The sequence below is a fragment of the Dreissena polymorpha genome, chromosome 3 (genome assembly GCF_020536995.1).
Source record: "Dreissena polymorpha isolate Duluth1 chromosome 3, UMN_Dpol_1.0, whole genome shotgun sequence".
Lineage (NCBI taxonomy): Eukaryota > Metazoa > Mollusca > Bivalvia > Myida > Dreissenidae > Dreissena > Dreissena polymorpha.
The window spans coordinates 70423046-70567224 of NC_068357.1; the positions used below are offsets into that span (position 1 = coordinate 70423046).

General features: G+C 36.0%; 3 protein-coding genes and 3 long non-coding RNA genes across 16 annotated transcripts in view; 1 reads left to right on the forward strand and 5 right to left on the reverse strand.

Moving 5' to 3' along the window:
* Positions 1 to 2190: 2190 nt before the first annotated feature.
* LOC127873181 (D-aminoacyl-tRNA deacylase 2-like) lies at positions 2191 to 7562 on the reverse strand. Of its 8 annotated transcripts, none has more exons than XM_052416907.1 (4): positions 7520 to 7562; positions 3708 to 3854; positions 2969 to 3038; positions 2191 to 2547 (listed from the first exon to the last, which is right to left on the reverse strand). In XM_052416907.1, exons 2-4 carry the CDS (start codon positions 3828 to 3830, stop codon positions 2222 to 2224), a joined length of 519 nt encoding a protein of 172 aa, XP_052272867.1. In that variant the 5' UTR covers positions 3831 to 3854; positions 7520 to 7562; the 3' UTR covers positions 2191 to 2221. The 8 variants fall into 8 exon arrangements, with proteins under 8 accessions (XP_052272867.1, XP_052272860.1, XP_052272864.1 ...); XM_052416900.1 differs by lacking the exon at positions 7520 to 7562 and adding an exon at positions 7254 to 7333; XM_052416904.1 differs by lacking the exon at positions 7520 to 7562 and adding an exon at positions 7254 to 7298 and having other exon boundaries at positions 3708 to 3851.
* A 2168-nt stretch (positions 7563 to 9730) lies between these two features.
* On the reverse strand, positions 9731 to 19561 carry LOC127874674 (uncharacterized). Of its 2 annotated transcripts, none has more exons than XR_008047044.1 (3): positions 19410 to 19561; positions 17145 to 17434; positions 9731 to 15996 (listed from the first exon to the last, which is right to left on the reverse strand). It is a non-coding gene; the product is annotated as an uncharacterized LOC127874674 (long non-coding RNA). The 2 variants fall into 2 exon arrangements; XR_008047043.1 differs by lacking the exon at positions 19410 to 19561 and adding an exon at positions 18859 to 18996.
* A 5494-nt stretch (positions 19562 to 25055) lies between these two features.
* LOC127874675 (uncharacterized) lies at positions 25056 to 86110 on the reverse strand. Of its 3 annotated transcripts, XM_052419167.1 has the most exons (5): positions 85947 to 86110; positions 84551 to 84733; positions 80290 to 80532; positions 26153 to 26287; positions 25056 to 25928 (listed from the first exon to the last, which is right to left on the reverse strand). In XM_052419167.1, the coding sequence occupies exons 3-5, from the start codon at positions 80528 to 80530 to the stop codon at positions 25312 to 25314; spliced, it is 993 nt and encodes a 330-aa protein (XP_052275127.1). In that variant the 5' UTR covers positions 80531 to 80532; positions 84551 to 84733; positions 85947 to 86110; the 3' UTR covers positions 25056 to 25311. The 3 variants fall into 3 exon arrangements, with proteins under 3 accessions (XP_052275127.1, XP_052275126.1, XP_052275128.1); XM_052419166.1 differs by lacking the exon at positions 26153 to 26287 and having other exon boundaries at positions 80155 to 80532; XM_052419168.1 differs by lacking the exons at positions 25056 to 25928; positions 26153 to 26287 and adding an exon at positions 76667 to 79898 and having other exon boundaries at positions 80155 to 80532.
* On the forward strand, positions 37173 to 39237 carry LOC127874677 (uncharacterized). The gene is made up of 3 exons (XR_008047045.1): positions 37173 to 37447; positions 37786 to 37924; positions 38666 to 39237. It is a non-coding gene; the product is annotated as an uncharacterized LOC127874677 (long non-coding RNA).
* LOC127874676 (D-aminoacyl-tRNA deacylase 2-like) lies at positions 45940 to 47740 on the reverse strand. The gene is made up of 3 exons (XM_052419169.1): positions 47604 to 47740; positions 46858 to 46927; positions 45940 to 46499 (listed from the first exon to the last, which is right to left on the reverse strand). The coding sequence occupies exons 1-3, from the start codon at positions 47727 to 47729 to the stop codon at positions 46174 to 46176; spliced, it is 522 nt and encodes a 173-aa protein (XP_052275129.1). The 5' UTR covers positions 47730 to 47740; the 3' UTR covers positions 45940 to 46173.
* Positions 86111 to 141759: 55649 nt separating the features above from the next.
* Positions 141760 to 144179, reverse strand: part of LOC127874816 (uncharacterized) — a 2881-nt gene continuing 461 nt past the window's right edge. The window contains exons 2-3 of the long non-coding RNA XR_008047114.1: positions 143280 to 143581; positions 141760 to 143040 (exon numbers count right to left, since the gene is read on the reverse strand). This is a non-coding gene — a long non-coding RNA (uncharacterized LOC127874816). The remainder of the gene's footprint in view (positions 143041 to 143279; positions 143582 to 144179) is intronic.

The following is a 144179-nucleotide window of genomic DNA, read 5'->3' on the forward strand; positions in this document are numbered from 1 at the left end:
ACGTCGATATCTCCAAGGTCAGGGTCACACTCTGAGTTCAAAGAAAGGTCAAATGCATGTCCAAGCCATAACTTAATCTTTTATTGTGAGATTTAAAAATCATTTGGCAAATTTGTTCCCCATCATTGGACGGTATGTCACGCGAAAGAATTACGTCGATATCTCCAAGGTCAAGGTCACACTTTGAGTTAAAAGATCAAAAATGGCCATAAATGAGCTTGTCCGGGCAATAACTATGTCATTTATTGCGAGATTTTAAAATCATTTGGCACATTTACTCACCATCATTGGACAGTGTGTCGAGCGAAAGAATTATGTTCATATCTCCAAGGTCAAGGTCACACTTTAAGTTCAAAGGTCAAAAATGGCCATAAATGAGCTTGTCCGGGCCATAACTATGTTGTTCATTGTAAAATTTTAAAATCATTTGGCACATTTGTTAACCATCATTGGCCGGTGTGTCGCACAAAAGAGTTACGTTGATATCTCCAAGGTCAAGGTCAAACATTGAGTTCAAAGGTCAAAAATGGCCATAAATGAGCTTGTCCGGGCCATAACTATGTCATTCATTGTGAGATTTTAAAAGCATTAGGCACATTTGTTCACCATTATTGGATGGTGTGTCGCGCGAAAGAATTACGTTGATATCTCCAAGGTCAAGGTCACTCTGTGAGTTCAAAGGTCAAAAATGGCCGTAAATGATCTTGTCCGGGCCATAACTAGGTCATTCATTGTGAGATTTTAAAATTACTTAGTACATTTGTTCACAATCATTGGACAATGTGTCTTGCGAAAGAATTACGTTGATATCTTCATGGTCAAGGTCGCACTTGGAGTTCAAAAGTAAAAAATGTCCATAAATGAGCTTGTCCGGGCCATAACTATGTCATTCATTGTGAGATTTTAAAATGACTCTGTACATTAATTTTGTTCACAGTCATTGGACAGCGTGTCATGCGGGGTATACGTCACGTCTGTGACAAAGCTCTAGTTTAAAACTCATGTTAGCGTTTCAGGGCCATTATGGTCCTCTTCTTAAAACAATTTGCTTCAAATGTTTTAAAAAAATCATTTAGAAAAAGTGTTAAGACCTGTGTTAATTGACCAACGGTTAACTTCAAAATTAGGGATCAAAGGCCACATAAAACTTATTTACAGCTTGTTGGACAGTCACTGTTTCAGCCATCGTGTTTTTAATGTTGCAAAACAATGTTCACACTGTCTCAATACACTCGAAGGCCAAGGTTGCTCTTAAAAGGTCAATGCTTTAAAATAGACTTCATACAACATGTACAGAATACCACTTCATCATTCATGGGAGAATGCACTGTGAGCTCATGTGATAATTTTTCTGTAAGCTAATGGGACAAATTAACTTGAGCTTATGGAACAATTTGCCTTGAGCTCCTGTGGCAACTTGCCTTGAGTTTGTGGGACAATTTGCCTGGAGTTTGTGTGACAATTGACCTCGAGTTTGTGGGACACTTTGTCTTGAGTTGGTTCGACAATTTGCCACGAGCTCCTGGAACAATTTGCCTTGAAATTCGTGCAACTTTTGCCTTGAGTTGGTGGAGCAATGTGCATTGAGTTCATGGCACTATTTGCCTTGAGTTTGTGGGACAATTTGCCTTGAGTTTTTGGGACAATCTGCCTTTAGATCCTATGACAACTTGCCTGGAGTTGGTGAGATTTGCCTTGAGTTGGTGACAAGTTGCCTTGAGCTCATGGGATAATTTGTCTTGAGCCTTCGTCATGTCTTCTGTGTATAGCTGCCTTGTTGAGCTTAAACATTTGCCCGTGCTTGCATTAAATCTTTAGCAGACAGTAACATATCACTTATCAGCCAATTTAAGAACAACTCACCACTGATCTCCATGTTGCGACAGTAAATTACAGGCAAAACGTTGTCCCTTTTTTCAAGTATCAAGGTCACAAATGGAGAGATTTTACAATGAACATTTTTAGTTTGTCCTGACTGCATTGTCATCACTTATAGGGCATTATAATGCTCATACGAAACAGAAGTATTTATATAATGGTATTGTCCAAGCTGGCCACCATGTGAATAGATATGTTTAATAATTTAGAGCATGCTTGACCATGATCTGGCCTACTTTTGTTGTTACTTTTGAAATTGTGTAAGAAAACGAAATACAACTTACACGCAAGCTCATCCTGAGACAAACACAATTTCTAAGGCATTATCATGATTTATTGTGTATCAAAACTCTAAATAATGAGTATATGGACCATTAGTTTCCATGGAAAACACTTGTCTATTGCCATATGTCCCATACTTCACAGCTATGTTTTTATCACACTTTGCAGTCGAATTTTGAACTGTTCCTTCCAAGAATTCAAGGAACTGAGTATACAGTTTTAAACCGTCGTCTTTGCCGATGTTCCTATGATACTGCATGCCTTTACCCTTGAGGTTGCCACCCAGTGTAGCCTGTGGAATGATGAGAACATCTCCAGGAAGATCTAGAATGGAGACCAGGCGACCAGTGTCTGTTTCGCTTAGTCGGGCATTCAGTATTGAACTTGCTGAAACAGATTTATTTACAATGACAATTTGATAAACATCATAGACTTGCTACTATTTGATTAACATCATAGACTTGCTGAAATGGTACGCTTCTACATTGTTTTAGGAACTTCAATTAAATTCTAGAGGAAATAAAATAATATTTAAGTATATTTAATGTATATTCTGAGTCAGACTTATTTATGTTGTTTACAATAAAACAGACGTTTTTTTTTTATTAAGAAAAACAACATTTCATTTATTACCATTAGGATGAATATAAACCATGTATTTATCACAACATATATTAGGAATATTTTTTTTACATTTAATATTTTAAATGCACATCAATAAGTAGAATGCATATTCCAAAGTATAATCTTTAATATACTGGAATACTAAGATGCACTTTGTTAAAATCTTGATGAAGGGTAGCTGTACCAATTTTGCTGATTATTTCTTCAGTGGCACCTTGCAGAAAACACACATAGACCACCATTCCACGCTCAATCTGCAAATTTTGAATGTTTACTATAGCAGTAATTAACGTGACTGAACATCCTTATTTAGCTCATTTGCATAAAAACCATATGCTGCAATTGAACACACACAAGATCCATTTTGGAGTGCTTTGAACAAGCTTTTGTAAATCCATCACTTCCTATTTGAGCCGTGCTTTGTGAAAAGGGGGTTTAATGCACATGCAAAGTGTTGTAGCAGATTTGCCTGTGCAGACGACACTCTCCGCCTAAACTTGATGTTTGCTAAGAAGAGACTTTCTGTCAACAAAAAAAACCATATAAGCGGAAAGTGTCATCCCTGATTAGCCTGTACGGACTGCACAGGCTAATCTGGGACAACACTACACACATTCATTAAATCCCCTTTTCACAGACAATGGCCTTTTTTTTTAACGTGACAAGAACAAACAACTACAGGATTAAAAAGTAGATTGGAACTCATTTTAGTTACAGAGGGGATGGGTTTCTTGGGGGAGGCGAGTTGGAAATAATAATTTACTGACAATAACCTGCTGTTGTAACTAACATTTCAGGGAGGATGAGTCAGAACAATGTAATATTTTCATAACAGGACTATTTAAACCGTACCTAATCAATGGTGCATAAAGTTGCAATAAATGGCTTTGTGCTTAAACAAAAAGAAATGATTGATTAGCCACCTGTACATATTCTGCTTCCTTCCCCTCAGAGGCTGGTTGAATCATGAGTCTCGCAGACAGACACTGTTGAAGCACCACCCTGGCCTGCAGAGCTGGTGTACTGTTGGTAGCATCAGAAGCCATTGCAACCACGAGCAAGTCCCCCTGCTGACGTAACAAACTATGTGGTTTTCAAATGATTAATAACATAAATGAAGATGTGTTGTGGGATCTTTTCTATGATCTTTTACACGATGGCGTTCATTGTTTTTTGTTCCATTCAATTTTCAATTATGAAAATGTTCATGGAAAGTCAAAAAACAAAAGAAATCCTATTCCTTATTCTCATAGTTTCGGCCCTCTTTAAAGTATTGCACCTTTAAAGAAAACGGGGCAATTGCACTTTACCGGTACGTAAAAAAGAACGGAAACAGCGTACCCTAACCCTAACCCAAAACACCTAACACCTAACGCAACACTTTATAATCCTTTTTAGCTCATTTTTTTTTTGAAAAAAAATTATGAGCTATTGTCATCACCTTGGCGTGCGCTTTGGCGTCCGGTTAAGTTTTGCGTTTAGGTCCACTTTTCTCAGAAAGTATCAATGCTATTGCATTCAAACTTGGTACACTTACTAACTATCATGAGGGGTCTGGGCAGGCAAAGTTAGATAACTCTGGCGTGCATTTTGACAGAATTATGTGCCCTTTTTATAATTAGAAAATTGAAAATTTGGGTCAAGTTTTGTGTTTAGGTCCATTTTATTCCCTAAGTATCAAAGCTATTGCTTTCATACTTGCAACACTTACAAACTATCATAAGGGGACTGTGCAGGCAAAGTTTAACTCTGACTGGCATTTTGACAGAATTATGTGCCCTTTTTATACTTAGAAAATTGAAAATTTGGTTAAGTTTTGTGTTAAGGTCCACTTTATTCCTACAGTATCAAAGCTATTGCTTTCATACTTGCAACACTTATTAACTATCATAAGGGGACTGTGCAGGCAAAGTTATGTAACTCTGACTGGCATTTGGACGGAATTATGGGCCCTTTATACTTAGAAAATTGAAAAAATGTGTTTTGGTCCACTTTACCCCTAAAGTATCATAGATATTGCTTTCATACTTGGAACACTCGCAAACTATCATAAGGGGACAGTCAAAGGACATAACTCTGGTTGTCATTTTTACGGAATTATGGCCCATTTTTGACTTAGTAACTTTGAATATATGGTTAAATTTTGTGTTTTGATCCACTTTACTTCTAAAGTATCAAGGCTATTGCTTTCAAACTTCAAATACTTTCATGCTATCATGAGGTTACTGTACCTGGCAAGTTGAATTTTACCTTGACCTTTCAATGACCTTGACTCGCAAGGTCAAATAATTAAATTTTGCTAAAATTGCCATAACTTATTTATTAATGATTAGATTTGATTGATACTTTGACAAAACTACTCTTACCTGACATACCACAATAGACTCCACCCAAACCATCCCCCGTGCCCTTCCCCCCTAATTTTTTTTTTTTAAGATCATCTCACAAATGACCACCACACCCCCACCCCACCCCCCTAAATTTTATTTTTTGAAACGGTTAAAAAACACAAATATTTATTTTTATTATTTTATTTTTGCAATACCATACCTCCCACCGCACCACCCCAATTTTTTTTCTGCACCCGCAAGGCGGAGCTCTTGTTAGTATCGGGGGGGGGGGGGGGGGGAGGTAGAAAACTGCGTACCGGTACAGTGCAATCTAGCCAAGAAAACCCTACAGAAGTGCTGGAAAGTTGATGTTTTTTCAATATTTAGAGGTTTTTAATTATTTTATGGTTATAGTTATTACGACCGTCATTCTCATGATTTCTAGTGTTCATTGGAATGTACGTCATGTTTATTCCAGGGTGACGCTATGATTTTTAAATACGTAACACACATATATAAGTTTGTTTATGGATAAATAGTAGCTTTATCAAATGTTTTATATGCCTTATTGTCCCGTACCAGATAAACCGGAGGGGACTTATGGTTTGCGCTCTGCCTTTCAGTCTGTGACACTTTTTTGGATCCTGCGATAACTTTAAAAGTTCTTCATATTTTTTAATGAGACTTGAAATATGGACAGATTGCAATATGGAGATTATGCACAACATTTCATTGTGTTGCTATGTCAAGAATTCTGGTTGCTATAGCAACAAAAAGACTAGAAATATTGCTGAAAATGGTGGATCCTGCGATAATTAAAGGTTCTTCATATTTTTTCATGAAACTTGAAACATGGACATATGGAAATATGGAGATTATGCACATCATTTCTTTTTGTTCCTACATCAAGATTTCTGGTTGCTATGACAACAAATAGACAAGAAATATTGCTGAAAATGGTAGAGTTTCCCCATAGGAGACCATATTCCGGTCTGGTTTTAAATAAAATGTAAAAATATTTTAAGAATAACATGAGCAAGAGTTTCATTTTTCTATTAAGATACTATTTTTTTAGAACAAGCACATGCTCATTGTAACAAACCTTAGCACTCATTATCAATCAGAAGGGCTGATATTATGAGAACCATGATACATGATACAGATTACTATATGGAGCTCAGTCTAGCCAGTATTTGGTGTTATATAGATTGACATATAACACATGCGTGCTTTCGTATTTGTTCACTTCCAAAATTCGTATATACTGTATTCATTAAGTGGGCCTATACTACTGATTTACATGCTATACATATTTCTGACTGCTCAACATACACAATTCAACTGTATTCAGAATAAAAAAAACTTGTCCACAGACATTCATTTAGAGTAGCTGATTTTCCTATTGTTTTTACATGTAATATTCTACTTGGGGGCCGTCCATAAAGTATGTCACGCTTTTATTGACCATTTTAACTGCCCCCCCCCCCTGTCACAAAATCTTGGAGAACGTCACAAACTCACATTTTGGAACATATTTTTTTATTAAACCGTTAGCTGAAATAATTCGCGTTCAGAATAAATCTGAACCAAGAGTCTGCCAAAGCAAAAATCATCAAAAGACTCTAAGGCGGCAATTTATATTGACTAATTAAACCGTATAAAAAACAAAATTATAATTTTGATCTTCTTTGAACCCTTTACTAACTAAAAAATGGAACAGTCCAATAATAATTTCGTCATTTACTACTGAAATCAGCGTGGAAGTTGTGCCTTTTTAATAAGCCAGCCCAGCCCAGCCAATGTGACTACTAAAAATCCACATTCAGGAGATACGCAATTCGTCTTATTTTGACATAAAACTGAAAGTTTCACAATTTTTTTAAAAATTATTTAAAATTCTACTTCAGAAATGATTAGTAAATTATATATATTTTTTTAAATAAATGTGTGACATCACACATGGCCTGATCCACCCCTCCCTTGTCACAAACTGTCACAGTTTCTTACACCCCCTCCCCCCACCTCGAGTGTGACATACTTTATGGACGGCTCCTTGACTGCTTGACTCCAATACCCTTATCTTATATTACAAAAGACAGCAACGATAAGTATTATGTCAGTTTTGATATATGTTGATACCTTCTTGTTTACAACATGAATAGTGGCAATATTGTACAAAAGGGAAGTAACCGAACTTTCCGGTGGTCACTTTATTTTATGGTTACGCATGCGCAATTAATTTCCTTCTATAATACATATAAAATAGTTGAAGTTCGATATCAATTTTTACCATGATCAAGCGCATACCCACTATATCATCATACATCATTGGAAAGATAAATGCATAATCTTTTGAAAAAAATGCATGTCATTAAATTCTATGTATGCTAACTCAAAATATTTACCTTAGAATAGGCAAACCGGTTTTGACAGCTGTGCAGACAACCATTTTGGGCTCAAATAGTATGACCTACTTTCAAAGCCAGGAACCATCGACACAAAAAGTAGAGCACAAAATGGCTTATTTTCTTATTGCTTACAAATATACCTTCAAGTTGATACCAAAACTAACCATTTGCAATGTATTTTACAAATCCTAGGCAGCATGCACTCAACAATGTGTGCTAAGTATCAAACTGACTGCAATGTGTGCTAAGTATCAAACTGACTGCATGTAACCCTAAAAACAGGATGTAACCCTAAAAACAGGAGTTCCGGTTTGGGGTTATGTGACCTTATTGAAGTTCTAGTTGCAATAATCCAACTCCCAGCTATTGACTCTCCGGGTCGCTGTACGTATGTACTAATAAAAGCTCGGAGCGTTCAAGAAGAACTAATCAAAGTTCGTGCAAACAAATCGGTAATTTTACCTCAAATGAAAAAAATGCTTAAATTTGATAAAAAGGTCGTGAAAAACTACAAACATCGATACATTCTTGAAGTTGGGACTTCCAAATGTATTGCTAGGTTGCATTTTTACTGATTTTTAAATACGACGAGAATAAATAAAGTAACTCGCAATTGGGTCGATTTTGTCCTTGAGTAGGACATTTTCATCTTGATATTTGTAAAGATGAATAAAGTGTAATTTGACATGAAATTCAGACTGGTCGCAATTCGTATGTTGCCACGTACTGTATAATAAGAATACATATATTTCAATAACTAATACACAGCTTTGGTCGGATTTTATTTTCAAAACGCTTTATACAACTGATATTGTATTTCATCAAAACTGTAAACATATACACCCTGATTTTAATAGAACATATTCTACTATGAAGACTCATTTTGTGAAAATGTGTGCTTTGAAGTTAAAATATAAGCGATATAACTGGGAATTACTTTTAGAGAAAGAAACAACATGTACATCCAAAAGAATTATCACTTAGAAAGGTAGATTGTTGACATAAGATATGATAAATAATTTGCTAAATATCATATTTATAGCTTATCAAATACACTTCCAGATTCTTAATGGTCGCACATAACTTATAACGCCTATTTATATGTTTTCATTATCTAAGAGACATCAGACATGGTACATTTGTTTTTCAAGGGCACTTTTTGTCGATTTAATAAACGTAAAAGAGAACTTCATGCGAGCATATTTTGTGTACATCATGCATATAATGATACCGTCCATAAAGTTTAACATAATCAGTCCCCACTGTATTTCCACATGTAGTTTAGGCTTCGCCAAATACAATTTCTTTAATGGCAGGTAGTAGTCTAGCTGGCATTTGTGGAAGTCTAAGAAATGTTTGTGGTTTTGGAAGCTTCTAACAAATATCAACTTCATTTAGCAACATGCTGGGTTGTTAATGATTTCGGTGTCTCCGTAGTTGCAACAGTCCTACATTTATAAGTTGTAATAATATTGCAGATCATCATGTTCCAATCTAAATGAGTCGTTGTAATTTTATGCAAAGTATGCATGGGCTATTATTTTACGTAGTAAGGCTTCATGTAACAAATAACGAAAACTTAGGATTAAAAAGTAGAAATTTCTAAAACAATTGTGGTAGTAATAGATGCGTTACGTGTTGGTTGGATATATATTTGTTTGAAGATTATTTGGTTGTTTATGCAGCACACTAGTGAATGTGAATTGTTACCTAATCGACTGTATTTGTATTTTGTGCAATTTATTCTTCAAAAAATTGAAGCACATTGCCCTGTGAACAGATATTACTTTTCATAGTTAATTGCATCATTTGCACGTCTTTACACCACCACACCCACACACATAATTGCAAATGATATAATTAACTATGGTAATACGTTCACAAGATAAGAAGTCCGCTAGGCGTACGGTTGCACAAAAGGCCGATAATTGACAAATTCTGGCAGTTGTCCTGCACCATCGAGCATTCCGGACGATGAACCCCTTCTCATTGAAAACTATTTCGTCGTCTGCTACGAACATAAAGTAAGGAATGAATTACGCTTCACATTTACCGCTGAAGAAAAGAGCAAATACTTTTCTTCGTGACTTTGTTGATTTAGAAAATGCTAAAGTACTTCGCGATTCTCATTATCATTCTCTCACGCCGATGGTTTGTTTCACTATTCATTAATAATAAATTGCGAAATTTAAAGACTTAAAACAAGTATTTATTTTTATATTTATTATTGTCTCATCCACATGTACTTCATTACAAAACATAATATCTACAACATTATAAAATAAGTACACATGGTCATTCATAATAGAATTATAGGAGACAGTACATAACATAGGCAATATAAATACAATGCTAATATCACCTGATATCTATCAACATTAAAGACATTTGCTAAATATTTGACGTGATGCAAGATTAATTACATATCTACAAGATAAAACATTTAAAAGGACATATTCATTCCTTTAAAATACAATCATGTTTATAAGATGCATCAGATATCTACAATAAAACACTAGATAAGTAAGAAGAGGGTAAAATCAGTTAGTTTCACAGTGGATCATAAAATGCATCCGATATCTACAATAAAACACTAGATACCGGAAGGTAAAAAGGATAAAATCAGTTAGTTTCACAATATATATGTTCTTTGCGTTTTTCTAATATCAGAAAGCAGGTTTTGGCAGCTAATTTAATTATATTATTGTCTGACAAGATAATTTTTAACTTATCATCAACATCAAAATTGTCAAAGCCTTGAAACTGAGATAGCAGTTCAGTCATGAGTTCTCGTATAACCCCGTTGTATAATGGGCAATCAAGCAGTACATGTTTTTCATTTTCCACAACACTTATACATATACTCTTACAATAGTTACATTTTCTTAATTCCTGAGGTGTATTTGTATATCTTCCAATTTCTACATTTATTGGAGCTGTACCACTTCTAAACTTTGCCAAAGCCCCTCTATGCCTTTTATTTTACACAAGTAATCAATATGGTTCAACCTCATACACTTGCTTTAAAATTCTATAAAATCTAAGTTTGTTTTGTCCACCTCCACTACGGGCTCTTTCTCTATTTACATCTTGTAACCATGACTCCTTAAAGTCTTCAAAAAACTTGTTTTCAACAATACCAGCAATTTCTCGCTTGCTAAGAAAGTACTCAATATTAGTACATCTATTCATATCAAACTTTTCAAACATATTGCAAACTTTAAAACACCAGTTTTTACAATTCCTACCTTAACATAGGTATGACCATTCAAAAACCTTTCTATTTAATCTATTTCTATCCATATTAGCAAGTCTACACCACTGATAAGTTACACTTTTCTTAATCTTACAACACATTGGTAGCCAGCCAATATCCCCATTTACTGTGGAATTTGGTGTGTATTTTCCAACATTAAGAAAAAATCTAGTCGCTGAACCGCATTTATACAACTGTAATCATCATTGTCCCAAATTGAAGCTCCGTAAGTTATGCGTAAGTTATGACTGGAACAACAGTGGGTTCAAACAGTTTCGAGAATGCTTGGAGTGGGAATCCCCCAATAGATTTGGATTTGGCAATAAGCAGTCTGAGGACTTTATTGGGTGACTGAGCAACATTTTTTGCTGTATTTGCATAATTCAAGTGTTCAGTAAGAACAAGACCCAAATACTTATACTGTGCCACATATTCAAATGGATCATTACCACACATAAAAACTTTCTGAAATCTTTGGACTGACTCATTTCTGAAGTGAACAATATTAGATTTTCTACTGTTTATACACATACCATTATTCTTACACCATACTTCCAGTTCATTCAACATACGTTGTAGGTCATCCGCATTTTCTGCTAATAAAACTATATTATCCGCAAAAAGTAAAATCGAGACAGTTTGATCAGATACCTTGACCCCTTTTCCAAGAGCATCAATCTTTGTTGCTAGATCATTAATATAGATGTTAAAAAGCATTGGTGAGAGTGGACACCCTTGTTTTAGACCTGTTTTAACAGAAAACCAGTCAGTAAGGAAACCATTAATTCTAACTGAGCATATAACATTATCATACACAGACCGAACATTATCATACACAGACCGAATAGCCTTCTGTAAATGACTATTAGTTCTAATACTTTCGAGTTTACTCCATAAAATGTGGCGATTCACAGAATCGTAGGCCTTACTTAAATCAATGAAAGCACACCCAGTTGATAATTTCTTCTTTTTTCTAGTATCAATAATACTCGTAAGAGTTGACAAGTGATCAATTGTACTCCTCGTTTTCCTAAAACCATTCTAACCTTCAAACAATACTATTTCTGCCTCTATTTGCTGTGTAAGCTTATCATTGAGTAAGGGACAATAGATTTTATATACAATAGGGGTAATGGTAATACCTCTGTATGACATTGGATCATAGATATTGCAAGTTGAACTTTTCGGTATAGGATTTATAATACTCTTACCCCAGCTTTGGGGGATTTTCCCTATTCCAAAGCAGTAATTAAAAATCTTTAACAGACAGTATACAACAGAATCATTTTTAAAGACAGCTGCTGGTAATTCATCATACCCTACTGCTCTATTATTCTTTACATAAAAAATAGCTTTCTTTACATCTAACATTAAAAAATGATCATAAAAAAAGTCATTATCAACAGACACATTCTCTTCAACAATAAAATTGGCATCCTGGCTAACATGGTTTGCCGTTTTATCACTGACAACATTCAAAAGGTTACAAAAATCATTTGTCCATCTGTCAAAAACTTTAGTCACATCATTTGTTAAATTACCCAATTTATCTTCTACTTCAAAAGGCAGACCATTACTTCGGTTATCTCTGACTCCTATTTTACCAATGGTTTTCCAAAAATCTACTGTATTATTATCAGCTTCATCTATTAGTTTTTCTTGAAGTTCTAACCAGTAACGATTTTTGCTCTCTGAAACTGTTAATAATTTTTTTTCCTTTTTTGAACAAAAATATGTTTAAGGTTTGACTTAAAAAATGTGGTACTTTTTACCCAATTACCTTCTGCTTCACTCATGTCATTCCATAACCTTTGCAATTCCTCATTCCACCAATCTTTTTTTACTTTTCTTTTTTAGCACTACGTTCGAATTTGATGGTTACGGTCTAAGAGGGGAGTTTCAAATTAATTTCATTTTTGACACCAGCACAAAAAATATCATACATGTTATCTACATTCTTTTGCACATCTACATTTGTTTGCAACACATTAAACTTTTCTACCACCTCATTCAAAAAGTTTTCGCCTTCACAAAAATTTGGCGGCATTGTACAAGTGTCATATATAGTTTTATTCTTTGTAATATTGACTCTACCGCTTTTGTCCCTAAAACATTCATTTGAAACAATTACATTCTTTAATTTAACATCGCACATTAATACAGAGTGATCTGGCATAAGTCTACTTTCTGTACATTTTCAGCAATATCAGACACCCTGGCAACTTCAAAGTTTGACAATATATCAATATTCTCATAGGGGACAACAATATATTCAACAACAGACAAACCTTTATTTGACACACATGTGAAGTCATTGAGTTTGGAGTTTCTTGCATTTACTTTACAACAATAAAAGTCAATAAAAAAGTTACAAAATAGTTCACCATATGTATTCTTTGTATAATCAACAACATTTCTTTCTGGTAGAACATCTATACCTTCAATGTAATCCGGCATATCTGCAATTCTAGCATTAAAATCGCCTAAAATGTAGAAAGGACCACTTTTTTGATACTCGTATACGTCAGTTAACAATTCATCAAACAATTCATTTGCATTTACATAACGTGATGACCCCATTGGAGGGAGATAGCAAGCACACATATTAAAACATGTTTTATCAGAAATTGACTTAAAAGAGACCCACAAAATACTCACGTATTCATCAGCTAAAACGTTTACATAAAATATGTCTAGTAATGACTTTTTTCACTAAAATTCCTACTCCAACAGACCCTAATCTTGCATGTCGATTTAGCAGCCTTCTATTATTACTAAAAAATACATAGTTATCAACATTAAGGTCACAATTTTCTTTTAGATGTGTTTCTGCAATAGCAAGTATATCAATATCAAGCTTACTTAAACAATTTGCTCTAAAAATATAATTATCAGTTTCAACATTGTCAGACCATCCATTTACATTCCAAAACCCTAGCTTTACCTAGTTATAATATCTACAGTCATTATTTCTGTATCTACTAGAGTAGTGAGAGTCATGATTGTTCGTTTTTTTATAAGAGCCACTAGTATAACTGTTTCTTTGGGATTGGCTGCATCTACATTTGTTGCTGTACCTTGTTCTGGGGCTGTGTCTGTTCTGGTTGTCATCTTCTCGCCTCACGTCATATGACCTGTCATTGTATCTATTTGGTCTATCACTGTTCCGGTTTGTTTATCAGTGTTTGTTTCCCGATTATTATTTTTACGTTGCCGACTTTGCTGCTGCCATAGATTGGCTTCACTTCACGAACTATCTTCGGAGGCGCGGAAGTATGGTATCATTGGATAATTACGCTGGTAAGATAGCTCTCACGAAAACGTATGTTAACTAATCAACTTAAAGGGGCCTTTTCACAGATTTTGGCATGTATTGAAGCTTGTCATTAAATGCTTTATATTGATTATTCATTGGACCTACAAATCTCCCGTAAAAAAAAAAACAAGAATATAATTTAAAAAAAAATGAAACAAGTAACCCTAAACTGGGCTCGAACCACTGACCCCTGGAGTCCTGAAGTAAAAGGTTTCCCGCTTAGACCACTCGACCATCCGTGCTCATGCTATGAGCGGATGTATTTTTTACTTATAAAAGCAGTCCTCGTAGTTTCCCAAAATATAATATATATTCAATCGTTTCGCGTTGCAACGCTTTATAATTTTCAGATTTTCAAATCGTCAAAAGATGCACATAATAGATATTTTAGAGCATGATAAATGTTCAGTATCACTTTTTCCTAACAAATATCATAACTTAAACGAAAATTTGCGAGATTGAAACAACTTTTTTTTTAAATTTTGTCAATTTACCAAAACGTGAAAAGGACCCTTTAAATTAGAGGTTTAATATCTTGTCTGGATTAATAACTATAATTTGATTATTATATTTCATATATCACATTAAAGTATGAATGCGTTATTACTATAATTTGTAAACGTATTTGTAATTAATTGACTTGTGTGAACATTTGCAAATTAACAATTACAAATATACCATAGATTAAAAGAACTTTCTTACATTCATTGCAAACAAGCATAATTGCACCAAGACTAAGAACAATGTTACAAAGCTCGATTTCTGTATTGATAATCATCGAATGAAATCGGTAAAATAATAAAACAGGTTTATGTTTTTGGAAAAACGTGTAGTATTAACAGTGCTTTCGAAATACACCGTTAATGTTCCATTTCGAGACGAGGATCCTTCTTTGCGACAAATGACCAAACACTCCGCGTACACAAATTCGACGGAGCATAAAAATACAGGGTCGCTTTCACAAAAATTCCACAAAAATACGTATAATACATTTGTATCATCATTAAGTCTATGTTTATAAACCTGAATAGATTTTTTGACGGATAGCAGAAGCATACACACACACACGCACGCACGAATGCATGCACACCCATCCTCCAAACACACACTTAAGGTTCACAAAACAATATACAGTTCAAGGGTTTTGTTTCATGTTTAGCTTTTCAATCGTCTATATGTATGCATTTCTTTATTGTATAAACAAACCACTATTATGTATTTATCACACAGTTTTGTTATTTTCAACACAAATAACATACTTAGCCCTTTAAAGACAACGAACCGATATGCTTGTTCAATGCTTACTTGTTATTAAAATGTTTTTTTCCTCCTAAAACATTTGAGTATTCCCTCCAAGTCCAATTTAAATTCTTCATGAAGGTATAAGAAGTCATTATATTTAGGGACATCGTCTGGTACTTTTGCACAAACTGTTTCCATAGTTGCGAGGTTGGCATTGTCTGCCACACAATACGTACACAAGCCGTAAATTCTGAAATATATCAAGTGACCGTTTATTTGGTGTTGATTGGTTCACCTTTTAAATCGGTTCAATTAAAGCTGTTGAATATGAATATGATCTAATATCGTCTTCAAAACGTTCGTGTCTTTGACATGCTATATTTGCTATCTGACTTTCACTTTTAGCGGTTATTTTGAACTGCCTTATATTATTTGTCCTTTCTTCCAATCTAAACGTTGAAATTCGAAAAACGCACAACTCAATCAGACGTTCACGGTTACATTCTTCTGCCAACTTCAAATAGCTGAATAGAGTCTTGCAGGACATTGATGCTTTTTTTTTTTCTCCAATCAGGGTCATAAGGCAATCTTCACACTGTTCCATCAGCTTCACAACTTGATACTCCGATGCTAATGGCAGTATGGCGGCCGCATTATCAGCTGAGATTTAACAAGACGGAACTGGCAGTCAATAATTTGATGAAGTAAACAAATATATAATTCAGCACATAACTTAAAAACTCTTTATTCATAAGCATGGATTTCATTCAATCTCAGTGAACGTTTGGATCCAATTGTATAGCAATATATATCTCAAAAAAGATAATACCAGCTACATTTAATGTTTTCTTCTTAAAGACAAGTAATGATATTTTCGCAAATTCATTTATGTACTTATAACTGAAGAACTTCATCATAATATTTAAACATAAGTCAATGTATACTATACATAAAATTGCAGAAACATAATCAGGAGAAAAGTTATTGCTTATTAAAGGTAATTGAACGACGTCTTATCAAAACTGGACAATAGAAACAAGAAATAAAAAAAAGATATGGATGATTTAAGCTGAGGTCACCTTAGACCGGTCGAACGGTCATTTTAAAGCATTAAGTAAGAGAGGGGAACACATTTTACGGAGTGCCAGACCTTAGACTAACAATAAGCACTTAAAGATAAAATATCCAATGCCAACGCTTATTTAGACCCACAGAAATAACATAACACTTACAGGTAGGTTGGTTACATCCTGAGTTTAATGTATCAAAATGCCTGTCTGTTTCATGCAGGTCAAAATCCTACATACCAGGACACTGTATCTGTTTTGTACTGAATACAATTCGCTTGAAGTGCGTTAATTGTTATATTCTATTCAGAAAAACACAGTCATTTAAACTGTTTTCTTCGTTATTTTATTCGTAATTGTGTATAAAATTAAGCAAAATTATACGTAAAAAAGGCTGTTTATTTCAGACAAATTACTTGCAAAATGAATGATATATTTGAGATGTGACATTTAAAACAAATTATACATTGTTTGATTTCTTTGTTCTCTACTCACGTGTAAAATTATATCGTTAACTTTTTATATGACCTTTGTCAAAGGTTTGTGTGCCATCGAAACTTGATGCAATCGTGCCATTTTTGGAAAACGTTTATTTGGTATAACATTATAATTGATTAATAAGTTTTTGAATTCCTGAATTCCGTCCCAAGAAGATTTTCATTTACCAAAAAACATTATAATGATTTTTTCCTATTGGGGTTTAATGCATATGACTGATATTTTAGGCGTGTTTGCGTTTACCTGTTACCCGCTCCTTAAGGTCCGGAGAAAGGCAGCGCAGAAATAGAACAAACGTGTCCAAGGTTTTATCCGACAAAGTTATCTCCTTTTTGTTCTTCTCCTTTGTTTCTTTTTGGAAAATTTCTCTAAATATTGGCGATGACAGTGACAGCAATGCGTTGATGACAGAAATGCGAACCTCTTCTACAACTAACGTTATGTCGTCGAAACCACTGGCCTCCCCAAACATACTGACATCTATTGTTACCTTTACCTTAACTTCCGTCGGCTGATCAACCGCAGTCTCCTTTCTAAGAAACGGAAAATTAGAAAATAAGAAAAAAATGTCCATGTTAGCTTGTGAAGATTGCTTAGCTGAGTAATGTATAATAATAACATTTATTGATTGCTAACTCGAATCACTTTGACTTACGGGGTGTAATCACAATAACATGAATTGAGCAATTTTTTTTTCAAACAATTACCAAGCAGGATGTCATGATTTCGACAAAAATGTTGTAGCTAAATGATTTTTTTAGATTTTAATTTAATTCCGTTTTAATTTAAAGGCAGATTATGAATTCAAGGTACACGTGACAAATGCATGTAATTGTTATGTACAGTCTTGGCACAGCCAATCAATACTCATCCGCCGTAACCGTGTTTTACCGCACCCGCTGGTCGCATCCGTTTTAGCCCCGCTTCAGTCTCCATTATTTGTATGAATAGGTAGCACTATATCATGACACACATTGTACCTTCACTCGCAGTTTGGAGACGTTACTGTTTAATGTGGTTTCATATTCATTGCAAGGAATTTCCAAAGCCTGACACACAAAACAAATGCGCAAGACTACCCTCACACGTACACAAAAAACAACACAAAAATAACAAAACTGGGGTTACCGAAATTATTACGGTCAATGAATGGTTGTCATCAATACGACCTAACGTTCAGACAGACAACGTAGGTGATCTCTTCATTGTTGTGAACGTTTACAATTATAATTGTCTATTAGCTGTTTACTGAAATTTCTGTTTGAGTTATTGTTTTGAAAGGTTAATTTAAATTTCGACCCCGTCTACATAGTTGTCATTGAAAGTCCGCCTGTTTAAGTTTAGATGATACAGAGGCACCCGAAATGCAAGATTCATGTGATCTTTGGAAATTGCAACAAATACACGTGTTGATTGTTTTCGTTCAGGATACTTACGCATTTTGTAACAGGATTCTTTTCGTTGTTTTGCATAAAACAATATTTATATACAGATACAGCAGTTGTGTACATGACATACATATGTTAAAGACATATAAAACTGTTCTTAAAGGCAAACAGTGTTCGAAATTGAAAAGACTTAAAACATATATAGATTTTTGAAGATTTTTCAAATAACAAAAAGCCATAAGAAACAACAAATATGTTTAAAGTTACGTTAATACCGTAATGACATTTCTTTAAGATATTTGCAATACTTCAACAGACGATTTATAATGAAACAAATAATTTTGAACTGCATTTCCAGATTTTTGTCCATGATGTCGATGAAAGCATTCTGTAGCTATTGCATTTTAAAGTGATATTATGGGCATTTTTCATTGTTGAATTGAGATGAAAGTAATTAACAGGTCAAAAGAGTTAGTTATAATGTGGTAACTGACCAATTATCTACAACTCATCTTGCTACCAGTGTTTATAAAAAATATATATTATATTCGATATTTTACATGACTCACCCAGTCCTCTAAGCCGAAATGATCCGTGAAACAAAATTGTGTATTTGTGTCGTATGAACGAATCTGCATGAAAACTACATTTAGACTCACATCGTTCATTGAATAGTTTCTGTTGCCAGTTGTCAAAACGAAAGTACGGTTCGTACAAATGCATTATTTTTCTATTTCCGGGATATTGTTTGAGTATGTTGATGCTGCATTAACAAATATAAGTGTATATGAAGTGAAAACACCAAAAATAAACAAGGGTTGCGATAGACACCTATACACATAGCATATACTGTTAGATGCCCATACTATCACTTTAAATACATATTTCATTAAATACATATATATCTTATTGTTTGTTGTTTTGTCTGTCAGATTTATTTTTAAACACTACTGTAAGTAAAATCAACCTAAAATATGTACTCGTTTATTAGTAAACCGCGAAAGCAATACTTTAATTAAAATCAAGACTAAAATTTCTTTCCAACCACCGTATCGTGTAACATATGCTAATACAGGTGTATTTTATATATTAAGAACACTAATCTGAACTGCATACATACTTGTTATTATTATTATTTTATTATTATTCCGGATTTATATAGCGCCCTTTTCATGCAAGTGTGCACGTTCAAAGGCGCTTTACACAAGAACATTTGACGTATCGCAGATACGAATACACTTTGCCACACTGTTTCAAAAGAAATCGATCAAAACTACTCAATTATACTATAAAACTACTCTATTATACTATAAGTACTACGTAAAACATGCACAGTAACCATAGATTAGAAAGATCAACAAGACACTATAAAACTACCCTATGTGTTTAGCCATAAGACAATTAATGAAACAATAAAATCTAAAACTTAAACAATAAGTACTACGTACAAAAAATAATTATGCTTCCATTTAAGGGTTAATTCAAGTTGATGATGATTGAGATTTTATATAATGAATTGAATAAACCACTGTTTATATTGCAAAAGATTGGAGGAAGAGGTGAGTTTTCAGTGCCTTTTTGAATGAATTCAGTGTTGAAGAACCTCGAATGTTTGATGGAAGTGAGTTCCAGAGTATGGGAGCAGCGTACATGAAACTTCGCTCTCCGTATGATACGGATTTAATCTTCGTTGGAATCACTTATGAAGTCGCTTCGTTCTTTGATCTTAAGTTTCGCCTTGGTTCGTAGACTTCAAATAGGTTTTTCAGATATACAGGCGATTGTCCATTTAAGGCTTTGAACGCATTGGTAAGTATTTTAAAGTGGATTCTTTTTTCTACTGGATGCCAGTGTAGTTCTTTTAGGATCGGTGTTATGTGACTATAGCGGGATGTTCTTGTGATAACACGCGCCACAGTGTTTTGAACATTTTGTAGTTTCTTGATAGCTGATGTTTGTGTTCCATACAGCAGTGCATTGCAATAGTCTAGCCGAGACGTGACAAGTGAATTGACCAATGATTGTGTGGCATTTGGTGTAAGATATTGCCTGATGTGACCTATTTGCCTAATCTGACCGAAACATGATCTACTTTTAGCATTAATATGGTGTTCCATGTTCATTCTTGAATCAAACCAAGCACCGAGATTTCGTTCTTTTGTTTCCTTACGATTCGGTTGTCACAACAGTCAGCTAATAATTTTGTTGAGGTAATTATTTTCTCTTCGGCATATGCAGTTTTTAATTAACAGTAAGGTTATTTCACAAACATGCATCGTATCACAAGCAAGTATCGTAGAGTAAAGCTCAAGTAGCCGTTATCGAAATGTACACTCAACGCTTATATACTATTATCAAATTCGGATCGGTCAGTATATGTCACGTGCTTGAATTTATCAATTTATCTGTGTTGACTTTACAATTATGTTATCATCAGAAGTGATTAGCTGTAGATGTGGAGTTTTATCACGTTTTTTGAATTGATAAAGGCAAACACTTTAGATATGCAAAGATAGTATTTTTTCATATTCATGCTATGAGTAATGTCATTTAAATCACAATACAAAAAGGAATATATATTTCAGAATAATAAACTCGATTAAACCACTTTTAACCAATAATTGAATTTATGGTTTTTACTATAATACTAATAATATATGACCACAACTAGTATTATAATGTACCCTCCTCCTTTGTTCATTATAAATAACAACTCCAACGTTTTAATAAACTTGTACATGTTAGCATGATGCGACAGCGTAGTTTTAACGCATTTTGTTAATACGTTGCTAAGTTAAAATAGTATATAATCTTTATCGTAAATAGTATATAATCTTTATCGTACACGTACTTCTCACCTTTGAAACCCGGGTTCAATCCCCGAGAGCATAAATGTTAACAACGATCTTACAAACAAAAAGTATACAAAAAGCTTTTTAAAGGGGCCACTTCACGTTTTGGTAGATTTACAAAATATTTTTTTTTAGAATTGCAAATTTTCGTTGTAGTTTTGATATTTTTGAAGAAACAGTAACACCGAACGTTTACCTTGCTCTAAATTATCCATTAATGCATCTTTTGACGATTTAAAAACCTGATTTTTTTAAAGCGTTGCAGCGCGAAACGATTGATTAATTTGGAGAGTTCTGCTGTTGACATTATATTTTGTGATACTACGAGGATTGCTTATATAAAGTATAAAATCCATCACTCATCGTTTGAGCACGGATGGCCGAGTGGTCTAAGCGACAGACATTTACTCCAGGGTTCAGTGGTTCGAGCCAAGTTGAACGTTACTTTTTCTTTCCTTCTTTAATTTTATTCTTGTTTTTTTTTTAACTTTAGCTTTTTAGATTCAATTTTTAAATTTATCAATATAATGCACTTTATGACAAACTTCAATTCATGCCAAAATCGGTGGAAAGGTCCCTTTAAGGTGAATATTCAATGGGTTATTGAAAGATCATCTGAACTTGACACTTTGCGCGCTATTATCATACGCTGTAACCGTATAGTAAACAAATGTCAGACTCGATATGCTTTTCATGAGATCATTTATAAAATACAATATATTCAACTTCAAAATGATAAATATTAGCAAATCATTCGACTCGATGAAAAACAAGGACATTATTAAAGTTTTCGATCTGTCAACATGAGTGACATAGATTTACACCGGCTTAATATCTAGTTAAACTTGTTAAAGGGAAGAGGCAATGCAAGACTCGTTTATCGAATGTCACGAGTTTTTAAACGAAGTTTGTGAAAATCTTCTTGACTGTTGTAGAATAAACTTTTTTTTAATGCACGTAAGTCTAAAAACTGTAATGTGTTATAATTCTATATAAAAGGTTCTTTCAGCTTGCATTTATACTAGCAAATTACTTTAGCAAAGAAAAACTTGCATTCACATATCAAGATCGGTTTACACCTTTTTAAAATGTGCTGTTAATTAAGTTGGTGTTGTTCTACTAGTACTGTTTGTAGTCAAGATTAAGTCACGTGATGTACAGCTAAATGAACCGTAGCACTAAGCTCTCTCTGCTACCAGCTTTCCGTCGTGTTCAACCCACTGAAGGTTTATATTTTTTATTAAGGTTCTTATTGAATGAATTTGAAAACTTGTCCGTAGTTCCTATTAACACCTTGGTGTTAGAAGTTTCCATAATGAACCACTATGAAGTAATCATCATAGATTAAACGGTTGTTCCCTTTGAAAAGATGGCCTGATATACAATGCAGAGGTTTTAACAGGCTTTCAAAATGTTCCTTCAGCACGTGTCACTCATGTATGATGAGCCGTTGAAGGACGAAATGAATGATTTATAATAATTTTATTCGCAGAATAAGAGAAACATATCAAAAAGATAAGTGTCACTTTCCAGTAACATAAGCAACCCTGATCAACCCATGTGTTCTGTCAATATAAGTTTTAACAATTAACGCTAAGGTGATGTCATCATTGAGGAATTTATAGCGAAAACTAAAATGCTGGCGAATGAATGTCGTTCTTATTAACACAATATATATATAAATATATAAGAAAACAAGTGTATGCTTTACGCAGATTTTAACACATTATGCAAAAGCAAAAAACATAATCGTAATGTACTTATATATGTACATGGGTTACAAAAAGAGTGAGTCGCGATCTAGTGAACAATGGCTGTTCATTTATTACGATGTCACTATTACGTTATCGATTACGCGAATGGTCTGAGTTTCCCATTCTTGAATATTTACAGCTCTCATAAAATGTCCATATCAATCATGCATGCTATTTACAATCTTAATTAAACATCATATTCCACGAATATCCATATATTTCAAGGGAATGTTCATGATGGCCATGTTAAGCATATAGCTTTTCACTTGAATAAGATCTTTAGTACAGGCTACTTCCCTCCAAAATGGGCGAGCTCTGTAATGATACCGTTACATAAAAAAGGACCCAAAAATAACCCTGACAATTACAGGGGTATAACCCTTATAGATATCTTCAGTAAAATATATATTTATATACTAAACAAAAGATTAACGTTCTATTGTGAAGCATATGGGCGTATAACAGATTCACAAGCCGGCTTTAGAAAAGGGTATTCAACGATTGATAACGCATTTGTTCTTTACTCAATAATCAACAAATATTTGTGTACAAAAGGTAAAACTTTATATGTTGCTTTTGTTGATTTTAAAAAGGCATTTGATAATGTCGACAGGGGGAAATTATATCACACGCTGTTAACAAATAACATCAGTGGAAAATTGTTAAACGCCATAAAGGGTCTATATACAGAAGTGAAAACTCAAGTGAAGTCTAATCATACTTTAAGTGACATAATTTACTGTCCTATGGGTCTACGGCAAGGTTGTAATTTAAGTCCGACATTATTTTGTCTATGTATAAATGATTTATATGAATATCTTAAAAGCAAGCACATAAGGGGTATACAACTAACACCATATGATATCGAAATATTTATGTTGTTATTCGCTGACGATGTTGCGTTAGCATCTGATACTATTTCTGGACTACAACAAGAATTAAATTATTTACATGAATTTTGCATTGAATATAAACTAGAAGTTAATGTTCAAAAAACTAAAGTAGTAGTTTTTAAAAACGGGGGAAGCTTATCCTCAAGGGAAAATTGGTATTATGCCGATGAAAAGTTAGAATGTGTTAACGGGTTCAATTATGTAAGCGTATATTTTTCATCAACTATGTCCATGTATAAAATGTCAGAAATTATGGCTATTAAAGCAAAACGTGTAATTGTTTTGCTGATATCTTTTTTGTACGAATATATGCCAATGGAATATAACTGTTATTTCAAGCTAATTGATGCCAAGGTTATGCCTATCTTATTATATGGTTCAGAGCTTTGGGGACTAAAATCCTTTGATGTTGTCGAACGTGTCCATATATATGCTTGCAAGAGATTTATGTCAGCACCATTACATACATGTAATATGGCTGTACTTGGCGATTGTGGAAGATATCCTGTATATATTTTGACATGTAAACGTGTCATTAAATTCTGGTTGCGTTTGTTAAACATGCCAAATACTAGAAATGTAAAAAAATGTTATGAAATGTTAAAAGTGTATGATGGTTTAGGTTAGAAAAAATTGGGTCTCGTCACTACGTGAACATTTATTTTCTGTAGGATTTGGGTATGTCTGGAATGAACAAGGTGTTGTAAATGAAAGCGTATTTTTGTTCTATTATTTTCAACGCTTGAAAGATATATTTAAACAGTCATGGTCACAATCTTGCAATGAAACTTCAAAATTGATAAGCTATACCGGTTTTAAAATAGATTTTGAATGGGAAAAGTACCTTAACGTTCTTTTAATTCAAACAATTAGAAATGCATATGTCCGTTTCAGAACTTCATCACATCAACTTATGATGTCCCTTGTGCAAGACTTCTATCGAAGACGAATATCATTTTTTACTTGTATGTTCTTGCTATGAAGATCTCCGAGAAACGTATATTCCTTCCCGGTTTTACCATCAGCCAACAATCAACAAATTTAATAATGCTATGGCCACGCGTGATGACAACATTATACGAAATATTGCCATGTATATTTACTATGCCTTCGAAAGACGTAAAATGATGTTGTTAACTTAAACACTTGTTTTGCTGTACCACTGTTGAATTATATATGTGTTCACATTGATATTATATCTATATGCATTTTGTATGTGTTTATGTATACGCAAGGGCCGGTGGCCGTATGGCAAATAAACCTTACATACTATTACTACTAATATATAAAAGAAAGAGGGGGGGGGTAATAAATTCTTAGTATGTTATAATAAAGTGTCATATTAATCATGATCGACACTATAATACTGCTCGCTTCCAGTAGTTAATTATCTACGCCAAGCATAATACAGTATCTTTTAAATGTACTCAAATCAACCTTATAGGCTCTGTATATATAGCATATTTTACAAAAAGAAACGCCCTTATATACGCATCACATACTTCAGTATGACCAAAAGAGCTTCATATCTTTCGAAAACCAGGGATTATTTCTTTGAGGTCAAATTTCAAATCGTTCGGGAGAGTTTCAAATTCACTGTGCTCGGGAATATCATTAGGTTTTTTTGCACACACATTACGCATGCTTTCGAGGTGTTGCCCATACTTAGGTGAGCGCCATCCAAAGATGTAATACGCTATTCGTAAACCCGTAAATACTTCGCTTACGGATTGTTTTCTTTTGAATGAAGTCATGCAACTATCAAATTGATTTTCATTCCAAAATGTGTGTCCATCAGATAGTTCACTAAGTATCGTTCTTACATCCGCTTCAAAAAGTTCATGTCTTGTACATGCCAAATTTGAGATCTGGAGCTCACTTTGTGTTGATATCTTATATTGTGCAATGTAGCACTTTCTGTCAGATAGGGAAAATGTAGAAACCCAAACGGCACACGTTTCTCTTAGCCGTTGTCGGTCGCAAATCTCAGCTAGCTTTAAATATTTGCAAAGACTTTCGCACGACATAGACAGATTTTCCTTTTGTTCAATCAAGAAAAGCAGACAATCTTCACATTGCTCCATTAACTTTACGACTTGATATTCCGAAGCCAACGGGAGAATGATTGCGGCATTGGATGCTAAAACAATAAACATCCAATTAGATCAAATTCAAACACTTCACTACATTTTTGGTATGATTGATTAAGTAAAAATATACGCACATTATACAAAAGTTGTGTCTAATCCCACAAGTATTGGAAAACAAAGAAAGTCTAACGAAGCGTTGAGTGAAACTAAAATATATTCTGACACACTGCAGATGCACTACGTGTACCGGGTAAATAGGCAAGTTATAGTTTACCTGTTACTCGGTCCTTAAGATCGGGGTAAATACAACGAAGAAATGGAATGAAGCTTTCCAAGCGTTTGCCTGGAAGTTGGATTTCATTCTGATCCTTTTCCTTCCAATCAGCCTGTAGCATAGCTCGAAACACAGGTGATGTCACCATCAAAGTGGCCTTGATGACAGGGATGCGGACGTTTTCTACAATCAACGTCACATCTGCTAAACCACTCGACTGACCAAACATATTGACGTCAATTGCAGCATTCGCGCGCGTAGTGCTACCACTAAAGGCTTGGGCTTGGGGCCATCCATTCTTGTGAAATTTAAGAATACATATTTATTTTTCATTGATGAATATTGTAGCTTTTTAATGCATGTGAGTAAAAACTTTTCTCTTTGCGTTTACATAAGCCGTACGTTTACATTGCGTTCAATCTTTTAAAATTTGATAAAAAAAGGCTTATATTTTACGAATTCACATACAATTTATCGCAACATAAGTGGATGAAACGCACACTCGAAAAGACATACAGTAGCTATATCGCTATTCGATATAAAGTATGCATTTTGTCAAAGATACATTTATATTGCATTTTTTTCTGATATAAAATTACTGATAATTGCTCGATGATCAGTAGTGCAAAATTGCCATAAAAACAGGTGTGATCCCCTTCTCATTTTACAAGTTGGAATAAATAAAACACATTGTAAACACAATTCCCAGTATGGTTTCGAATTAGTACTTCCTGGACGGCAATCGTGGGTATATTTAAACGTCATGATACTGTTCTAACTGTGAAAAATAATGATAAAAATGTACAAAGTTAATTAAATCATGATATATGATTCTGAATAAACTGAAATATATGAAAACCGTATATCACGCACGGAAAGCAATCGGAAGTTGGCGTGTGCAATCAATCGAAATGTTTTGACAATTTTAAAATTGGGGTTAGACAGAGTACAGTAGCTAAAACCTATTTATTTTAGCTCATTTGAATTGAAAGCCTTAGTCTTATTGAAAAGATCCAGAATCCGTTGTAAGTTGAACAAGTACTTGGTGTCTGAGGGAATATCTTAAGTATTCTCCAACCGTGGGGATCGAACCCCGGTCGCTAGGCGGACACCATAACAAATAAGCCACGTCGACCAGAATACATTAGACAGTTACTTTCAGAATCACAGCTCCCATTGTTTGTCTCTATAATATGATAATCATAATAATTGATTAAAAATTTATTAATTAGTTAATTAATTAATAATTGCAACTTTTACGCTTTGAACTTAATAAAGTTTGAAAAAATATCGCTTTTTTTCAATTTGCGAGTCATTGTTTGGACTCACTGCCATTTCCTTCAAAAGCTTTGTGTCATACCTTTCCCTAGTTATGGTATATTGTTTGTAGGATATATTACCATGATGCAATAACCTTTGGTACAGCACCTCTAGCTCTAGATCGTTACTTACCAACTTCTAGTTAAATGACACACTATTTATACAACTAAACAATATTAAACTTGTAGTAAGTGTTTTTAAGATCGACTAGAATAACATTCCTTTATCAAGCATCTGTCATATAAAAGCCACTCGACAGAACTTGAACCGTATGGATTAATAAGAAGTAGAAATCCCACTAGAAAATCGTCACACATTATACAGACTGCACATGGAACAACGAGTCGTTTGTTAACGGGTTATCTTGAGAACTATTAAAAGCAACGACAATTGATGGAGTGTGTAGTATCTACACATTCACAATGATAAAGAAAAGAAAAATAGCCTTAGTATAGAAATCTTCGCTTTAAAGACTCAGTAAACCTCGAAACGGCGATAATGTCCCGATGCTTCCTGGTCTAAACGACGATTATGTCGATTGCGTGTCCGATCGCAAAGCTTAAGCAAACGTTTGAAACATTCAGTGTCTTATTACAATTTGACTCGGGACGATTTCGTGATGTTCAATAAACCACTTGCGACCGTTCAGAATTATTCAAATTCAAATAAAAATTATATTTACTCGCAATCTTTGGAAAGTCTTCTTCTAATATTCTTTATATTTTTAAGGTTCTCCTTCTCGAGCGGATCCTTATGTCTTCGAAAAAAAAGTTAAAAACTGTATAAAAATGACGCGTGAAAAAATATTGTTACACGTATACACCAGCTAATGATGCATATCATTAAATATGCACACTCAGTGGAATTGTCGCTACAGTTGCCTTTTGTCAGCAAAAAGAAACGCGATCAACAAATGATATGCTTTAAATTAAGAGCGACTGCGTTATCGCCGCCGTCTGTTTACCGAGAGAGACAGAACGGGCATGAATGTGAACTCCTGAATTAAGATGCAAGGCTGAAGTAAACAAACAAAAATATTAAACGTGTTATATACAAGACTTGCATATTGGAGTTTGATATCGACCTTGACAATAGTTATGTGGTTCTTGCACCTTTGACATTTGACTTCAAAGCATTGCCTTGACCTTATGGTAGCCATTACGTATTTGGGTGCGACATGCTGTCTCATGCCGGTTTACAATTGTGCCAAGTTATTTCGAAATCTTTAAACTCATGGTGAAGTTACAATCCAAACGACATTCGAGAAAGACCGACGAACGATACACTAATAGATTACGGTACCAAGTTTTTCTTGCATAGCTCTCGCTGCCTGATTATGCATAAAAATCCGATTTTGTCATATCTATGTTGTTATCTATCCTTTCGAGTTCTGATGTGAAGTAAACTCTTATCTGAAATTCCAATTTCGGTATGATAGACAAATAAGAAATATATAAACAGATATTCGGCGTATATCCTTACTCCTTACTTTGAAATTAAGTTAAAAAATCTACGTTTCTAAACAATTAAATTGAAATCAAAGGTTTAAATGTTGTTGTTGTTGTTTTCACTTGTTAGTCGCATATCCACCGCATGGAATGTGTGTTAGGAAATGCAGGTATATTCAAACCACACAATAATGTTCGCCAGTAAAAATTATACTACGGGAGATCACATCATATGTGTGCTGACGATGCTTATTATGATTTTATTTCTTCACTATCGAAATACGTGGTATGTAAATATTTGATTATCGCACATTTAAAGCCGCGTCGTGCGAAATTGGGTCTTAGGGCATTATGATCTTCGTAGCTTAAGTCCAGCCTGCGCAAGTGTGCAGTCTGGTGAGGAGCTACGCTTTACTTTATACAATAAAAAAAGCCTTAATGGTCTCTTTAGGTATCTCCTAACCAGACTGCGAGATGTACAGGCTGGGCTATAGATACGTTGCATATGGTCTATTTTCGCACGACGCGGGTCTTGAAACTTCATATAGCGTCTTATAAAATTAATAAAACATCTAAGCACAGTACTTTTCGATGGAAAATTGAAGTCAAACTGTGTTATTCATAGCTAACTGGAAAATTTCTGCAGCCTGTTAAGGCTTTCAGGGACGATATTAAGACGGGCTGACCGAGTGCGGCAACCATTTGTGGTAATATAAATAAAGGATTTCCATGTTATCATGACACTATACTACTTCGGTAGCGTTTTTAGATGGGCGCTTTAGCGCCCGTCTAAAGTGCTTAGTGTGAAATTCAGGTCGATACGACTAGGTATGATTAACCCAATACCCGGTTGCGTATCCGCGCAAGAAAGAGTTGTATAATTTATGCAAGAGGTTTGAGTTCTCCAATTATGTGAATTCACAAATGGCAACATTATATTAATATCGTGTTACATTCAATATTTTCGAACGGTGTTTTATAGAAAAGAATCAATAAACAATGATCGTATTGTACGTGTCGCGGAGGAGATTGTTTATGAATGATTAAAATAGTCCACTTTCTGCTGCGTGTGCGTGACGTAGTATTTTCGCTCAGCTCATTCATAAATCTGAGGCTGGCGATAAACAAATGGGAGTCCGTGTGAGAATAACGCAGTAGTATAAGGTTACGCTTGTTTATATTCACAGGTCTCAATTAATAATACGTTGACCACGAGTTCAATAATTATTACAGGGATACGATAGACAACATAAAAAAATGTTTCATTATCGCTGAAACTGTTAAAAAAAACATTTAAATATAACAATAATATTCTCTAAAAAATGTAGTCTTGCTGTTTTGAAATAAGGTTTGGAATTTTGTTTTCTAAATAACTTAATTCAAAACAAAAGTTTAATTATAGTGTTTTTTACTTGTTAGTCGCATATTTACCGCATTATAATGTGTGTTATAATAGGCAAACCATACATTAGTAAAATTCAATCTGCCTTCGCACATAGAAGGATTGGGTCAATTAGGTGCTGCGTTTCCTTTGCTTACTTCAGTTAGAGGTCAATTATTTAAGTAATAGCAATCACAAGGCTCCGACTTCAAAGGAATTGCGGAGCTTTCTTACATAATAAAAGTTGTAGTCGCATGGTATTTGCGTTTTGCGTCCTATTTGGTCACGTGGTTCTTTTTCACGGTTGTTTTGGTATTCATGATATATGAGGCTATTAATAGATGCGTCTGTCGATAAACAAAGGAAAGTTTACGGGTTATAACAACGCAATAGGTTACGCTCTCGCATACAACTCAATGACGTAGTACAGGTCGTAAAATGAGAGATTCGGGAAAAAGTTGACGCTTATTTATATCAAAGACCCATATTATCTATAGGTCAACAATAACTTCAGCGATACGATAGACAAAAAAAAGTTTCATAATTGCTAAACCCGAATATAACAAACAATTTATAATAATAATACGAATGCAATAGCAGAAGGTTAGTAGAAGGTTAAGCTTGTTTATATTCACAGTTCTCAATACATAGACAGTTGGATATGAGTTCATGAATTACTACAGGCATACTATAGGCAACCTCGAAAATGCTTTTTAATCGCTAAAACCGAAAACAACCTTATATATTATATTAAATATATTTATAACAATAAATGTCTTTTAAAAATGTAGTCGGCGTATACGCTGACTTTGAAATAAAGTTAGCAATTTACTTTTCTAAATAATTAAATACAATTAAACAAAAGTTTAACTATTGTGTTGTGTTTTTCACTTGTAAGCTGCATATTCACCGCATGAAATGTGTGTTAGCATTGTCAAACCACACATTAGTGTGAGTAAAATAAAAAATATACTACGGGAGAGCACTTCATATGTGTCCTCATATGCCTTGTTATGAGTATCTTTCTTCACTATCGAAATATATCGTATGTTTATATTTGATTTAAACGCAGTTTTCTTTCGACACATTTAAATCACACGTCAATAGCGCCGTCATGCGAAAATGGGTCTTATGCGTTTCGGCAAGCGTTTGTTAAACCCAACATGTGCTTTTGCGCAGTCAGGCCATAGGCGATGCTGTTCGCTTTAAAATCACTCAATATGTTATGTTTCTCCTTACCAGAAGGAGTGATAGCTGAGTGGGCTATTTATATGATGGGCGCATATGGAATAAGACCCATTTTCACATGACGAGGGTCATTACAAATCTCATTGCGAATTGAAAATGCCACATTTAAGAACAATGCTTTTTGATACAAAATTGAATTGAAAATAGCAAACTTGTTAATAATGGCAGCCTATCCACACATTAAGGAATGATTTCCAGACGTGCTGACCAAGTACGGCAAACATTGTGGTATGATAATTAAACGATTTTCTCTTATCGTGACACTATACTATTTCGCTAATGATTGTTTTCTCATCTTAGAGTCGAAAGTGAAATTCTGCGAGATGGATTGTAACGCGTAATTGTAACAGGGCCACAATTTGTGTCGTTTGAGCATACAGAGAGTAGTCCGGAATTCCTTACACTGAACAGTGCTACATCCTTTGAATTGAGCACATACGCAGTGATGTAGCAAAAATTCAGAGGTTGTAACTCGAATCAGCTTATTAAATATTCGAAAATATTTATGCGTGTCTGTTGGCGTTATGTAAAAGTCACTAAGATGAAAACTGAAACAGCTACGCCTAAAAGCGCATGAGTGCTCTATACCTATGTTTATGTTAGCGTTGTTGACACCGTGTGAACTGCTCGGATAATAAGTAAAGCATAAACAGCAATGTTTATATACTTTTATTCCTCCATATACAAGATACGAAGATTGTTGTATATTTTGAATTTGTATATGGTGTCAAAAATCAAAAGTTTTGTACACGGAACTTTCATTATGAATTTATATTCTTGGTGAGATAGTCATTTGATATAAGAAAAAAATATTCCTTTAATATGGTGACTGCAAATTTTCTTTATATTAAGTTATCATTACCATTTTCATCATACTTTCTATGCTTTCAGAACTTCCAAAAAGCACGTTGTTTTTATTTTGTCTTAGTTATTTCTATGAAATAATAAGGATGATAAAAAGTGCACACAAAACTCGACCCGTGCGCTATGACACACACTTTATAAAGTTGAATGGCGTGTGTTCATTTCAAACTTGCGATTGATTTTCAAAAATGAATTGCGTGTTAAATTATGCAATAGTGAACATCTTCAGTGCCTTCAGCGCTTTGATTTCTCTCATCGTGAAAACAAAACTGTGTAATCGACGTTTATCGATAGTTTACTAGGTCTTTCCATGACGATTACGTGACCGAGTACTGACCCCGACATTCTGCGAGATGAAATTTAACGCGTTATTGAAACTTGGCAAAAATGTGTCTCATTGTGTCGAATGATATGCAGAGAGCAGTCCAAAATTCCTTTCGCTGAACCGTTTTACATCCTTTACGCTGTACACCGACGCAGTGATGTGGCCTAATTCTGGGGGGATTTCTCTCGAATCAGCTAATGAAATATTCGAACGTATTCATTCGGGCCTGCTGTCGATGTGTAAAGCTCATTTAAGGTGAACAGCTTGGTTAAACAGCTATGTCGAAAAACAATCTATGCGATTTACCAGCAGATCCCACTCTGCCATGGCCATGAAAGTATTTCAGCAGGAAACAATGTTATACCCATAATGCCCTAAGAAGGATATAAATGTATTCGCGGCGACGTGTTTTTTGGCCGCTCTACATGGCTCACAACAATGTATTGGCGTATTGCTTGACCTTTAATTTCGAACACGCGTTTATACTTCCCAGATTAAGAATAAAGAACGATTTAAATCAAATTGTATGAAAATTGTATGAATTAATATTAATACTGTAAGTTTTTTTAACGAACAATACAAACCAAAATGATGAAATGAAGTTCTAGAGGGACATAATATTACTGTAATTTAACAAATAATACCCTATTCAAGATAAACAAATATCATCCAGATAAACATCACCAAAGGTATACTTTATTAAATAATAAAATATGCACTTATCACTGTTCATTCTCTTTGACACCGGTTCCATGGTTTGTCCAATGTACTGCTTCTTACACTGTTTTCATGTAATGAGGTTTTAAAATACTTTATAATTTTCAGGTTTTTAATTAGTCAAAAAATGCATATGACATTTTAGATGGTAAATGTTCAGTATAACTGTTTCCTCACAAATATCATAACTACAACGAAATTTGCGAATCTGAATTATGTTTTTGTCAATTGACCAAAACGTGAAAAGGTCCCTTTGAAAAAAAGCGAGCATAACCCTTAAAAGCTTAAACTCCTATCTTTGAATATTCCCGTACATACCGGTGCTTTTGAGTTAAATATAATGAGCAAAAAGAAAATACGTACCTGTCGTTTTGTTCTCGATGTAAAGTTTCTCACTATAGTCCGCTTATGGATTCGATGTAAAACTTCAATATATAACCTCAATACTATAAATGAAGGTTACACATAAATACAGACCTCAAGTAGAGCAAGACAATAGGTGAACCAAACACGTCCTGTACATTCTAACATCTTCTACAAATCTCACCATTCTATTGGACGGTTCATATCACATGACTCAATTAATCAATTTACGCGGGTCACGCTGGGTGGTAGACATTTTCCATAACATTTGACGGTGAAATAGAGTGTAGTCAAGAGGTTCATTTAAAGAGTGTAGACATGCATACGAGTTGTTGTGCGCCTGGCTGCACACAGAGGCACGCTAAAGGTAAGACTGTAAACATGCATACTAGTTAATGTGCGCCTGGCTTCACACAGAGGCACGCTCAAGGTAAGAGTGTAAACATGCATACGAGTTGTTGCGCGCCTGGCTTCATACAGAGGCACGCTAAAGGTAAGAAAGAAGACATGCATACGAGTTGTTGTGCGCCTGACTTCACACAGAGGCACGCTAAAGGTAAGAGTGTAGACATGCATACGAGTTGATGTGCGTCTGGCTTCACACAGAGGCACGCTAAAGGTAAGAGTGTTAACATGCATACGAGTCGTTGTGCGCCTGGCTTCACACAAAGGCACGCTCAAGGTAAGAGTGTAGACATGCATACGAGTTGTTGTGCGCCTGGCTTCATACAGAGGCACGCTAAAGGTAAGAGTGTAAACGTGCATACGCGTTGTTGTGCGCCTAGCTTCACAAAGAGGCACGCTAAAGGTACGAGTGTTAACATGCATACGAGTTGATGTGCGCCTGGCTTCATACAGAGGCACGCTTAAGGTCAGAGTGTACACGTGCATACAAGTTGTTGTGCGCCTGGCTTCATACAGAGGCACGCTTAAGGTAAGAGGGTAAACATGAATACGAGCTGTTGTGTGCCTGGCTTCACACAGAGGCACGCTCAAGGTTAGAGTGTAAACATGCATACGAGTTGTTGTGCGCCTGGCTTCACACAGAGGCACGCTAAAGGTACGAGTGTAAACATGCATACGAGTTGATGTGCGCCTGGCCTACACAGAGGCACGCTAAAGGTAAAAGTGTAAACATGCATACGAGTTGATGTGCGTCTGGCTTTACACAGAGGCACGCTCAAGGTAAGAGTGTAGACACGCATACGAGTTGTTGTGCATCTGGCTTCATACAGAGGCACGCTAAAGGTAAGAGTGTAAACGTGCATACAAGTTGTTGTGCGCCTGGCTTCATACAGAGGCACGCTGAAGGTAAGAGTGTAAACATGCATACGAGTTGTTGTGCGCATGGCTTCACACAGAGGCACGCTAAAGGTAAGATTGTAAACATATATACGAGTTGTTTATGCGCATGGCTTCACACAGAGGCGCTCTAAAGGTAAGAGTGTAAACGTCCATACGAGTTGATGTGCGCCTGGCTTCACACAAAGGCAAGCTAAAGGTAAGAGTGTAAATGTGCATACGAGTTGTTGTGCGCATGGCCTCACACACAGACACGCTAAAGGTAAGAGTGTAACATGCATACGAGTTGTTTTGCGCCTGACTTCACACAGAGGCTCGCTAAAGGTACGAACGTAAACATGCATACTTGTTGATGTGTATGAAGCACCATTTGGGTCAAAAGCCAACAAAACCTACTAGGTAAAAAGAGAAATGTACGTCGACGTACAATATGTACGTCGACGTACATTATTTTGTACTTCGACGTATAAAATTGTACTTCGACGTACAATTTTTACCGACCCTTGAGTGTTAGCCAATCAAAAGACCCCTTACATCTGTTTGCTTTGATCCGCATGTTAAACATTCACTGCACTATTTTCAGACTCTTCATACAATTTTTATTTCAAAATTTGATCCATATTATTTGGCCTATGATTTCTAAACAATCGTGTTACCACAATAAAACAGCGGAAGTCTACACTGTGTATTCGCAACCTGCTGTGGTGATCCCTATCTTTTCCCTTTGAGCGTCATGTTATGACATATAGATCAGACATTGGCCGGCTGTCTAATAAAGTGTATAATATTTATTACTTAAACCGATTTTAGAATAAATACCATCAAGTAGATATTTATTTTTAATTCTTTGTTTTTTTTTCTGTTTTTTTTTTTCAATTTTGATATTTTTATTCATTTTGTCCTCAATTAAAAAAGAGATTTGAAACATTTATTATGAATAAATCAAAAGGAAAAGCGGCTTAAGAGACGAGTGTTTGGATTAGCTGTTAAGAAAATTTGTACGTCGACGTACAAAAATGTACGTCGAAGTACAAATTGTGCTTCAAGGTACAAATATATACGTTGAAGTGTATTTCATATTTGTACGTCGAAGTACAATTTTTTTACGTCCACGTACATATTGTACGTCGACGTACATTTCTCTTTTTACCTAGTAGGTCTTGTTGACTTTCGACCCAAATGGTATGCCATAGATGTGCGCCTGGCTGCATACAGGGGCACGCTAAAGGCAAGAGTGTTAACATTCATACGAGTTGTTGTGCATCTGGCTTCACACAGAGGCACGCTAAAGGTTCATACATTCGTTTTTTGTCTTTCATAAAGTTGAAGAAAAAAGATTCAAATGAAGAGCTGCAATGAAAAGAATGCAAGTCAAAAACAAAGCTGTGTGAAACATTATATCACGAGACACTTGGTAGTCTTCACTTTGAGTCCGGTAGGTAAAACTTAAATGTTAAAATAGAAGAAAACAATTTTCATATAATTTACTAATTATAAATTGTATGTGTTTACGCTTATATAGCACAATGTGTTGAGTTAATGTGCTGTCATGTAAGCTGCAGTATTTGTCTTTTTTTTTTGTTACGCACATATACACATACTAACACAATAGTTTCAGAAGTTATTTTGCAATGCTTGAAAGAAGAAGAAGAAGAGGTAGTAGAAGAAGAAGATTTGCGCTGACCCATGGTCAGTTATGAAAATTGACGGTGTGGATATAGCTGCCCGTGCCTTGCTAGATCCGGGGACCGTTTCAATAAGCTCTCGTAAGTATGTTACGACTCGTAAACCAGTTGCGATTATCGCAACTTGCCATTTTGCGTTTCAATAAACTTTCGCAACTTACGATATCGTAGAATTCTCTCGTAAGTCTACGAGACGTAAGAAGCAGTCGTAGTTACGTCGAAAACAAAATGGACACCGCGTATGTTGTGCATTTAGACGCCGAATAAGAAGCTTTTGGCTCCGTCTTTTTATCGACGACAATACAGAGGAAGTAAACATGTTGTTTTTTTATCCCTTGATTACTTTCTGCAAAATATTTAACGTTGGAATCCATATGTCAGTTACTGCCCTTTGTTTATATTCGATAAGGATGAATAAATCAAAATAAATTGCAATTTATCATACGTGAAAACCCTATGTGTTTATTATGTGTGTGATTCAATTATATTGTTCAACAGCAGTTGAAGTATATGCGCTTTGCGCCGCTCGAATTATTGTGCAATGATTAATTTTGCTGTAAGCTTTTATCCATTGCAATTTGCATGTGATTTCGGAAGTTTTTTTGTTCGGATAAGTACTCAATGGAGCCTTGTTTTTTATTGGTAAATGTTTGTTATCAACGCTATACAACTCGTTACAATCTATTCCTTTTCTTTGTATTATGTTTATTTAATATTCTGTCAGAACGATACATGCATTGCTAAATTATGTTGGATTGTAAAATGTGCCCAGTTAGGCAACTGTTAGCCTACATGTGTATCAAACCTTCAACCACAAAACACCAAAGTGATGATCATCATGAAATAACAAATCAATTACTGAGTTATCAAAATATCTTGTTGTTTTTGAACACACATACACAACAGTAACATATTATAGTATTTTCATTACATTAGAAGACTAGTATTATTCACTTTTTCATATTGTACTACACCAACAGGTACTCATCACTGACATCAGTTAAAGATTTTTGGCCAAAGGAAACATCTATTCCAAGCTGGCAGATCTTCATGGAATCAGCAGATCATCTTTAGTTATTTGACATGCCTTCACGAGTTCAATCAGCAAACATATGATTGGTAAATGTCTTTATTTCTATAATCAATTACTCAATCATGATTTTAAACTGTTGTAGAAAAAATGTTATTTATTTAAAAACATCATGTCTTACATATAGGATCTGGCACGAGTTGTCATATCATACCATATTTCATTAAACGAGTTAAGGAATTTTGTAAGAAAACAAGCCTTTGGCGAGCTTACTAATGAATTTCCTGGACGAGTTAAATAAAATATGGTACATGTATGATATGACAACGAGTGTGAGATCTTTTTTTATCACATGCTTTTAAATGAGCAAATTAAATAAATATTAACGCAAACATAATGATAAATCCCAAATGTTGTTTACATTTCGTGGCATCAATTGACGTTGCAACGTCATTTTGGTGAAATAACAAAATGCGATTGGTCAATAAACGAAAACTAAGCCAATGAAAACGCTTAAAAAGTATATTACACATGTATAACAGGGTATAGCATGTGATAAAATCTCATATAGATTTTGGGTCAAATTCTTAGTTAAAATTATTTTTCATTTTACAGGGATGGTACAATCATAATTTATTTACTTTTCATCTTTTTTTATTCCTCATTTGTTTTTTTTATTTGATACATAAACTATATGTGAATAAAAAATCAATAGATGATGAAAACTTGAGCACAGTAAATAAATTAAAATTTAAACACAGTTAATCAAATCATGTATATAAATGCTTTATCATGTACTGTTAATTTTAAACACATGATATATTCCATAGGTTTCCAGTCTGTGTACAACAACAAACTTGCATGAAGGTTGGATTCTGCCACAAGGCCCGGGAGCAGTGGATGGGACTCTCATACCCATAATACTGAATACGTTATATTACACACATGCAGTTGAACACAGCGGGAACTCTTGAAGAAAAAAATGTGTATTTTTTTTATTCGAACTTAAATGTAAAATATATATTTAATTTTAGCTCGACTATACCTTGAATGATAAGCTGTGTATAAAATTATGGTAAACATGCAACATCCTTATATCACTGTTTCTATTACATATTTTCATTAAAAGCACTTATGTATTCAGGGTCATTATGTCATTGTGAGGTCACTGACCAAGTTGCTTATCTCTGACCTGCATTTAGCTTAATAATGCCCCTTTTGTACTTAAAATGTTCCACTTAAATTGTGTGTACAGCTACTCCATACTATATTTTCCACAGATAATCCTTCACATGTCGTCAGATTTTTTTTAAATCATATAAATAATATTTCTTTGGGTCATTGTTATAACCACTACAAATATTTACTGTTGTTGCGAATAAAGTTGTTAAAACTGTTTAAACTCGATGTTGTGTTAGTGAATCTTTAAGAGAAGAAGCTTCTTGAATAATGTCACTTTAGCTTCTTACTTCACAATCTTTTTGTTCAACATGTAATTAAATACACTTTAAATTATAAAGTGGATTGCAATACAGAGAACGCAGAAGAAGCGCTTACATTTGTACTTAAAAAGAAATTTAAGAATGATGTTTGAAGTTGTCAGCATTTTCATGGTGAACATTTTGATTGTATGGCCCCAATGGAAAAAATAATTTGTTACTAATTTAAATTTTAGCAAACACCTAATAATGCTTTTAAGAATGAGTTATTTTGTTTCTAAAGTAAAAATATGTCCTAACCTAGAAAAAATTCACTTTAAACATTTTATAAATTAAAAAGATGTACTTAAAACTCCACTGTCTAAGAAAAAGTGGATTATTTAAAAAAAAGAAAAAGAAAAATACACTTTCGAATTTAAAGAACATGAAAAAAGGCTTCATCTGTTTCTAATTAATTAATGCAATAAAGTGTACTCTTTAGAAAATGCAGAGATTCGCTTAAACAAGTGCAGATAAAATGCAATTTTTTAAGTGCATTTTGGTAAAAAGCACATTTCATTTTCAGAAGGGTTACTGCTGATGCAGATATTAGAAACAATGATATGACACAATTTGAGATTCCAGTATTTCTTCATTATTCTAGGAACACACTGTTATGTGAAGTTGGAATAAGACATCAATTTGAAAATAAACAGTGTTTTTTCAACACTGCAGTACATGCAGTTTAACCTGTTATTAATTTGTACAAAATATAAGTAAAATAGACACTATTGCATATATAATTGTATCATTTTAATTGATTTCACTGGGTGTTTAATTTGATTTTTCTTAAATCCTAAAAAAAATGAAACCCTGTGGATGTGTGCCTGCACACAGTTTAAAAATACAATGAAAATAATAAAAATACCATCACTGTTAAACATTAGAAAAGTACAAATAATACAAAAGTATACACAGTAATAACAAAAATACATTCAGAGCATGAAAAGAATTTGCATATGCAAGTATCTATTTTACTTATAATTTTGTCAAATAAATAAACACAATAGGAAAAAAGCACATTATAATTGTTGAAAATATGTTATATTCCAACTTCACATAGTGTCACTGTGTATAATTTAACATTACAGTTTTATATTGAACTGGATGGGTAGCTATATTTTGAAATAATAGTAATACAAAATGCATTTTGTCAACCATAAGTAAACCATTTTAGGACTACTGCTCATAAATAGGCGTTGGTACATGTATGTATATGAAAATGTAATTAATGCAAATTTAATACACTTGTGTGTACTTTTTCAGTTTTGTTTATTCCAAAAAGTTAATTAAATTATTTGAAAATATACTTAAAACACAATTAAAATGCACTTATGGTTACCTACTTATTTTCTGATGAAGTGCATTTTTCACAAGGAGAAATAATTTTTTTAATACACAAAAATGAATGTATGCAGGAAACATGCAGGAAAAACAAGAAATGTGTTTTTCGGAAACACTATGTCACCTTCTGCGCCACTTTTATCCTCCCCCCAAAATTTTTTGGGGGAGCATATAGTCGCCGCTTCGTCTGTCCGTCCGTCCGTGTACAATTTTTGTCCGGGCTATTTCTCAGCAACTAATGACCGGAATTCAATGAAACTTTATGGGAAGCCTCACAACCAAAAGGAGATGTGCATATTATCAGAGGGTTCTGGTCGGATGATTTTTCACAGAGTTATGGCCCTTTGAAATTTTATATATAAATATTCTTGTCCCCCCAACTACTGTGCCCTCAAGACGTTTCCTTTTATCTGAATATATAGTGCAATATTGTGACAAAAAAAACCTTTTGGGAGCATCACCCGTCTCCGACGGTTTCTTGTTTTTACCTTTGACCTTGAAGGATGACCTTGACCTTTCACCACTCAAAATGTGCAGCTCCATAGAAAACACATGCATGCCGAATATGAAGTTGCTATCTTCAATATTGCAAAAGTTATGGCAAAATGTTAAAGTTGGAGCAAACAAATCAACAGACAGACAGAACAACCGACAGAAAGGGCAAAAACAATATGCCCCCCACTATAGTGGTGGGGGACATAAAAATTATGTTAAAAGTATATTATTTTTCTGCATGTCAAGTTTATTTACATGATCATTAAACACAGACAAATATGGTGCAAATACCCTACATTTCATTTGTCAAGACCTTTTTTTGTTGGAGTTTAAAAGGCAACATAGTGACTGTAATTTAGGAACAGTTACTGAGGCTTGATTGGTCATTTACGGCTCGGGTACTACTTACATGTACCGCTGGTATTCTTAAGTATACTTACATGTACCCCGGGTACGGTAAATATACTAAAACATACCCGGGAATTTTAACGCTAAATTTGTAGTTGTCTGCTATTTTTTTTATAAATTATGTTCACATTCATGTCAAATTTTCTGTACAATGGCCTCTATATTATCAAAACTCTTACTCAAAAAGCATGTTGATACAGTTTGTTTTTAAAGATTAGTTTGTTGAAGATAAGCAATATCGTTTTAGGGTAATCGGTGACCCGGGGTACATTTAAGTATACTTAAGAGTACCCAAGGTACATGTAAGAAGTAACCGAGCCGACAATGTCCAATCAAGCGTTACTGAGAGAGTTGGATGTGCATGGAGATAAACCATGTTTTATGAAGCAAAAAAATGAGTAACACATATTGTAACTGTTTTAATATGTAACTACATGTATTACAGAATCATCAATGATAATATGCACTTTTGAATAAATTAAAGCTTGTCAGATTTTTTTTAAGGTCACAGTGACCTTAGACCTTGTTACCCAAAAATGGGTGTGGCATGTAGAACTCATCAAGGTACATCTACATATGAAGTTAAAAAGTTGCAGGTGGAAGCACTTTGATTTTGCTCTTGATTTTAGAGCAAAATGTCAAAGTTTTAGCACGATGCGGAAGGCAGACGGCGGGCGACACGCTGGCTATGACAATACCTTGGGTAAAAAGGTTGCCCTGGAATATTACATAATTATAGTGTCTGTCTAGCTACTTTTATCAGAAGGTCCCACTTTGATCCCCACTGGCAATGAGGGAGGGTCCTCGAGATCATCTCTGAAGACACAAAGTATTGGTTCTACTCGGGAAATAGACTCCAGTGTCTTGATAAGCATCATACTTTTTCAGGAATCAAGCTTTAATACAAAGAGTTAAATAAATATTTATATGTGAAAGTGTATAATATTAATGTGAAAATACTGAGCAAAAGCCGGGGATTGAATCCACGACCTCCAGAGTGGTAGTCAGACACTAACCGCGTCGCTAAAGAGCTAGCCCAACAGCCTTAGTGACCTTATTTCACTACACTCCTCCCCCTTTTATTGTTTCAAGGCCCAGACACGCTCGCTACAGCATGTCTTGCATCTGCATGGCTCTCCCAGAAACCATTAAACAGCTCAGACCCAGTCCCGCATTCACAGTTCGTTTTTTGTCTCGTCGCCATTAATGTGAAAATACTGAGCTCAAGCCGGGCATAGAACCCACGACCTCCAGAGTGGTAGTCAGACACTTTAACCGCGTCGCTAAAGAGTTAGCCCAACAGCAAAGCTGTTGGGTGTGACCTTATTTCACTACAATATGTTAGTAAAATAAAAACTGCACAATTATTTATTTTACCTGTATACAAGTACCATTCCAATCTTGGCAGATAGTGAACTACTTTAAAAGCACCATAACTATGAAACACTTATATAAGGCATATCGCAGTGTTCCACAGAAATGATGCTGTTGATAATTCAGCATGATGATTAGACATTTCTAAATTCCATTTCCACTAACGTCAACGACGTTAGTAACAATTCCAGTGAGTTCATGGACTTTGCACACAGTGAAAAACAACACTATTCCACTGTAACACGGTACAAAAGATTGATTTATGCAATAAATCGTCTATTGATCCCGTGTGAGCCATCTCGCTCTCTGTTTAATGTTTGTTATATGTGCTTTTTCTCAAATATTCGCAACACATATCGAAAACGACACGGTGTAAACACCCTACCGGATGTTGACAGTTTGAATATAACCCCAAAGAAAACCGAATGTACAATAAAGAAATCGTAGATTGCGAGAGCGATTTACGAGGACATTTACGAGGGGGTTATTGAAACGGTTTACGAGAATCGTAAATCCAATCGCAACTACCCGAGTTACGATATCGTTATATTTACGATACGATATCTTATTGAAACGGTCCCCTGGCTCATCAGGTCCCATCTTACCAAAATATAGCAAAGTATTTGTTATAAAGGCATGTATAGCATATGATATCATTATCGGGTATTTTATAATGAACACCCCAAACATGATTGAAGCATTTAACAGTTTGTTGGTTATTGTCATATACTCTGCTCAGATACTGTGTTTTTAAATATTTCTTTTCTTATATATTAATTAATAAATTATTTAAGTTGCTTGTTTAAGTAGCCTTTTAAACTATTGCTTATACTATCATGACATGTACAAAAATCTCATATATTTAATATTTCAGGAACAGATCCTGATTAAAATCCACTTCAGGTAAGGTTTTATCAGCTGCAATGCGACTTTACTGGACTGCAACAGGAATACCAGCGACTAATCGATGTAAAAATACTGCTTCAGTTGCAAATACAAGTCTATAAGTTCACCTACAGCAACCTTTACAGTTGCGTGGTAAGAACATTGACTGAACAGTGAATTTAAGTTTTACAATAATCAAGGTATTCCAATAAACTAAAGAATACAAGTAAAATACAAGAGTAAAATATAAACAGGGCATATGTGTAGTCAATTCGATTGTATAAACATATACCCTAATTAAGATAATAATTTTAAAAATTTATATCTCAATTTCATCAAGTATTTTGTCCTGTGTTATTTTATTTATATGCACATGAAAACAAATATTCCAGCATCTTAAACTTCAACTTTTAAATTTATTATCGAATAAACTTCTTAATTTGAACTATGGCAAAACATGATTTAGGTACAATGCCGTGCACTTTCAAGCGGTGCGTTCACATAACACAGCACAGTATGACGATAGATACCTTGATTTATGTAAACCACAAAGTAACAATAATTCTTCTTTGTCACATACATATGACACTTATCTTGGCTGTTGATCTAAGATTTCATTTAAGTTTCAGTGTTCCTTTTTTCTAAACAGAACGTAGGGTTAAAGTCAGGTATGTCCTTAATATGAAGGTCTCTGTGCTTGAAGGAACACTTTACAAGACCTTCACCGTGGCGTGCACATGACCTTACACCATCCAGAGAAGCAGCACACAAGGAGTCCTAGAGTCCGCTACAAGCCAACACTTCCTCAATTACCAATGTTATAAGTACTGTCAATTTCCATTATATACCGTTGTTTTGCTTTTTCTCATTTCTCTCAACCAAAGACGACGCTCTCGATATGTGGAAAATTTACTGCTTCCGCTTCATCACCTTGTTGATCACGGAAGAGATGCAACCTGTCATGTGCGACTGTGAATGTCAAACGCCCGTCACGGTGACGTTGTCATCGCAAACGGTTGCACTGTACCCGGCTCATTATTTCCAAGTTTTCGATTTGCTGTGGAGCAACAACCTGTTTTTTTACAAACGCATCACATGTCATTTTCATTCCATAAATCTCAAATATCTTAATAAAGGGGCATGTTCAGAAGCTGCAAAAAAGAGCATGCCTCTTGAATACAGAATTCATTCAGTTAAATAAGTATAATGCAAGACATTCTTTGTCAGCTTCTTTGTCACGAATTTTCCACAATATTATAAAACTGTTTAATACATTAAAATTTCATATAACATATATAAATAGAGTAGTATGTCTTAGTCAGGGATTTCAAAAGCTTTTGCAAACCAGGATTAAAATGAACCTGTGCTTAAAATGTTCCGGAGTCAAATGGAATTTTTAAGGGTCAAAATAATGACGTCTTGATACTTTGTATCTGAATATATGTTGATACTTCAAATGTTGATTTGAATCAATATAAGTATATCACTTTACAAAAGAAATACCAATTTGTCATACATGAAATACAATAATTTGTGTCTGATTTTCATAGCATTATTTGCGTAAATATGTTGCAATTCATATAATTTTGATGAGTCAAAAGTAACGAAAATGCAAAATGCTTAGATTGGATAAACAAAGAAGGCTTCTACTTCAATTCAAATTATTGATGAGCTTCATATTTCAGTATAATATTTTAGAAAATCGAGCAATCGAGCAATGACACTGATTTCTACTTACTGGTGGAAGATTTTTGTCTCCGGGGTGCTGTCCATATCAAGAGTCACCATTCGATAGGAAAACCCTCACAAGAGCAATTTCTCCGTAGCTCATCAGGCCCATTTGAAGCTCAGCTTCATTAAGTACATACTCCTGATGATGCATGGACTTGTTCACTCATTTCTTGTCAGATTTGGTGGAATAAGCTAGATGCGTGTTTTCATTAAATCTTGTGCAGACTGTAACACATCACTTATCAGCCAATTTTAGAACCACTCGCAATTGATCTCCATGTTGCGACAGCAAGTTGCAAGCAGAACGTTTTCCCTTTTTTCAAGTGTCAATATCACACAGGATGAGGTTTTATTATTAACATTTTTAGGTTCGTCCTGACTGCATCTTTATCATCTTTATCACTTGTAGGGTATTATGATGCTCAAACAAAACAGAAGTATACTGGTATTACCCAAGCAGGCCACCAGGTGAATATTTATGTATAATAATAAAAGCATGTCTGACAACGGTCTGGCCTACTAGTGTTGTTACATTTAAAACTGTGTAAGAAAACCAAATACAACTTACCCGTAAGCTACTCCCGAGACAAACACAATAACATAATATCATGATTTATTGCGCATCAAAACTCTAAATAACGAGTATATTGACCATTAGTTTCCATGGAAAACACTAGTCTATTGCCGTATGTCCCGTACTTCACAGATGTTTTTATTGCACTTTGCAGTCGAATTTTGAACTGTTCCTTCCAACAATGCAACACACTTATTATACAGTTTTTTAAACCGTCTTCTTTGTCACTGTTCCTGTGATACTGCATGCCTTTACACTTGAGGTTGCCACCCAGTGTGGCTTGTGGAATGATGAGAATATCTCCATGAAGATCTAGAATGGATACCAGGCGACCAGTGTCTGTCTCGCTTAGTCGAGCATTAAGTATTGAACTTGCTGAAATTTTTCACAGTGTTTATTTGATTAACATCATGGACTTGCGAAAATGGTACGCTTTTACATTGTAACATGGACAATACAATAAATATTAAAGTATATTTAATGTATATTCTGAGTCACAATTATTGATGATGTTAACAGTAAAACAAACGTTATTGTTATATTAAAAACAGCATTTTATTTATAACTATTAAGATGAACTTCAATGTATTTATCACAACATATATTCGAAATGTTTACATTGAATATTTACAATGCACATCGATAAGTAGAATATATATTCCAGAGTATTCTATTTCATATACTGGAATACTAATATGCCCTGTGTTAAAATCCTGATGAAGGTTAACTGTACCAATTTCGCTTATTATTTCTTCAGCCGAACCTTGTAGGTAACACACATAGACCACCATTCCACGCTCAATCTGAAATGTTTAAATGTTATCTATAGCAGTAATTAATGTGACGGAACATCCTTATTGAGCTCATTTGCATTCAAACCATATGTTGTAATTGAACACACACAAGTTCCATTCTGAAGTGCTTTGAACAAGCTTTTGTAAACCCTTCACTGCATATTTGAGCTGTGCTTTGTGAAAAGGGGGTTTAACGCACATGCAAAGTGTTGTAGCAGATTAGCCTGTGCGGACGACACTTTCCGCCTAAGCTTGATGTTTGCTTAGAGGATGCTTTCTGTAAACGAAAAATACCATATAAGCGGAAAGTGTCTTCCCTGATTAGTCTGTGCGGACTGCACAGGCTAATCTGGGACAACACTTTACACACATTCATTAAACCCCCTTTTCACAGAGCATGGCCCCTTTTTTAAACATGACAAGAATAAACAACTACAGGATTTAAAAGTAGATTGAAACACATTTTAGTTACAGAGGGGATGGGTTCCTTGAGGGAGGCGAGTTGGAAATATTAATGTACTAACACTAACCTGCTGTTGTAACTAACATTTCAGGGAACATGAGTCAGAACAATGTAATATTTTATAACAGGACTGTTTAAACACTACCTAATCAATGGTGCATATAGTTGCAATAAATGGCTTTGCGCTTAAATGAAAAGACACGATTGTTTAGCCACGTGTACATATTCGGCTTCCTTCCCTTCAGAGGCTGGTTGAATCATGAGTCTGGCAGACAGACACTGTTGAAGCACCACCCTGGACTGCAGGGCTGGTCTGCTGTTGGTAGCATCAGAGGCCATGGCAACCATGAGCAAGTCCTCCTGCTGGCATAACAAACTATGTGATCTTCAAATGATTAATGACATGAATGAAGATGTATTTTGCGATCTTTTCTATGATCTTTTACATGACGACGTTCATCGTTTATGTTCCATTCATTTTTTTTAATTATGAAAATGTTCATAGAAAGACAAAATTCGAAAGAAATCCGATATTTCTGACTGCTCATTATACAGTGATACACAGTTTAATTGTATTCAGAATTAAATATAATATGTCCACAAAAGTTCAGTTAACCCTTTTTCATTCAGGAGCCCAGTGTAAATGGATATGTGCAAACAGCATAAAACCAGAATGTTCAGGTTTTATGTTATTTGCTGCCCATCAGTATCGTAGGGTTTGAAATGAAGCCTTTAGAACATGAATCTTGTAAGAAAGGTCTTTAAATAAATTTAACTTTCTAAGGGATAACAAATACGTATCTAAGTGGTAAAGGGTTAAAGTAGCTGATTTTCCTATTATGTTTACATTTAATATTATACTTGATTGCTTGACATTATACTCTTATTTTATATTACAAAAGACAGAAACGATAAGTTGTATGTCAGTTTTGATGCACACGTAAATACCTTCTTGTTTATAAAATAACAGTGGCAATATTGTACAGAAGGGAAGTAACCGAACATACAGATAATCGCTTTCTTTATTTTATTGCAGTTCGTGCAAATAGAATCGTTAATTTTACCTAAAAAGAAAAAAACTACACTTAAATTTGATAAAAAATGTCGTGAAAAACTACTACACAAAATCGATTCGATACATTCATTTGGGGCTATCCAAATAATGTAACTCGCAATTGAGTCGATTTTGCCCTTGAGTCGGACATTTTCATCTTGTTGTTTGAAAAAAGGAGGGGTGCAATTTAACATGAACTGAGACTTTGCAATAAACATTATACCATACTCAAAAGTAATATAATTTTTAAAAGAAATGTTTTAAAATATTGTATCACGATGAAGTTTATTATGTTTCAGTTGTAATAACTTCTGGTCGTTAAGTTGATTACCCTTCAGCTTTTTCTCAGGTAAGTTACCAAGCTTTCATTCTTTTTGTGGCAAGTTTTTACAACAGTGATCATTTTCGTTACAAACGTTTTGGATGACAGATTCAAGTTTGTAAATTCGACGTCAGCTTGGTTGCGGTTACTCCTATTAATATGGGGTCGATATACATCAATACATTACGTCTAATTATTTGGACTAGGATCCGGTGATCTGTTAATCAGGGACCTATACATACTGTTTGTATAGGTCCCTTAGTTGATGTTTATTAGTGATGTACTTCAGTTTTTAACGTTTCGGATTCAGTTGTAAGGCAACACGATGAGCACATCATGACTATTTCTCATCTTCACCACCGATCTCTTTCCGAAGCCAGTGTTGTGCCACAGAACACTTAGACATTGCGTTATGACTGTTAAAATATCGGGTTGTACTACTTTAGCCAAGATTTGAAGTATCTTTTGCATTTTGGACTTTATATAACATATTATTTTTTAAGTACACCAGAGACTTTATTGTCGTAACCGTATCTTTCTTTTTAATATTTTTAGTTGAAACTGCGATCTTAAGTTCTAATGGGTCAGTTTTCAATTTGGGCTTTTGTTAAGTTTTCTGCATATTCGGTTTAAATAAGAACGTGGTCTATTTGAACGTGGTTTATTTTACGTACACAATGAACACCGTCTGAAAGTAAAAACGAACTACATTGAATAATCATATATCTCCCCCAAACTGAATAAAACAACAAAATGACCAACATGAATAACTAAAGCACTTTCCACAGGCAATTAAGTATCAGTCAGATCACATATCATAATCTGCATGTCATGCAGGCTCCTGCACTTGACGACTGGACCGACGAATAGCCGGGGAAGGGACGGCTGGCGGAGCGGTAGGTTCACTAGTCTGGTCGGTCGAAATAGGAACTGGCTGTGTAAACGATTCTGTTTGTGTTTGCTGTCCCGACGCGTTATCCGAGGATGGCACAGCAATGTGCGGTGCGGTAATGGGGACGTTTGGATTGGTACGAGCCTGGTGTTCGGCGGATGTACGTGATCGACTCTCGGGCGTTTCCACTGCGATAGGCATTCTTGGCGGTTGGGGATATATCGGTTCATATTTTCGTAGGAACTTTCTGTTTCGGAGTGTTACGCGCCCGGAACCATCAATCCTGAACACGTATTGATCAAACTGTTTTACCTCTATGATAACATCTGTCTTGTCCCATTTGAAGGGGTGTTGACCAGTTTAATTCCGAATCCGCACATGATCTCCAACAATCAGTGGATGCAATCTGCGTGTGTGTTACTGTAGCCGCTCTCATGTGTCTGCGTCGAAGAGACTCCTCGCGAAGGTCTAAGGTTTCTCTCCAGGAACTGTGAGGTAGGTACCGTCCAGGGGTATAGAGATGAAGTCCCGTATCGGATGTCCAAAGATACAGACGGCAGGGGTAGCTTTGTATCTCTGTCTGGGTATTTCTGTAATGTAACATAACCCGCTGGAATGCATCTGTGTCAAGTTTGCCGTCAGGTGTTGCGTTGTCCGTAATAAGACGTTTCACAGTCTTCACACCAACTTCAGCGCGACAATTGCTATGTGGAAATGCGACGGATGAAAGCCTATGATGGATGCCCCAGTTATGTAGGACCATACGGATAGTGATTGAAGTGAACTTCGGTCCCTCGTCGGATGCTAATTCATCTGGAATCCCGAATGTCACAAACGTGCGTCGCAGACAGTCGATTAGACAATCTGCACCGTCGTTGGCTCTCTCGACTATGGGCCAATTCGAATATCTGTCAACTACCAGAAGGAAGTTACAGCCCTTGTAATGGAAGAAATCAGCGCACACACACACTGGAATGGATATTCTGGATTGGCGAGCGGTTTTGGTAGAACACTCGGGTTAGAGGGTGCAATACGATTGCATTGTTGGAATTTTGAGCGTATATTGCTTATCGCTGGAGTAATGCCTGGCCAGAAAATGGACGATTCTACTCTAGCTGTCATAGCTGTTACAACTTGGCGAGCCGAACGTAAGGATTCAAGAACCTCATGTCTAAGTCCTTAGGTATGACAACACGATCCTTGTAAAGAACCAAACCGTCTTACGTGTGCAATTGTTCTCGAAACGGGAAGTATTCTCTGAGCGGTTCCTGAACGTCTTGGTGATTTTCGGGGAATACAGATTGAATAATTTCCAGGAGTGTCTGCATATAGGGAACACTGGATGTAGCTGTAAGGACCCGTTCCCATGTTACGGATTGGAGCGCTGCTAGCATGCCAGCTTCATCCTGACTCGGCTCTGTTTCATCTATGATCCGGAGACCGCCCATCAATGCTGGTGCATGTATGAAGTCTAGCATACAGGCGATGTCATCGGGCAGGACCATCTTATCCGCTTTGCCAGTTGGATGTCGAGATAGGCAATCCGTTGCTTTGTTTTTGACGCAAGGGATATGAATCTTAAACATGTTACGGAGTGTTTGTTCTTTTAAGTTCCGAAGGCGCGTGTTGGAAATATTATCAAGTGTTCTGTCACCAAGAATCTTCAACAAAGATTGGTGATAAACAGCGCCGATCAGTTGACTGCAGCCAAGAACACAGAATCTGGCCTAATGCTTCACCTTGAGGCATACCTGGATTCTTCAGAATGTTTGAAACGACTCCCGACAAGAGTGACCTTCCGACAGTCTTTGAAACATAAAGGAGTTGAAGATGCACATAAACAGTGCTTCTGTAGCAACCAAAATCCAATTCACTCCTTAGACCAGTCTGTAGCTTAACAAGTAGGTTTGTTAGGGTCGAATATTCTCACACCCATTTCTATTTCGTCAGCTATGACCCGTTTTGATTCATCAATACCCTCCTGGAGTTCAGCAGACCGGTGCAACACATGGTCAGCTTTGAGGAGCTGACGAACGGCAACATTTTGTCCGCCATGCTGAAGGCGTATGCGATTTGGTTAGCAAGACCGAACCATGGACTATGTTTCGCGGTGTTGGGAAGTCCAGGAATGCTGGAAGGAATTTTTTACACGGCCTTACGGTGTCTGGCGTTATCTCAAATCCAGCGAGCTCGACGGTGTCCTCAACGAATCTGAACTTTTCGGGGTTCAATGTGATGCCATTCCTGCAACATATGTCAAACCACAAAGCAGCTTGGAAAAAAAATCGCCTCTATTGAGTCAGACCAAAGGAGGACATCATTTATGTATTTTGTTTTGTTTGGGATATCGGAAACTCGCTCGTCATATCTGCGAGTATACCCATCACCAGAGGCCACGTATCCCGGTGGAGCTGTTTTGTATCGATAGCGCCCCACGGCGTGATAAACGTAGATGGCGATCTTCTTCACGTATAGGGACACTATTGTACCCGTTCCAGACATCAGAAACCGTTTCCTTTTTGTCGTTTGGGATTGATCGCGCCTGGTGAAATGACGACGGCGTATGATGAGTTTCGCGGGTGGCATGGGCATTCAACGCCTGGAAGTCAACTGTTCTGCGAGGCTCACCATTCTTTTTCGCACAGACAACCATTCTGTGACACCATTTTACAGGTTCCCCAATGGGTACCGGCTCGATAACTCCAAGACGTACGTCTTGGTCCAGTCCATCTTTGACCGACTCTCGCCAGTGTATGGGGACAGGAATCGGTGTGCGATGGGCAACAGGTTCCGCTGTAGGGTCCACCATACGCTTCATTGGGGGTGTCTATCAGTGGAAGCGGTTGATGCTCGCATTTGTTGAAGTTGCTAGATTCATAATGTTTTCGTAGGAAAGCTTTCAAGTGTGGCAGATCATCATGCGTTGCGGGGTATGGGAGCGATGTGGGTGGATTTAGGGGTAGCTTGCGTCTGGGAAATTCACAGGCTGACAGGGATTCCTTTATTGGGGTAACCGCAGGATAGGGTATTTATTGCATGATCACCGATGACAGGGAATGTTTCAGGGATGATGCCAAGGGCTACACAGGCTTCACGACTGAGGAATATTCTGTCGGCAGCATCGGTGATGTATGTCTTTGCCTAGTCCCCATAGTTTCGCCTGCTTCATTGGTTGCACTGAAAAGCATCCATGATCTTGATTCCCACATTTGTAGCCTTATGCATCCGCATGGTTACCGGAATAAGGTATGACTCACGAAGCTTAACCGGTATATCACCTTTAGACTGGCAAGACAGCTCTGACATCCGGTCTCGGCCATGGCAGGGATTGTAGCTGAAATAGAGCTGTCATGTTTCAAAGTAAACCAAAGTGCTTTGTAAACAAAATGTGAGACATTAACAGTAACGAATGGCTGCGATTTTGATCTTTGTTTGATCCATGTGTCACTGAGTTTATCATACGCGTGGTGATCAGTGCATAGTGATCGTTCAATGCCGGATTCATCTAGCGAACACGAATTATCAATAATGCCAATACCATCAACACTTCATAAAGCATCAAATATAGCGCTGTTAGACAAGTCACTAGCTTGTTTTTTCTTTGGCCTGTCCTTTCTGCGGCATACGCTTTTAAAGTGGTGTTCACGATTGCAACTCTTGCATGTGTGTCCATATGCCGTGCATTCCTGTCGACGAATTCGCGCTTGGGCACCCCGGTCGTGACCCTTCCTGCCGCAATAGCCACATCGTTCTAGAGGCTAGTCATGTGATTGGTAGTAGGAAGAGGATTTAGTCCTTTTGTAGGAGCTGCTTGCTGCATCCACCGCGTAAGAGTCCACAAGTCTGGTGGCAGAATGTTTGTGAGCCTCCTTGGCCTCTACGAACTTAAAAAATTCCTCCAGGGTCATCTCCTGGTTTTTGTCACCCTGTAAGTCAAGTTGGATTTCAGGATCAGCAATACCTTTTGTTAGAACATCGCGAAGGATTACATCGGTATAATTGAAATTGTTAGCGCATGACGGACATGGTATTGTGAATTTGCACACGCTTGATTGTCCTCTTATACGGGCACCAAACCTGCGAACAGTTTCATCACGATCTTGTCGTATTTTATGCAAAGCTACTCTGGCCACCATAGTGTTTTCCTCCCGAACTGCCAGCGTTTTAATAGCTGCTTAGACCTCTGCCTCGGACTTTTCAGTGAGCGAGCTTCCTGATGAGCGTTGGAGGACCCGGCCAAGCGGCTTATCACAACATTCGAGAAGCTGGATTACTTTATGGCGCCCCACTTATTTAGTTGCATGGACGTAGTCGTTCCACCTTGCTTGAAAGTATGCCCAGTACGGTTGATCCGGTGTTTCCCCTTAGAGCTAAACTCCTTTCTGACCAGTAAGAACCATTTACAGTTGTGGCAACTGCCATGATTGTCTAAAGATATACAAGACCATACGTTTTCTTTTTCTGCGCAACATACGTCCGCGCCCTGAAGCGGATTTCCAGAAGGCTTATGAAGCTCATATCTGCAAGCGACATACTTCAATTGCTCAAGGGTTATTGTAGATACCAACATTGCCCGCAACGGAATCAACTCCCCAGAAAAATCTACAATATCCAACAATATTTTGTTAATGAAATATATACTATTTCAGAAAGATACAATCAGTTTCGATAGGTAATGTTTTTCTGCATTAGACATGGTTTTGCCGTTTATATAATATAAATATTACCCTCGCGTAGGAAATAGTTGTCATCGAAAACAGTAATGGTGATGACAATCTTTATCATTTTTTGAACAGGAATCAACAGTTTTGTACGACAAAAGCATGACTTGCTTTTGTTCCAATCTACTAACATATACATGTATATTGTTACTGATCTGTATTGAATTGTTGTCATGACTTTCAAATACGAATATGGACATATCTATGCACTTTAGTTCAAGAAATACCAGCATAAAAGGCCGTTAGCCATGAACACTTTTGCCCCCCCCCCGCCTGGGGGAATTTTGTTGACCCTATTTTTTTGCCCCCGGATCGAAAGATCGGGGGTATATTTGTTTTGGCCTGTCTGTCTGTCTTTCATTGTTTCAGTCATTGTATGTGTGTGTCACAAAACTTTAACCTTGGTTAAACTTTTATAACTTTTGCAATATTGAAGATAGCAACTTCATATTTGGCATGCGTGTGTATCTCATAGAGTTGCACATTTTGAGTGGTGAAAAGTCAAGGTCAAGGTCATCCTTTAAGGTCAACGGTCAAATATCATTGTATTTTTCGTTCCTTAAACTTTAACCTCCGTTAAAGTTTGGTCACAACTTTTTGAATATTGAAGATAGCAACTTGATATTTGGCATGCATGTGTATCTCATGGAGCTGCCCATTTTGAGTGGCTAAAGGTCAAGATCAGGGTCATCGTTCAAGGTTAAAGGTCAAATTTATGGCTTCAAAGCGGCGCAATACGGGGCATTGTGTTTCTGACAAACACATATCTTGTTTTAATCTTCTTTATCCGCTGACTCTCATGACACATTGTTTGCAATTGGCAAGTGGGGCGTTACGGAGAAATTTAACTTTAAAATACATGAGTGTAAAACGTTTTTTAATATTTGTTTTTAGATAACCTTTCATACAAAATGCAATTTTTTTTTAAGAAAACAACTTATCTTAACATTCCTTAATAAAAAAAAGATTGTAATCATTCAAAGGCCACCTATTATGTTTATATAATGATATTTTCTATTAAACATATTTGTATATGATTCGCTTACATATTCCTTTAACCTACTTATTTTGTGTCAAACATATTATTTCAGAGCATAATCTTATTTTTCTATCAAACAATATGCCAACAAGCTTGGTAAAATAATAACAATAATCAATGTAACAATTATTAATCATGTTGATATTAACAATAATAGTGATACTTATAATGATGATAAATATATAGCATACATAGGAATTCATCTCTCAGGCAAATAATAGACAGATTAATACTCAAATTAGAAGATAGTTATAACCTGATAATTGTATCATCTTGAATATAGCTAATATTATTATGATGATGATTATTATTATTTTATACTTTCAAATCAAAGTGTAACTAACGATTTGACTTTGTTTCATTTTCATAGTTAGGACACAGGAGTTATATAACTGATCGTAAAACACTTTATCAAACAAATTGTCAATTTCAATTCTATCATCATTGTCATTCTCATTCTGATTGGTGTTATCCTCTTTCAACTTTGTACAAAGTATATCCACTAGCTCACTGGGGAAAATGTCACTATCAGTCCACACATATTCGATTCCGTCAAGTATCCGGCCACTATTTTGAATATCAAGTAAGCAGGTATATCTTTCATGGGCGTATAACCAAATATATGTTGGGTAATTAGTACGTCTGGTGTGCATGTTAAGTGTTGCTTTACATCGAGGTAGCAAACTTAAGTCAATAGTGTCGCATGATTTCAGAGTATTACCTTTGATCTCACTTCTTTTATAGAATGTATCAAACCGGAGCTTATTTACACCTGAGTAATTTGGCTTTTCATACATATAACAAACAAAATACTCAACTTCCACTAACAAGTCATCACTACACTCCTGTCTTTTACCAAACATGGCAAAGGTACGCAATAAGTCTGTATTTTTCTCGAGAAGCTTTACTGGATCTACTATCTCCCTTCTCACAAATGCGCTCATAGTACCACAACCAGTATAGCAGTGAATTGCGGGTAACACTGACCATAAGTCATTTCCCTTTGCTTTTACAATCGTTACTACGTCGATGAATCTTCGTTTGTTTCCAGTTCCGGTATCAAATAGGATTGAAAGCCCAATTTGTGTACAACATCTAATACGAAACACTAAGACATCTGTATCGGGTGATCTCACAATTATGGTTTTGGTGCCAGGTTTAAATAATTTTATGTGCAGGGAGTGCAAAGTAATTCTTGTATTTGCTTCCTCGTGCGACAAAAACAAAGATTTTCCTGGAACTACCTCAGTTATCAGTCCGTCATAGCTTGTTGGCAGACAGTATCGTTCACCAAGAACAAAATAAATTTTGCGAACCTAAAGTTGTTCTGCATATTTGTCAGTGCTCCATTGTTCCAATAGTAATTTTAGAAGCTGTGTTTTGTTAAAATCGTGTGAAAGAAAACTTTTCCACTTCCTGCGGGTTTTGGTTTTTGCACCTGACAATAGAAATGGTGGTGATTATTTGACTGCAGTTTCATGATAGGTATCTGTGACAAAATCACGACCAAACTTTGAATGGTGACCAAAAACCATCTTGGCTACTTCTTCAAAGGTATCAGGCACTGATACCAGGATGTGTAGTACTGCGTTGCCATCAATGATACTGGTAACATCATCATTTGGTATTTGTTCAATTAGTCTCCATATAATGTTAAAGCATTGCTTTATCCATCTTCACTGGCATTCCATCAGCTGTTTCCAAAGACCAAGGTACTGGGGACAGTGGATAAGAAAGTGTCGTTCGATATCAATATCATTCTGAATTGAAAGAAGAAGCAATTGTGCCAATATGTTGCGTTCAGCTTTAAATTGTGCCAGTTTGTTACTAGAACTTCTAATTGTCTTACTCACTGCGGATGTTGCAAATATCTGTAGTTTTTTTCGCTTGACAGGGTCATGTAAGAATATATGTTTTTCAATGAGTCCTCCAGTGATAAAGGCTTCCATAGCAGCACAACCAATATATACTGCTTTAAGAATGTTGGCAGATGAAAACCAGATGATAAACAATACAACTCATCCATTCCATCCCCCACATCAAATGGGTTTGGAAAATGTTTTGACAGCTAATCTTTGAGTTTATAGGTTTTCTATTTTTCAGTATATCAAAAAGGGTGGTGTTTGAGGATGTAGCTAAGGTATCTTTCCTTTATCATTGTGAGCCGTCCCACATTATGTCCTAGTACAATATACCCTTCAACATAATTACATATGTACTTGAAAGCTTCAGTGTGCACTGGTTGGTTAATGCTTGCTTCTGAGCCTTCGTGACTTGCATGGCGAGCCCAAGGTCTTGTATTATTTCTTTTGCAAGTATTATAGTTAATTGCTTCATGGGAAATACCGTTTTGATCCTGAACTTCACAAAACATCCGTTTATCAAATTTTGAATCGCTGTTGGCTTAATTGATTCTACAGCACATTTTGTAACGCATTAAGTTTAATTGTTCTTGCAGCCCTTAATTTTGATAATACCTTTGTCACAAAAACATGTAACTATCTACTGGAAACAGAACAGAGCTCCTGGTAGCATCTAAGGATATACGCCTGTACTTTGATGTAGATGGCTTATTGTCATCATCATCAGGATGAATGTACCCGCTTTGGAACATGACTTGGATTGGTGAACAACTGGTAACCTCACCTGTGTATTCCATGTTTTTCAAAATCCAATTGTGCGGGCAGATTACATATGTACTATTAAAGTGGTCGTGTCGATGTATTGAGGATTTGTATGTTGACCTTGTAATTGCTACATTTTTAATTTTTTGGAAACTATAATTTGTTAGTAAATGCACCTCTTCCTTTACTGTACTTGCAAAGTGAACAATACATAGTTCCCCCTTATGTATCTTTTGGCAGTTCTATGATTGTTTTAGGTGAATAGGCTTTGCCATAATAAGTTTCTAAAAAGAGACAATTTAGAGAATTTCTGCCCTTTTTCATGCACTAGTACTATTTGAATACTATTATGCTTCATTTTTAAAAGACACAATATACCTAGAAACCTAGATTTCTTTTATTGAAGATTTTCTTAATTGAAAGCCGTATAAAGAATTAAATAGTACATTTCACAATGTCTAAATTCGATAGAATAGGCTGGGGCACCAGTTATTTAGCAACAATATTGCTTTATAGAGTAAACAGCCGCATAAAATGCAAATTGAAAAGTGTAAAAAGGCAAAATAAGGAGTATGCGTTTCAAAGTCCCATAACTCTGCAAAGCCGCAACAGAATTTTGCAAACTTTTGCCAGGGAATTCCAACTTCCTAGAAGGTTAAGAAAATAAGAAAAACATAACCTTGAAAATTCCCCCTGGGGGGAGCAGGGTCATTATGACAGCTCAAGGTCTATATCATGAAAGGTTTGTTTAGTCAAAATATCCGTGCTTTATTTTGCATTGAATTTATCATCAGAATTATCGTACGTTTGTGTTGCAACAACATCGAATTTTTTAAATTCCGTTTCCAAGTTTCCCTATCTATCATTAAGGAAACGTTGAGCGAAAAGCTCGGATAGGTTAGGTTGAATCTGTTCAGGTCGTTTATAGAATTCAGCCAATTTCAACTCCGTTTCCGGGGAGCTAAATTTAGTTGTGTGATGAACGGAAAAGTGGCATGCGACTGTCCATATAATCGTTGATTTCATCTAAAAAATATTGATACATTTTCCTTCACATTCATCGTATCTTTTAATAGCAATATTCTTTAACTAACTTGTTTTGTGTGGACTTAAGCAATTCTTCAGCCTTGTCCAGTCTTCTCTTCGGTACCTGTTACGAAACAGATCCACCATTTATTTGTCATGACGTTGACAAGCCATTTTTAACCTCAAATAAACACCATGGCAGTCTAGTGGGAGTCTAGTCTAAGACAGCATGTTATATTATTCTCTTTAAAAAGTTCTTTTTGATCAAAGCGAATATTTGTATTTGTAAATGTTATCGAGTAGATATAGTATGCAAATAGTCGAACAGTTACCATTACACTGCAAATTGTTCGCACAAATACTTATAGTTTTAACGTGTGAGATTTTAAGCAAACGTCTATTGCAATTTTAAAGTGACACTTGTTAGGGATCCGACATTGATTCAACTAAAGCTAGAAGTTAAAAGAGTGGAGATTCAAACAATATTTTAAACTCTTATCATTTGCATTGATCGTTCCGAAATGAAGGTGATCCCTGTTGTAGTCTCTTGTTTTTTGTATCTTTTGTTTTTCATATAAGGCTTTTGTGCAGCGTCAGACTGTTCGCAATTCGTATGCTGCCATGAATAATAGATAAAACTAATACATGTTTTTCAATAACTAATACACAGCTTCCGTCGGATATTTTTTAAACGCTTTATACAACTGGTATTGTATTTAAGCAAAACTGTTATTATATACATCCTGATTTTTATAGAACATAATCAATAATAAAGACTCATTTTATGAAAATGTGTGCTTTGCAGTTAAAATCTGAGCGATAAAACTGTGAATTATGTTTAAAGAAAGAAAAACATGTAAACTCAAAAAATCATGAGTGAGAAAGGTTGATTGTTTAAATAAAATATGAAATATACTTTGCTAAATATCATTAATGTATAACCTATTAAATGCACTTCCAGATTTTGTACGGCCGCACATTACACATAAACACATATTTATATGTTTTCCTTTTTCGAAGAGACATCAGAAAAGACACATTTGTTTTTCAAGGGCATTACTTGTCGATTCAATAAACATACAGGAGGAGAACTTTATGAGAGTATTTATTTTTGTGTACATCATACAGATAATGATATCGTCCAAAAAGTTTCACAAAATTAGTCCCCACTGTATTTACCCATGTAGTTTAGGATTTCAAGATAGCATTGTGCACGCATCGACCTACATGATCGCATCGCCAAATACGATTTATTTAAAGGATGTTAGTGATCCGGCCTGCGCGGAAGTCTTAGAACTGTTTGTGGTGTTGGAAGCTTCAAACAAGTGTCCACTACGTTTTTAAACATACTGGGTTATCAATGCTTTCGGTGCCTCCATAGGTGCATAATTCCTACATTAATTATCGGGTAAGTTGTTATAATATTGCAGAATATCATATTCCAAACTAAATGAGTGGTTTTAATTGTATGCAACGTATGCATTGGAGATTATTTTACGAAGTTAGCCTGCGTTTCAAAAATAACAACAACTTAGGATTAAAAAGTAGACGATTGTGGTAGTAATAGAAACGGTACATGTTGGTTAGATATATATTTGTTTGAAGATTATTTGGTTGTTTTGCAGCACATTAGTGAATGTGATTTGTTACCTAATCGATACTTTTGTATTTTGTGCAATTTATTCAAAGCAATTTTACCACATTAACCTGTGAACAGATATTACATGTCATAATAAATTGCATTCCTTCACACCACCACCACACACACACATGATTGCAAATGATATAATTAACATGTCATTAAATTTGAAGACCATACTGTAAAAAAACACTAATATGGGAAGCGAACAACGACAACGAATGAGGCCTGGTATTGTAATTCGCATGGGGAAGTTAGAGGGTTAGGGTTAGGATTAGGGGTCGGGTTTGGGTTAGGGTAAGCCTTAACCCTAACCTTAACTCTAACCCGACCCCTAACCCTAACCCTAACCTAACCATAACCCAGGGTTATCTCCCCTATACCAGGCCTCGCTCGTTGTCGTTGTCCGCTTTCCCACTAATATTCTGCAGTATAAGACGTCCGCTAGGCGTACGGTTGCACAAAAGGCTCGCCGATAATTAAACGCTTCTGGCTGCTGTCCTGCGCCATCGACTTACTGAACATTTCGGACGATAAAACCCTTCTCCTTGAAAACTATTTCATCTTCTGCTACGAACATAAAGCAAAGAATGAATTACGCTTCACATTTACCGCTAAAGCCACATACCTTGAAATGAAAGTCAATTTAAGTATAAATAAGAAACATATTTTATCTATGTTAATTTGAATATATCTTGTGGTTACAAGGTAGAAATCCGTCTTTTTTGCGCTTTAAAACTTAAAAAATAATCGCGCTTGTTGAAATTGACGTATACGTCTAGAAATCCTACTTTCGGTTACTTGCTAACTAGGCATAGATTTAATTTTATCTATGCCAATTAGTATATATCTGGGGGTTACAAGATACAAATCCGTCTTTTTGTGCTTTAAAACTTAAAAATAATCGCGTTTGTCGAAATGGACGTATATATACGTAAAGAAATCCTACTTTCGGTTTTAAAATTTAAAAACATATAATGACTTGCTAACTAGATTATAGATTTAATGAAAATTGTGCGCACTTTCAAATTGCGTCTATATGTATTGATTAACAGAACAGAACTTTATTTCGACTTGTACATAGTACATCATCTGTCTTAGTCATGTTATATTATACATTTCAAATGGTCACGTGAAAAAGAAAGTAGGTGTTCAATTATAATTAGTGTATATAACGTATTACATATTTACATGACAGTGGTTGGAAACAATCGCAATGTTAAAACATATTGTGACAGTTGGCAATCGATTATCATGCTGCTTATATTTATGTTAAAAAAATAAACCAAAATGAAGAGTGGATTGTCGTACGCATATGAAGTGGATACATATGCTACTGATAGACAGTGCACATTTGTGTTAATGTCTACAACAAATTAAAATTACACAAATTAAACTATGGCAACAAATTAAACAATCAGGCACGTATATTTCACATCTGTATACGAGTAGATATTAATTATTTCTTTATTCGTCTAGAGAAATGTGAAAGATGAATAATAAACTAGAGACGATACGGATCATTATAATAATAAAAACACATATGCATTAAATGTGGAAACACAAGCAGGCATTTCATTTCAAGGTGTGTGGCTTAAGGAAAAGAGCAAATACTTTTCTTCGTGACTTGGTTGATGTAGAAAATGCATAAGTACTTCGAATTCGCAGGTTCTCATTATCATTCTCTCACGCCGAAGGCTTGTTTGTTTCACAATTAATAATAAATTGCGAAATTTAAAGACTTAAAACAAGCATTGCATCATTGGATACTTACGCTGGTAGAATAACTCTAACGAAAACATATGTTAACTAATCGACTTAAAATAGAGGTGTAATATTATGTCTGGATTAATAACTATAATTTGATTATTATATTTCATATTAAAGATTAAAGTATGCAAGCGTAATGATTTGTAAAAGTATTTGTAATTCATTGACTTATGTAAACTTTTGCAAAATAACAATTAAAAGTATGCAATAGATTGCATTCATTACAAACCAGCAAAATTGAACCCAGACAAAGAACAATGTTACAAAGCTCGATTTTTGTATTGATAATCATCCGTTGAAATCGGTAAAATAATACAACCTTGTGGTATGTCTTCATTGATTTTTGTGTGTGAAAACGTGTAGTACTAACAGTGCTTTTGAAATACACCGTTAATGTTTAATTCCGAGACAAGGTTCCTTCTTTGCGACAAATGACCAAACACCCCGTAGACACCAATTCGACGGAGCATAAACAGACAGGGTCGCTTTCACAAAAATAACACAAAAATAACGCTTTATACGTATAAAACATTTTTATCATCATTAAGTAAATGTTTATAACCCTAAATATTTATTTTTTACGGATAGCAGATTCATACACACACACACACGAACGCACGCACACCACCCCCACTCACTAATGTTCACACAACAATAGAGATAATACTGACAGTTCAAGGCTTATGTTTCATATTAAGCTTCACAATCGTCTACATATGTATGTATTTCTATCTTGTTCAAACAGAGGAATTACATTTGTGAGCTGTTTCTTAAAACTATTTAGTACAATTATTAATAACCGCATCGAATGTTTTTGTGAGAATAATAATAGTATTTCGGATGCACAATTCGAATTATTTGTTTTAAGGGTTATTCAACAATCGATGCTATATACATATCAATGTCTATTGTACAAAAATACATTAATGAAAATAAACAGGCTCTATGTAATTTATGTAGACATGCTGAAATCTTTTGATGGTATATATAGACATATATATACAACTGGCATTAGAGGTAAAATTTTGCAAATTGTTAAAGATGTATGAACATGTTTAATCATGTCATACTTATTCTGACTTCTTCCGTTACTCGGTTGGTCTACGCTAGAGAAAGGTCATGTCCCCTTTGCTCTTTTCTCTGTTTGTAGAGGACCTAGAGATGTTTTTACAACATAATATAGATTCTGGTTATACCATTGACGATGTTTTACTTATATTACTCCTTTTCGCCGATGATATGGCCATATTGGGTAAAAATCCTGAAAAAGTCCAAGCCCATTTGGATAATCTTCTTTTGTATTGTAATACTATGAGCCTAAATGTAAACACTTCAATCAAAGTACTGACAGTACTGATGTATCGATGCTTTTGAAGAAATTGGATATAAAAGCATCAATTTAAGTTTATCTACATCTCCACAATTGTGTATGTTGATACGAAAAAAAATTTGGGTACAAACATTTTGGGTACGAAAATATTTGGGTACAAAAAAATTGGGTACGAAAAATTTTGGGTACGGAAAAAAGATTGGGGGTACGGGGAAGTAGTACATGTGGGGAACTTGACCCACAATCGCACATTTTCGGCCCTTTCCGTCAAACATCGGATAAGTACCTCGAAGGCAATGGTATGAATACACATTTCGGAAGCGGTAATGTGGTCCTACCTACGCGCGTCAAAATGTAATCGAAATATGTAAACAAAGCGGTAGCCTGTCAGAAATGTTTGAATTAACGAAGAAAATCGTGTATTGATGTAAGTTTTTTGAAGAAATGCGCAGAAAATACATTAAATAAGCAATGGCGATATTTTTCTCAGCCACATAATTGTTAATAGTTTGATATCACAAAATGAAAGTGAAAATATAACTGTCAATGATCTTTATAGTATGTGTGGCTTTGGTATTATTTATTGCTTTCATGTAACTGCATGATTGTGTATATGTTTACAATACAAAAAGCATAAATAATGATATAAATATACTGATTGTGCTTATAATAATCTGAGAACTATAGCCAGGTCGATTAAGGACTTGAAATACATTTTTTTTGTCCTGATTTCATGAAAACTTGACCATGCATGTCCTAGATTTCAAAATCAAGGCCCTGGTCTGACACATTGGTAACATTAAAGTTGAACTGTTACCAGGCTTCTGAAATTAGTTTGTATTGAGCTATGTAAGGAAATCTAAATCAGGCACTGATTTTCTTTGTTTTAAAACAGTCATACATCACACTTACCACACTTCTATAATAACAAATCTGGATTTAGGTGATCTTCAATGGTACATTTAAACTTTAGCTCTGTTACAAAAGTGCTGATAAAGTCAAGTCACATATTTAAATCTAGGCCATGTCAAAATCAAAATGTCAAAGACAAATGAGAGTGCGTTCATTAATTATTGTCCAATTGTTTACTACTGCTGTGAGTTTTTATATAATATAACTGATGACCATCATGTGAGAGAAAATTCACATTATCTTAGTATATCAGGTTTAGCAGCCTTTTAGATAACACAGTTGGCTAGTTTTTAATGTCGCTTTTGGGGATCAAACTCGCAGCGCAACCTCCTGCAATCAAAGTCGACACACTACCATTAGGCTTTTAGGACGATTCTGAAATTTTTCGATCCCTCGAGAGCAACCAAACCAAAAATTAAGTCAAATATTGCCGACTCGGTTTCATTGAGTCGGTTCATGAGATATAACGGAGCTCGATTGGTCATTGTCGGCTCGGGTACTACTTACATGTACCCCGGGTGCTCTTAAGTGTACTTACATGCATCCCGGGTACGGTAAATATGCGTACTCGTACTCGGTCGATATTAGACTGTACCCGAGTTGTATTCCCGCCCAAAATCCGATGTTGTAGAACGCGCAACCGATTATCTTAAACAAATTTCTCTTTTAAAAAAACCCTGGATCAAGATGCTTTTTGATTTTTGTTCCGATAATATAGAGGCCATTTAACAGAAAATTGACATAAATGTGAATATATAATTAAAAAAATAGCCGACAACGAACGATTTAGATTTAAATTTCCCGGGTACGTTTTAATATATATACCGTACCCGGGGTACATGTAAGTATACTTAAGAGTACCCGGGGTACATGTAAGTAGTACCCGAGCCGACAATGAACAATTGAGCGATAATGGAAGGTGCAACATCTCTCACGCCCCCTAGCATCGCCTTAAGCAGTATTTAATTCCCATCAGGAAAGTGCTGACGTCATTGATCCCGAGGTACAAGAAAAAAAAATTAATGTTCGAAGTAAATCATTTGATTAATAACAATTCTATTATTTGAGCCAGGTCACAGGAAAAGCGCAGTCCAATCAGTAACCAATTAAACCATTTGTTATTGTCAGAAAACCGCTTTGAAGCAAACAGCTTTCAAGCGACCGCAGGCTGATCTGGATCCAAACTGGCCACAATCGCCTTAATGTCTCTTTTTCTGCGACACAATTCATTTTACTTTAACAAGATATAAAACAGAAAGAAGAAAGAGTACAAACCAGTAAAGAGTTTGTAATCAATGTTAAATTTCAGGACAGCTTGGTGATCTGCAAATCCCCTATAATATGTTGATTTCGGGTATCATAGTCATTCAATAAGGTGCAAAATGCTCGAATACAATTTATAAAGCAAAATGTCTTTTAAATTGATAACTAAATATACCAGTATGCCAGTTTTGCCGTGTCAAGCTGTCCAAGAAGTCCTTCATTCACATCGAATATATCCTTCGAATTCCATTCATTGTTGTCATAAGCGGAGATTTAGTGAATAAATAACTCAAATACCCTAAATGACAGTTTCTAAATAGCCAAAAAAGCCGATTATTGCTGTAAGAAAATTTTGACACGAGTGTCAACATTTTCTCATGGGCGCGGCCATTGTTGTATGTTGAGGCACGAACGACAACTCTGCTAGGAGAAAGTTATCAATGATAATCAGCGAGGTATGCCGATTAGGAAAAATCGAGCTATCTCAATCGGACTGGCTCGGTCTTTTACATAGGTCGCCATTGTGAAGAATTTTTCAAGGAATGATAACTTAGACGAGCTGCTGAAGCAGCATCGTCAAAAACTAAAATTATGGTTTTCCATCAGAGGTGCTCTTTACGCCAAAATGAGGCATGGACATACGATGGCCATAACATCGAAAGAGTTTAATTTTATTTATTTAGGAACTGTTATACATTATACAGGTAGTTTCACATTAAACCAAGATCATTTAGAAGGTGAAGCCCTTAAGGCTATGAATACTTTGCTTTACAAGTGTAAAATGTATGATCTTAAACCTAAAATACGTTGTCAGTTATCTGATGTGTTTGTTGGTTCGATTCTTAACTATGCCTCCGAAATATGACGTTTTACAAAGTCTTAAGTATAGTTCTGTAAACGAATGCTACAAGTAAAACTCAACAGTTGTAACGCATGTGTTTATTGAGAGTTGGGTAGATACCCACTTTACATGTATCGTTTTATATGAATGTTAAAACATTGGTTTTAAATTAGATTGAGTAATAATATACTCCATACTTTGATTAATGAAGAGCGTCATAAGGGACACATCAATTTAGTCTCACATATTAAACAGTTGTTAACCGATTATGGTTATGGATATGTTTGAATAACCCTAGCTCTGTGTGTGTTACTTCGTTTATATGCCAATTTAGAAATAGACTTATAGATACATTTAACGAGAATGGTATGGTACATTAAGTTACAGTCCTGTATTAGACATGTTTAGAGTTGTTAAACATACAATAGTATACGAATCTTATTTGGATTTGTTACCAAGGAATTTGCGTATTCACTGTGTAAAGTTAACTATTACTGTTCACCCATTGAGAATTGAAACTGGGGGTAATGCCCGCAATTATATTCCTCGCAACGAAAGATACTGTGCGTGTTGCAATAGTAGAGATATTGAAGACGAGTTTCATTTCGTTTGTATTTGTCCATGTTATAGTGTTTTACGGCAAAAATACCTTAAAAGGTATGTATATGTTAATCCATCTGTGTTAAAGTATCACCAATTACTGACTTCATCCGAAAAAAACGAACTTGTCAAGTTGTGTAAATATATAAAAGAAGCATTTGTAATTCGCAATTAATTGATCAATAATTTCATATAACCGGTAACACTTACTAATCTTTCTGTCATTATATAGTAAGAATATACCACATGCATTTTCTTCATTTGTATTTATTGTTTGTATATATATTTTGTTTAATTTGTATTGAACTTAAGTGAATTTAATACATGACATACTTACTTTTATACTGTATGCTTTAAGACGATGTACTTATGTATCACACATTTGTGTTATATTCAACACAAATAACATACAGAACCCTTTAAAGACCATGAACCGACATGCTTGTCCGATGTTAACTTGTTATTCAACTATTTTTTCTTCCTAAAGCTTTTGATTATTCCCTCCAAGTCCTATTTAAAATCTTCATGAAGGTATAAGAAGCCATTATATTAAGGGACATTGTCTGGTACTTCTTCACAAACTTTTTCCATAGTTGCGAGGAACGCTTTATAAAGTTGGGATTGTCTGCCATCCAATAAGTACACCAGACGTAAATACTTAAATACATCAAATGGCCGTTTCTTTGGTGTTGATTGGTTCACCTTTTTAATTGCTTCAATTAAAGCTGTTGAATATGATCTCACAACGTTCGTGTCTTTGGCATGCCATATTTGCTATTTTACTGTCACTTTTAGCGGTTATTTTGAACTCCCTCATATTATTCTTACTTTCTTCCAATCCAAACGTTGAAATTCGAATTACGCACAATTCCATCAGACGTTCACGGTTACATTCTTCTGCCAACTTAAAATAGCTGTATAGAGTCGTGCAGGGCATTGATGCGTTGTCTTTGTCTCCAATCAGGATCATAAGGCAATCTTCACACTGTTCCATCAGCTTCACAACTTGATACTCCGATGCTAATGGCAGTATGGCAGCCGCAATATCAGCTGAAATTAATTTAGACGGAACTGGCAGTCAATTATTTGATGAAGTAAACAAATATACAATTCAGCAAATAACTTAAAAACCCTATATTCATACGCATGGTTTTCTTACTATCTCAGTGAACGTTTTGGCCCAATTGTATAGCAATATACTGTACTATCAAAAAAGATAATACCAGCTACATTGAATATTTTCTTCTTAAAGAAAAGTTATGATATTTTCGCAGAACTTCAACATATTATTTGAACATTAGTCAATATATACTATACATCAAATAGCAGAAACATAATCAGGAGAAAAATTAATTTCTTATTAAAGGTAATTGAGCGATGTCTTATCAAAACTGGACAATAGCAACAAGAAATAAAAATATATATGGATGCTTTAAGCTGAGGTCACCTCCTTAGAACGGTCATTTCAACGCATTGAGTGAGGGGAACATATTTCCCGGAATGCCAGACCTTAGCATAGCAATAAGCACTTAAAAAAATATGTACACATGCCAATTATTTAGACCCACTGAAATAATGTAACACTTACAGGTACGTTGGTAACATCCCGAGTTTAAGGTATCAAAATGCCTTTCTGTTTAATGCAGGTAAAAAATGCTACATACCAGGACACTGTATCATCTTTTTACTGAACAAAGTTCGCCTCAAGTGCGTTAATGGTTATATTCTATTCAGTAAAAGACAGTCCTTTAAACAGTTTTCTTTGTTATTGTATTCGTAATTGTTTACAGAATCAAGCAAAATTGTACGTTGAAAAGGCTGTTTATTTCCGATATATTACTTGCAAAATGAATGATATAGTTGAGCTATGACATTTGAAACAAACTCTACATTGTTTGATTTCTTTATTCTCTACTTGTGAAATTATATCGTGACCTTTTTTTATAAGACTTTTTTTCAAAGGTATGTGTGCCATTCAAACTTGATGCAATCGTGCCATTTTTGGAGAACGTTTTTTTTGGTATAACCTAATAATTGATTAATAAGTTTTTGAATTCCTGAATTCCGTCCCAAGAAGATGTTTATTTACCAAAAACCATTATAAGGAATTTTTCCTATTGTGGTTTAATGCAAATGGCTGATATTTTAGGCGTGTTTGCAATTACCTGTTACCCTCTCCTTAAGGTCCAGTTAAAGACAGCGCAGAAATAGAACAAACGTGTCCACGGTTTTATCCGGCAAATTTATCTCCTTCTTGTTTTTCACCTTCGATTCTTATTGGAACATTTTGTGACAGCAATGCATTGCTGACAGGAATGCGAACCGCTTCTACAACTAACGTTACGTCGGTGAAACCAATGGCCTCACCAAACATACTGACATCGATTGTTACCTTTACCTTAACTTCCGTCGGCTGATCAACCGCAGTCTCCATTTTAAAAAATGGAAAATTAGAAAATGAGAAAAAAATGTCCATGTTAGCTTGTGAAGATTGCTTATCTGAGTAATGTAAAATAATAACCTTTATTGATTGCTAACCCGAATCACTTTGACTTACGGGGTGCAATCACAAAAACATAAATTGAACAAGATTTTGATTTCAAAAGATAACCAATCAGGACGTCATGATTTTCGGCAAAAATGTTGTAGCTAAACGATTTTTTTTAGATTTTAATTTAAAGCCGTATTAATTAAAAGGCAGATTATGAATTCAAGGTGCATGTAAATGCATGTAATTGTTATGTACAGTCTTAGCACAGCCAATACTCATTCGCCGTAACCGTGTTTTACCGCTCTCGCTGGTCGCATCCGTTTTAGCCCCGCTTCAGTCTCCATTATTTGTATGAATAGTTAGCACTATATCATGACACACATTGTACCTTCATCTGCACTCGCAGGTTGGAGACCTTGCTGTTTAATGTGGTTTCATATATATTGCAAGGAATTTCCAAAGTCTGAGACACACAACAAATGCGCAAGACTACCCTCACACGTACACAAAAAACACAAACAAAACTGGGGTAAACGAAATTTTTACGGCCAATGAATAGTTGTCATCAATACGGCCTAACGTTCAGACAGACAACGTAGGTGATCTCTTCATTGTTGTGAACGTTTACAATAATAATTTTCTATTAGCTGTTTACTGAAATTTCTGTTTGAGTTATTCTTTTGAAAAGTTAATTTAAATGTCTACATATGTGTCATTGAAAGTCCGCCTGTTTAAGTTAAAATGATACAAAGGCACCCGAAATGATAGATTCACCTGCTCTTTGGAAATTGGAACAAACGCATGTGTTGGTTGTTTTCGTTCAAGATACGTACGCATTTTGTATCAGGATTCTTTGTGTAATTTTGCATAAAACAATATTTATATACAGATACAGCAGTTGTGTACATGAAATACATATGTTAAAGACATATAAAAGTGTTGTTTAAGGCAAACAGTATTTGAAATCGAAAAGACTTAAAACATATATAGATTTTTGAAGATTAACAAAAAAAACTAACGCCATAAGAAACAAAAAATATGTTTCAAGTTACTTTAATACCGTAGTGACATTTCTTAAAGATATTTACAATACTTCAATAGACGATTTATTATGAAATAAATAATTTTGAACTGCATTTCCAAAACTTGGAACATATTTTTGTCCATGATGTCGATGAAAGCATTCTGTTGCTATTGCACTTTAAATAAATATTTAATTGAATACATATATTGCTTATTGTATGTTGTTTTTTCCGTCAGATTAATTTTTAGCTCATCTATTTTTTGAAAAACAAAATGAGCTATTGTCATCACCTTGGCGTCGGCGTCTGCGTCGGCGTCCGGTTAAGTTTTGTGTTTAGGTCCACTTTTCTCATAAAGTATCAAAGCTATTGCATTCAAACTTGGTACACTTACTTACTATCATAAGGGGACTGGACAGGCAAAGTCAGATAACTCTGGCGTGCATTTTGACAGAATTATGTGCCCTTTTTATACTTAAAAAATTGGGTTAAGTTTTGTGTTTAGGTCCACTTTATTCCTAAAGCATCAAAGCTATTGCTTTCATACTTGCGACACTTACTAACTATCATAAGGGGACTGTGCATGCAAAGTTATGTAACTCTGACTAACATTTTGACAGAATTATGGCCCCTTTATACTAAGAAAATTGAAAATTTCGTTACGTTTTGTGTTTTGGTCCACTTACTCCTAAAGTATCATAGCTATTGCTTTCAGACTTGGAACACTCGCAAACTATCATTAGGGGACTGTCCAGGACAAGTTGCATAACTCTGGTTGTCATTTTGACGGAATTATGGCACTTTTTTGACTTGGTAACTTTGAATATATTGTTAAATTTTGTGTTTACATCCACTTTACTTCTAAAGTATCGAGGCTATTGCTTTCAAACTTCAAATACTTTCATACTATCATGAGGGTACTGTACCTGGCAAGTTAAATTGTACCTTGACCTTTGAATGACCTTGACTCTCAAGGTCAAAATATTAAATTTTCCGAAAATTGTCATGACTTTGTTATTTATGATCAGATTTGATTGATACTTTGACACAACAACTCTTACCTGACATACTACAATAGACTCCACCCAAACCATCCCCATGCCGCCCTCCCGAATCCCCCTCCCCTAAAAAAAGTAAGTTTTATGTCCCCCACCACTATAGTGGGGGACATATTGTTTTTGCCCTGTCTGTTGGTCTGTCTGTTGGTCTGTCTGTTGGTCTGTCTGTTGGTTTGTTTGCTCCAACTTTAACATTTTGCCATAACGTTTGCAATATTGAAGATAGCAAATTCATATTAAGCATGCATGTGTATCTCATGGAGCTGCACATTTTGAGTGGTGAAAGGTCAAGATCAAGGTCATCCTTCAAGGTCAAAGGTCAAAACAAATAATTTTAAAGCGGCGCAGATGGGGACATAGTGTTTCCGACAAACACATTTCTTGTTATTTTTAATTTTTGAAAGATCATCTTATAAATGACCACACCCTCACACTATACCCCGACCCGCCCCCGACCCCCCCCCCCAAAAAAAAAATTTTGTTTTGAAACATGGTTAAAAAAACAAAAATATTTATTTTTATTATTTTATTTTTGAAAAGACCGTCCAACTATCCCACCTAAGAATCCCCCCCCCCCCTCAATTTTTTTAAAATATTTTTTTTGCATTTTTATTTCTTATTTTTGGAAGATAATGTAATAAATGACCACACCCCCACACTATACACCCCTCTCCACCCCACCCCTCCATCTTTTTTGATTGAAGTATTGAGATAGGTCTCTTCACCTTTAAAAAGAAAAATAGATGAGCGGTCTGCACCCGCAAGGCGGTGCTCTCGTTAAAAACTGCTGTAAGTAAAATCAACCTAAAATATTTACTCGTTTGTTAGTAAACCGCGAAGGTAATATTATAATTAAAATCAAGACTGAAATTTCTTGTCAACCACCGAAATGTGTAACACATTTTAATACAGATGTATATTATATTAAGGACACTTATATGAACTGTAAACATAATTGTTTGTTTGTTTCCTTACGATTCGGTTGTCACAACAGTCAGCTAATTATTTTGTTGAGGTAATTTTTTCTCTTCGGCATATGTAGTTTTCAATTTACAGTAAGGTTATTTCACAAACATGCATCGTATCACAAGCAAGTATCGTAGAGTAAAGCTCAAGTAGCCGTTATCGAAATGTACACTCAACGCTTCTATACTATTATCACAGTCGGATTGGTCAGTGTATGTCACGTGCTTGAATTTATCAATTTATCTGTGTTGACTTTACAATTATATTAAAATCAGAGGTGATTAGCTGTAGATGTGGAGTTTTATAATGTATTTTTAAATTGTTAAAGGCATACAATTTAGTTTAGTAGCTATGCACATGATTGTAATTAATAATATAATATATAAATTTCTTCAGTAATTTCAAATTGTTTTTATGTAGATATAGAACAAAAGCTGGATAACTCAGACACTACAATCATATAATTTTTACAAACATACCTTTAAATATTTATGACTAATAAGGCGTATTACATTAAGTGGCAAAACTTATGGAAAAAATATTGGTAAAAACCTGACCAAGCAACTCAAAACACATCCTTACCACCGAGCAGCATTGATGTTTTGATGTTGTATGTATATGTAATTCTAATCAGAACAACTTTTAAAATTAGTGCCGATATTAACATGTTTGCAGGGCGAAAACAACAGTTCATGAGCGTTGACTTTGAATTGAGACCTTGACCTTTTCACGAAGAGCTTTGCAGTTTTACGAAACGCATTGTCTGGGCATGGTGATTGATGAACTAAAGGACATTTGAAATAATTTCAGGCATTTACACAGTTTTAGAGCGGAATTGAAATCTGATAGATCAGAAATGTTAACTGAGCCAACAACCATTAAGCTAAGAACGCTTCGACATCTGTAGTTCTTTAAATAATATACCTGTTAAATGCTTTTAACAAAATACAGGTTGTATCAATCGTTGAAATATGTCCTGTATTATGCTACTCGCTGTTTTCCGATTTCGTATTACCATACTAGCCGGGACTTTATTCGACCCATTCAATGACGTCACATTACGCGCACCGAAAACAAGAAACCCCTATTTTATATTACGAAATATATTACGTAGTACATCGTGTGACGTCATTTCTGTGACGAAACACAATAGTTTTATTTAAAATCTGTGGAATTAAAGGACATGTTGGACGTAGTGTTTTTTAACAGTAAACTATTTGTTTAAAACATCGAACGAATTTATTATTCGGAGTGTGTGTTTATCATGCATCAATGTAAATTTCGATACTGTAGGAATACAATAACATAATGTGGTTTAAACTAAGTTTCGAAAAACACATGAAAGAATAGAAGTGGAAGTGCATATCGTTTCAACGTCTTTGTTATACACATTGGACTAAAGTTGTCAACTTAATTGTTATTGGCGTCGCACTGAAGTGCGGCTACTCGTATGTAAAACGTTTTTTTTCGCTTATGGGAGGAGAAGTTATTTTACGGATCAATGCATATATTTTTGTTGTCAGAATATCTTGCATAGTGGTGATTTTTTGTGTAAATTAGTTTAAATAAGTACTGCATTTGTGCCTATTACATTTACTACAACATTTATTGCCAATAATGCAAAGCTTATTATTTTTAATTAATAACTGATCACAGGGACTGGGCAATAATGAAAGATCACAGGGACGGGGCAAATACGCGAACCGGTGAAACTTTCTGGTTTTGTATAAAAACAAAACATAATCAAAATATATGTATTTTGTGGTTTTTCTAACAATAGCGCAGACTGTTGCTGTTCGAGTTTTTGTTAACGCGTATTTTCTTCAATTTTACAAGACGACATCGATTACACGGTTTATTGCTTTATTGATAACCGTTACACTACAGTCATTTATTAATATCTTAGTTAGAAGGTGATTTTTCAAGCGGTTCCGTAGTGTAGTGGTTACACACTCGCTTCACATGTGAGAGGCCCAAGGTTCGAGCCACAGTAGAATCAAATTATTTTATGTGTGTTCTATGTTAACTTTTTGTTTTGATGTAGATATTTTAGTTTAAATAAATATGCTGTTTTATTGTAACCATTTTTTGTTTTTATTATGCCCATGAAATATATGTGTGAGAGGGTGGGGTGGGGGGTTCGTAAACACATTAAAACTTTTACAGTGTTTTCATATCAATGAGTACTCAACCCCTATCGTAAATGAGCAACGTAAGAATAAGCTCAGAATCATCTCCCCTTGAAGTTGAGAAAAATATGAAATTACGCCTTCAAGATGAAGCAGATTTTGTTAAACCTACACAGTTCTGTTCCATTAATGAAAACTGCACATGGATGCCAGTAAAAAAAGGAAACCAATGTAAATAAAATGAACTATGAAATATTTGGGGTTACAACACAAAATCATAGATAATGGTTATTTGGGGGTTATAACACAACATCATAGATAATGGTTATTTGGGGGTTATAACACACAATCATTGATAATGGTTATACCAGTATCTTTTTCTATTTTGTTTAAAATAATCGGCCAATATATTAATATTTACAGTAGAAAAAAATCGTTCCATGTAACTTCATTGAGTGCCTTTTACACTGAAATTCCCGACACCCTTTGATGCTTTTCATCAATTCTTATCTTGTAAACATTTGATTTACGATGTCTCGTAGCATGTGGTATTTCGCATCACACTCGAGGCTCCGCCTCTTGTGTGAAACGTCATCACACAAGCCATTCGACTGATACAAACTCTTGGAACAATTGACTAGCGTAATATTCCATAAATATTGGGGTATAAGTTCAAACAAATATTGGCCTACAAATATTGCACAGGGATATAGCACAAACATTGTGTGATGTTGTATCACAACAAATGTAAACTTCAGCCTGATTATTCTTCACATATATGTTTAGGCATCACTTTTTAACGTCCATTAAATATGTATTCATGAATTGAATGTAACGCCTCAGACTGATTTCCCACAGCAATTAGATGAGAAACATTCATAACGAAAATGACATAATATCCTATGGGTGGCGATAGAGTTTGGGGTCGAATCAGCGTCGGTTGTCTTCACTAATGCAAAAAACCGGCATTTGTATTTAAATACGTGTTTTCAGACAGGGATGTTAGGAATGGTTTTTCCGAAACACAGTTATTTACATGTTCATAGGTATTCATGTTTTGATAGTCTCCATGTATGACGCAAAGGGTAGAGATGTAATTTGTGTTCATGACAAACCGTCAAATATGTATCATGCTATTGCTTACTAATTAAATTCTTGGTATAGGTATAATACGGACAAACATCAGTTTTACAGAAACACATCTATAGTCTTACCAATGACCTTGAACTATGACCATGACATTGAAGGAAGCTATATGGATCTTGTGCATAAAAAATATGTTCATAGGTGTACATTTGTGTCGAGTAATTTTTTTTTTATGCAGGTCAATCTTTAAGGCAAAACAGCCATATTTTGATTATAAAAAGCTGGATAATGACGTTAGGCCTCATGTGTGATTTTTATCTGAACCTTTTTGAATGTTAACATTTGTATTTATAATCAAGTTGAATAGTGGACACGTAATAATTCGTTAATATGTCTTAATAGTTTTTATTGTGAATTGACTTCAAATTTGACATCGACTTTGACAGTTAATGACGTGGTTCTCGCTCCTTTGACTTTAATGTTATGCAGAAAAACAAGACAAATATGGATTATTTTATTCACATACATATAAAATCAAAACATAGTCTGCCTGAAACATGGGTATTTTTAAAGCTTATGTGCAAAGATAGTATTGTTTTATATTTCATGCTAATTAGAGTAATGTCAGTTGTCACAAAACAAAAAGGAATATATATTTCAGAATAAAAAGCTCGATTAAACCATGTTTAACCAATAATGGGATTTATGGTTTTTACTATAACACTATGTCATGACCACAAGTGGTATTATAATGTACGCTCCTCCTTTGTTCATTATAAACAATAACTCCAACGTTTTAATAAGTACATGTAAGCGTGATGCGACTGCGTAGTTTTATCGCATTATGTTTATACATTGCTACGTTAAAATAATATATAATATTTATGGTACAAGTACTTCTCACCATTGAAACCCGGGTTCAATTCCCGACAGCATAAATGTTAACAACGAGCTGACAAAGCAAAAGTATACACAAAGCCCTTTTAAAGGGGCCACTTATCCTTTTGGTAAATTTACAAAATAAAACAAAAATGTTTCAGATTCGCAAATTTCGAAGAAACAGTACTACTGAACGTTAACCATGCTCTAAAATATCAATTAATGCCTCTTTTGACGATTCAAAAACCTGAAAATTTTAAAGCGTTGCAACGCGAAACGATTGAATAATTTGGAGAGTTCTGTTGTTGTCTTTATATGTTGTGATACTACGGGGATTGCTTCTATAAAGTATAAAAATCAATCACACATTGTTTCAGCACGGATGGCCGAGTGGTCTAAGCGATAGACATTTACTCCATGGGTCAATGGTTCGAGCCAAGTTGAAGGTTACTTTTTCTTTCTTTCTTAAATTTGTACCTTTAATTTTATACTTGTTTTTTTACTTGAGCTTTTAAGTTCCAATATTTACATTTATCAATATTATGTTCTTAATGACAAACTTCAATACATGCCAAAATCTGTGGAAAGGTCCCTTTAAGGAGAAGTTTTAATGGGTTATTGAAAAATCATCTGAACTTGACACTATTATCATAGGCGGTCACCGTATAGAAAAGAAACGTACGCCTGGATATGCTTTTTATGATATAATTTATAAAATACAATATTTTCAACCTCAACATCATTAATAGTCGCAAATCATTCGACTCGATGACAAACAAGGACATAATTAAAATTGTCGATCTGTCAACATAAGTGACATAGATTTACACCGGCTAAATATCTAGTTCAACTTGTTCAAGGGTAGAGGCAAGGCAAGACTCGTTTATCGAATGTCACGAGTTATTTAAATGATGTTTGTGAAAGTCTTCTTAATTGTTGTAGAATAAACATCTTTTTTGAATGCACGTAAGTCTTCAAACTATATTATGTTATAATTTTATATACATGTAAAAGGTTCTTTTCAGCTTGTATTTATTATAGGAATATACTTTAGCAAAGAAAAACTCGCATTCACATATCAAGATCGGTTTACACCCTTTTAAAATATGCTGTCAATTAAGTTAGAGTTGTTTTACTATTACTGTTTGTAGTCAAGATTAAGTCACGTGATGTACAAAGCTAACTGTACTGTAGCACTAAGCTCTCTCTGACACCAGCTTTCTGGCGTGTTCAACCCACTGTAGGTATATATTTTTATTAAGGTTCTTATTGAATACATTTTGAAAACTTGTCCGCAGTTCCTATTAACACCTAAGTATGAGAAGTTTTCATTATGAAACACTATGAAGCTATCATCATAGATTTAACGGTTGTTCCCATTTAAAGGATGGTCTGATATACAATGCAGAGGCTTTAACAAGCTTGCAAAAAAAAGGTTCCTTCAGCATGTAGCACTCATGTATGATGGGCCGTTTAAGGACACAATGAATGATATATAATAATTCAATTCGCAGAAAAGGCAAAAAAATGTCAAAAAGATAAGTCTCGCTTTCCTGTAACATGTGCAACCTGATCAACCTATGTGTTCTGTCGATATAAGTTTAAACAATTAACGATAAGGTGATGTCATCACTGAGGAATTTATGACGGAAATTAACATGCTGGCGAATGAATGTCGTTTTTATTAACACAAGCGGACAGATAAGAAAACAAGTATCTACTCTACGCAGATTTTAACACATATTGCAAAAGCAAAAACAAAAACCAATTTATACATTATATTTGTAAATGGGCTACACAAAAGTAAAGAGTAAGTCTCGATCTACAAAACACTAGCTGTTCCTGGCTTACGCTGTTACTATTACGTTATAGATTACACGACTGGTCCTATTTTCCTATTCTTTAATATTTGTACAGCTCGCCTAAAATATCCATATCAATCATTCATGTTATTTATAATCTTAATTAAACATTATATTCTACGATTATCCATGTATTTCAAGGGAATTTTGAAGGACGCCATGTTAAACATATCGTATATCACTACTAAGATATAAAAGAAAGCGGTATAATACTGCTCGCTTCGCGCAATTAATTATCTTCGCCTAACATAATAAGGTATCTTTAAAATGTATTCAACATCAATCTTGTAGGTTCTGTATAAATGATATATAGCATATTTTACACACACACACAAAACAACCACTCTTATATACGCATCACATACTTCAGTATGACAAACAGAGCTTTATATCTTCCGGAAACCAGGGATTATTTCTTGGAGGTCAAATTTCAAATCGTGGGGAAGAGTTTTAAATTCGTTGTAAACGGGAATATCATTAGGATTCTTGAAACATATATCACGCATGTTTTCGATGCGTCTTCTATACTCAGTTGACCGTCGTCCATTGAAATAATAAGCTATTCGTAAACCAGTAAATACTTCGGCGACGGTACTTTTGTTTTCGTACTGAAATGAAGTGTTTTTTTTAACATGCAAAAAAATGTCGGTTTGTTCTTTTTGTAGTGCTCTTGCATCCGCTTCAAAAAGTTCATGCCTTGTACATGCACAGTTTGAGATCTGAAGCTCACTTTCTGCTGATATCTTATATTGTGTGATGTAGCGCTTTCTGTCATTTAGTGGAAATGTAGAAACCCAAACGGCGCACGTTTCTCTTAGACGTTGTCGGTCGCAGTTTTCAGCTAGATTTAAATATTTGCAAAGACTTTCGCATGACATGTACATATTCGTCGTTTGTTCAATCAAGAAAAGCAGACAATCTTCACATTGCTCCATTAACTTGACGACTTGATATTCCGATGCCAACGGTAGAATGATTGCGGCATCGTTTGCTAAAACCATAAACATCCAATTAGATCATGTTGAACCAAATGTTTCACTACATTTTTAGTTAAATTGAATGACGATGTAAAACTATACGCCCTTTGTAAACAAAACACAAAAACAAACGATGGTTCGATTCGCACAAGCATTCGAATAAAAGTAAGTATAAAGAATCGTGGAGTAATCCTAAAATATATTCTTATTCATTCTGACACACTGCAGATGCACTACGTGTACCGGGTAAATAGTCAAGTGATAGTTTACCTGTAACTCGGTCCTTAAGATCTGGGTAAATACAACGAAGAAATGGAATGAAGCTTTCCAATCGTTTGCCTGGAAGTTGGATTTCATTCTGATCCTTTTCCTTACATTCAGCCTGTAGCATTGCTCGAAACACAGGCGATGTCACCATCAAAGTGGCCTTGATGACAGGGATGCGGACGTTTTCTACAATCAACGTCACATCTGCTAAACCACTCGACTGACCAAACATACTGACATCGATGGCAGCGTTCGCTCGCCTAGTGGTAGGTGCAGCGAACGGCTTGAGATCATCCAAGAGATCATCCAACATACTGTGGTCCATTGCAGCTATCGCACGCGTAGTGTTAGGTGCAGCGAACGGCTTGGGGTAATCCATTTCTTGTGATTTAAAAATACATATTTACTGTTCATTGATAAATATTGTAGCTTTTTAATGCATGTGAGAAAAAATACTTTTCACTTTGCGTTTACCTAAGCAATACGTTTATATCACATTCAGCTGTTCAAAATGCGATTAAATAAGGCCTTATATTTTACGATTCACATAAAATTTATCGTTACAAAAGTGGATGAAACGCACACTCGAAAAGACATACAGTAGCTATATCGTTATTCGATATAAAGTATGCATTTTGTCAAAGATGCATTTATATATGCATTTTCTGATATAAATTACTGATGCTTGCTCTGTGAACAGTAGTGCGGAGTTGCCAAAAAATGTCCGATCCATTACACATTTTATAAGTTGAAATACATATAACACATTGTAATAACAATTGGCAGTATGGTTTCGAATTAGTTTTTCCTGGACGGCATTTGTGGGTATATTTTAACGTCATGATACTGTTCTTACTGTGAAAACTTATGATAAAAATGTACAATATCAATTAAATCTTGATATATGTATCTGAATAAACTGAAATCTATGAAAACCGTATATCATGTACGGAAAGCAATCGGAAGTTGGCGTGTGCAATCAATTGAAATGTTTTGATAATTTTTTTAATGGGGTTTGACAGAGTACAGAAGTTAAAACCTTTTTTATTTGAGCTCCATAGTATTGAGAGCCTAAGTCGTATTTAATAGCTCCAGAATCCGTTCCGTAAGTTGAAACAGTACTTGGTGTCTATGTGAATATCTTAAGTATTCTCCCACAGTGGGGATCGAACTCCGGTCGCTAGGCGGACAACATAACAAATAAGCCACGACGAACAGAATACATTAGACAGTTACTTTCAAAATCCCAGCTCCCATTTTTTGTCTATGACAATTATGATAATTATAATATTTGATATTGCAACTTTAACGCTATGAAATAAATAAGTTTTGACAAAATATTGCTTTTTTTTCAATATTCCGTGATTGTTTCACTGCCATTTCCTTCATAAGTTTTGTTTCATACATTTCCCTATTTATGTTATATTGTTTGTAGGATATGTTACCATGATGCAATAACCTTTGGTTCAGAACCTTTAGCTCCAGATCGTTACTTACCATTTTCTGTTAAATGACCCACTATTTATACAACTATACAAAATTAAACTTGTAGTAAGAGGTTTTATGATCGACTAGAATAACTTTCCTTCATCAAGCATCTGCCGTTAAAAGCCACTCAAAAGAACTTGAACCGTATGGTCTAATAAGAAGTTGAAATTCCACTAGAAAATCGTCACACATTATAAAGACTGCAAATTGAACAACCAGTCGTTTGTTAACGGTTTATCTCGAGAGCCATTAAAATCAACGACGATTAATGGAGTGTGTATCATCTAAACATTCACAATGATAAAGCAATGAAAAATAGCCTTAGTATAGAAATCTTCGCTTTAAAGACTCAGTAAACGTTGTAACGGCGTAAACGTCCGGATGCTCACTGGTGTCTAAACGACGATTATGCCGATTGCGTGTAAGATCGCAAAGCTTCACAAAACTTTTGATATATTCGGTGTCTTATTTCAATTTAACTCGGGACGATTTCGTGATGTTCGGCAAACAATTGGAGACCGTTCAGAATCTCGAAAGTGTTAAACCCATTCAAATTATATTAACTCGGTATCTTTGGAAAGCTATATACTTTATATTTTTAAGATTTTATCCTACTCGAGCGGATCCTTATGGCTTCGACATAAAAGTTAAAATCTGTATAAAAATGACTTGTGAAAGAGTATTGTTTCACACCAGCTAATAATGCATATCATCAAATATGCACACTCATTGGCATTGTCGCTGAAGTTGCCTCTTGTCAGCGAAAAAAAAACGCGATCAACATATGATATGCTTTAATGAAAGCGCGATTGCGTAATAGACGTCGTCTGTTTACCGACAGAGACAGAACGAGCATTAATTGTGAACTCAAAGTACGATGCAAGGCAGGAGTAAACAATACAAAATGCTATTAAACGTGTTATGTACATGACTTGCATATTCGAGTTCGATATCAACCTTGACATTAGTTATATGGTTCTTGCGCCTTTGACCTTTGGCTTAAAAGCATTGCCTTGATCTTAAGGTATACTACGTTTTTGGGTGCGACATGCTGTCTCATGCCGGTTTAAACTTGTGCCAAGTTATTTTGAAATCTTTAAATTCATGGTGAAGTTACAGTCCAAACGACATTCGAGAAAGACCGACGAACGGATACACTAATAGTACAAAGTTTTTCTTATATAGCCCCCACTTCCTGGTTTTACATAAAAATCTGAGTGCTTTTTAAATTCTATGTTGTGATCTATCCATTCGAGTTCTGACGTGAAGTAAACTCTTATCTGAAATCCCAATTTCGGTTTGATAAACAAATAAGAAATATCTTTTAAAAAAGATTTTCGAACGGTGTATATCCTTACTTCTGACTTTGAAATAAAGTTAAAAAATCTACGTTTCTTAAAAATTAAATTGAAAACAAAGGTTTTATTGTTGTTGTTGTTGTGGTTTTCACTTGTTAGTCGCATATCCACCGCATGAAATGTGTGTTAGGAAGTGCACGTATATTCAAACCACACAATAGTGTTCGCCAGTAAAAATTATACTACGGGAGATCACATCATATGTGTGATCGCAAAGCTTATTATGATTATATTTCTTCACTATCGAAATACATGGTATGTAAATATATGATTATCACGCAGTTTTCTTTCGATATATTCAAATGACAAGTTTAGAGCCGCGTCGTGCGAGATTGGGTCTTAGGGCGTTATGACCTTCGTAACTTAAGTCCAGCAAAAGTGTGCAGTTTGGTCAAGAGCTACGCTGTACGCTGTACAATCAAACAAGCCTTTATAGTCTCATTAGGTATCTTCTAACCCGACTGCGAGATGTACAGGCTGGGCTATAGATACGTTGACTGCATATTGTCTATTTTCGCACGACGCGGGTCTTTAACCATCATATTGCGTCTTCTAAATAGAACATCTAAGCAAAATACTGTTTGATGGAAAATTGAAGGCAAACTGTGTTATTTATAGCATACTAGAAAATTTCGGCAGCCTGTTTAGGATTTCAGGAACGATTTAAAGACGGGCTTACCGAATGCGGCAACCATTTGTAGTTATATAAATAAACGATTTCCATGTTATCATGACACTACTTTTCGGTAGCGTTTTTTCTATCATAGTGAAAACAAAACTTTGTTATCGACGTATATCGATAGTCTATTAGGTCTTTCACTGACGATTAAGTGACCGAGTACTGACTTCGACATTCTGCGAGATGAAATTGAACACGTTATTGTAACTTGGCCAAAATGTGTCTCTTTGTGTCGTATGACATGCAGAGAGCAGTCCCAAATTCCTATCGCTGAACCGTGTCACATCCTTAACGCTGTACACCGACGCAGTGATGTGGCCAAATTCTGGGGGATTTCTCTCGAATCAGCTAATGAAATATTCGAACTATTCATTCGGGCCTGCTGTCGTTTTGTAAAGCTCATTTAAGGTGAACAGCTTGGTTAAACAGCTACGTCGAAAAACAATCTATGCGATTTACCAGCAGATCCCACTCGCCCATGGCCATTAAAGTATTTCGGCGGGAAAAATGTTATACCCATAATGCCCTTAGAAGGATATAAATGTATACGCGGCGACGTGTTTTTGGCCGCTCTACATGGCTCACAACGATTTATTGGACGTAATGCCTGACCTTTAATTTCAAACACGCGTTTATACTACCCAGATTAAGAATAAATAATGATTACTATCAAATGGTATGAAAATTGTATGATCAAATATTGTAATCGTAAGTTTGTTAACGAACAATAAAAGTCAAAATGATGAAATGAAGTTTTAGTGAGACATTATATTTTTTTAATTTAACAAATAATACCCTATTCAAGATAAACAATTATCATCCAGAAAAACATCACCAAAGGTATACTTCATTGAATAATAAAACATGCACTTACCGAAGAAATGTTTGTTGGGTTCCGTTTTAATAACCTTTAAATTGCAAAACCGAACTGAGTCTTTTTGGTATATTCACTATTTTTGTATTCCCACGATTTCTGTAGATCGATTCCGTTGAGATAAATTTATCGATCTCAACGTCGGATGGCTCTGCTGTTGGGTTGTAATCAATAGCCTCTGACCTTGAAATGAAATACATGTTAATCAATACATATAGATGCCATTTGAAAGTGTGCAAAATTGTAATTAAATCTATAGCCTAGTTAGCAAGTAATTTATTATTTTTCAAACGGCACCGCTTTTAAAACCGAAAGAAGGATTTCTAGACTTCTAGACGTATACGTTCATTTTGACAAACGCGATTATTTTTAAGTTTTAAAGCTTGCAAAAGACAGATTTCTACCTTAAAACTACCATATATATTGTAATTGGCATAGATAAATTTAAATATATAGCATAGTAAGCAAGTAATTTATTATTTTTCAAGCGGTACAGCTTTTAAAACCGAAAGTAGGATTTCTAGACGTATACGTCCATTTCGACAAACGCGATTATTTTTTAAGTTTGAAAGCGCAAAAAAGACGGATTTCTACCTTGTAACCACCAGATATATTCTAATTGGCATAGATAAAATATGTTTCTTATATATACTTAAATTTACTATGCCAAATAAGTTGTGTGCTTTAAGTCAATACGTGTGTAAGTTTCATGAATTATTGCGTATTTGTGTCTCAAAGATAATAGTAAACCTTAATAACACTTGAAAGATAAAGACCATTATCCATTTAGTGTTTTCTGCAGGCTTAGTTTACCACATCAAGTTTGTTTTTTTGATATTTCATGTGCATTAACATGATATTCCCTTTGCGAAAACAAGCGAAGAATTCAAGAATACCTATAATACATTGTGTGCAGGCCGACGTGTATCCAAATATATCAAATCGTACAGTTTCAACAACGCAATCTATATGCATTTCCATTAAGCTGTTACTTAGTGTTCATTTGCAAGATGTATTTTATATTTTATATAAGCAATTCTCGTAGTGTCACAAAATATAACGACAACAACAGAACTCTCCGACTTATTAAATCGTTTCGCGTTGCAACACTTTATAATTTTCAGGTTTTTAATTCGTCAACAGATGCATATGATGGAAATTTTAGAGCATGGTTAATGTTAAATATTACTGTTTCCTAACAAATATCATAACTACAACGAAAATTTGCGAATCTGAAACATTTTTTTTAATTTTGTCAATTTACCAAAACGTGAAAAGGTCCCTTTAAAATAAAAAGCGAGCATAACCCTTAAAGGCTTACAATCCTATCTTTGAATATTCCCGTACATACCGATGCTTTTCAGTTTCATATAATGAGCAAAAAGAAAATACCTACCTGTCGTTTTGTTTCCGATGTTATGTTTCTCACTATAGTCCGCTTACGGATTAGATGTGAAACTTCAATATATAACCTCAATATTATACATGAATGTTACACATCGGCTACAAATCTCGCCATTCTATTGGTGGGTTCATATCACACGACTCAAGCTATCAATTCACGCGGGTCACGCGGGTCACGCAGGGAGGAAGACATTTTCCATAACATTTGACGGTGAAATGGAGTGTAGTCAAGAGGTTCATTGAAAGAGTGTAGACATGCATACGAGTTGTTGTGCGTCTGGCTTCATACAGAGGCACGCTAAAGGTAAGAGTGTAAACATGCATACAAGTAGCTGTGTGCCTGGCTTCACATAGAGACACGCTAAAGGTAAGAGTGTAGACATGCATACGAGTTGTTGTGCGCCTGGCTTCACACAAAGGCACGCAAAAGGTAAAAGTGTAAACATGCATACGAGTTGTTGTGCACCTGGCTTCACACAGAGGCACGCTCAAGGTAAGAGTGTAAACATGCATACGAGTTGTTGTGCATCTGGCTTCACACAGAGGCACGCTCAAGGTTGTTGTGTGCATGGCTTCACACAGAGGCACGCTAAAGGTAAGAGTGTAAACATGCATGCGAGTTGTTGTGCGCCTGGCTTCACAAAGAGGCACGCTAACGCTAAGAGTGTAGACATGCATTCGAGTTTTTGTACGTCTTGATTTACACAGAGGCATGCTGAGGAAAGAGTGTAGACATGCATACGAGTTGTTGTGTGCCTGGCTTAGCACAGAGACACTCTAAAGGTTAGAGTGTTGACATGCATACGAGTTGTTGTTCTCCTGGCTTCACACAGAGGCACGCTAAAGGTAAGAGTTTAGACATGCATACGAGTTGTTGTGCGCCTGGCTTCGCACAGAGACACGCTAAAGGTCAGAGTGTAAACATGGTTACGAGTTGTTGTGCGCCTGACTTCACACAGAGACTCGCTAAAGGTCAGAGTGTAAACATGGTTACGAGTTGTTGTGCGCCTGGCTTCACACAGAGACACGCTAAAGGTCAGAGGGAAAACATGCATACGAGTTGTTGTTTGCCTGGCTTCACACAGAGGCACGCTAAATAAAAGAGTGTAAACATGCATACGAGTTGTTGTTCGCCTGGCTTCTCACAGAGGCACGCTAAAGGTAAGAGTGTTAACATGCATACGAGTTGTTGTTCGCCTGGCTTCACACAGAGGCACGCTAAAGGAACGAGTGTAAACATTCATACGAGTTTTTATGCGCCTGTCTTCACACAGAGACACTCTAAAGGTCAGAGTGTAAACATGCATACGAGTTGTTGTGCGCCTGGCTTCACATAGAGGTACGCTAAATGTAAATGTGTAGACATGCATACGTTTTTTGTCCGTCTGGCTTTAAACAGAGACACTCTAAAGGAAAGAGTGTATACATGTACATGCATACAAGTTGTTGTGGGCCTGACTTTACACAGAGGCACGCTTAAGGTTAGAGTGTAAACACTCATACAAGTTTTTGTGCGCCTGGCGTTACACAGAGACACTCTAAAGGAAAGAGTGTAAACATCCATACACGTTGTTGTGCGCCTGGCTTTACACAGAGTTACTCTAAAGGAAAGAGTGTTAACGTGCATACAAGTTGGTGTGCGCCTTGCTTCACACAGAAACACGCTAAAGGTAAGAGCGTAAAGATGCATACGAGTTGTTGTGCGCCTGGCTTCACACAGAAACACGCTAAAGGTAAGAGTGTTAACATGCATACAAGTTGTTGTGCGCCGGACTTCACACAGAGACACTCTAAGGTTAGAGTGTAAACATGCATACGAGTTTTGTGTGCCTGGCTTCACACAGAGGTACGCTAAAAGTAAAAGTGTAAACCTGCATACGAGTTTTTGTGTGCCTGGCTTCACACAGAGGCACGTTAAAGGTAAGAGTGTAAACATGGTTACGAGTTGTTGTGCGCCTGGCTTCACACAGAGGCACGCTAACGGTAAGAGTGTAAACATGCATACGAGTTGTTGTGCGCCTGGCTTCACACAGAGGCACGCTAAAGGTAAGAGTGTAAAACTGCATACGAGTTGTTGTGTGCCTGGCTTCACACAAAGGCACGCTAAAGGTAAGAGTGTAAACATGCATACGAGTTGTTGTGTGCATTGCTTCAAACAGAGGCACGCTAAAGGTCAGAGTGTAAACATGCGTACGAGTTGTTGTGGGCCTGGCTTCACACAGAGGCACGCTAACGGTAACAGTGTGAAACTGCATACGGCTTTTATATGCCTGGCTTCACACAAAGGAACGCTAAAAGTAAGAGTGTAAACATGCATACGAATTGTTGTGTGCCTGGGTTTAAACAGAGGCACGCTAAAGGTCAGAGTGTAAACATGCGTACGAGTTGTTGTGAGCCTGGCTTCACACAGAGGCACGCTAAAGGTAAGAGTGTAAAACTGCATACGAGTTGTTGTGTGCCTGGCTTCACACAAAGGCACGCTTAAGGTAAGAGTGTAAACATGCATACGAGTTGTTGTGTGCCTGGCCTTAAACAAAGGCACGCTAAAGGTCAGAGTGTAAACATGCGTACGAGTTGTTGTGGGCCTGGCTTCACACAGAGGCACGCTAACGGTTAAAGTGTAAAACTGCATACGAGTTGTTGTGTGCCTGGCTTCACACAAAGGCACGCTAAAGGTAAGAGTGTAAACATGCATACGAGTTGTTGTGTACCTGGCTTCAAACAGAGGCACGCTAAAGGTCAGAGTGTAAACATGCATACGAGTTGTTGTGCGCCTGGCTTCACACAGAGGCACGCTAAAGATAAGAGTGTAAAACTGCATACGAGTTGTTTATGTGCCTGGCTTCACACAAAGGCACGCTAAAGGTAAGAGTGTAAACATGCATACTAGTTAATGTGCGCCTGGCTTCACACAGAGGCGCGCTAAAGGTAAGAGTGTAAACATGCATACGATTTGTTGTGTGCCTGGCTTCAAACAGAGGCACGCTAAAGGTCAGAGTGTAAACATGCGTACGAGTTGTTGTGGGCCTGGCTTCACACAGAGGCACGCTAACGGTAAGAGTGTAAAAATGCATACTAGTTAATGTGCGCCTGGCTTCACACAGAGGCGCGCTAAAGGTAAAAGTGTAAACATGAATACGAGTTGTTGTGCACCTGGCTTCACACAGAGGCACGCTAAAGGTAAGAGTGTAAATGTGCATACGAGTTGTTGTGCGCCTGGCTTCACACAGAGGCACGCTAAAGATAAGAGTGTAAACATGCATACGAGTTGTTGTGGGCCTGGCTTTACACAGAGGCACGCAAAAGGTAAAAGTGTAAACATCCATACAAGTTGTTGTGCGCCTGGCTGCACACAGAGGCACGCTAAAGGTTCATACATTCGTTTTTTGTCTTTCATAAAGATGAAGAACAAAAAATTAAATGAAGAGCTGCAATGAAAAGAACGCAGGTCAAAAACAAAGCTGTGTGAAACATTATATCACGAGACACTTTAGTGTTCACTTTGAGTCCGGTAGGTAAAACTTAAATGTTAAAATAGAACAAAACACTTTTCAAATAATTTATTAATTATAAACTGTATGTGTTTACGCTTATAGCACAATGTGTTGAGTTAATGAGCTGTCATGCCAGTTGCAGTATGTGTCTTTGTTGTTGTTACCCACATATACAAAGACTTACACATAAGCTTCAGAAGTTATTTTGTTATGGTTGAAAGAAGAAGAAGAAAAAGGAGAAGAAGAAGAAGATTTGCACTGACCTATTGTAAGTTATAAAAAATGATAGTGTGGATATGGTTGCTCATGCCCTACTAGATATGGCTCATCAGGTTCCATCATACCAAGATATAGCAAAGTATTTTTTACAAAGGCATGTATAGCATATGATTTGATTATCGGGTATTTTATAATGGACACCCCAAACATGATTGGAGCATTTAACAGTTTGTTGGTTATTGTCATATACTTAGCTCAGATTCTGTATTTTAAATATTTCTTTTCTTATGTATTAACTAATAAATTATTTAAGTTGCTTGTTTAAGGAGCCTTTTAAACTACTTCTTATACTATCATGACATGTACAAAGTTCTCATATATAAAATATTTCAGGAACATATTCTGATTAAGATCCTCTTCAGTTAAGGTTTAATCAGCTGCAATGCGACTTAACTGGACTGCAAGAGGAATACCAGCGACTTCTCGATGAAAATATACTGCTTCAGTTACAAATACACGTCTAAAAATCCACCTACAGCAACCAAAACAGTTGCGTTGTTAGAACATTGACGGAACAGTGACTTTGCGTTTTACACAAATCAAGGTATTCCAATAAACTAAAGAATACGAGTAAAATCTCAACAGGGCATATGTGTAGTCAATTTGGTTGTACATGTATAAACATATTACATAATTAGGAAATAATTTTACAAATTTCAATTTCAATTTGTATTTTGTACTGTGTTTGTTTATTTAAATGCACATGAAAACAAACATTCCAGGGTCTTAAACTTCAACTTTAAAATGTATTATCGAACAAACTTCTTTAATTTGACTTATGGCAAAACATGATTTAGGTACAATGTCGTGCACTTCACAAGCGGTGCGTTCACATAAAACAGCACAGTATGACGATAGATACCTTGATTTATGTAAACCACAAAGTAACAATAATTCTTCTTTGTCACATACATCTGACACTTATCTTGGCTGTATAATCTAAGATTTCATTTAAGTTTCAGTGTTCCTTTTTTCTAAACATAACGTAGGGTTAAAGTCAGGTATGTCCTTAATATGAAGGTCTCAGTACTTGAAGGAACACTTTACAAGACCTTCACCGTGGCGTGCACATGACCTTACACCATCCAGAGAAGCAGCACACAAGTAGAACCTAGAGTCCGCTACAAGCCAACACTCCCTCAATTACCAATATTCATGCGAATGTCGAATGCCCTTCGTGGTGATGTTGTCATGACAAACGCTTGCAATGTACCCGGCTCATTATTTCCAAGTTTTCGATTTGCTGTGGAGGAACAACATGCCTTATACAAACGCATCACATTTTCATTCCATAAAATCTCAAATATCTTTGTAAAGGAGCATGTTCAGAAGCTGCAAAAAACAGCATTCCTCTTGAATATAAAATTTGATTCAATTAAATAAGCATACTGCAAGCCATTCTTTGTCAGCTTCTTTGCTATCATATATCTACTGTTTTTAATAAATTACAATTTCATACAACATATATAAATAGAGTATGGTGTCTAAGTCAGGGATTTCAGAAGCTTTTGAAAACCACGATTAAAACGAACCTGTGCTGAAAATGTTAAGGAGTAAAATGGAATTTTTAAGGGTCAAAATAATGACTTGTTGATACTTTGTATTTGCATATGTGTTGATAATACAAATGTTGATTTGCATCAATTTAAGTATATCACTTTACAAATGAAATACTAATTTGTCATACATGACATACAATAACTTGTGTCTGGTTTTCATGGCAACATTTCCATAAATATGTTGCAATGCATATTATTTTGATGAGTCAAAAGTAACGAAAATGCAAAATGCTTGGATAAAAATGAAGGTTTCTACTTCAATTGAAATTCCTGTAAGTTATTGATGAGCTTAATATCTCAGCATAATATTTTAGAAAATCGAGCCGAGCAATCGAGCAATCACACTGATTTCTACTAACTGATGGAAGATGTTCGTCCACGGGGCGCTGTCCGTCACCATTCGAGAGGAAAATCCTCACAAGAGCAATTTCTCCGTAGCTCCTTCAGGCCTATTTGATGCTCAGCTTCATTGAGTCAACACTTATGATGATGCGTGGGCTTGTTCACTTTTTTCTTGGAAGATTTGGTGGAATAAGCTAGATGCGTGCTTGCATTAAATCTTGTTCAGACTGTAACATATCACTTATCAGCCAATTTAAGAACCACTTGCAATTGATCTCCATGGTGCGACAGCAAGTTGCAAGCAAAACGTTTTCCTTTTTTCAAGTGCCAAGGTCACACAGGGTGAGGTGTTATATTGAACACATTTTTAGGTGCGTCCTGACTTCATCTTCATCACTTATAGGGCTATTCTGTTGCTCATACAAAACAGAAGTATACTGGTATAACACAAGAAGTCCACCAGGTGAATATATATGTTTAATAGATAATAATTAAAAGCATGTCTGACAACGGTCTGGCCTACTTGTGTTGTTACTTTTGTTACTGTGTAAGAAAACCAAATACAACTTTTCCGCAAGCTCCTCTCAAGACATACACAATTACTGAGGCATTATCATGATTTATTGCGTATCAAAACTCTAAATAATGAGTATATGAACCATTAGTTTCCATGGAAAACACTTGTCTATTGCCGTATGTCCCGTACCTCACAGCTGTCGAATTTTAAACTGTTACTTCTAACAATGAAACAAACTTAGTACAAAGTTTTAAGCCATCTTCTTTGCCAATGTTCCTGTGATACTGCATGCCTTTACCCTTTAGGTTGCTACCCAGTGTGGCCTGTGAAATGATGAGAACATCTCCAGGAAGATCTAGGATGGACAGTGTCCGACACCAGGCGACCAGTGACTGTCTCGCTTAGTCTAGCATGCAGTATGAACTTGCTTAAATGGATTTTTCACAGTGTTTATTTGATTAACATCATGGACTGGCGAAATGGTTCGCTTCTACATTGTATTATTGACTTCGACTTATTCTAGAAGCAATACAATAAATATTAAAGTATACTTAATGTATTATCTGGGTCACAATTATTGATGTTGTTAACAGTATAACAAACGTTATTGTTATATTAAAAAAACAGCAATTTATTTATTACCATTAAGATGAACTACCATGTATTTATCACAACATATATTCGAAAAAATATTTTACATTGAATATTTACAATGCACATCAATTAGTAGGATATATATTCCAGAGTATTCTATTTCATATACTGGCATACAAATATGCCCTGTGTTAAAATCCTGATGAAGGTTAACTGTATCAATTTTGCTTATTATTTTTCAGCCGCATCTTGCAGGAAACACACATAGACCACCATTACACGCTTAATCTCAAATGTTTGAATGTTATCAATAGCAGTAATTGATGTGACTGAACATCCTTATTTAGCTAATTTGCATTAAAACCATATGCTGCAATTGAACACACACAAGTTCCATTTTGGAGTGCTTTGAACAAGCTTTTGTAAACCCATCACTTCCTATTTGAGCCGTGCTTTGTAAAAAGGGGATTTAATGCATGTGCCTTAAGTGTTGTCCCAGATTAGTCTGTGCAGTCCGCACAGGCTAATCAGGGATGACACTTTCCACCTAAACTGGATTTTTGCTAAGAAGAGACTTTCTGTAAAGGAAAAGTAGCATATAAGCGGAAAGTGTCGTCCCTGATTAGCCTGTGCAGACTGCAAAGGCTAATCTGGGACGACACTTTACGCACATGCATTAAACCCCCTTTTCACACAGACGGCCCACTTATTGTTTTTAAACATGACAAGAATATACAACTACAGAATTTCAAAGTACCGTAATAACTCTAAGTTATGGACATTTGAACATATTTTTTTAAATCGCGCGAAACGCCGGATTTTGGAGAAAATAAGGAAAGTCTTAAATAATCAATTATACATATTTTACTGTTTTTAAAACAAATTCAAGGCAACGGATAATTTAATTATGCAATAGTTTTCTAAATACGACTAGAATAAATAAATTAACTCGCAATTGGGTCGATTTTGTCCTTGAGTAGGACGTTTTCATCTTGATGTTTGTTAAGATGAATTAAGTGTAATTTAACATGAAATTCAGACTGGTTCGCAATTCGTATGTTGCCATGTATAATGGATAATAAGAATACATATTTGTCAATTACTAATACACAGCCTTCGTCGGAGTTTTTTATTCAAAACGCTTTATACAACTGATCTTGTATTTTAGCAAAACTGTGAACATATACACACTGATTTTAAAAGAACTTATTCTACTATGAAGACTCGTTTAGTGAAAATGTGTGCTTTGCAGTTAAAATATAAGCCATACAACTGGAAATTACTTTTAGAGAAAGTAACAACATGTACACTCAAAAGAATTATCACTTAGAAAGGTAGATTGTTGACATTAGATATGATCAATAATTTGCTAAATATCATATTTATAAACACAAATATACACTTCCAGATTCATAACGGCCGCACATAACTAATAACACATATTTATATGTTTTCATTATCTAAGAGGCATCAGAAAAGATACATTTGTTTTTCAAGGGCACATTTTGTCGATTTAATAAACGTACAAGAGAACTTCATGCGAGCATTTTTTGTGTACATCATGCATATAATGATACCGTCAATAAAGTTTAACAAAATCATGCAGTCCCCAGTCTATTTCCTCATGTAGTTTAGGCTTCTCCAAATACGATTTCTTTAATGACAGCTAGTAGTCTGGCATGTGTGGAAATCTGTGTGGTCTAAGAAATGCTTGTGGTTTTGGACGCTTCTAGCACCTGTCAACTTCATTTAGCAACATGCTGGGTTATTTATGATTTCGGTGCCTCCACAGTCGCAAAATTCCTACATTAATAAGGTGTTATAATATTGAAGATCATCATGTTCCAAACTTAATGATGGGTTTTAATTGTATGCAAAGCATGCATGGGAGATTATTTTACGTAGTTAGGCTTCATGTTACAAATAACAGCAACTTAAAAAATACGATAAAAAAGTAGACATTTCTAAAACGATTGTGGTAGTAATATAAACGTTACGTATTGGTTGGATATATATTTGTTTGAAGACTATTTGGTTCTGTGTGCAGCACATGAGTGAATGTGATTTGTTGCCTTATCGATACTATTGTATTTTGTGCAATTTGGTCTAAACAATTTAACCACATACCCCTGTGAACATATATTACATTTCATAATTAATTGCATGTCTTCACACCAAAAAACACACACATGATTGTAAAGGATATAATAAACATGTCATTAAATTTGAAGACAATACTGAAAAAAAAACACACTAATACGTCTGCAATATAAGACGTCCGCTAGGCGTACAGTTGCACAAAGGCTCGCAAATTATTGGCAGATTCTGGCTGTTGTCCTGCGCCATTAACTTACTGAGCATTCATTCACACACAAACGCAGGCACGAATGCACATACGTATTTTTTTGAATAAGCCAATCACTATTACTATGTATTTATCACACATTTTTGTTAAATTCAACACAAATAACATACAGAGCCCTTTAATGGCAATGAACCGACATGGTTGTCCGATCCTTACTTGTTATTCAACTATTTTTTTCTTCCTAAAGCTGTTGATTATTCCCTCCAAGTCCAATTTAAAATCTTCATTAAGGTATAAGAAGTCATTATATTTAGGGGCATCGTCTGGTACTTCTTCACAAACTTTAGCCATAGTTGCGAGGAACTCTTTATAAAGTTGGGATTATCTGCCACAAAATAAATACACAAGACGTAAATACTGAAATATATCAAATGACCGTTTCTTTGTCCTTAATTGGTTCAACTTTTTAATTTCTTCAATTAAAGCTGTTGAATATGATCTAATATCGTCTTCAAAACGTGCGTGCCTTTAACATGCCATATTTGCTATCTGACTGTCACTTTTAGCGGTTACTTTGAACTCCCTCAAATTATTTGTCCTTTCCTCCAAACTAAACGTTGAAATTCGAATTGCGCACAATTCTATCAGACGTTCGCGGTTACATATTTCTGCGAACTTCAAAAAAGCTGTAAAGAGTCTTGCAGGGCATTGATGCGTTGTCTTTGTCCTCAATCAGGATCATAAGGCAATCTTCACACTGTTCCATCAGCTTCACAACTTGATACTCCGATGCTAATGGCAGTATGGCGGCCGAATTATCAACTGAAATTAAATAAGACGGAGCTGGCAGTTCATAATATAATGAAGTAAACACATATACAATTTAGCACATAACTTAAAAACCCTTTATGTTTTATATTCCATTACATTTTATTACAAACATAAATTATTTATCATCTAACCATTTAGAATAAAAACAAACACATTTGTTTAGATGTCATGACAAGCAGGGTATTTTATCGACAGAAAAAGAACGGGGCAAAAAAACAACGCACAACTAACAACATACAACACCAAGTACCATATATATTTAGAAATCCTAACGAGAAGAAGCAATTGTTTGTGTTTCATCCGAATCTCTCACGTAGCGATCCTAAGCGCCAACAGTCTTCCACTGCCCATGCTTTTTTTAACACTATCAGATACACCGCTATTAGCAACAACAGTGGCTTCCCCTGACCGAAATGAATGCAACCCGTGTACATTAGGTTTAAGTCTAATTTCACGAAAGATGTGGCGCAAACTATCTAATTGTCTACTGTAACTCATCTGCTTTGAGCCAACTAAAATGTATTTATTCATTTTCTTACAAATTGTTATGTTTCTAAACAAAACATATATTGCAATATCTAGAATAGTTGCTACCAAGATACATTTTTTCAAGTAGAAGACAGGGCATAAAACTGCATTTGTTTTACAAAATGTCTCATACCTGTTCGCCCTTGCACAATTGAACCGTTTTACTATTGAAAATGATAATTTGAGCACAATCCTCAAAAAATGTTGTATCGCATCCTTCAATTCAAAGTCCCCAAACTGACCCCCCCCCTCCAAAAAAAACCGCACCAAACACACCGTTACAAATCTAAAATCAAAGAATCAAAGCCTCTACACATCCCGCCTTTGTCACTAAGCACCTCCAAACCAGCGGCCCAGCATTGGCCCTTTTCAATCCATCATCAGCAAACACAACCAGACCAGAATTACAACGACCACACGATCCTACAACCCCATGAGCCCACGAAATGCAACACACAATCGCGTCAACCCCAGAGGCAGACGGACACGAAACACACACACACCAACATGTTAAATTGACTTTCTGTAACAAAACCGTTTCCCTTGCTTTCTTTTTTGCAAGTATTTTCCAAATTGAAATAAATATTACCCTTGCTATCTTTTTTGCAAGTATTATACTTTTAAAATTATTATTTTTAATCCGTGTTTCCTTTTAAGAAAGTACTGTTCTTGCTTTCTTTTTTGTGTGCAAATATTCCATTCCTCGGTGTACTGTACACGACTTCGTAATCACCAGGTGCAAACGGACATACACCAACATGGTTTCTATACATACTTAATGGCCATTAAAAAAACAACATCCATTGAATCATTTCTACAAATAAAACACGTGAAAAATCCCGACTATACCATAAGTATAGCAAAACAGTCAAAACATTCATATCACCAATTCACAATATAAACGACATATAGCTTAATTAAATTAAGGATAGCAAGAACATTTCTTGAAAAAGGTCTTGAACTGAAACAGAGTGGTTATTACTAATACAAATAGTTTGCCTTTGTCAAACACAATATTATCCTTCGCAAAGTGCATTTGTACATTACCAGCCTCAAATAAGAATGGCCAAAATGCTGCACTTGGCCATCTGTGTACCACCAAAACGCCATATGCGTTGCATTCTAGAAAGTGCAATATTGTTTTTCCTACGAGATAAATAGGGGCATCAACCAATTCAAATCGGCACCCCAAAACTGTGTAAAGCAATCTGCTTCTGTTTCAAAATAAAAGAACTTTGAATTATATCTTAAAGTATTTCCATTTTTAAAAGAAGCCAAGCGATCAATCAAAAACGGACCCTAGCTACCATTTTAATACTCAAAGAAATCTCGTAAGATTTTCCATTCATCTGTATTGCTCATTTACTTATACTGTCGGCAATGGAGTTTAATTCTCTTGGAACCCATTGTAATTCTAGTCCTATATTCATCTTCAACACATACTTAAAATGCTTAGTGCTAGATCATGATACTCACGTTTAGAACTTCCTACCTTTACCAACTTTACACGTGATCGAGAGTCAGAAAAACTCTTAACAGCCCCCCCCCCCCTAAAGAATGTCCATAGGCACGTAAAACTATAACTTACTCCATTAATTATTCTATAAGTAGAACTTGTATTGCAATCGTCATTTGACCATATATCGTGAAAAATGAAACCTGACATATCAACAATATAAGCCCGACAAGCAAACCCACTTGCATCACTGTAAACTTTTAAAACTTCGACACATGTCAGTTTACTAAAATGTCTTGATTGTATGCCAACTACGCGACCTAACCAAAATCTAAATTCGGAAATAAATAAGCTATCTAGTTCAAGGGCTATAACTCTATGCAATGACGGTCTTGAAACGATTTCAGAATAAAGATATCTAGTCATTTACCTTGCCAGACTACCTATAACAGACATCATTGAAACAATTTTCCCCGTACATCTAGCTAAATCCATTGCCGAAACCATTGGCATGGAAGAAAATACCTTTAAAAAGAGTATCTTTAAAATCAGTCATTCTTTTATCGGGAATTTCAATAGAAAACATTTGGCTATCCCAGATTAATCCTACCCTTTATAGCCTCTGAACTGGTACTCATATTGACTTGTCCTCATTGATCACAAATCCAGGTTCCGGCTTCATTTACGGCTACACTTGATTGACTAACAACATGAGGGATGTCTTTTAATTCTTCAATACAGCCATTATTTTACATATCCTGCACCGACTCGTTAACATCTGCTAATCTATCTGCTTTAAAGCTGATTGCTTCTTTCCAGATACACATTTTTCAGGTAATTGTAAGAATGGTAATGTGTAAACGCCGACAATACAGTCAATTATATAAGGATTGGCACCAATGATTGTCCGAAAACAAAAGGACATGCCTCTTTAAACTACATTTTACAAGGGGAAAAACGTGAGAAATGATACTTTTCTTTCACAATATGCGTCTTATATGTAAACCAAACACGTCAAACAATTCTCCTCTATCCCCGAGGGCCTACCTTCTTGACCGCTACCACGTGGTCGCTCCGTGTGTCCATTTACTGTGCCAGCCCTGTAACCGCCGGCGAAGCGATCTCTCCTCTCATCCTGACTGTCCATCAATCTCTTGCACGACGGTTACATAACATTCACCTCTGTGTTGGGCTCAGAACGGACTACTGATATGAAAGCGTCTCATTCATGTCATGATCATTCCAAGCGTTCATCATAGAGGTTACAGTATACTAAACAATCACTTGCACGACGGTTACATTGCATTCACTGCTTAAAAGAAAACCATCTCATACCATGATATCTTATATCAGTCTTACTTAATTATTATAAAATTGATATGCTTTTTTGATGATAAGAAACCAACATACATAAATACGTCGAAGCAATGCCTAACGTCACTCAATAAAAAATATGTACAATTGTTTACATTTGTGAAAAAGTGCGTGGAATGATTCCATCTGTGTAAATGGGCAATAAAATAGTTCCAAAGAGTTGCATTAAAACTCACAAGTTTTTGCACGATTTATATTAAATTTAAAAGTCATATTTCATAATTTAATGCATGCGATCTTAAATATCCACTCAAATATACATTGAATGCGTTTGTTCGGTTTTACCTATTTGGTAGACAAAATGGCATGCTGAGCCTTACGCAGAGGTGTATGTGAGAGCAAGGAACGACAACTCTGCGTGGAGATTGACTGTCCATATTAATAAATTGCCAACGCCAATACGACACAAAAATAAATCAAATTTCACAATTAAACTGTGGTTGAGAAAATAAATAAAACGATTTAAATCAAGTCTTCGCTCTACCCTGCTTGCCTGTCGTAATGACTAAACCTACAAATCTGTGCAACATGAAATCTTGATTTCCGCACCATTGGACATATATCACCTTCAAAAACCTGTATAACCAGTTTAATCATTCACACAACGATAATAAATACATTTATTCATACGCATGGTTTACATTCTATCTCATGGAACGGTTGGACCCAATTGCAAAGTTATACATTGTCCTATCAAAAAGATGATACCAGCTAAATTGAATGTTTTCTTTTTAATTACAAGTTAGGATAGTTTTGCAAATTTATGCATGCACTTAAAACTGAGGAAATGCATCATTTTATTTGAACTAAAGAAAATATATATTGTTAATAAAATTGCAGAAACATTATCAGGAAAAAAGCTATTGCTTAACAATAGAAACAACCAAAAAAATATTTAGATGATTTAGGCTGAGGTCACCGCCTTGGAACGGTCATTTCAAAGCATTGAGGTGTTGGGATGATCACATTTCGCGGGACGCCAGCCTTAACACTTTGCCCAGCAATAAGCACTTATAATTAAAATATACAATGCCAACGCTTATTTAGACCCACAGAAATAACATAACAATTAAAGGAACGTTGGTTACATCCTGAATTTAAGTTATCAAAATGCCTCTCTGTTTCATGCTGTCTAACAATCCTACACACAAGTACACTGTATCATTTTGTACTGAACACAATTCGCTTTAAGTGCGTGAATTGTTATATACTATTCAGAAAAAGATACAGAGGATATTTGTTCATGTCAGTGTAAGATCTTTTGTTATTTTACAAGTGATCATATGACAATTTTATTTTTCTATGAGCACGAATGAAACAACAAACGATCTTACACTGACATGTACAAATTCTCTGTTTCTTTTATGCCCCTTTTTCAAGAAAATAATTAACAGCTGTTTACCTTTCGCTGAAAAGTTACCCTTTCCCCCATGGCGTGCCTAAATACATTTCAAAACACAAAATAACGCCATTAGTGTGACGAAATGACGTCATTATACCAGCGAAATTATACAGTTAAACTCTTTTACAAAGAAATAAACGTTGAAAAAGCATTAAAAGAAAATTTGTTGCATTCAGTGGAATGTCGATTTTAATTCACTCGTGATCATAGAAAATACATATAAAATTATTTACGATAATTTAAAAATCGAAAAAGTCGTTCCGAAAGTTAGTTATTTTCACCGGTGAAAATAACAATTAGTTTATTTTCACTGGTGTTATTGATTTTCAGGACTCTAGGTCAAAGTTCAAGGTCACAGTGACCTGAAGCCACTACAACTGACAGCCCATTTGGGGGGCGTGCTTGTTTTACAAAAAGCCCTTGTTGTAAATTGTTATGTTTTTTTTCTGTAGAGCTAGACTTACGGGCCTCAGAAAATGTATTCGCACGTTATCGGGTGATGTGTACATGATCGATTCATGTCTATTTGATTGGTCAGTTTGTAAATCTGTTCAGTTCGAGTACATGAAAACTTGAAAAGCATGTTTCTCGCTTTGGCGGTAAACGCTGCCGGGCGATTACAAGTATAAATCGGCAGACGATTTGACATACACGGACAATTATACACTTGTGACTAGAGCACTAGCTGGGAAGTTAGTGTCCGCAACATTTGGGTAAGTTATTGTATCTTCCATTTAATTTTGTATACTCTGTTTTGCCAGATTTAAAATAAATTCTTGTTTTATATTGAACATTGAAATGCATGCATATAGGAATAATGTACATTGTTGTTTGCATTTTAAAGTAAACACAGCAATCGTGTTTCAATTTTAAAATATTTGTCAAAAGCGGAAACTTGCATAAACCTGTGTAGTTGTTTGCTTGTGTACCTAATCCTAGGTACGCTAGGCATGTATAATAATGACTTTGTTAATGCCTAAATCATTTATTTTGTGTAGACGCTTTATGTATCGTTTGATTTAATAAACCATAAGAGTTTGATTTAATTCAATATTACACATAACGGTGGAGTATTACTTTTTACATGCAGATATTGGTTGGTGAATTGCATTATGTGTGCAACTTTTTGGCACAGGTGAAAGTTACGTACCCTGGATAGTATATGGGCCCAGGAGCCCAATATATTCAAATAAATATATATAATCGTGTTTTATGAGAGAAAAATTGACAAAAAGCCCTGAACAAAATCCTCACCCTCTGATATTGGAATCATAACAAGGTCATTAACTAAAATTTATCATAGACCTGTCTTCGCGAGCCGCAAAGATGTCCAAAATAGTTTCAATCAAAAGCATCCATTGGTCCTCTTATATGCAATAGATCTGCCCCAGAAATAGCGCGCACTGGGTTTTTCCGACGTTGAGTCCCGTGACCCCGGTACAAATAGACGCCTTTTGTGATATTGTGTTAACAATGAGCGTACAATTTTATTTCATACAATACTTACCTGATATTACAATAAGGATTTCCTTTTTTCTTACTCCGCATTTTACACTACTCCGGTTTATCCGGAGAATACACCTGATGCTTTTTCTGCGCATCCGCAGGTGTACTTCCGATTATACCACATGTTATTCAGTTTTCCTTTTTCGGCGAAACAGTTCGCATCGTTGTTTTAAAGATTTAAGTTTAAAGTTGTTTAAAGTTCAGGATAGTAGAAAGTTCTTTTCTCGTAAGAGTGGATAGTCATTATGTCTGAAGACGGTGAATTTTCGGACGATGGAACAAACCTGTCGCCTGTGTCGGAGAGTTTCGACGAGTCATTGGCGAACAATATCATGAAAATGGCGTCTGATACAAAGTCAGAGCACGTGAGAAAGAAAAAGAGAAAATCTAAATATTCTCTGTTAGAAGCTAAGTTCGATAGACTGGAGGGATTAGTTACGCGTGTGTTAGGCAAGGTGGCCAGTTCTCCACCGCATGCACAGATTCATGCAGAGACAAACTCTGATGGTCGGAAACGGCTTGCACCATGCCATACAGAGACAAACTCTGAAAGTCGGAAACGGCATGCACCATGCCATACAGAGACAAACTCTGATAATCATGTACGTTTGCAAGATGACGTTTTATCTATTTTGGCGGACGCCGATTCGGACGACAGCTATTCGGATACGGTGGATAATGAACGGCCACCGGAAAAACTTTGCGAAACCGAAATTTCGCAAACTTAAGTACCCTTTTTCTTAAAGATTTGCTACTTTGAGACATAGTATTCGATAAAAGTCTTATCGTTGATTAATAATTGGTTATTTTCACTCAAAAAACGCGTTTTCTTCACTATGAAATATATAAGCAAAGTTGGGGTTCCCATGGGATTTTTGCATTTTCCCATGGGATTTTCGATTTTCCCATGGGATTTTCGATTTTCCCATGGGTTTTTTTTTTCTCCCATAATTTGCAAATGGGAGAAAAATCCCATGGGATTTTGAACATTTTAAAAAACGTGTTTTATTTGCGTTTGCAAGTATTTTAACGTTATTTAAGGACTGAATATTGGTTTTATGCCAATTATATATATAAATATATAGTAATATATCTCGCTGAGACCACAAAACAGTGTCTCTTTGAAATGTTTGGCGAGGATGCATTGGTAAAGCATAAACCTTTGAAGGAAGGCATTTGTTTGGATGACTCGCAATTGAAGGTTCTACACAAAAGTTTTAGGTGCGATCAGCCTAATTTTTTAACGGCCTTCAATGAGGAGTCAGTTGACATGTTCCCAGTGGATGAATCATGTGAAAAAACGCTCAAAGTGCCATCTTTAGATGAGTTGGTGGACGGGTGCTTAACAAAACGTTATGGGCAAAAGGCTTCCTTTGCGAAGAACAAAGGCAAAGTGCTATTTACACAGCCATGCAAAATGGTGGACAAGATCTGTTTCAAAGGTCAGCATGCAGCTCGTATGGGTATTGTTATGCAATGTTACCTACAGCAAGGACTTGGTAGCCTTCTCACTTCAAGGCAAACCCAGGAACACAATAAAACGCTGATTGGGCTTACTAATTTGAGGCAAGAAAAAACACATCGCGCTATTATATATAACATATAACGCGCATCCGCAAAGTTCGAGCGCCCGTCTCGGTGCCGTCGTTTCCGGTGAAAGTTTCGCACAGGAGCAAACCCAGGACTTGGATAAAGAAACCATAGTGCAAAAGGTGAAGGATGTGTTCGCCATTTCAACAAAAGTGCTTGACCAGCTAGGGCGGACCGGTGCGCCCAGGAGAGCAGTTGCCATGACTGACACTGGGCTATATGAACAATATGACAATTTGCAATTTTCCAATTTACCTTTGTCAGGTGACGGTGTGTTTGGGCCTGGACTTGAGCCTTTGTTGAAGGCCAGAAAAGAAAAGAAGAAACAGGTCGATGACTTGATTCCGGATGTGAGGCGTCCAAAACGGAAATTTCCATCAGATTTTGACACCGCAAAAAGACCACGTTTTGAGTCATATGGCAAACCAGCGACATCCACACTTCCCCAGACCTCTGGAACCAATTGGAATAATTTTCGTATCCCAAAGGTCCAGTACAGGAGTCGTTTTGAAGACCCGTCGTCCAGTAGAGGCTTCCCTAGATCGTCCAGTAGAGGTTTCCCACGACGACAGGGGCTCAGGCAGTCTTATGGGCGTGGGAACACTGACAAACCCGAAGACAAATGACATGGTCAGTATACATGTAAACAAATCAGAGATACCTGTTGGATGGAGATTGACTCACTTTTTAGGGGCATGGCAAAAAATAACTACAGACCAATGGGTTTTGGACATTATAGAAAAGGGTCACAAGCTGGAATTCAATCAAATTCCCATTTTCAAGGGCATAAAACATACAGTGGTTCCCAAAAAACATCACTATTTAATTTTAAAAGAAATGGAGAATCTTTTGGAAAAAAATGTTATAGAAAAAGTTCCTCAGTCTCAAATGTACGAAGGTTTCTACAGTACGCTGTTTCTAGTCCAAAAAAGACTGGGGAAATGAGGCCTGTAGTCAATCTATTATCTAAACCGGTATCTCAGAAAACAGCACTTCAAAATGGAAACAATTGCTCAAGTCTTGAACTTAGTCGAGATAGGAGATTGGGCTGTGACGATAGATCTAAAAGATGCATATCACCATATCATGATACACAAAAGTCATCGCAAGTATCTAAGATTTTGTACACGGAGTAGCTTACCAGTTTCGGGCTCTCTGTTTTGGTCCCTCAACAGCTCCCAGGACATTCGTAAAAGTCAGTTCTGTGGTAGTAGCTCATCTGAGAAAACTGGGTCTGAGATTATCCAATTATCAGGACGATTGGCTATGCCTACACAAAATTCGCGCTGTTTTGTTACAAAACTTATCCACAGCTCTCAACCTCTTGTCTCAAATAGGTTGGATTGTAAACATAGAGAAATCTTAGTTAGTCCCATGTCAGACCATTACATATTTAGGAAGCCTGTTCAGTCTACAGGAGGGTCTTGTTTTTCCCACTCAAGTAAGACAAAAAAGCTTAAAGTTGGCTGTGACCAAAATTCTATCAGGAAATTTAACGGCCAGAGATTACATGGTTCTTCTGGGTATGATAGCCTCGTGTCTAGAACTGATATCCAATGCAAAATTGTTTATGAGACCTATACAACTTCATCTTTTAGAGCACTGGAATCCAAAGTACATGTCTATGAACTTTATAGTGAACATTACTCCACAGCTTGCTCAGCATTTGAATTGGTGGTTACAGGATCAGAACATAGCCAAGGGCAGATTTTTCAGCAAAATGTCTTTTCCAGTAATTTTAACCACAGATGCAAGCAAGAAGTGGGGATGGGGTGGTCATGTAAACAATTTCAATTGCCAGGGTCAGTGGTCTGTTCAAGACAAGAGAATGCATATCAATTGTCTGGAGATGAAGGCAGTGATTTTATGTTTAAGGCATTTCCTATCACGCTTGAAGAGACACAATGTACTGATCAGATCGGACAATACCACTGTTTGTCAATATATAAATCGTCAGGGGGGGGGACAAAGTCTGTCCAGTTGTGTCATCTAACTATGGAACTATGGGAGTTGGCCTTGAAACACAAAATCAATTTGAAAGCGGTTCACATTTTGGTGTCTCGAAATTTCCGAGCAGATGCACTAAGTCGATACAGAATAAGTCCCTCAGAATGGTCTCTAAACAGTTCAGTGGTTTGGAAAATTTTCAATCTATGGGGTCAACCTCAGTTGGATCTTTTTGCAACATTGGAGAACAAAAAAAACTCCTCTGTTTTGTTCATGGCTTCCCCACCCGCAAGCTTTTGCTCTGGATGCTCTGTCAATAATGTGGCAGAATATGTTTGTGTATGCATTTCCACCAATTCAGTTGTTACCCAGAGTTCTGTCTCATTTACAACAGTCTCAGTGTACAATGATCTTGACTGCCCCTTTATGGCCGAGACAACTGTGGTATCCGACACTATTGAGTCTGTTGATAGCATGCCCAATCAAATTGCTTCCCCTGAAAGACCTGTTCACTCAATGCAAGGGTCTGGTCAGTCATCCAGAACCGCAGGCTCTGGAGTTGACTGCATGGTTGTTATCGACAGAAGTTTCTCTACAAAAGGGTTTTCAAAAGACACTAGATCCTTACTTGCCAAATCTTGGAGGAAAGGTACACAAAGGGATTACACATCAAAATTTAGACAATTCAATAGCTGGTGTAATAAACAACAGATTGATCCATATTCAGCATCTGTAGTGCATTGTGCAGATTTTCTGACATTTTTGTTTAACAATGGATTAAAATACAGAACCATTAATGGATATAGATCCATGTTGTCGGCAGTAATTGCTCCTATTGATAATATACCTATAGGCCAACATCCTTATGTTATCAGACTGCTGAGAGGCGTGTTTAATGAACGTCCACCCATGCGTAGATTGGTTCCAGAATGGGATCTTTTGTCTGTTTTAGCTTGCCTGAAGAGACCACCTTTTGAACCCATGCGAGCGGCGTCCTGGAAGTATGTCACCTGGAAAGCCTGTTTTCTGTTGGCGATTACAACATTTAGGAGGTGTAGTGATTTGCAGTCTCTCACTCTTGGAGAAGGGTTAGTAAATGTTCAAAAACATGGGGTTACGTTTTTGAGAACTGGTTTGTCCAAAACTGATAGGCCTAATCATCAGAGTAACAATATTTTTGTGCCTCAGTTTCCTAGTGACAAATTGTTGGATCCTAAGAGGGCACTTACATATTACTTGAAGCATACAGAAAAATATAGATGTGTCAGTGAAAGAGACATTGTGAAATTGTTTTTGGCAATTAATAAACCTCATCATTCTGTGACTCCAGTAACAATATCGAGATGGTTAGTGTCCATCAAATTTTCTCACAAGACTGTGAATAAACATTCAGGAAAGGTGACTGGACATTCTACAAGAAGTGTTGGACCCTCTTGGGCTTTATTCAAGGGCGCATCTCTCAAGCAGGTTCTAGAGGCAGCAGATTGGTCAAGGGAGACCACTTTTACAAAGCATTATTTGAATCTTGTGAATTTTAACTTTTTAAATGCTTAGGTAAGCATGATGTATCACAGAGTTTTCCACAGGTGCGCTTATTCGGCGGACTGCAATATCGAAACGATGAGGAGGATATAACTGCAAAGGAGCAGTTTTTAATACAAACATGTGTAAAATAGGAGGGTTGTGACTGTTAATTCTGGTATATATTTGTTTAGACTACAAGCGAATAGTCACCACTGTCACCAAGAAAGTGTTTAGTGGAAAAAGGGAAAGAAAGTGTTACAGTCATTAAACTGGTAAGTTTATATACTTGCTTTATTTTACAAAATAATACCCACCTCCTGGGACATTGCTAGTTAATCTAGAAAATTCTTATTGTAATATCATGTAAGTATTGTATGAAATAAAAATGTAAAATATGTATACAAATTGTAGTTTTATGAATAAATACTTACCTGATATTACAGGTTTCCCACCCTCCTCCCCTCATATTATTTTGTCTATCCTTGCGAACAGTTTCGCCGAAAAGGAAGACTGAATAACATGTGGTATAATCGGAAGTACACCTGCGCATGCGCAGAAAAAGCATCAGGTGTATTCTCCGGATAAACCGGAGTAGTGTAAAATGCGGACTAAGAAAAAAGGAAAACCTTATTGTAATATCAGGTAAGTATTTATTCATAAAACTACAATTTGTATACAAATTTTACATTTTTCGACCGATTCTGTGGCAAATTTACAGTAGTTTTTGCAGGAAAGGTGTGTTGTGTTTAGTGGAGCAAGAAAACCCGCACTAGTTGAGCTGTTTTTGCTTGCCAATAGATTGGGTTTAGAGCTAGACCCTGATGGTTTGAAGAAAAACCGAACTGAAGTGGTCAGTGCTAAACTAACGTGTGAAAGTCTGTGTTTACGAAATCCGTATCGGATGATTGGAACAGCTTACCTGTCGTTTGTGCCACATTTTTCTATTTTTGACATTCATAACTACATTCTTGCGTTAAATGAGTTCGACCATGCAAAACTGCGGGACTATCACCATATGGAGGGTTAAACCATGGCCAAGGACGATTACGTTGTGTATTTGGAATCTGTTCCGTATATAAACACAGATAGCATAATGTCGTATATTTTATTTTTCTTAAGATTGTACATTTATGTGTGTAACTTTGTAACACTCGATCGTTGCCTGGGACTCTAACCTGAGACATTTCAGTTTCTTTGCAGGTGTTGTACTCATTTAATGAGTTATCAAGTACACTTTAACTTGTGTAGCACAAACATCATGTATCGGTGTATATGTACAAGATAAGTATTGATGCAAAGCATCAAAGAGCGTCGGGAATTTCAGTGTAAAAGGCACTCAATGAAGTTACATGGAACGATTTTTTTCTACTGTAAATATTAATATATTGGCCGATTATTTTAATCAAAATAGAAAAAGATACTGGTATAACCACTATCTATGATTTTGTGTTATAACCCCCAAATAACCATTATTTATGATGTTGTGATATAACCCCCAAATAACCATTATCTATGATTTTGTGTTGTAACCCCTAAATATTCCATAGTTCATTTTATTAACATTGGTTTCCTTTTTTTAACTGGCATCCGTGTGCAATTTTCATTAATGGAACAGAACTGTGTAGGTTTTAAAAACCCTGCTTTATCTCACAAAATGCGCATTGATAGTGTCACCTAAAAAAGTCCATAACAAAGGGTCCATACCACCTGGATAGTAATACGTGTCGCGCTTCGCGCTCTATATGTGGTTCTTAAAAAAAACTCCGAGGAGTGCTTGACTCTAGGGAAACGGGTTGCTGGGACACAGCTCCTCCTTGATAAGCGGCTGCTTCCTTTATCACAACTCATTGTTACAATCAATAATAAGTGTCGCGCTTCGCGCTCTATATGTGGTAGGGATAGTAATTAGGGCCTATGATAGACAACCATAAGCAACAACAAAAATACATGCAAAATATATGTGTTGTTTGCATTTATTTGTTAATATAAAAACACGTGTATTTTTTATAAGATATTTAAGAGATGTTAGAAATTTTAATTAACGTTGTCACCACACGTCATCCATTAATTTTAATAAAATGTGCAACGTTGTATTTAGGTCGCATTAAAACGCAGTTTTTGTAAATTCTATTTAAAATAATATAAATATATATACATATAAAGTATAATATATATATATATATATATATATATATATATATATATATATATATATAAATAAACAAAATAATATAAAAAAGATGCTCCCCGCCTGGGAATCGAACCCTCCAACTCGCTAGACGGACACCTCATCCACTACAACACGGCGACTGTTGAAAGTTTCAGACAAAATGTTGACTATTCATTTAAAGTTTCACCGGTTCGCGTATTTGCCCAGTCCCAGTGATCTTTTATTAGTGCCCAGTCCCTGTGTTTAGCTATTAATTAAAAGAATTAACTTTGCATTATTGGCAATAAATGTTGTAATAAAAATAATAGGCACAAATGCAATACTTATTTACACTGATTTACACAAAAAATCACCACTATGCAAGATATTCTTAAAACAAAAAATATCTACATTGATCCGTTCAATAACTGCTCCTCCCATAAGCGAAAAAAAATGCATTACATACTAGTCGCCGCTCTCCAGAGCGACGCCAATCATTTGTATGTCTAACTCCTTAAAACCACAATTAAAATGTATGTCCGTTTTAATTATATTTTATATCTGCATATTAGTAAATAGTGATCATTTCATTACCAATAAACATATGTTGACAAATTTTGAGGCTGTCATTACAAATATGATGTCATTCGTTATAGGTTATGTTGCCGTCAAGGCACATGTGAAACCCCAAACCAATGACAAGGACCCTGTTAGTAAGAAGGGATATAATCCTCAAAACATGTGATGAAGGATCCATTCATTCTGAATTCTGTACATGCAAAGGAGGGTAAGAAAATGTATTTCAGCCTTTTCCTACATCATTTATTTACAATAGTTGAGACAGGTTAAAGTAACATTTAAATTTAGAAAGTTACAAATGACTGTATTTGCATTAAAGTGCACATACGCAGAATAATTATTAATTGCAGACTATTTAATAGTTTAACACACACTATTGGACATTCAGAAAATTATGTGTTTAATCCACCCGAGATGCACGGCGTACCCACAAACACGGCCCTGATGTACACTTGGTGCTTTTAAAATCTTCAATGAAGTCTAGTACTTCAAAAAGGGTGGCTACGACATGTCTACAGCATCCGTCAATTCTGGAATAAATACAGTATCAAACATTTGTGTTAAGTATTTTGAAGCACTTGTCCTAAAACCAGACCAAGCAATTGTTCACTTTACTGTATGACATATAATATTAATTTCTGCTGTTATTGTTTGATTAGGAAAATGTTCAGCAAATTGGAAAAGTTTGCTTGGGGTAAAGGGTAAGATATTTTGAGCCACAGAAACAGTATAAAAAGGCTTGCATTTAACAAATGGTGATATTTTGTTTTCAGTAGTTTGCTAGGATTATTACATGTTAACAGTTACTGAAGTTTCCATCTCAACAGCAGATATAACTTTCCCAAGTGGAATTCGAGGTATTAAATCAAAAATGCTGTTTCAAATCAATATTTCTGATTAAGAGAATAACAAAAAAGACATAAGCTGATTAAATATTATTGCATAAACTCTATCTATAATGCCCTCTGGTGCGGTGCAGAAACTTGGCAAAAGGAGGGCTTAAACGGGAGAAATCCGTGTATTAAAAATGCGATTCACGTACCGTTAAAGCCCTGTTATGTGTTTTTCATATCCATAATCTTGTCCACGCGCAGTTACTTCCCTTCTCCAGTCTTCGACGACTTTCCAAGCATAAATGGGGAACTGAATAAGCACCAGTTTTCTCATGCATGCAGGGATAATGACTATTTCAATCCACTTTTCAAGTTATACCATCTGCACTCTCTTGACAACAGCTTTATTTTATTGGCAACGTCAATGAAGTTAATGTTATTTACTCAACACTTTCAAAAGACTATGCTGTAAATGTAAGTGTTTATGTACCTTCAACGTTCCTGCTGTAAATTCCAAAATAATTCCTCATTTTTTACTTTGCGCGGCTGCATTTCAACTTTACATTAATCCACTGTTTAAACACATTTTAAATCGAAAACTGCCTATCCGAAGGTAAAGCCTCGTCATTTCGGATGATGACCGAGTGAGGCATATGTAAAACACAACCTTGAACTGTATTGAAATAATCGAATTATTTTGTCGATGTCGAATGAACAAAACATTGTTTTCAATGTTATTTAAAATTATTTTGGTATGTGTGATTTGTTTATGCAACAATAGCGCAAATACACATTTTCTCGCACATGATCATCTGCGCACTCGGGCAGGAACGGTTTTTTCGAGCGCCCGCAGATGATCATGTCCTCGAAAACGTGTATTATTCCTGTAAAGCAATTATTAAATAATTACATAAAAATACTAAGACCTAACTTTAATATTACGACCAAATTTTAATGTTTTTGGCTGTTGTTTTGAATGATTTTTTCACAAGGGTGTTCATGTACAAATTATAATGGAAATTTATTGCATGCATACAAAACATAAAGAAAACCCGGTATGAGTGAAATATAGGGAAGTTTATCTTGCGGTGCTTAGATAAACTTCTCTATGTTAAACACTTATCGTTAAGAATAAGAAGTCTTTTTATCATTTTCTACGCTTTTGTCCAATTTAAGATAATAAAACACACTAAAGTCGAAAATCATTAAACGAGATTGCGACAAACAACTAAATCACACAATTTCACTACAAGTGTTTGCTTTATTCAACAGTGTGTATATAGTTTATCCCATTTTGTCCAGGTTTTGTGAAGTTTGGAGGAAATATTGAATTGTGACATTCTTGGTCCATTGCTGACTTTATAATTCATTGTACAACGTGCACCTCAGTTGTCTATTCCAGGGATTTGTCATGGGATTTGAGATAGTTGAGATCTAATATATGTACATGTATCCCGGAAAAAAAACTACTTTTTGGAAAAATCCACTAATCTGCTGGTACAAATAAAGCTGACCCATTTATAATCCTTTCAAAATCACACACTGTATAAACCGTTATGATTTAAAGTAAGCTGTTAGCTATCATTGGTTGATATAATGGACCAGCGTTGTTTGTACCGGGGTTTTTCTAAACTCGTGCTTTTCCGGGATAAGCCTATAAGAACAGTGTTTTAGCATCTTGTAGCAAAATAATATATTTTTACAGCCGAGGAACTCCAGCTGCCGTTTACCTGCCGCTACCTATGGATTTCCAAATCCCTGATGTATTCTTCAACAAACTCAAGGAACTTCAACCTAGTGCATGTGCACTACGTGCAATATATGATTGCTCCAGTAGTTCCAGGCCACCACCACCACTTAAGTGTGCAACTCCTACAGAGAAAGCACAACAGTTTGTCCAGGATCATGAATGCGCTCACAGTTCTTGTAACTGTTCAAACATATTTGTAAACTACACGTTAATGTACTCTTCTTTGGAGTGTGATGAAATTGAGAAGTCCACATGAGGTCAATCCAAGAATGATAATTGGCATAACATAAGGAAAGGTCTGCTTACAGTCTCAATTTTTCTTAAAATTATTCATTCTAAGGATCCGGACAAACTGCCAATTCTGGACTATTTGGAATTAAATTTGATAATACATAATGTTCCTGATCCTATTAGTTTTGGACGTCGTTTTGAGGACAAAGCTCGTGACATGTTTATTAAGGCACACCGCTTTAAGCATCGCCTTGGTAATCCCAAAATTAGTGTTCCAGGATTGGTCATTTCAAAAGTTGATTCAATTCTTTCATGTTCCCCAGATGGTGTTGTACATTGCAAACTATGTGGACAATTTCTTTTGGAAATCAAATGCTTGTTTAGATATAAGCATTTTCATCCAAAAAATGCACTTAAGTTGTCAAAAATTTGAATTGAAAGTGAATACAAGATTTTAAAAATGAGTCATTCTCATTCATAGTTTAGTCAGATTAAAGGCCAGATGGCATAGAAAACTGTATTAGTTGGATACACTCATAAGGGTATACATAGTGTGCAAGATGAATTTGACTCTGCATTTTGGGAAGCAGCTTAGTGTTCTTTGTACAAGTTTTATCACGAGTCATACTTTCATGTTATGTTGAATAGTTTGCACTCAAGGATGTAATGATATAAACGTAGAAATCTAAATTGGTGTTTTTTTAGTTTGCAATGCACAACACCATCTAGGGAACGTGCAAGCGTTGTGTCTCTGAATGAATATATTTGTTTTTTAATACCTCATGTCTTAATAGTATATAGGATTGATTATGCATAATTTAATGCTGATGTTTTTGTTTTAAATATACATGTTATTATTGTAAAGGTCGGTTAATAGCTTTTCATAGCTAATGTTTCTTTGTTACACATGTACCGACTTAAAATAAAATGTGATGTGATTTGATTTGAGTTTGTTGCTTACATCAACTGTTTTATACTGTTAAAATAACCAGTCAGTTTATATTCAGTAATCCGATCTAAATAAACTGTTATGTACTTCTATTACTTTATACTTTTTAGTGATTCCCAAACAGATTAACAATCATTATTAGCTCATCTATTTTTTGAAAAAAAATTATGAGCTATTGTCATCATCTTGGCGTCGGCGTCGGCGTCTGCGTCGACGTCCGGTTAAGTTTTGCGTTTAGGTCCACTTTTCTCAGAAAGTATCAATGCTATTGCATTCAAACTTGGTACACTTAATTACTATCATGAGAGGATTGGCAGGCACAGCTAGATAACTCTGGCGTGCATTTTGACAGAATTATGTGCCCTTTTTATACTTAGAAAATTGAAAAATTTGGTTAAGTTTTGCGTTTAGGTCCACTTTTCTCAGAAAGTATCAATGCTATTGCATTCAAACTTGGTACACTTACTTACTATCATAAGGGGACTGGGCAGGCAAAGTTAGATAACTCTGGCGTTCATTTTGACAGAATTATGTGCCCTTTTTATACTTAGAAAATTGAAAATTTTGGTTAAGTTTTGTGTTTAGGTCCATTTTATTCCATAAGTATCAAAGCTATTGCTTTCATACTTGCAACACTTACTATCATAAGGGGACTGTGCAGGCAAAGTAATGTAACTCTGACTGGCATTTTGACAGAATTATGTGCCCTTTTTATACTTAGAAAATTGAAAATTTGGTTAAGTTTTGTGTTTAGGTCCACTTTATTCCTACAGTATCAAAGCTATTGCTTTCATACTTGCAACACTTATTAACTATCAGAAGGGGACTGTGCAGGCAAAGTTATGTAACTCTGACTGGCATTTGGACGGAATTATGTGCCCTTTTTTTCCTAAGAAATTGAAAATTTTGTTAATTTTTTGTGTTTTGGTCCACTTTACCCCTAAAGTATCATAGATATTGCTTTCATACTTGGAACACTCGCAAACTATCATAAGGGTACAGTAAAAGGACAAGTTGCATAACTCTGGTTGTCATTTTTACGGAATTATGGCCTATTTTTGACTTAGTAACTTTGAATATATGGTTAAATTTTGTGTTTCGATCCACTTTACTTGTTAAGTATCAAGGCTATTGCTTTAAAACTTCAAATACTTTCATGCTATCATGAGATTACTGTACCTGGCAAGTTGATTGTTACCTTGAACTTTGAATGACCTTGACTGTCAAGGTCAAATTACCAAATTTTGCTAAAATTGCCATTACTTTTTTATTTATGATTAGATTTGATTGATACTTTGACAAAACAACTCTTACCTGACATACCACAATAGACTCCACCCAAACCATCCCCTGTGCCCTCCCCCTCCCCGAATACACCCCCCTTATTTTTTTTAAGATCATCTCACAAATGACCACCACACCCTCACACTTTACCCCCCCCCCCTCCACCCCACCCCCCCAATTTTTTTTTGAAACAGTTAAAAAACACAAATATTAATGTTTATTATTTTATGTTAGAATTACCGTCCAACCATCGCACCCAAGAATACCCCCCACCCCCCCCTCTCCCCCCACCCCCCCTCCCCCCACCACCCCCCCGCTAATTTTTTTTTTAATCATCTCACAAATGACCACCACACCTTCACACTATACCCACCCTACCCCCCCACCCACCCCCTCCCCCAATTTTTTTTTGAAACGGTTAAAAAACACAAATATTTATTTTTATTATTTTATGTTTGAAATACCGTCCAACCATCGAACGAAGAACCTCCCCCCCCCCCCCAATTTTTTTTTTTGCATTTTTTTTCGCATTTTTGGAAAATAATGTTAAAACTGTCCACACCCAACACTATACACCCCTCTTCACTCCAACCCTCCCTCCTTTGTGATTGAAAATGAGAGTCCCTTCACCTTTAAAAAGAAAATAGATGAGCGGTCTGCACCCGCAAGGCGGTGCTCTTGTTAATAATTATAATCAATTTTCTATTTTAATGGAACAAATGTGTGTGGCAGTTTAAATACATATTTAGAAGATAGATAACTGAATGTCAAACATGAATATCTGATTATTGATAGGGATACTCGACTCGTATGATGTATGAGACTCATTCTTTATTTATTTACACATACATATGAAAATAAAACTTTTTATTTTCGAGTTTCCAGTTTCACAGTATTTACTTACAGCAACTTACTGTGTGAACTGATTTTAACATCGATACATAAACAACTTAATTGAATATTTGTTAACACTGAACAATAGATCAATGTGCAGGTTAGATGCAATAAAACAATCAATCAATCTTATAATCAATCTTTTCTGATCAAAATAACACGTTACATTCTTGCTCTATTGATTAACAATATTTTTTCTAACAATCTTGTGTGAAATTTAAGTTTCGGAAACTTCACATGTACTTACAATATCGAAAAGTCCGTTTCCGGGGACTAGAACCAGAACTTTGTCTATGGGGGAAGATCTAAAAAAAACGTGTCCTCCCGGTCGCTAGGCGGACACAATATCCACTACGCCAGGGCCTATTTGAGGGGAAGTGTTTGTAAAGTTATGCTCGGAACTATCCCAAAGCTGTATGCGTTGTGCAGCTGGAAAATCCATTCAACAAACAGGTCAAAAGGGCAACAGTAGGTAATCCTGTATAGTGAAAACATTTAGAATCTTTCTTTACAATCCTGTTAATGAAATCATTAGCTATAGTATTATCAGTTTGGCTATACTGGTGGGTAACAAAAGTTGCCACTGTCTTAAAGGGGCCTTTTCACAGATTTCGGCATTTTTTAACTTATTCATTAAATGCTTTATATCGATAAATGTAAACATTGGATCGTAAAAGCTCCAGTAAAAAATCAAGAATAAAATTAAAAAAAGGAAAAGAACATTGCCCGGACCAGGTTTCGAACCACTGACCCCTGGAGTCCTGCCAGAGTCCTGAAGTAAAAACGCTTCAGCCTACTGAGCTATTCCGCCGAGTACATGTAATCAAAGGATTCTATACGTTATATAAGCAATCTTCGTAGTTTCACAAAATTTAACGACAAAAACAGAACTCTCCAAATTATTCAATCGTTTCGCGTTGCAACGCTTTATAATTTTTAGGTTTTAAAATTGTCAAAAGATGCATATAATGGCTATATTAGACCATGGTAAATGTTCAGTATTACTGTTTCCTCACAAATATCATAACTAAAACGAACATTTGCGAATCTGAAACAACTTTTTTCAATTTTGTCAATTTACCAAAGCGTGAAAAGATCCCTTTAATTAGTGAATGGTCTTGATCAGAAGCAACCAGATCATGGAAAAATGGCAAATTTTCCAGTTGGTTCAGATCATTACTGTCAGTCAAAGGTGCTGATGGTGAGTGTTGAGCAAAATTTAACTTTGTCTTCTTGGTGGTCCCGCGCTTGATTATTGGAGATGCTCTTTCAACTGGGTGCTTGCGTGAAGATGATGTCGAATTAGATGCATACACGGCTGGAACAGGGTCAGTAGCACTATGGGGGAAATGCTGAAACATAAATTAAATGAGTGGTCATAACAAGATCTAGCAAATAATATTTTCTTTTTATGCTCATAGCATGTGCCAATTTTAACTTAGGGCCAGGAAAACAACTAGCATTAATGGCCACTTAAGTACAGTTTAAGTTCAGTATACAGTACAGTACAGGTTGCAGTTGATTTGTTCAACAATTGATAACTTGTGACAAAAAGGTTATGAACAAGAACCATACATGTCAGTTAATGCCATGTTAGTAATTATTCATTTAAAATAAATGTAAATATATTTTTAAAAATCCTTTTACTACTGGTATTCAAAATTGTGTTGTTTTTTTCTACCCAAATAATAACTTTACTCTTCACAACAATAGGGTTTACAAATATCTAGGTTCGTAAACGCTTGGTACGAATAGACATACAGGACGCTGTAATATTTTATCTTAAATTCCGCTAAAATTCAAATTACACAAATAACACTGATTAAACTATCACCGTCGAACATACGAAGGGATGCGGACGAATCATGTCCACTGATAAATCTTCATGTTGTCTGCCGCAGTTCTTGACCCACAGTTTGCATCGTTCGATTGACATTTTTGGTTTGGGAAATGGATAGAAAAATACATTTTTCATATGTGGACGGTCTTTGTACCTAGTGTCACTTGTGCATTTTGCCCAGCTACACCGTTTGGTTACCATGTTAAAATGGATAAGGCGATTTGAAAAAAAGTTAGGGTATAAAACACTCAAAAATTCGCGCCTCCCGTAGGTTTGTTGGTACCGGGATCACGTGACCTTAATATTGGGAAAATCCAAATGTGGGTTTCCGGGACTGACGTTCTGGACAACATTTCAAAACAATTACTTCAAAGAAATCTGTCCAGCCGTTTACTCACAGTCGACCAATAACTAAGCAATATTTCGAGCCCGTTTGTCCATGAGAATTAATCTTGGACAGACTTTCAAACAATATTTTTTAGTTTTCTCCCCTTAATCGATAGCTCGCGTTCTATTCTTTTAAAACAGCAGGGCATGTCACATAATGTTTTTTAACCACAGAAATGTGTAGCACATGCTAATACAGGTGCTTAAGAACCCTTATTTGAACTGTATACATGCCTGTTCTTTGTTTTCTTACGATCCGGTTGTCACAACAGCAAGGCAGCTAATAATTTTGTTGAGGTAAATTTTTTCTCCTCAACATATGTAGTTTTCAATTAACAGTAAGGTTATTTCCCAAACATGCATCATATCACAAGCAAGTATTGTAACGTCGTCTTAAACATATGACTATATCCGATTCTCAAAAATTTTGGAAATACATTAAGAAATTTAAAGGCGGAAATAAAAATCAAACCAATATAAATGTAAATGAATTTGTAAATCACTTTAAAAAAATTGGTTTGGAATTAACAATTATGCAGATTCAGCCGACGGCATAAATATTGATTCTCTCGATGATCCATTTACGACTGATGAAATTATTGAGATGATATCTTCGATGCCCCGAAATAAAAGCGCTGATTCGGACGGTAACGTTGCGGACTTTTTTTATTGATTGATTGCCCGATTCTTAGTTAAAATATTGAATTATTTATTTGATAGCTGCGTTTATCCCGAGTCCTGGAATAAAGGCTCCATTGTCCCATTGTTTAAAAAGGGCGATAAATCTAATTCGGCAAATTATAGAGGGAAAACCCTAGCTAATATTATGGCTAAAATATTTTCTTTAACGCTGCGTAACCGTCTTAATAACTGGTGCGAGAATGAATCTATTTTTAATGAATGTCAATTTGGTTTTAGAAACAAACGTAGAACGTCAGACTGTATATTTATTTAACATAGTATAATTCAGAAGGTTTTAGCGAATAATTTAAAACTATTTTGTGCTTTTGTCGACTGATAAAGCTTGTGAACTCAGGTATCAGTTGTAAAATGCTTAATATGCTGAAATCCATTTATGCAAATGTGAAATCTTGTGTAAAATGTTCAGGTGCATGAAGTTGGCTCGCCGTTCGACGTTCGACATTAGCTCAACATTCAAATTACCGAATGTCGAGCTGACTCGGCATTCCAGCTCGACATTCAGTTCGGCATTCGCATACAATGTTGTATGCTTATTTTCGAATGTCGAGCTGGCTCGGCATTCCAGCTCGATATTCAGTTCGGCATTCACATATAGTGTTGTATGCTTATTTTTCGAATGTCGAGCTGGCTCGGCATTCCAGCTCGACATTCAGATCGGCATTCGCATTAGTGTTGTATGCTTATTTTCGAATAACGAGCTGGCTCGACATTCCAGCTCGACATTCAGTTCGGCATTCGCATATAGTGTAATATGCTTATTTTCGAATGTTGAGCTGACTCGGCATTCCAGATGACATTCAGTTCGGCAACGCATATAGAGTTGTATGCTTATTTTCGAATGTCGAGCTGGCTCGGCATTCCAGCTCGACATTCAGTTCGACAATCGGAGATAGTGTTGTACAATAATTTTTGAATGACGAGCTGGTTCGGCATTCCAGCTGGACATTCAGTTCGACATTCGGAGATAGTGTTGTACAATTTTTTATTAATGTCGAGCTGGCTCGGCATTCCAGCTCGACATTCAGTTCGGCATTCGCAAATAGTGTCGTATGCTTATTTTCGAATGTCGAGCTGGCTCGGTATTCCAGCTCGACATTAAGTTCGGCATTCGCATATAGTGTTGTATGCTTATTTCAGAATGTCGAGCTGGCTAGGCCTTCCAGCTTGACGTTCAGTTCGACATTTGGATATAATGCTGTACAATTTTTTTAATGTCGAGCTGGCTCGACATTCCAGCTCGACATTCAGTTCGGCATTCGCATATAGTGTTGTATGCTAATTTTCGAATGTCGAGCTGGCTCGGCATTCCAGCTTGACATTCAGTTCGACATTCCGTGATGGTGTTGTATGGTTATTTTGGAATATCGAGCTGGCTCGGCATTCCAGCTCGACATTCAGTTCGGCATTCGGAGATAGTGTTGTACAATTATTTTTTAATGACGAGCTGGCTCTGCATTCCATCTCGACATTTAGTTCGACATTCGCATATAGTGTTGTATGCTTATTTTTCGAATGTAGAGCTGGCTCGGCATTCCAGCTCTATATTCAATTCGACATTCGGAGATAGTGTTGTACAATAAATTTTGAATTACGAGCTGGCTCGGCATTCCAGCTCGACATTCAGTTCGGCATTCGCATATAGTGTTGTATGCTTATTTTCGAATGTTGGGCTGGCTCGGCATTTCAGCTCGACATTAAGTTCTACATTCGAATATAGTGTTGTACATTATTTTTGAATGACGAGCTGGCTCGGAATTCCAGCTCGTCATTCAGTTAGACATTCGGAGATAGTGTTGTACATTTTTTAAATGTCGAGCTGGCTAGGCATTCCAGCTCGACTTTCAGTTCGGCATTCGCATATAGTGTTGTATGCTTATCTTCGAAAATCGAGCTGACTCGGCATTCCAGCTCGACATTCATTTCGGCATTCGCACATAGTGTTGTATGCTTATTTTCGAATGTCGAGCTGGCTCGGAATTCCAGCTCGACATTCAGTTCGACATTCGGATATAGCGTTGTACTTTTTTTTTCAATGTCGAGCTGGCTCGGCATTCCAGCTCGACATTCAGTTTGGCATTCGTATATAGTGGTGAATGCTTATTTTCGAATGTCGAGCTGGCTCTGCATTCCAGCTCAACATTCAGTTCGACATTCGGAGATAGTGCTGTACATTTTTTTTTGAATGTCGAACTGGCTCGGCATTCCAGCTCGACATTCAGTTCGGCATTCGCATATAGTGTTGTATGCTTATTTTCGAATGTCGAGCTGGCTCGGCATTCCAGCTCGACATTCAGTTCGGCATTCGCAAATAGTGTTGTATGCTGATTTTCGAATGTCGAGCTGGCTCGGCATTCCAGCTCGACATTCAGTTCGGCATTTGCATATAGTGTTTTATGCTTATTTTCGAATGTAGAGCTGGCTCGGCATTCCAGCTAGACATTCAGTTCGACATTCGGAGATAGTGTTGTACAATTTTTTTTTTGGTCGAGCTGGCTCGGCATTCCAGCTCGACATTCAGTTCGGCATTCGCATATAGTATTGTATGCTTATTTTCGAATGTCGAGCTGTCTCGTCATTCCAGCTCGACATTCAGTTCGACATTCGGATATAGTGTTGTACAATTTGTTTGAATGTCGAGCTGGCTCGGCATTCCAGCTTGACATTCAGTTCGGCATTTGCATAAAGTGTTGTACAATAATTTTTGAATGACGAGCTGGCTCGCCATTGCAGCTCGACATTCAGTTCAACATTCGGATATAGTGTTTTACAATAATATTTGAATGACGAGCTGGCTCGGCATTCCAGCTCGACATTCAGTTCGACATTCGGAGATAGTGTTGTACAATATTTTTTTAATGACGAGCTGGCTCGGCATTCCAGCTCGACATTCAGTTCGACATTCGGAGATAGTGTTGTACATTTTTTTTCGAATGTCGAGCTGCCTCGGCATTCCAGCTTGACATTCAGTTCGGCATTCGCAAATAGTGTTGTATGCTTATTTTCGAATGTCAAGCTGGCTCGGCATTCCAGCTCAACATTCAGTTCGGCATTCGCATATAGTGTTGTATGCTTATTTTCGAATGTCGAGCTTGCTAGGCATTCCAGCTCTACATTCAGTTCGGCTTTCACATATAGTGTTGTATGCTTATTTTCGAATGTCGAGCTGGCTCGGCATTCCTGCTCGACATTCAGTTCGACATTCGGAAATAATGTTAAACTTTTTTTTTTAATGTCGAGCTGGCTCGGCATTCCAGCTCGTCATTCAGTTCGGCATTCGCATATTGTTTTTTATGCTTATTTTCGAATGTCGAGCTGGCTCGGCATTCCAGCTTGACATTCAGTTCGGCATTCGCATATAGTGTTGAATGCTTATTTTTGAATGTCGAGCTGGATTCCAGCTCGACATTTAGTTCGGCATTCGCATATAGTGTAATATGCTTATTTTCGAATGTCGAGCTGGCTCGGCATTCCAGCTCGACATTCAGTTCGGCATTCGCATATAGTGTTGTATGCTTATTTTCGAATGACGAGCTGGCTCGGCATTCCAGCTCGACATTCAGTTCGATATTCGGATATAGTGTTGTACAATAATTTTTTTGAATGACGAGCTGGTTCGGCATTCCAGCTCGACATTCAGTTCGGCATTCGCATAACGTGTAATATGCTTATTTTCGAATGTCGAGCTGGCTCGGCATTCCAGCTCGACATTCAGTTCGGCATTCGCATATAGTGTTGTATGCTTATTTTCGAATGTCGAGCTGGCTCGGCATTCCAGCTCGACATTCAGTTCGACATTCGGAGATAGTGTTGTACAATAATTTTTGAATGACGAGCTGGTTCGGCATTCCAGCTCGACATTCAGTTCGACATTCGGAGATAGTGTTGTACAAATTTTAATTAATGTCAAGCTTGCTCGGCATTCCAGCTCGACATTTAGTTCGGCATTCGCAAATAGTGTCGTATGCTGAATTTCGAATGTCGAGCTGGCTTGGCATTCCAGCTCGACATTCAGTTCGGCATTCCCATATAGTGTTGTATGCTTATTTTCGAATGTCGAGCTGGCTCGGCATTCCTGCTCGACATTCTGTTCGGCATTCGTAAATAGTGTTGATTGCTTATTTTCGAATGTCGATCTGCCTCGGCATTCCAGCTCGACATTCAGTTCGACATTCGGAGAAAGTGTTGTACATTTTTTTGAATATCGAGCTGGCTCGGCATTCCAGCTCGACATTCAGTTCGGCATTCTCATATAGGGTTGTATGCTTATTTTCGAATATCGAGCTGGCTCGGCATTCCAGCTCGATATTCAATTCGACATTCGGAGATAGTGTTGTACAAAATTTGTTGAATGTCGAGCTGGCTCGGCATTCCAGCTCGACATTCAGTTCGGCATTCGCATATAGTGTTGAATGCTTATTTTCGAATGTCGAGCTGGCTCGGCATTCCAGCTTGACATTCAGTTCGACATTTGGATATAATGTTGTACAATTTTTATCAATGTCGAGCTGGCTCGGCATTCCATCTCGACATTCAGTTCGGCATTCGCATATAGTGTTGTATGCTTATTTTCGAATGTCGAGCTGGCTCGGCATTCCTTCTCGACATATAGTTCGACATTCCGTGATGGTGTTGTATGGTTATTTTGGAATGTCGAGCTGGCTCGGCATTTCAGCTCGACATTCAGTTCTACATTCGGAGATAGTGTTGTACATTATTTTTTAATGACGAGCTGGCTCGGCATTCCAGCTCGACATTCAGTTCGACATTCGGAGATAGTGTTGTACATTTTTTAATGTTGAGCTGGCTCGGTATTCCAGCTCGACATTAAGTTCGGCATTCGCATATAGTGTTGCATGCTTATCTTCGAATGTCGAGCTGACTCGGCATTCCAGCTCGCCATTTAGTTCGGCATTCGCACATAGTGTTGTATGCTTTTTTTCAAATGTCGAGCTGGCTCGGCATTCCAGCTCGACATTCATTTCGACATTCGGAGATAGTGTTGTACTTTTTTCTCCAATGTCGAGCTGGCTCGGCATTTCAGCTCGACATTCAGTTTGTCATTCGCATATAGTGGTGTATGCTTATTTTCGAATGTCGAGCTGGCTCGGCATTCCAGCTCGACATTCAGTTCGGCATTCGGAGATAGTGTTGTACATTTTTTGTTAATGTCGAGCTGGCTCGGCATTCCAGTTTGACATTCGAAGATAGTGCTGTACATTTTTTTTGAATGTCGAGCTGGCTCGGCATTCCAGCTCGACATTCAGTTCGGCGTTCGCATATAGTGTTGTATGCTTTTTTTCGAATGTCGAGCTGTCTCGGCATTCCAGCTCGACATTCAGTTCGGCCTTCGCAAATAGTGTTGTATGCTTATTTTCGAATGTCGAGCTGGCTTGGTATTCCAGCTCGACATTCAGTTCGGCATTCGCATATAGTGTTTTATGCTTATTTTCGAATGTAGAGCTGGCTCGGCATTCCAGCTAGACATTCAGTTCGACATTCGGAGATAGTGTTGTACAATTTTTTTTGAATGTCGAGCTGGCTCGGCATTCCAGCTCGACATTCAGTTCGGCATTCGCAAATAGTATTGTATGCTTATTTTCGAATGTCATGCCGGCTCGTCATTCCAGCTCGACATTCAGTTCGACATTCGGATATAATGTTGTACCATTTTTTTGAATGTCGAGCTGGTTCGGCATTCCAGCTTGACATTCAGTTCGGCATTCGCATATAGTGTTGTACAATCACTTTTGAATGACGAGCTGGCTCTCCATTGCAGCTCGACATTCAGTTCGACATTCGGATATAGTGTTGTACAATAATTTTTAAATGTTGAGCTGACCGATCGACGACCGACGACCGACGGACGACCGATGGATGGGAGAGGGACAACCGATGGACGACCGACAGATGGGTAAGGGACGACCGATGAACGACCGACGGACGGACAAGGACAGGCAATGGAAGACCGATGGACTGCCGACAATTGGACGATGGACGACCGATGGACGGCCAACATTTTGACGAGGGACGACTGATGACCGATAGACGATCGATGGACGACCGATGGACGACCGACGGTTGGGCGAGGGACGACCGATGGACGACCGATGGACGGCCGATGGACCACCGATGGACGACCGTCGGTTGGGCGAGGGACGATATATGGACGAACGACGGTTGGGCGAGGGACGACCGATGGACAACCGATGAACGACCGATTGACTACCGATGGTCGACCGATGGACGATCGATGGACGACCGATGGACGACCGACTGATGGGCGAGGGACGACCGATTGATAATCAACGGCCGTCCATAGGTGTTGTTCATATTTTTCTGCAGAAATACAATTGATGTGAGACATTTATGGCACGGACGAAATTCTGCGTTTTAATATGGCCTATGGAAACTGGCTTTTAAGAACATTGCAATTCATGTAATTGGCATATATCACCCCATCACTTTCAACATACAACCAATTAATTACCCTTTTTGTGATTATGTTGAAAACACATTGCCTGCTTTCACTAATTTATTAATCATGGGCGATTTTAATTTTCATTTTGGAGAGGACAACAGTTTGATAAGAGACTTCAATAACCACGTTTGCACTATGGGGTTAAAACAACATGTAATGTTTAAAACGCATACGGCTGGACATAGTCTTGACTTAGTATTAACGGAAATAGAAAACGGTATAACCGTTGAGCAATGTGTTCCGGGACCTATATTTCTGACCACTGTGTCGTCAAAGTGCATCTAGATTTACTGAATGAAAACATTGTGTCTTAACAGGTTACATATCGAAACTTCAAACTCGAAAAAACTGTATAGCTTAGTTTCAGAGCAATGTGGTACAAAGCCTGAAAATCCACTACCTGCAGAGGTCCCCGATGAAGATCTTGAACACAAATTCACAGATTATTTCACGAATAACATTAAAGCCATTCGCGACTCTTTACGTGATTTTGAACAATTCACACCACCGACACATGATAAACTTTTTTCGCATTAAACGCATTCGTCAATATCTCACCAAGCAAGCAGCTGAAATCTTAGTTCTTTCACTTGTCATTTCGCATCTGGACTACTGCAACGCTATTCTATACGGTATTGCAGATCACGAACTTACAAAGTTACAACGTATACAAAATATGTGTGCAAAGATGGTCCTACAACGACGGAAATTCGACAGATCCAAACAGGCGTTTTATGACTTACAGTGGCTACCGATTAAATACAGAATTAACTTCAAAATGTTGTATTATATGTATAACTGCCATACTTCAAGAGCACCAGCGTACTTAAGAGAACTCCTGACACCGTATGCACCCAGTCGCACAGGCATGAGGTCGGCTGACAGACTGGGTTACGTAGTCTCGTTCAACAAACGAAAGACATTTTGTGACAGAAGTTTCTCTACTATAGGTCCAAAGTTGTGGAACGATTTAGCGTCGTATATCGTAAATCTGACAATATCAACATATTCAAAAAGAATCTTAAAACATATTATGTTAGTGATTTTAATTAAATGTTTCCATAACCTCCGCATTACATACCGGTACTTGGAGTACGCATGAATTATTATCGTCACTACCACATAAAAATAATTTTATTCTTTGCATGTTTTAGTCAAATATTAATGTTATTTTTATAGTATTAATTTATATTAGTTTTCTGTTTACTTTTTGATTTATCAACGAATGATTTATATGTTTTAATCATAATCACGTTGTTTTATATGTTTATCTTTGAAATGCTTGATTATTGTGATTTTTTTTATTTGTAAATTGATTGTTATTTTACGCTCTGTACGTGTTTATGATGTGTTTCAATGTGTTGTAAAACGCCACTGAATATGCACTTGTGTATAGATATAGTCGTTAAATCAAATAAAAGACATTTACATTTAGATTTTAAAAAGTCTGGTTGACATGTTTTCCTATTGTAAACACAACTGATGTAAATTCGCTTAGACAATTTTTTCCCTTAAACGACATGAGGTGTGTTCATCAGATTGAGTGGTTAAGTTGTTAATAATCTAGACCTCAAATCACATCATCCAAGCATAATGCCGTAGAAAATCTATTCCTATATTCGATTCAAAATGGAAGGTGAAATGGAGCCACCGGCTGTCTTACTTTCGAAATTTTAGTTTTCATTCACCATGCATATGATAATTGTACATAGGTGAAATTAAAATAAAGCAACAATCTTTTGATAATTAATGCCATGCATAGAGAATATATGAAAATGATTTGACTAAACAATATAAGAAGAGTTTTTTTCAGTCACTAAAAGATTTTATATTTTGAGTTTGGCAATTTGCACCTAATTTTATTAAACCAACCTTAAGGGCGGGTCGATTTTAAGCAGTGAGAAGGATGAAAATCTTGGAATTAAGTTTATATTGACTTAAGATTTTTTCCATTTGTTTTATGTTGAAAGCCAATTTTTATAGTCCAAACATATTTAAACTCACTTGATTTACGCTTGACTTATTAATATAAAAAATCACACTTCTTGATAACATGATGTGCACGGAATTATGTTATTTTTTTAAATTCACTTAACATTGGAAGATATTTCTTATAGGGACCCTGAAAACCAAGAGTATTGTACATAAGTTGTCCATATCACTATCAATGAGAAATGTCTCATACTGTAAATAGAGTATTACAAACAACAAGAATACAACTTCAAATGTATTTATTATTGAGGAACAAATGCTTCAAATTAACAATGAGATCAAGAAATAACATATTTACATTTGCTATCTGGTTGATACATCTCATATTGACTGAGTTTTGGTTCTAAGAAAACAAATTAAAGGAGCAATAACTGAAAAATGAAAACCAATTCCTTAAAATTATGGGCACCAATTTTCCAGAGTATGCTCTATTCTACATATGATATATTTTGATATGTCTTATAGATTTAATGAGTTATGGTCTGGACATGATATGACAGATTATCAAGGCAGATAGTGTACGCTGTCTCAAATTTTTCAGGGAGCATACAATTGCATAAAGGGATAACATAGGCAAAAGTAAAGAGTTGAAAATTAATACTTAAAAACTAAAGTCATATAAGTCACAGCTATAAAAAAAGGAGAATTATATTACAATCATAAAAATGAAATCATATTAGATCCCTTATAATATAAAATAGATAAATGATTAGGTATATCTTTCGTTAAGTGTATAGATATTGACCTATTATAACAATAATTAGTATTGTTATCATCATCATCATTAACTCCAGCATCATAATCATCACCAACATCAACATAACCATCAATATCATCATTGCCAGTATTATCACAACTTTTATAATTATAATTATTATAATTATTACCATTTTTGCTTTTTTTTGTTTATAGTTTGTTTACTAAATTGGCGAGGGACGACCGATGGACGGCCGACGGTTGTACGAGGGACGATCTATAGAAGTCAGACGGCTAGACGAGGGACGACCTATGGACAGCCGTCGGTTATCCATCGGTCGGCCCTCGCCCAACAGTCGGTCGTCCATCGGTCGTCCATCAGTCGTCCATCGGTCGTCACTCGTCCAACCGTCGTTCGTCCAAATGTCGTCCATTGCCAAACCGTCGGTAGTCCATCGTTCGTCCATGTGTCGTCCCTCGCCCACGTCGGTCGTCCATCGATCGTCCCTCGCCCATCGGTCGACAATCGGTCGTCCCTCGTCCAACTGTTGGCCGTACATCGGTCGTGCATTGTCTGCCCTTGTCCGTTCGTCGGTCGTCCCATATCCGTCTGTCTGTCGTCCATCGGTTGTCCCTTTCCCGTCCGTCGGTCGTCCGTCGGTCGGTGGTCCATCGGTCAGCTCGACATTTAAAAATTATTGTACAACACTATATCCGAATGTCGAACTGAATGGCGAGCTGGAATGCCGAGCCAGCTCGTCATTCAACAATAAGCATACAACACTATATGCAAATGCCGAACTGAATGTCGAGCTGAAATGCCGAGCCAGCTCGACATTCCAAAAAAATTGTACAACACTATATCCGTATGTCTAACTGAATGTCGAGCTGGAATGCCGAACCAGCTCGTCATTCAAAAATTATTGTACAACACTATCTCCGAATGTCGAACTGAATGACGAGCTGAAATGCCGAGCCAGCTCGTCATTCAAAAATTATTGTACAACACTATCTCTGAATGTCGAACTGAATGTCGAGCTTGAATGCCGAGCCAGCTCGACATTCGAAAAAAAATGTACAACACTATATTCGAATGTCGAACTGAATGTCGAGCTAGAATGCCGAGCCAGCTCGTCATTCAAATATTATTGTGCAAAACTCTCCGAATGTCGAACTGAATGTCGAGCTGGATTGCCGAGCCAGCTCGTCATTCAAAAATTATTGCACAACACTATCTCCGAATGTCGAACTGATAGTCGAGCTGGAATGCCGAGCCAGCTCGACATAAAAAAAAATTGTACAACACTATATGCGCATGCCGAACTGAATGTCGAGCTGGAATGCCGAGCCAGCTCGACATTCGAAAAAAATTTACAACACTATATTCGAAAGTCGAACTGAATGTCGAGCTAGAATGCCGAGCCAGCTCGTCATTCAAATATTATTGTGCAAAACTCTCCGAATGTCGAACTGAATGTCGAGCTGGATTGCCGAGCCAGCTCGTCATTTAAAAATTATTGCACAACACTATCTCCGAATGTCGAACTGATAGTCGAGCTGGAATGCCGAGCCAGCTCGACATTAAAAAAAATTGTACAACACTATATGCGCATGCCGAACTGAATGTCGAGCTGGAATGCGGAGCCAGCTCGACATTCGAAAAAAAATGTACAACACTATATTCGAATGTCGAACTGAATGTCGAGCTAGAATGCCGAGCCAGCTCGTCATTCAAATATTATTGTGCAAAACTCTCCGAATGTCGAACTGAATGTCGAACTGGATTGCCGAGCCAGCTCGTCATTCAAAAATTATTGCACAACACTATCTCCGAATGTCGAACTGATAGTCGAGCTGGAATGCCGAGCCAGCTCGACATTAAAAAAAATTGTACAACACTATATGCGCATGCCGAACTGAATGTCGAGCTGGAATGCCGAGCTAGCTCGACATTCGGAAATAAGCATACAACTCTATATGCGAATGCCGAACTGAATGTCGAGCTGGAATGCCGAGCCAGCTCGACATTCGAAAATAAGCATATAACACTATATGCGAATGCCGAACTGAATGTCGAGCTGGAATGCCGAGCCAGCTCGACATTCGAAAATAAGCATACAACACTATATGCGAATGCCGAACTGAATGTCGAGCTGGAATGCCGAGCCAGTTCGACATTCGAAAATAAGCATACAATACTATATGCGAATGCCGAACTGAATGTCGAGCTGGAATGCCGAGCCAGCTCGACATTCAAAACAAATTGTACAACACTATATCCGAATGTCGAACTGAATGTCGAGCTGGAATGCCGAGCCAGCTCGACATTCGAAAAATAAGCATACAACACTAAATGCGAATGCCGAACTGAATGTCGAGCTGGAATGCCGAGCCAGCTCGACATTCTTAAATAAGTAAACAATACTATATGCGAATGCCGAACTGAATGTCGAGCTGGAATGCCGAGCAAGCTCGACATTCGAAAATAAGCATACAGCACTATTTGCGAATGCCGAACTGAATGTCGAGCTGGAATGCCGAGCCAGCTCGACATTCAAAAAAAATTGTACAACACTATCTCCGAATGTCGGGCTGAATGTCGAGCTGGAATGCCGAGCCAGCTCGTCATTAAAAAATTATTGTACAACACCATCTCAAATGTCGAACTGAATGTCGAGCTGGAATGCCGAGCCAGCTCGACATTCGAAAATAAGCATACAACTCTATATGCGAATGCCGAACTGAATGTCGAGCTGGAATGCCGAGCTAGCTCGACATTCGAAAATAAGCATACAACACTATATGCGAATGCCGAACTGAATGTCGAGCTGGAATGCCGAGCCAGCTCGACATTCGAAAATAAGCATACAACACTATATGCGAATGCCGAACTGAATGTCGAGCTGGAATGCCGAGTCAGCTCGACATTCGGTAATTTGAATGTTGAGCTTAGGTCGAACGTCGAACGGCGAGCCAACTTCACGCACCTAAAATGTTCAAGTTCAATGAAATACTCAGAATTGTTCGATGTATCATTAGGGGTCAGGCAATGTGAGCCATTGTCACCTCTTTTGTTTATTTTGTTTATAAATGATATTAGTGATCACTTGAGATCTACAAACCTATGTTCTAATTATGTTGATATTTTATCTATTTTTGTGTTAATGTTTGCCGATGACATTACACTTTTTTGAACTGATCCCTGTACTCTACAATACCAATTAAATTGTATAAATGAATATTCTAAAAAGTGGGGTCTCGAGATAAACGTAGGAAAAATTAAGGTATGTATATTTCAAAAATATAAATATAAAAATATTCACAAATGGGAACTCAACGGCGACAATATTGAAATAGTAGATGTTTTACGTACTTAGGTGTTACATTTTTCTATAACGGTTCACTTAAACGCGCAGTTGAAGCATTGAATGAGCAGGCTCTCAAAGCATATACTCACTTTATCTCATTATTTAGCAGAATCAAATTAGAAATTAAAACTAAATTATTACTTTTTGATGCAATGGTATCACCAATTATCACGTATGGCTGCGAAGTCTGTGGTATTAACGATATTCCCGAGGTTGATAAATTGCATTTCAAATTCTGTAAACAAATACTTGGGGTTCATCAACAAAAATCAAACGCGGCTGTACTAGGTTAGCTTGGTCGCTTCCCATTATCAGTCATATGTAAAGAACGAGCCCTAAATTATTGGTGTAAAATCAAAATATCACATAGTAATTTGTTAAATAGAGTATTTAATTCATTAATTACTGACGCTGCTTGCATGAATATTGATGGCAAACTGTGTTGGCCAAATGCTGTTAAAACTACACTTGATTCACTTGGTTTCAGTCATTTATGGTTGCATCAGAATCACGAAATCGATTACATTTGTACACTAAAACAAAGAGTCGTCGATGTATACATTCAAACGTGGTGTGAATGTATACAGTCTCAAAATAAGCTTAAATATTATAACATATTTAAAAAAGAATTTTGTTTTGAAACCAACCTAGATAATGAAAAACATAGAATTGCATTGAGTAGATTCCGATTGTGTTCGCATCACTTAGATATAGAAAGAGGAAGATTTAATAATATTAACGCCAATAATCGTAAGAGTAAAATATGTACTACTGGTATTTCATTTTCTATGTATTTGTCCAATTTATCGAGATCTTAGGTCAAAAAACAACACAACGCTATCCTTTAACATATTGAATTATTTTGAAAGAATTATGTCAACAAAGTCTGTAAAACGTATCCGTAACGTATCGAAATTTATCTAATTTGAAATGTTAAAACGAAAAGATGTCAGTTTGATTCTTCTGTTGCTTCCTAGTTGCTTAAATTCCGTCACATTGTTGTTTTTCTTTTTTGCTACATTTTACTGTTTTTTGAGCCTTTTTGGCTTTATTTATATCAAATATCGACATTATTTGATGTTGTAATTTACGTTCCTTTACTTGTGGAATAACAATAATCAATATTACATACTATATTTCTCTGTATAGCCAAAATTTATCTCACTGTGTATATGTATTTATATTATGATTATACCCCCATAAATGAAGTTTAGAGGGGTATATAGGAGTGAACTTGTCTGTCGGTCGATCGGTCGGTCGGTCGGTCGGCCGGTCTTTCTGTCGGTCTTTCTGTCGGTGCGTATTTAGTGTACGCTCTCTAATTCGAACATGGGCCTTGCCGGGTCAAAAACTAGGTCACGGGGTCACTTTAAACATTCATCATGTTGTCCGCTCTCTAATTCAAGTAGTTTTCATCCGATCTTCACCAAACTTGGTCAGAAGTTGTATCTAGATGATCTTAAGGCCAAGTTCGAAAATGGACCTTGCCGGGTCAAAAACTAGGTCACGGGGTCACTTAGTGCGTTTTTTAACAATCAGCATGGTGTCCTCTCTCTTATTCAAGTAGTTTTCATCCGATCTTCACCAAACTAAGTCAGAAGTTTTATCTAGATGATCTGAAGGCCAAATACGAACATGGGCCATGCCAGATCAAAAACTAGGTCACAGGGTATTTAGTACGTTTTACACATTAAGCATGGTGTCCGCTCTCTATTTCAAGTAGTTTAAGTCCGATCTTTACAACACTTGGTCATAAGTTGTAACTAGATGATGGGTAGGTGAAGTTCAAACATGGTCCATGCCGGGTCAAAAGCTAGGTCACGGGATCACTAAGTGTGTTTTAAACCTCACCATGTTGTCTACTCTCTAATTCGAGTAGTTTTTATCCAATATTCACCAGAATTTGTTAGAAGTTGTATCTTGATAATGTCTAGGGCAAGTTTGAATATGGGTCATGCCGGGTAAAAAACGAGGTCAGTTGTATGTATATGTAATAGTGATCAGAAAAATCATTACAATAAGTGCCGACGAAAAAGTGTACAGAGCGGAAACAAAAATTCATGAGCGTTGACTTTGAATTGAGACCTTGACATTTTCACGAAGAGCCTTGCAGTTTTACGAAACGCATTGTCTGGTCATTGCGATTTATAAACTTCAGCACTTTTAAGATAATTTCAGGCATTTACAAAGTTTAAGAGTGGAAATGAAATCTGATAGATCGGAAATGCCAACTGAGCCAACAACCTTTAGGCTACAAACGCTTCAACATCTGTATTGCTTTTAATTGGGACATAAGTTCAAATAAATGTTGGCTTATAATAATTGCACAGGGATATAGCATAAACAGTGTGTGATGTTTCTTGTCACAACAAATGTAAACTTCTGCGTGATTATTCTTGATATTTATGTTTAGGCATTACTTTTTAACGTCCATTTAATATGTATGGATGTATTGAATGTAACGCCTCAGACTGATTTTCCCACAGCAATGAGATGAGCAACATTTATAACGAATATAACATAATATCCCAAGGGTGGAGAAATAGTTTGGGGTATAATCAGCGACCGCAATTCTTGGTATAGTTATAATACGGACAAACAGTAGTTTTACAGAAGCACAGCTATAGTCTTACCGATGACCTCAAACTATGACCATGACATTGAAGGTAGCTTTATGGATCTTTTGCATACATTTTATATTGGTGAACATTTGTGTCAGGTGATTTATTTCATTATATGGTCATGCGTTTATGCGAAAAGCCCGATTTTGAAAATAAAAACCTGTATGTTAACGTTAGGCCTCAACGTTTGATATTTACCTGGAACTTCGTGAATTTTAACACTTGTATTTATAATCAAGTTAAATAGTGGACACGTAATAATTTGTTAATATGTTTTTATCTTCAAATTTGATATCGGTTTTGACAGTAAATAACGTGGTTCTCGCTCCTCTAATTTCAATGTAATGCAGTAAAACAAGACAAACATTCATTATTTTATTCACATGTGTATACTCAAAACAGTCCGCATGCTTAATGTTTTTTAAGCTTATGCGCAAACATAATTATTGTTCATAGCGATGCTAAGATTAATGTCATTAATGTTAAAATACAATAAGAAATATACATTTCAGAATAATGAACTCGATGAAAACCCGTTTAAAAAATTATTTAACTTATGTTGTTTTTTTTTACTTTATCACCATGTCATGACCACATCTCCTTCTTTATGCATTATAAATAACAACTCCAACGTTTCAATAAGTACATGTTTTGAATGATGAAACTGCGCAGATTTAACGCATTATGCTAATACGTTGCTACTTTAAAAATAAAACATAATGAGCTGACAAACCAAAAGTATACTAAAAGCTTTTTTAAGGTGAAGGTCTAATTGGTTAATGAAAGATCATCTGAACTTGACACTTTGCGCGACATTATCATATGCGGTCACCGTATAGTAAAGAAACGTCAGACTGGATATGATTTCAATGAGATCATTTATTTAAAAAAACAAAAACATGTTCAACTTCAAAATCAATGACATTCGCAAATCATTGCTGTCAAACGATGACATAATTAAAATATTCGATCTGTCAACATGAGTGACATAGATATACACCAGTTTAATATCTAGTTCACATTGTTTAAGGTGAGTGGCAAGTTAAGACTCGTTAACCGAATGTCACAAGTTTTTTTAACTGACATCTGCTTGACTACTGTAGAATATACATCTTTTCTTAATTCACGTAAGTCTAAAAACTGTATTATGCTATATTTGTTTTATATATAGAAACGTTCTTTTAAGCTTGTATTTATAATAGCAATTTACTTTAGCAAATAAAAACTCGCATTCGCATATCAAGATCGGTTTGCCTCCTTTTAAAATATTTTGTTAATACAGTTGGTGTTGTTCTACTATTAATGTTTGTGGTCAAGATTAAGGCACATGATGTACAAAGCTCACTGTACTGAAGCACTAAGCTCTCTCCGAGACTCTGACACCAGCTCTCCGTCGTGTTAAATCTACTGTAGGTATATATTTTTATCTAGGTTATAATTGAATGAATTGAGATAACTTTTCCGTACATCCTATTAAAATCTTGGTGTTAGAAGTTTTCATTATGAAACACTATGAAATTTATCATCATGGATTTAACGATTGTTTCCATTTAAAGGAGAGCCTGATATATGGAATGCAGAGGCTTTAACAGACTTTCAAAGGGTTCCTTCAGCATGTGTGTATTATGGGCCGTCTAAGGACGAAATGAATGGTATATACTAATTCAAATCGCAGAAGACGAGAAATATGTCAAAAAGATAAGTGTCGCTTTCCAGTAACATGTGCAACCCTGATCAACACACGTCGTCTGTCGATATAAGTTTCAACAATTAACGCTAAGGTGATGTCATCATTGAGGAATTTATAACGAAAATTAACATGCTGGCGAATGTATGTTGTTCTAATTAACACAAGCGGACATATAAGAAAACAAGTGTCTGGTCTACATAGATTTTAACACATAATGCAAAAGCAAAAAAAAACAAACAATTTACAAATTATATTTGTACATGGGCTACACATAAGTTAAGAGTATGGGATACCAAAGGGGTCGAAACTTTAACTTCTGCTCGAGCAGAAAAAAATGCTGCTCGAGCAGCATTTAAATGCTGCTCGACCAGCAAAATACTGCTCGAGCAGCAAATTTACTGCTCGACCAGCATTTTTTCTGCTCGAGCAGAAAATCCTGCTCGACCAGCATTTATTTTTAGATTATGGCATTAGCCAATCAGAACTCTTGTTATATTTGCCATTTGGTGCAAAACTGGTTTGTTTGGAAAAAATGGCTGCCGCCATGATGGTGCCTTTTTCACATCTTCTGCAAGTTTATGTGACGACCTGTTAAAAGTTTAAAATTGACACGCGGTAAGTGCTTTATAATTTGGCTGCAAACTAGTCGATCAAAAAATTGTTGCCATTCGCTTAATAAGAAAATCGATCATAAATGTCTAACGGCTGTTAAAACTTTTGCGAAAATCACGACGATGACTGATAAAATTTGCTCAATGGGTGCGCAAGTGTAGGTTCTCTGTTTCTATCGATTTACTTTCTTAATGATTCTTAATAATTGCTTCCGACACAGGTGCCGATTGCCTGTGATTGTGCCTTTCTGGTTAACATTGTTTACGTTTCTCGTTCTCCCCATACATGTATATCTGCTGTCCTAACTTTTACAATTATCCAAAATATCATGTCTGTAAACCAGTTCTCAGTGCCCCAGATAAGCTGCGTATCTGCGTCTTTCACCCTATTAAAATATTTAAAAATGCAAAGAAATACAATATCATGAGTATTGAAAACGCAACGAATTTGACTTTTACGCAAATTCGTCAAATTAACAATACAAAACTTCGATTAAAAATGCTTTGCTCATTTTAGGTATTTTCTCTTTGGAATTATTATCGTAACGCAGTGACGCTTACACTCAGCAAGCTTAGCAAACGGTCATAGTTATTCAAACGCAATGCGTTTTCAATCTGACCTAATTCGTCGCTCATTGTGCATGTATTTGTAAAGCGTCTGTAGTTTCAGTTTCTATTACGATGCGAAATAAAAATAGCTAAGAGAGGTCGAAAGACGTCCGAGAGTGTTGCGTAAAAATATCAGCCGATCGCAAACTTTTTTGAATCAAGAAAGCAAGAGCCAATAAGTGCCGAATCATTCGTGTTATCGAGTTTGTTAGAAACTGTGCATACAGCAGTTGAGTTGACATCCAAAAAACATGATGGAAAGTCTGTGACTTAACAAATCTGTCAAAAGTATAAAAAGGCATGTCATTGGTCAGAAATTGTCGACATTATTTAAAGTTTATATCATGGACAGTTTCAAGGATTAAAGATATAACGAAACATCAGTTTATTAAAATTTATGATGATAGTTTACAGTTCTATTGAATCAATACAAGTGTGCAGCGTCAACGGAAGTAAATCAGCAATTATTTAAAGGTATGCATTTTTATTACTCATTTCACTCTATATGAAGAATGGAATCACCCTATTTTTCAAAATCAATGGTTGAAAACCCTATTTCCCAAATAATTATCTGGGGCACTGAGTTCTCGAGGACTTTTCTCAATTTCAATGTAAATTATTTTTCACCGAGGCCTATTAGCTTGTTCAAAGCTGACAACAGGTAAAATGTGAGTTGTGTCTGAATTACAAGTTGTTTAATTTTTCATAATTGAAATGTTTACAATTTACTATTTATTGAATAACTTGGCAGTGCATAATTAAGTTCTGGGATGTTATTTTCAGCTCTGAACTGCGAAAAAAATGCATGATAATTACATTGGTGGCACTATAATGAGTTACCTTTCATCTGTCCTTCCATTATACTGTCCCTAAAGCAGACTTCCCAAACTTTGCAGAAAGAGATTAGGCATTGTATTACACACTCATTTTAACCATGGCATGCTATTGTACAACATGTCTTGACGGAAATAATTTTGATAAAAAATATTTGCAGGAAATAATTTTTCCATTGCGAATCGTTTGTATCTTTTTATCTTTATTCTGAAATGCCCCTCTTAAGAATAATGTCATGTATAGCTGGTTTAGAATTAAGGATGATGATATGTCCTAACAGCATTTTGTCATGTCATTTACTGTACTTCTTAACCTACATGTATTTGAATATTCAGTCCCCATGTAACTACGCCCATATGTTGTGGACATTTTCATACAAGAATACAAACAGGAATATGTATTGGAGTTTGCTGTTTAAATTTACAGTCAATCAGAGGGTAGCAGGTTTGTTTTTAACCAGAAGTGAGGAACTAAACGCAATTTGCAGGGAAAAAAATACAGAAGTGTTTCCATGTGATTAACTTAAATGTGAAAATTCTTCTCAATAACTTGCTTCATTAACAAAATATATTGAAAAATATCCTTAAAATTGCCCCAAGTGTACTGGTTTTGCGTGACATTTTATGTAAAAGGCAATTTTCAATTCTATACTTCAATAAAACTTTCAGAAATATTAGTTATTGCCATCATTAAATGAATATAAAAATGCATATGCTTTAAGAAAAATAAAACAATGCTTCTAACTTAGGTTGATATCTCTTGTAGCAAGTGTTCAAAGCAATGATGTTCTTGTCAATTTTGTGCCACAATTTTCAACTCTCTTCACGTATATTAAGAGGTGGCATCATAAAGTGCTTCAATATTTATAGGCAAAAAGTGTCCTTTTAACATGTCACATGTTTTTTCTACACATTTGTACAGGTATTTATACAATTATTTGTTAATGTAAATTTTGAACAGCTGAATACTAAATGTGGTCAAAATTTGTCCCTGTCCCAAGTGTACATTATGCAAGAAAGTTATTTTAAATTTTTCATAAGATAGAATTTTCAATGTTTTACATCATTTTCTTCAAACCATTAATGCTTATCACTAGATGTACTGAAAATTTGATGCCAAATCCTTGTGAACTTTTTTTGCAAGACAAATATTGCATTGTCCCAAGTGAACAAAATTTTTATCATGTTTGATGGACAGGTGATAGCTTTTAAAAAATAAACAAAGGCACCAATTTTCTGGAAAAAGTACACAGAAGGGTGTAATCTCCAAGAGAAAAAGGTGGTTTCTTCACTCTGGGGGTGAACTACTCTTATTATATGGGTATGTCTCCATATTTTGTCTTCAGAAGAAAAATATAAGCATATAAATGATAATGTGTGGGAACTTGGGAAGTATATTTGACTTTACCATAACATTATTACAAAAATGCATTTCCTCTTCTCAAATTAATGTCAATTTTAATCAAAATGTTTCTCCAATAATCTTCAATGTTAGCCTGAAGTTGGTTAACAAATGTTGTACATGTACACTTGGGACACAAAATAAATGTTTTTCTTATAAACCTCCAGAAAGTGAAAACAAACTTACATTTTGGCAGAATTAATGATTAAATTTCGATTTAATAAAGCATTCAAAAGCAACTGAAAAAAAAGCCAAAATAAAAGTTGAACATGGTCAAATGTCAAATATGATTGATGACAAAGTCTTTCAGACACTTATAATTAAACCACGCAGACTGTCACCCTTGTGGTACAATTCCTACACATCTAAACTAAACACCATGTTAAAACCTTCGATAAACAAAGGTACAGCACTTATTATTATTTCATTCATTTTTAATGACACATTACCAAAATATATAGAGGATATATTGTATTACAGAGGAAGGTCAAGTAAGAGGACATCGTGTTTAATGTATAAAGTATAAAAATAACAAGGTCTAATTTATAAAGAACAAGGTCCAATATATAGAGAATATAATGTTTAATATATAGAGAGCAAGGTCTAAATATAGAACAGTGAATTATATGTGTGTTGTTATGAGAAAACTGGGCTTAATTCATGTGCGGAAAGTCTAGTCCCTGATTAGCCTGTGCAGACTGCACAGGCTAATCAGGGACGAGACTTTCCGCTTTTACAGTATTTTTAGTTTGAAGGAAGTCCCTTCTTACTGAAAATCAAGTTTAAGCGGAAAGTGTCGTCCCTGATAAGCCGGTGCGGACTGCACAGGCTAATCTGGGACGACACTTTACGCACATGAATTTAGCCCAGTTTTATCAGAACAAGACACATATTATAGAAAACGAGGTCAAATATTATAAAAAAATATAAACATGTATCATAAAAAAGAAACTTCACATATATTTGAAGGCCATCCTATATTTTGATAAATCTGAGTTTTTTACTTTAAGATACACTGCTTTGAGGCCAGGAAAAAAACTTTTAAGAGTATAGTTTTGAAAAATATGTGTTAAAAAACATGAAAATTTCAATTTTTTCCATATTTTTTTTTAGAACACTTCTGATTTTGTATTTAATTTTTTCTTAAGAACATACTGCATGTTGACAAAACACACAAAATATTGATAACATGTTTTAATGGGATTTTATTAAGTGCAAAAGACATGTACATTTATAAAAAAAAAAATCAAAACATTTGGTTAACATCTTTTGTTGTTAAAAAGTGATCACATCTGACAGAACGGCCCTACTCATTTATAAAACTTGAACCCTTTCCCTATGCAATACAAACAAAACTGTTGCCATAACTTACCATCTAAAATTTGAGAAAAGTTTTCATTTAGGCTTCATTATCCCCACGCTTTTCGGAGAAAAATTGGGGATATTGTGGTTATCTCAGTCGACCGTCCGTCCTGGCCACTTTCTCCTCCTACACTTTAAGCACTAGAACCTTGAAACTTACACACATGGTAGCTATGAGCATCTGTGCAACCCTGCACTATTTGGAATTTTGATCTGACCCTTGGGTCAAAAGTTATGTGGGTTGAGGTGGGGCCGGTTCAGAGATTTTTACTCATTTTTATGCCCCCGGATCGAAAGAAAGGGGGTATATTGTTTTTGGCCTGTCTGTCATTATGTGTGTGTGTGAGTGTGTGTCCCAAAACTTTAACCTTGGTCATAACTTTTGCAATATTCAAGATAGCAACTTGATATTTGGCATGCATGTGTATCTCATGGAGCTGCACATTTTGAGTGCACCATACTACACCGAATGTCTTCAAATTGATACTGATCCTCTCTTATGGCAATACGGATAATCTCAACTATGCATGGCCCCATTACCAACCCTGGGGTGCCCCGCCCACATTGGCCACGCCCACATAGACCACGCCCACCCAAAATTGCCTTTTACTATAATTTCTTCATTTCTACACCGATTCACTTCAAATTGATACTGAACCTCTCTTATGACATTATGGTTAATCTCAACTATGCATGGCCCCATTACCAACCCTGGGGCACCCCGCCCACATAGGCCACGCCCACCCAAAATTGCCTTTTACTATAATTTCTTCATTTCTACAACGATTCACATCTAATTGATACCGAACTTCTCTTATGACAATGCGTTCAATTTCAACTATGCATAGCCCCATGACCAACCCTGGGGCACCCCTGGGTCAAACATGCGGCGTGGGGATACACGTCGGCCTCTGACGCGCCATTTCTAGTTTAATATTTTTGAAATCACCCATTTTTGTGTAAAGTTTGGAAAAAAATCAAGAAAAACTTATTTTAACAATGAAATACATTTAAGTTGTTTGATGATATTTTCATGTATTTCAACATTTCCAATGTCCAGATAAATACCCTATTTGTACCCATTGAAAACCTTTAAAACTTTAATTTTGCATTGTTATTTTGTGTTGGGCTTGAAGAAAAAAGATTGATCTGTATGCAAATGTTTAAATTATATCTCACAATCATAACAATTTCCAATTTATCGACAGTGGTGACCGGATTTTATCATTATTATATGATTATACCCGGTAAGTGCTTGTGATCATATTTCAGATGCCCAGGGGCCTTTATGGTTGGGTTAGGGAGGGGTGCTCCCTCCCTTCCTGAATTGATTTTTAGCTCCACTGGCCAAAGGCCAGTGGGGCTTATGTCATGGTCCTGTGTCCGTCATGCGTGCGTCCGTCCGTGCCTGCGTGCGTCCGTCCGTTCAAGAGATCAAAGGTCACATTTAGGGAGCTTTTTTGGCCAGTTCCAGTTAAGAGTGAGTCTCGATCTAGTGAACACTAGCTGTTCGTGGCTTACGCTGTTACTATCACGTTATCGATAACACGACTGGTCTGCTTTTCCTAGTCTTGAATATTTACAGATCGCCTAAAATGTCCATATCAATCGTGCACGCTGTTTTTGATCTTAGTTAAGAATTATATTCTACGATTATCCAAGTATCTCAAGAGAATTTCGTGAAGGCCATGTTAAATATATCGTATATATCATTCCAAAGTTATAAACAAGAGGGGGAGGGGGTAATACATCAATACCAGGTTATAATAAATTGGCATATTAATCATGATCGACACTATAACACTGCTCGCTTCGCAGAGTTAATTATCTGCGCCTAGCACAATACGGTATCTTTGAAATGTATTCAACATAAATCCTGTAGGTTCTGTAAATATAGAATATTTTACAAAAAGAAACGCTCTTATATACGCATCACATTCTTCAATATGACTAACAGAGCTTTATATCTTTCGGAAACCAGGGATTATTTCTTGGAGGTCGAATTTCATATCGTGAGGAAGAGTTTTAAATTCATTGTAAACGGGAATATCATTAGGATATTTCGAACTTATATCACGCATGTTGTCGATGCGTGATTTATACTCAAATGATTGTCGTCCATAGAAATAATAAGCTATTCGTAAACCAGTAAATACTTCGGCGACGGTATTTTCTTTTTCGTATTAAAACTGAAATGTAGTATTTTTTTTAACAATCCCATAAGTTGGTCCTTTGGATTGTTCTCTTTGTAGTGCCCTTACATCCGCTTCAAAAATTTCATGCCTTGTACATGCCAAGTTTGAGATCTGGAGCTCACTTTGTGCTGATATCTTATATTGTGCAATGTAGCGCTTTCTGTCATGAAGTGGAAATGTAGAAACCCAAACGGCGCACGTTTCTCTTAGCCGTTGTCGGTCGCAGTTTTCAGCTAGATTTAAATATTTACAAAGACTTTCGCATGACATGTACAGATTCGTCTTTTGTTCAATCAAGGAAAGCAGGCAATCTTCACATTGCTCCATTAATTTGACGACTTGATATTCCGATGCCAATGGTAGAATGATTGTGGCATTATTTGCTAAAACAATAAATATCCTATTAGATATGTTGAACTAAATGGTTTATTTTTGGTTTAATTGTATAACGATATAAAAGTATACGCGTTTTTTTTTTAAATAAACAGGATGGGTCTATTCGCTAAAGCATTTGAATAAAAATCAGTATAAAGAATTGCGGTGTAACCATAAAATCGATTCCCATTTATTCTGACATACTGTAGATATCAAGTTTATAACGGGTAGTCAACTAATCGTTTACCTGTAACTCGGTCCTTAAGATCGGGGTAAATACAACGGAGAAATATATATTAAAGCTTTCCAATCGTTTGCCTGGAAGGTGGATTTCATTCTGATCCTTTTCCTTCCAATCAGCCTGTAGCATAGCTCGAAACACAGGTGATGTCACCATCAAAGTGGCCTTGATGACAGGGATGCGGACGTTTTCTACAACCAACGTCATATCTGAAAACCCACTCGACTGACCGAACATACTGACATCGATGGCAGCTTTCGGAGGCGTAGTGGTAGATTTAACTACCGGCTTGAGTTAATCCATGTCTTCTGATATGAAACATACAAATTGTATTCAGTTGTAAAATATTGTAGTTAAATGTATGTGAGGAAAGAATATTTCAGTTATTGTTTGCCCAAGCCATTCGCTTACATAACATCCATATGTATAAAATGTGACAAAATAATACAAAACCTTTAACAAATTTAGATAGTTAGAATTCATCATAACATAAGTGGGTAAAACGCGAACTAGAAAAGACATACCGTAGCTATATCGTTATGCGATACAAAAAATGCAACCCTAACATTCTTTATAATAATTTATTTTTTTATATGAATGTAAAAGCTAACCACATATATTTAGCGATTCAGTTGTGTGATATCAAAAAAAATATGCTTGCTGTCTCAACAGTGTATTAGACATATAAAGTTGTAATCTGGAACATTTCATAAAAAAAGATGCGACTTTGTAACAGGGCTGTAATTACAAACTCCTGTGCCATGATCTAATTATATTGTAAATTTTATCAATATAATTCACAGTCGAAATAGTTTATGGCGATTTAATAAACTGACGAGGGCCGTGCATGAAGGAATACTTCAAAACCCCACTGTCCATTGTGTTTACAAGGTTTTTTATGAAGTT

Coding starts and splice junctions, on each gene's coding strand:
- LOC127874676 (XM_052419169.1), bottom strand. CDS start 47,729: ATGGTTGCCATGGCCTCTGATGCTACCAACAGCAGACCAGCCCTGCAG. Junction 46,928..47,603: donor AAGGGAAGGAAGCCGAATAT/GTACACGTGGCT, acceptor TAAACATTTCAG/ATTGAGCGTGGAATGGTGGT. Junction 46,500..46,857: donor AGAAATAATAAGCGAAATTG/GTACAGTTAACC, acceptor GAAAAATTTCAG/CAAGTTCAATACTTAATGCT.
- LOC127874675 (XM_052419167.1), bottom strand. CDS start 80,530: ATGGATTACCCCAAGCCGTTCGCTGCACCTAACACTACGCGTGCGATA. Junction 26,288..80,289: donor CACTTTGATGGTGACATCGC/CTGTGTTTCGAG, acceptor TGGTGACATCAC/CTGTGTTTCGAGCTATGCTA. Junction 25,929..26,152: donor TCTTAAGGACCGAGTAACAG/GTAAACTATAAC, acceptor TTATTGTTTTAG/CATCCAATGCCGCAATCATT.
- LOC127873181 (XM_052416907.1), bottom strand. CDS start 3,830: ATGGCTTCTGATGCTACCAACAGTACACCAGCTCTGCAGGCCAGGGTG. Junction 3,039..3,707: donor AGGAAGCAGAATATGTACAG/GTGGCTAATCAA, acceptor CAAAATTTGCAG/ATTGAGCGTGGAATGGTGGT. Junction 2,548..2,968: donor AGAAATAATCAGCAAAATTG/GTACAGCTACCC, acceptor AATCTGTTTCAG/CAAGTTCAATACTGAATGCC.